Source organism: Simochromis diagramma, unplaced genomic scaffold (genome assembly GCF_900408965.1).
Source record: "Simochromis diagramma unplaced genomic scaffold, fSimDia1.1 OVJJ01000293.1, whole genome shotgun sequence".
Taxonomy (NCBI): Eukaryota; Metazoa; Chordata; class Actinopteri; order Cichliformes; family Cichlidae; genus Simochromis; species Simochromis diagramma.
In genome coordinates this window covers 21279779-21423957 of record NW_024386801.1, presented here as the reverse complement: position 1 = coordinate 21423957, position 144179 = coordinate 21279779, and the positions used below count along the sequence as shown (strand labels likewise).

The 144179-nt window shown below is 39.0% G+C and overlaps 1 protein-coding gene across 2 annotated transcripts; it reads left to right on the top strand.

Annotated features, from left to right (window-relative positions):
* Positions 1–82653: 82653 nt before the first annotated feature.
* Positions 82654–141797, top strand: si:dkey-106n21.1 (solute carrier family 23 member 2). 2 transcript variants are annotated; one of them, XM_040026518.1, is made up of 12 exons: positions 82654–83281; positions 98283–98435; positions 102691–102848; positions 106910–107093; positions 109556–109737; positions 112771–112888; positions 114432–114588; positions 119628–119881; positions 126826–126990; positions 128328–128436; positions 138164–138259; positions 138340–141797. In XM_040026518.1, exons 1-12 carry the CDS (start codon positions 83210–83212, stop codon positions 138507–138509), a joined length of 1818 nt encoding a protein of 605 aa, XP_039882452.1. In that variant the 5' UTR covers positions 82654–83209; the 3' UTR covers positions 138510–141797. The 2 variants fall into 2 exon arrangements, with proteins under 2 accessions (XP_039882452.1, XP_039882453.1); XM_040026519.1 differs by lacking the exon at positions 82654–83281 and adding an exon at positions 93295–95322.
* The last annotated feature ends 2382 nt before the right edge of the window (positions 141798–144179 follow it).

The following is a 144179-nucleotide window of genomic DNA, read 5'->3' as shown; positions in this document are numbered from 1 at the left end:
TTGTATTCACCTGGAGATTTACCTTGGATCTGAGGAGAAGATGGTCTGTTGAGCAATCAGACCTCTCTTGCTCTAGTGATATGAAAGTCAAAGAATCATGTTGTCTGCAGGTGAAGTCTAATTTTTGCCAGTGCTTTGATCTTGGGTGCGTCCCGGTGGTTTTGTAAGTGTCTCTCACTTGGAGGAATGTATTTGCAATTGAAAGATTGTGTCGGGAGCATAATGAAAGCAGAAGTTCGCCATTTGAGTTCTCATTACGGATACCATGCTGAGCAATATGATTTACAATATGATTGTATGATTTAAATACAACACCTGCCTTCCTTTCAGCTTTGCGACCTGACCAGTATTAGTATATCCTGATCCAACCTCTTTTAATGAACCCTTGTCTAAAAATCTTGTCCTGCTTTGGAGCTCTCTGTTATCAAGGCACTTCTTCTTTGTGGGGCATTGGCCTCTTTGCAATCTAGGAGAGTTTGCATAATCCAAGAAGCAACAAAAAAAAAAAAAAAGAGGTTATAAATATACAAGTAAACTTCCTGAATTCAACTATAGTGGTATTATCAGCAAACATGTATTTGAAGTATTAAAACTTACAGTGACCACAGGGTCTGACATTATTATGCATTAGTCCATTTCTTTATTTTATGATGTCAAATAGTTCCTATTTGATGATTATATCTTTTCTATATAAATTCATAGCAGTGTAACTCGAATAATTGGATAGTAATATTGGGAAAAAGACTAGATTCTTTTTATATTTTATCAAGTCACGATTAAATCATAAAACTAAAAAGGGTTAGGATCTCTGAGCAGCACCAGACTGACATTTAGCATTTTTTTTTACCTTATTTACACTCTTTCTGGTGAGTATTGTAACAATCTTGCAAAAGCTCATTTGAATGTATTTCCTCTGATAACCTTACCTCAAGGTTCCCATAAGTATCCAACCCATGATTCAATTATCCAGACAATTAACCATTTAGGGTGTGACTCAATTATCAGTCTACATATCATTAGAGACATAGGAGCACACAAAAAGGCTTTAGGAGTGATGCCCTCAAAGGAGTATGTTTTTTCAAGAAAACTGTGGCAGACTGGGAAGACAAACCTGTGAAACTGTGGGTGAAGGTGGAAGTTCCTTCAATTGTCTGGATAACATCCATCAAACTGGATAACATCCATCAAACACAACCTATCCTGGGAAGCTTTTATTCTTAGAATTGGCTGCTGGCAGGACTATGATTGACAGATAGGCTCAATGGTATCTGTGGCATGCAGAGCTACAGAGGGGCCCTGATGGCTGCTCTTCCCGCAGCTTGGCCATTGGTGGCTTTAAAGCTAAGGATTAAAGGGCACAGGAAACTACTAGGGTTAATTTTAGACTGGCATGTAGATAGGTTTGGCTGACCCCCATCAGCACCTTCATCACCACTGCATGACCACCGTGACAGGGGAGACCATACAGGGATTTTTAAAAACACATATGGCGGGGTAGTAGTGAGGGCTGTCAGGCTGGTCAACATGCAGACATTTAGTTGGATTACTGATAGGCCAGGAGTTAAATGTACAGGGCAGTGGAAGTAGGCAGAAGTCCATACTAGAATTAGTTGCATTGGTGTGGATGTGTTGATGAAGGTACTAGTTCAGGAAGTCTAAATTTTAGGCTCATCACACGACTGTTTAAAAATCCAGCCTCCACTCTCATATAAATAATTTAATGTGGTCACTAGGTGCAGCCTCGCCATCCTCAGGCCAGTTTTGGTACAAAGTAGCTCCAACAGCAGCCACGTCAGAGAGACTTGAACTCCCCCAGATAAGAAAATACATGAAAAGCAAAATCTGTCATAAGACAACTCTGAGCTGCTAAACCTCTGATAGGTTCACATAGATTTGCCTTTTTAAGTTGAAGCAACATACAATAATCCATAAAGCATAGCAAAGGCATGTGTTTACACTTAAAAAAAGAGAGACACACATAAGAGGCATGCAAAGAAAATGCTTAAGCTCCAGCATCACGTGCTGTATAGCTGATAACAATTTGTTATCAATGTCAATTCAACACTGACCTCTCTTGTCACCAGGAGGGGCTGTGACAGAAATGTTTCTTTCCACCTGCACACATATTTTTTACACTGCAGTGTAGAATAAAATTGAAGTTAGATCCAGATACCTTCATTGAAATAATCACACCTTAACTGTTGTTTTGGCTGGAGAATAAGAATATTCAGCATTTGCAACAGAAATCTGTCACAACTTCAGGTAACTTGCTGACAATGCCATCGTCCTTTTGATGTCCTTTAATTTGCCAGTAAGGGGAATTTTTATGCTTAAACAAAGCATGGACCAAAAATTAACTTTTTAAAGTTTTAAATCTGGACTTTCACAATTACCCAATTGTACTAGCACTGATAGCACCTCCAGCTTACTCAAAGTCTGTGTGTAGCTCAGCCTCAAACCCCATGTTTTGGTTGTTTTTGCTAAACACGTGTTTAAGTGAAACATCCTAAAGTGTTGAAAATGCCACATTCAATTTATGATTCAACATGGACATAACATCCGGCTGTGTGCTGAGTATAGAACGCCACTGTCCCAGTTCCCACTGGCTTTTTGGCTGTGAAAATAAAGGCAAGAGGTTGTTGGGCTAAACTTGGCGCGCCTGTTAATCCTCTGCTAACGGTTCCTGTCCCCCTTACCCTCAAGCGACAGCGTGTTGACAGCAGCCTCCACCACTCTTCATATCTCCCTTCCATGATTCCACCCCCCACTCCCCCAACAGCCCCCCACCCACCTGTCTCATGTCACATTGCTTCCCTCTCATCCACTCCAGCAATTTCCTGTTGCCCTCACAGATCATGTTGCAAGCTCCAAAACTGCAAAACCACACACACAGACACACGCACAGACACACGCACAGACACACACACACACACACACACACACACACACACACACACACACACACACACACACACACACACACACACACACACACACACACAGACCGGAGGCTCGTACTCAAAACGCATAGACATAAAAGGGCACAAACACGCTCACATGCAAACACACAGTCTCTTGTATGCCAGTCATGCTATCATTTCCAATGCCCCGCCAATCCTCACAGTCTCTTTGCTTACAACATCACACTTCCCAGCGCTCTCATTTTCTGTATGCTCACCCTTCCCCTCTTTCTGATGAGATTATTAATCCAGCTCAGGGAACAGGTTGTGACCAAAACCTTGTTGGAAGCAACAGATGGACCAGCTCCCAAAAAAACAAACAAACCCCTAAATACTTCCTGTCTCACAGATTTGCTCATGCACACTCTCTCACACATAGGCCTATCAACACTTCTCTGGTGAAGAGTTATGATGTTGTGAGTGTGTCATAAGAGTGAGTGTTTTTGTGTTTGAAAGTTTATGAAGAGTTTGGACTAGAGTGTGTCTGCTGTTCAATAAATATTAATTATTAATAAAAAAATCATATGTATATATATATATATATATATATATATGAATTTTTATTAATATTTGTTGGTTTTGGTTTGTTGCCTGTGTGTTTGTGTCAGAGTGAGCAACATTCAAGAGGAGTGTGGTGGTGTGTTTGTGTCTCTTGCTCAGGTATGTTTAGGAGAGAAGGTTCTGCAGATCTGCAAGTCCACAGGTGATAATTTCTTCCAACTGGGCAGTGGGCACTCTGCTAATTAAAAAGCAAATTAGAGCTTCTTTTCACAGCTGCTAGCAGTGTGTGTTTGAGTGTGTATGTGAAGCATCTTTTTCTTCATTATAAATTCATGGGTTTATCCAAAACTCTGTTATACCTGTCAAGAATTTTAATTATTGATGTGCAGAGTTGTAGAGGGATAAAGCTGATCAGCCATATCATGGTGATATGATGGAATATATATGATGCATGTATGACGGGAAAGAGTTGTTGAAGCTAGGTTAAGAAGACAATGAGCAGCAGTGTGGCTTCATGTTTAAAAATAGCACAACAATTTCGATATTTACTTTGGGATATGAGCGAGTCAAGAGGGGCAGAGAAGAGTGTGAGCTTGGTGCTGGACATGTAAATGGACCTGAGACACTGGTAAGGTAGGTATAGGTAGGAATGACAAATGGACTGAAGGTGGGGTGAGGTTACATCAGAGGTTGGCTCTGAGCCCTTTGAAGGAAAATGTACAAACATGGTAAACACGATAAAATAAAATAAAAACACATTGCAACACATCCCTTTTTCTTGTCTTGTACAAATACTGCTGTGCCAATAATGTTAATGTGTAAACGTCTAACACTACAGGTGCTATCATATTGGCCATGGCTGTCTCCACTCTCCCGCCTTCTTCAGTTTCCTGCTCATGTAGGCCACCTGATACTTCTGCCTGTCTAACCTGTTGCGTCTTTGCCAACTGATCATAAGTGTGAGGTCACACGCACGCAACCAAGCTATCCATGTTGCTTTATTGTGACTCAGTCTGTTAACTGGAATGCAGAATAGCCTAAATTGCCAACAGATTCCCCTTGTCTGTTGCTAACATGTGTATTACACAGTCCCTGCTTATTATCTGCTGCCTTCAGATTTGTGCTCCTAAATTGCTTTACTGAGCCAGGATTGCCGAGGCCCTTTCCTTTTTCTTTTTACAATGGTTCTAAGCTTTTTTGTGTTTTGCCAAATAGAAGCCATTAAAAGTATGCTGAATTTGCTATTACCATTCTATTTCTGAAGGCACAGTCAATTATCACTCGTTAATAACTCACTGTGTAAATGACTTGACTGGGGCTTGACTGAACTCTAAAAATAGTTAACATAATATTCCTCCAGTCTATATTTATATTTTCATCTCTTTATTCTTTTATTTCTTTTAAGATAGATTTAACTGGATGTTTACCACACAGTTCTAGTTGTTTTTTCCTATGCAAACATGGATTCCTTATTTCTTATTTCAACAAACACAACAAACACAAGACAAACACATTTTATAGTTTTATGTCCAGTACTTCAGGATTTTCTTCACTGTTCATTCATGAGGTCTAAAAAAAAATCATTTCCCCCCCCAAAATGGATATATCATATGTAAAGCTACAGTTACAGTAGGGAAAAATGTGAATGGAGACTGTGGCACAAACAAAATTACGGTGACTGCCAGACAACGAACTTGCAATCTCGCTGCCTTTGAAATGTTTGCTGCAATGACAGAGAGCAGGTTGTTCACCAGCTGCTGTTAGTTGCCATCTTCAAAGTAACTTTTGTGCACCAAAGCTGTGATAAGACGCCAAGATTGCTCAGTCTGCTATTATCTGTAATTGAATGAGATCAAGCTGACAATTATATATATATATATGTATATGCAGTTTTTTTAAATTTATTTATTTATTTTGAATAAAATTGTGATTAACTGTGATGAAACATTGGAAATCCTTTCCTGTCTACATACATGGAAATTCACATTAACTACTCACAGTACATTCAGAGTTGACCCCGAAACTTAAATATCTCCACAAACAGTAATGTAGCTGCTGTATGGACATTGATTTAACTGAAAAACATCATAGGTGCTTAACAGCGATGCTTTTAAATAGCAATTGTTACGTTCCCCCCGAAGGGGTCTAGGCATGTGAGTGAGGGGACCAGTAACAAATGAGTCCAGAATCAGAATGAAAAGGAAAACAGACAGAGTTGTTCTGTATTAATAGAACTTTATTACAAAATGGTACAGGTGGATTACAAACGACATTAACATTAACTTAAAGGGCCGGCAACGCCGTCTTACCAACAACGCCAAAGAAACAAAGAAAACGCTCACAGCCACGAAAGGCAGGAAGACTACCAAACAAACACAATAAAAAAAGGAGGCACTTCCCACACTTCCTACCCCACTCCCCACCACGGGGAGACACTCTCAGGGCCCACAAGCCCGTCTGCTCACTGGTCAGAAAGAGGCTGTCTGTCCAACACCTAGCACCGAAACGCGTAGAGCCACCGAGGAAAAAGCCACCCTGCTCACAGCTCATCCCCAGTTTAAATAGCCTCAGAGGATGATTGCTGACTGGAGGCTAATCAGCAGCAGCTGTGTCCTGGGGAGAGAGGAGAGTGAGAGAGACAGAGAGAGGTAGGAGTGGCAAGAGGGGTGGAGGCGGGGAGAGTGGGCAAACACCCCACCCACACACTCCCACAGCCTCACAGAACGTAACAGCAATTAATTGACAATTAGTTGACAAGGAATTGAGCGAAGTCACTTGTTGCAAATGGTGTCTGCATTTGAAAGTGTTTGTCTGAATTTATTAATTTGTATTATAAATAATTTGCCAACCTTAAGGACTTTGGTCCCGTCGAGTTGGACTGTGACTGTTTGGAGACCGGTTGCGTCTGACCTGCCTTGTACTTGAAAGTAGTTGCCCAGAGGTTGAGGGTGTTGTATAGTCAAGGTTGCGATTCTTGCTGTTACTCCATTGCGACTGAGCCATAAGCAACACCATCAATAATTGCTCAAAAAATAATTTACAATCAACTCTAAAAATGACTTTCAGATTCTGGATTCTGCCTATTTCTTACCAGGTTAATTTAAAGGGTTTAAGGACCATGTGTATGGTTAAAGTTAGAATCAGGCTAAGGCTAAGACTGGAGACGGAGGAAAGCAATTAAGTCACTGAAGCTTCTTATAAATACAGAGCACAGATACATGTGTGAGTTTCATTAAAATACTCCCCTCATTTAGAATCAGTACTTGGGTAACTGGGACCTTTGATCCCACCCACGCACCGTGGAATTCTGGGAAAGAATGTCTGGAGTAGGGGGTAGAGTCAGAAAAAAAGAGACTTCTTTTCAGACAAAGTATTTTGCTCTCTCTCTATCTTTCTGTATGTTTGTGTGTGTGTGTGTGTGTGTGTGTGTGTGAGAGAGAGAGAGGGGGAGAGAGAGTGTGTGGTCTTGTGTGTACAGGATAATACAGTGTTCTGTGTCGCAGCCATTTAGCCCACGCAATTTTCCTCAGTAAGGCAGCTCTTTCCTCTTTTTTGTTCACAATCCTATTGAGACTGTTTCTCTAGAGCACAGAAAAATATGTAAAATCAAACAAGATATAGATTCATGTGTTACTGATAGACATGTGTCATCCTCTATCTACAAAATCTGTTCAACAGCACATTAAGAAAACATTGTACATTGGTGTTGTTGCTCGTGGAGAGGGTTTTTTTCTTGCACCTTTGGGTCAGGGACAGTTCAGAGTACCCGGGCTTTTTGGAGTCACTAAGTGGGGTGCTCGAGGATGCCCCATCTGGTGACTCAGTTGTTTAACTCTGAGTTTTCAGTAGTCACATAAGCAATGATAGTAAGACCTGGAGGCATGGGGCATGATTGGGGAGAACGACCTGCCTGATCTGAATCTGAGTGCTGTTCTGTTATTTGACTTCTGTGCAAATAACAGTTTGTTCAAAACATCCACCATATTTGAATATAAGGTGCTATTGGGCTTGGTTGGGGCTTTGGAAGTAGCTGAAGGGTCCCGGCAGGCAAGCAAAACGCAGCTTGGGAAATAGCTGAAGCAAAAACTCGGATCTGTGAAGAGTTCGGAAACTCTACTCCCACAGTCTACAGTGGGGTGGGATGCTGCTGACTTCATCTGAGGACATGGTTTTTAATTTTTTTTAAACACTTTTTTTTATTTACTCACTTTTTGTAGAATCATAAAACATAAGACTTATAACTGGAAAACAGGAAGATGGTGTATTAAGGAAGGAAACCACCAGCAGCATAAACCTTATTCTTCTTGTCTGCAGTGCAGACAATCAGTCTATAACCGTGTCAGTTAGTAACTAGCACAATCCTCTGGCCTGCACATGGAAAACATTGGTTGCAAAAGGATATAAAAAAATACAGAGTGGTGTAGAAAAAAGGCTCCTGAGTTAACCATTTTAACCCAGGTGCAGCAGTTGCTGGCAAAAACTGACCAGCTACTGTCTCTGTATAATTTCGATATATTTGCACAAACTTGATAGCATTCACCTTCCTGTTCCTGCAGTGCCTTCATCACCCATCTCCCACTGTGATCCATGTGCACATCAGATGGATTTGCAGGGTGCTGATATAGCTGTCTGCTGCACGTGCCACTGTCAGCTGTCCTAGATACAGGCAAAGCAATGGAGGAAACAGGCGATTTTCACGGTTTACACCCTAATAGGCTTTTACCGTTGTAAGCATCTGGGCAGAACCAGCCTGGGTGGCTAGAGTGGACGTTTGATTGTTGGTTCCAGTTCTGGTAATCCACAAGCTTTTATTTTCTTTTTTTCTTTTTCCTTTTAAATTTAGCATCACATTAAAACCAAGACCCCAAAAATCAGTCAAATATGAAAGTTAGGATCTTACTGTTCTGGTTTTCACAGCCTAAAAGCCACAGAGACTGAGGCATGATACAGCCAAAGCATCATCAAGAAATAACTCTCACCAAAAGAACACTGATCAACTTCACAGGTGCTAGCTTAGCTCAGTGGATGAGCAGCCAACCGCATACCACATGGCCCGAGAGCTGTAGCCTGGGTTCTGAGCCTGACCCAGGGCCTTTTGCTCTTTTGCTCTGCACTTTCCTGTCCATCTCTCCACCGTCACTATCCACAAAAGCCCCCCCGCCCTCACTCCCACCCGTAACATACCTTAGTATGTTTTTATTTTAATCTATGTTTTAACCCAGGCCACACTTTTACAAACAAACACTGATAACCTTACACTGCACACTGAATGTGTTCAGATTTCAGTATGTTTTCAAAAATCATGCTGAATGAATTCAAACTGAGGTTAGAAAGAAAATACCAACACACCTCACACCTTGTCATTTGAAATTCTTTGTGAGTTCCAGAGACTTGTGAAATGTTTTCTTCAAAAACTATCTTTGGCTCCTTCATAAACCTTGAATAACTGTGTCCTTCCGCCCATGCAGCCACTGCCTGAACAATGATCTTTCTATTATTGCTCTACAGGAGAAAGGGACTGAGATATAAAGAAAAAGAATCAGGCAGCGAAAGAGAAGAAAAGTCACAGAAAAGAGAAGCTGTGGTTGACAAAAGGCGATCTCTAACGGCTGTGAATCATGCACACTGTCTCCATCGAGCCCACGCAGCCAAGTCGAGAGGAGTATAAATAGTCATTATCATTTAAAAGCCGTTTTGAAAATTACAAAATGAAAGAAACAAGGCGAGCAAACATCACATCCTGCCCACACATGCAGACCTGCCATGAGTCCCACTTAACTGCTGCTGATTTCTTTTTTCACTGAGATGTCTGTTGGCCTCCATTTACACTTTCTGCATAGTGTCAGTTGTGTCCAACACCTGTCTAGTGCCAGTCTGACAGTAATGCAGGAATATATCAACAAACGATCAACATGTTGCTTTTCTTCTCTACTGTCAGGCAGAATATTCTTTTTAAAGCAATTTTTTAAATCTAGATTTTGGCCCAAATAAAAGATTACATAAAGAATAACAAAGCCAGAATTTTCTTCCTTTTCACACAGTTCAATCAATATACTTCTTGTTCAACAATATGGAATGTCTTTCATCCCGTATGAAATTGTCGACAAGCAAGAATGTCTGTAAATAATTTGCTTACTTTAAGTTTGCATACTGTGACATGTGGTCATCATGCACTACTCTTTTTCTTTGCAGCCTTTCTGATTCTTGAATCCGTAAGAATGGCTTCCTTTAGCTATGTGTGTATGTGTTCTTACAGTGTGTTGATTTTTGTATCTTTTGCACTGTTATTCCCACTTTGCTGGCCCTATATTAGCGAAACTATAATAATATCCTAGTGAAGTGCTACCTCCTGTTTCTCTGCAGTTTGACTGTGCTGTTTCCCGTCATCAGTGTCCACCCACGGTTGGCTGTAGGCACATCGAAGAATAGGAAGTGGAAATTGGTGATTAAGGCAGATCCAGACCTGGCTGCCAAGTGTATCCAGCCCAGGTATGAGTAACACTGCTGACACAACTGTGCCACTTCAGCGACAGAGCAGGAGACAAAGAGCTAATAAGGGACACAGTGGGAGGAATTATCAATTCACCACTTCAACATCCTAGCACGCTTCACCAAGTATTGAGTGACGACCTGAGCCCTTTACAGAACTGTTGACATCTACCAAAATAGACGCAATATTTACTTCATACATGAGTCCACTGTACCTGTGCTCATTTCACATGCTGTGGATATTCCTGGCTCATTACAGCTTGGTTGTTATTCTGGTTGTTATTTCAGGAACGAAAAGTAATTTGATGAAAAGTCAAAATCTTAAAAAAATACTATACCATGGAGCAACTATAATAATCACTACTCATGGCTGTTGACCGCACCAAATTATACATCTAATTTTAAGGAAGTATGAATCAGAATCAAGTAGGTTTTCTATTTTATTTGAGACTCCTTAACAAAAAACAAACAAAAAAAACCCAACCCAAAACAGGACAAACAAAACAGCACAAATACAAAGAAAAAGTAATTCCTTGGCCAATTTCCAGGCTACCTTGGAATATGAGCGAGAAGCACATCCGGTGCTTAAGTGATGATGTATGAACCCTGCTTCTAGGTCCAAAATACTCAGAGCTGTTGTGTTTTTAACATGTTCTAATGCTTTGTATCTTGTTCTATTTAATCTGAACAAGCCCCTAAAAAAACGCAGTGATCACCTTCGGCCTCCCTTGTTTTTTATTACCACTATTCATTTAAAAGCTGTTTTTAAAACCTTACAATGTAACTACAGCATCCTGCCATGTGATTGCATTTGTTCCTAACCATCGGGAACCCTCGCGTTAACTTTTATTGAGTGGAAAAAAGTTAGCATTCATCCTCCCGCTTCAATGTGTTCATATTACGCTCACCATAGCTGCATAGCTAGCCACATCATTATATACCAGCTAGCCCAAGTTCAGTAACCCTACAAACGTCACTACTGTTTAGTTTTCTGTCTTCATTTATGTCGGAAATGATAGCAGAGCTGTACGTTTTAATTTTTTCAGAAATCCTTCAGTCAGAACATGCTATATTATGTTTAGGTGGAAACTAGTGAGCTAACTCCCTGCTATCTTTTAACTCCGTTAAATTTCATAAATCCTGTTTTCATGCCTGGATTTTAAACTTAATTGTTACACCTGGTAGAGCAGGCACACTGTTCATTTTATTAAAGATGAAAGAATTTAGACAGTTTGTAACTCTCACTGCTGTAGTGTTCATTTGATGGGAACTGAAGCAGAGTTTGGACCCGGAAAATTAGCTAATAACCCCAGACTTAAAGACTGGATAAATGAAGCCATACCAGCTTGGATGTTGCCCTTTGCCCAATTTAAGGTCCATGTCAGGTGGTGTTGAGGAACACCTGCCTCATGAGAGGTGGGCTACTAGAACAAAAAAGCATAAGTGAAAGGGAACCACATCTTCGAGGAAAGTATGGGGAGTAAGATGTAGTGTATAATTACAAATATCAAAGTTGTAAATGAAATTTGGAATTTTAACAGACTGATTCTTTCCATTAAACTATTAATTTTTCAAGAAGGTATAACTTTTATGTTAGACTGAAAAGAGCAATATTTTGACCGACAATCTCCCTTTACATATACGTTATACAACTCATTTATTTACTCCGTATAGGATGATTACTTAAGTAAAATGGACTTAGGCAAGTAGAGGGAAATTGTTAACTTTTTACTGTTTTATTATAGCAAACACTCTTAATCATGTTTTTGCAGCTTGACTCTGACTTCCCATCCAACATGGTAAGGAGATCTGTACCAAGACTTTTCTTTTTGACAGATTCTTGTCTGTATCTCTGCAGCTGAGTATCCTCCTCATCCAGTGAAAAACAGGTAAATAAAAGGCACCTTGTTTCGTCTCTTTGGTGCCTATTCCCCATTAAATGTTGTGGATCTCTGCTGATATAAATAAGTCACACATCATATTTGGCCATTAGCTAACAATGGCTTAAAGTAGAACACACACAAAAAATATTAGTGTATTAAAAAAAAAACAACCTTATCCTTGGTCTGAAACAACCTTTGGTTGCTGCCTGTGAATAGGAAAAGAAAGAGGAGAATAGGAGCTGTTATTGGCTTGTCCTTTATAGAAAAGGCATTGCAAAATGTAGGTCAGTGGCACTGATAAAGAGATTTATATACCCTACACTGAGTTGCCGACAAATGAGAAACAGGCTTCTTTCTAAAAATGTAATGTTTTCTCTCCCAAATATACAGTAGATGACATATCGTAGTGGTGCTGTCAACATTATTTTTTCTCTTGTAGATAAATGATTTATCAGTTATGTTTTGAAACGAGTCCAACCTGTCATCACAGAAGTCAAAGGTTATCATCAGATATCCAATAATATAAATACGATCACCAAACAGCCGTGACTGCACTATCCAGTCTTCCTGAGGTTTCCCATTCTAAAGTCAAGGGTCAAATGCTGCTTGTGCTGACTATAAAATATTGGTGCTTGTGTGAATATTTTCGCTCAGACCCTCAAATAAATGCATTCTGTACTTAAAGCCCGTAATTATCATATAACAAGAATTATGTTTTGGAAACCACTAAGACAGCAATAAGTCTGCCACTGTACAAGCTATATGGAGCTAACTACATGTAAGCAGACATATTTTACACATGCTTTTAAGATGGGCAGCTCTACTGCAAAACGGTAGAGTTTAACTGCTGAATGCCAATCTTTCTATCTAAAAATAACAAAGACAAAAATATAAATCCCTTATATGGCTTTAACACAGCTGTGCCTGCACTTTCCTCACTCTGCATAAATGTCAGTTTACATTTCTTTCATGTTTATTTATCTCTATCATTGTTCCATAGTGTCTTTATAGCACAGTTTTTCACATATAATGGCAACAACGTGGCAATAAAATGAATCATGCAGCCATTCTTTCCCTCGTGTCACTAATCCAGGCTTGAATAAAACACTTCCAAATGTGTTATTCTTTGCGTACCCTTCTCTATCCATTCTGGAAAGCCAGAACTGAAATACTAACAACTTCCTCCTGTTAAACCTGGGGAGGAGGTCCATTAGTAAATACGAGGGGCCACACCGGATGGCAAGAGCCCTGATACTTGACGAAGGCTGGAGGCACAGGAGCTGATGGAGCCTTGTAAATATTTTAGTGTGCCTAATGTAATGTTTACTCAGGCTGTGTCCACCTTCCGCCTTTCACTCCTACCCCACAAGAGTCATGCAACAGTCAACTTTAACTACTTACCTCATTTTATAATATTTGATGATTGACTCCTGAAGGAGAAAGCTCAGAGGTCAGGGTCACATATAAAATTGCATTCCTGAAGTTGTAAGTTTTAAATTGTATCAAAAGTATAATTTCAGCTTATCCAATGAAGTTGAGGTGTTTTAAGAAGTGACACACCACATAAAGCTTTTTCTCAGCTTCAGGTTTACTGCAGTAAAAATATTTTTGTGTTAGAATGTTTTAAAGACTATTTTTAATGGGACTTTTCTGTTAAGAATAATGCAGTTTTCTTATCAGATATAATTTGTTTGTACCTGCAGGGTGAAATATACTCAGGCCCAGTGAGAGCAAAAATGGTTTTGCCAAAATCATTTTGCGTGAAGTATGAGCAAAACATCTGGAGCCCAAAACAAACCAAAATGGTTACAGAATTTTAAATTTTAAATATTTTTAATATAAAAGTGATCAAAACAAGAGCCAGAATTTGCAAATTCAAAGCAAATTCTAGTACTGTAAATTCACAGTTTTACAAGACTATGTCCAAAAGAACAGCTTGTCCAAAGGCGAAAATATAAATTATTCCTCAAGGAAACATTTTAATTGAGCATTGTTTCCATGTACTACACTTAGTAACCAAATATGTACATATCACTGTGTGTGCAAGAGTGATTCCAAACACACCATGAATTAAATTCAGGTATATTTTCCTAAATGCAGTTTTACAATTTTGAGGCTTTATCTTCATCAACCAGACACACTGACTCCTGACTTTTAACAAAGAACAAACAACTTCTGATGTACTACTTGTCTTTAGAAGTTGCATAAAGTCTGAGGCCTGGCACCATCACCAAGCCTCAGGCTCTGTCTCTTTGAGTGACACTTAGGTGTAAGGTGAGAAACTCCCTGAAATAAATATGCTCTTTGTGTCAACAGCATCACCTCATCTGCCAGAATCCAGATATGTTAAACCATCGAGCAAAGAGGGATTTAAACAGATTTAGCAAACAGCTGTTACAGTATGCTGATGGAAAGAGCTCTCAGGTAACATCAGCTTACCAGAAAACTACGACCAGTTTTTTAAAAAAAGAAAGAAAAGAAAAATGCACACACCATATAGAATCATCTTAGAGGAAATGAATGCAATCGATTTCTGCTTTTCAAGTTAGTTCAAGTTGAGCTTCCACAAAAAGGAGGCAAAGGGACCTAGAATGATCTTTTTCTGATTGATGCTCATTAATAAGCTTTGCATTGAACCATTAATCTCGTTGGTAATAAATAATTCAAACTAGCTAACTCTTTTTCTATGCCAAGGGCACGTGAAATTTAGCTACACTTGTTCTTCTTTGCATTGGTTTTGCATGCAGTGTCTCCTACATCAGCAGGACTTTGCTCTAATAACTACCTCTATAAACAAAACTGGTCAACATTTTGAGAGATAAGCTAAACTAACTTATCATACAAACAAGGAGGAAGGTTAAACAACTAGCTGAGCTCTCTTCAAACTTCAGTACTCCTTCAATAACCTATAATCATTAGTATTATACACCGTAGCTTAAAAAGGTTAAAAAAATGTTTGTTGCAGTTTGCGGTTTAAAGGTGTACACATTAACGAGACTAGCTGTTTCTCCCATTTACAACCCTTTATGCCAGTCTATCTATTTAACATCTGGTTAATAGAAAACGGAGAATCGTGAGTCAGACCGTGTAGCAGTCATGTAGCAGCCATATGACAAGATAATAAATATCCAGTAAAGGGGAAGTAAGTGGGTAGAGCCATCTGTCACACTAGGAAACAACAATGGCTCAGAAATCATGCGTTTGTCTGCAGCGCTGATGTTTGCTGGTGGATGTGAACTTCCCAACCCCCACATGTTATCTGGTGACCCTGTGAAAGGAAAATGGCAACAGGCAACAGAAATAAAGACAAGAGACCTTAATCCAGCTTGGTTAAGGTTAGGCTCTTTTGTGAATTTTTGCACTGTGTAGGATGTTATGTTCATACCTGAACTGGTGATTGCTATGAAACCCCAGAAGGCCAGCCCCTCATTGCTTCCTTTCTCCTTGCTCCCTGGAAACCAATACTACTGACTAAAATACACACTTGCAAAATCTGCATGCAAATAATATAGCATCCTCAAAAAGTATATATTTAAATTTGCTGTTAATATACTGGAAACTCATTCATTCATGCATTCATTCTCCTAACTACTTGACTTGATGCTGGAGTGAAGGTCCACCCTGAATAGTTCACTACTGCTAGCACAAGGCGACCAGCTTTCACACTCACATTCACATCTATGCTTAATTTATAATCACCAAATCATCTAATATACATGTCTTTTTATAGTGGGATCAAAGGTGGTCAGTGAGAACTCATGCAGACACAGGGAGAACATGCTAACTCCACACAGAAAAGCTCTGGCTGGCTGGTGGATTTGAATCCAGAGCCTTCTTACCTACTGAAACTCATCTAGACAACATAGACAACAACAACCACAATACCAAAGATGTAAATGTGATTTGAAGTTCATACGATATCCAAAGATACAGAGCTCCATTATAACATAAATAATATTTTTAACTAATGTAAATCAGTGAATACTAGGTAAGTTTTAATTCTATAAACATCCATCAAGTTGTCAGTGGAATGTTTAGGTTTATTTTATCTTTATCACTTAGTTTTATCTTTGTGAAAATTTCAAGACCAGTCAGTGTAATAAATAAGAAAATTAACATTTATTAAAAACAAGACAAACAAACAAACAAACAAAAAACCCTCAGTGGATAACATTAGAATATTCTGCAGACACGTATCGGCCAGTATATTTCATGTAGCTCCCCAGTTTAACTGTCAATTTGTGCAAGAATTTCTGCTTTTTAACAACATTTTAAAAGATAATGTGGACATTTAACTATGTTTTTCTTGCCTCCAAAAATTCTGATCAGCAATGTATTGAACGCATTTCAGACATATCAGTCGCTTTCATTAATCTTAACATGTTTACCTAATGTTTGAAAGATCATCTGGATCACTTTCTCCTAAGGGTCACAAAACCAATCTATAGTCCAGCCTAGTGGACTTACTAGGTTGAAAGTGATAAGCAAGTGTTACTATGTCTGGTGTTACTAAGTGCAGTCACAGAATTATGACCATTTTGACATATGTCTCTAACAGTAAAGAGAAGAAGAGAAAAGCCTCTGGCCCTAATTATTAAAGATTGTGGTGCCAATTGGTTAAGCTCCAATTTTCTAACTGGACTGCAGCATGATTAAGACTTTTGACTATTATTCCCAAATCAAAAACAAGTTCTCACTCTCAGAGCTGGAGGAATCTGACTCTCTAACACAAATGTACAGACACACTGTCCCACACACAAAACAATCCATTTTATGATGGCGTTTACCACTGGCAGTGGTCTGCTTCCTGTCAACCCTCTTGCCTCCAATCCCCCAGCATGCACACACTTACACAGAGGAATGCAGATAGCCCACACAAAGTTGACTGCCACCTGCCTGTCCCTGACCCCTTCCTCTCCTGTTTTACAATGCAGGAGGAGCATTAAATTGCCTTGACCCCCCATTCAACTCAGCCAAATTGATCCTGAGGAGTGAGATGGATAGGATGGCGAGTGAGTCAACTGACTGATGGGGGAACAGAGTTCAGTTTACATGGTGGCTTCCTTCTGGTCAAGGTAAAGTAGCTGGTTAGTGGAGTGAATATCAGTCACACTAGCCTGCTGTCACCAACTTTATGTTTTAATGGAGTAACTGGTTGACCGAAGAGTGAACTGTTAGAAGTCATACAGTATTCCTTTTCTCTCTTTCTCTCCTCCTTTTCTGTTTAAAGCCAAAATCAAGCTATTGGTTAAAGATTGCTTTTAAAAAAATTGACTATGAAATGTTCACATTTTTATTCTCCACTGAGAAGAATTGTGGTTTACATGAATCTGCAAAACCAGAAAGTTACCAACAGATTTCACGAGTTCCAGGCTGTGTTTAAAGAAGTTTCAGACTTTTTCAAAGAAAACTGTCTTCCCTGAAGCTTCTGCAGCATAACCCCATGTCGCCTGTATGCACAGTGTGTGCCAGTCACGTTTTCCCTCCAAAATGACTCCAAATATGTCACTTTCCACAGAGTTCCTGAATTTAAAGTAGTATTTTTCTTCATTTTTAAGACACTTTAATGACATTACCTCCTTACTTTTTATCAAAAAGTCTACCTATACTAACTTGACAACCATTTCATCTAAATTCATTACTAATATTGATTACTTATGCTTATAGTTACTTACTATAATAAAGACAGAAGGTACAGGTTGTTTTTAATGTTTATTATTAAAAAACGGGCTTCAAAGACTTCAAAGATACTTGATATTGTTGTATCCAAGTATTTAACAGTGATGTATAAAGTATGATTTGGATAGTTAATGTTTTAACTAAAAAAAAGGTTGGGTTATTGTAGTGGTATGTTAAATATTAAGCACAGTAATAAAGATTTACAGTAAAAAAGGAAGTTAATTCTGAACATATGGTTTATTACACAAAAGCTGAATTTTATTTTGTGTCACTACGGAAACAAGTGATATATATATAACACTGTTCCAAAATTGCAGGCAAAGTGAATGGTTTCCCCTTTTTATCCATTACATTTGTAGGATTTCACTCCAGCATATTTTATTGTTTTTCTAAGGAAGCAGAGGAGAGCAAAGCATAAAAGAAACTGGGGTAACACCTGTTCAAGTAATCCAGGACTACACCCACTGCTTCCCAGAAATGTGAACATATCATCTCATACTTTCCTCTGCCTTTTTTTGAATTTCTTTTTTTTCCTTCCACAGCTCTAGTCCTCTACCCTCCTCTGCCCTGGCCTACTCACCCCTTCCGGGTGGATAATAGAGGGCTGAGAGCAACAGCTGCACTCTCAGTGCCCCAGGAGGAAGCATAGAAAGGGTGGGTCTGCAGGAGAAAGGGGCAGTGAAAAGGAACTAAGAAGCTGAAAATAAATTCTTTCCACATGAGTAGGGGATGGGGGATGGAGTCAGTCAAAAGGTCGTTGAGGTCACACGTCACCTGCAAAAACTACCACGCCCACTGGAGAAGATGTGAAAATAGCAGGAAAATGTTAATTACTGAGGGGGTCAAATAAGCAGGAACTCAATTTTACATTTATGTAAAACAACAAAACACCTTCAGTGTTTTCAAATGGGAAACTGAATTTAAAAGAGTTTGTCACACTTGAAGACGCTACATCCGGATCAACAGAATTAACTTTCTGTGATATCCTTACCTGGATAATTGGGCATGCATCAAGATGCATATTCACAATAATCATGTGATTACAGTTTTTCTCCATTGGTTTGGCTCATTTCTTGAAACAGAAATTACATTCTCAAAATAACATGGACAAACCTCCAAACCTCTTGGCAAATGTTCACAACAGAATGGCATTTCTCATTCATTTTATCAAATGGCAAATGCCTTAGTACATGTCTCAATTGTCTCAGTGCATCTTTGCAAATGATTAAGTACAAGTAGCCTACAGTTATACAGTTAGCCCACATTTAGCACATTTTCCAAATGAATAGATCTTGTAGATCTAAACTGATTAGTTGATTCTCAGTCTAATGATCATTTCCTCCAAAACATGTCAGCATGATTTCATTGTATAAGTACTCGCATGCACAACTGTCTGTTCAATTGTCAAAATTGGTCAAGAACATAATACCATGAATACCATATATGAATTTCTTTGAATATTTGATAAATTGATGACAGTCATTGACAGTCAGGTGAAACTAGACTAACGAAGGGGGAGTGTCACACACAGGTGTGTTCCATGATTGTGTGCTGCCAAACACAGATATATAGAGCTTGACCACAGCCAGTCCGATCTCTGAACATGGATAGACAAGGCCAAGCAAACGGACAAGGGGAAGTTCTTCCTCAAGGAGGAAGAAGAAGAAGAAGAAGAAGAAGAAGAAGAAGAAGAAGAAGAAGAAGGAGGAGGAGGAGGAGGGAGGAGGAGGAGGAGGAGGAGGAGGAGGAGGAGGACGACGACGACGACGACGACGACTGAGAATGCGTGGTGGAGGAATAGGGGGAAGAGGCCGAGGTGCGCGAAGACACTGTGCTGTCCCGAATGAAATTCGGGCCACAATTATAGACCATGTCATAAACCATGGCCTCACAATGGCAGAGGCAGGTAGTCGAGTGCAGCCTAATGTGCCTCGCTCTACAGTCTCCTCCATCATCCAAACCTTTCACAGGGAAAACAGGTATGCACTCTATGTAATCTATGATGGAATTATATGTTGTATAGGACAGGGCACTGTGCGTGAGGCAAAAAATGTATAACTTACTGTAGAGATTTTGTGTGCATCTGCCTACAGTAGTAGGTCTATACTAGCAGGTGGAGAGGACTAGTGGAATGTTGTGATACTAAATATGACAAGAAATATATTGAACAAATTACTGTAAACTATGGAATTACATAATTTATACAGTTTAGAGTAGTATTCCAGTCACTGTGCAATGTTGCATTAGGATCGTGGTGAAGTTACTCTGAGTAAAACAATAATACAATTACACTGGTAACTTACTGTATTCTGTTCTTTGTGTAGGATTGGACGACAACCTCACGTGGGTGGCAGAGGAAAACTGCTCAATGAACAACAGGCAAGAGATTTGTAACATGGTGATGGCAAATAATGCCATCACATTGAGACAGATCCGTGATGCCATCCTTCAGGACAATCATATATTCCAGAATATAAACACAATAAGCATCTCCACAATAGACTGGGTTTTGTAGAAGCATCAGATGACAATGAAACAAATCTACAGGGTACCATTTGAGAGGAACTCTGACAGAGTGAAGGAGCTGCGCTACCAGTATGTAAATGTAAGTCAGTTACTGGTTGTCTCTCATAACCTTACCTGTAATCACAGTAAGGAGTAGTTCACTTATTTGGTTTCAATACCTCCTTTACCTGATTTCAGAATCAGTATTTGCTTCATCTGACTTCAACAATTTCAACAGAAAACTGCAGTTTACTGTATGATACGATTCTCATTATAATCCTTATTTTGTTGTCTCCCAATCAAATCTATCTAATACTGTAGGTTTTACTGTAACATCTCAGTAAGTCATCAGTATTTCCCACTCCCCTTTCTATCAAATACCCCTGCAGTACTTCCTCATAGGCCTATCACTAGTTTAGAACCACTGGAGTAGTGGCCTGTAGTATATTGAACCTTAGGGGGAGAACATGTAATTGTCTAACTGTAGTATATGACTCTTCTGTATGACTGATTTTACGTTCTTTACTCTATTTTAGAGAATAATGGCATTGGAAGGACATGAGACCCCTCACATCCTGGTGTTCATGGATGAAGCTGGCTTCAACCTGGCCAAGGGCTGAAGACGTGACCGTAATATTATTGGCCACCGGGCCACAGTGGATGTCCCAGGTCAGCGAGGGGGCAATATAACTATGTGTGCTGCCATTTCTGAAAATGGTGTGGCCAGTCGCATCCCCAGTCTTGGCCCATACAACACACACAAGCTCCTCATCTTCTTGGATCGCCTTTATACCAATTTTATCCCTGAAAATGAGAGAGGTCTCATAGGGCCTCACCTACCCATTTATGTAATTGTGTGGGACAATGTCAATTTCCACCATAGCCCACTCATTAGGGGATGGTTTGCAACGCATCCAAGGATGGTCATGGGGTTCCTACCACCTTACTCTCCTTTCCTCAATCCGATAGAGGAGTTTTTCTCTGCTTGGAGGTGGAGAGTGTATGAGCATCATGCTCGGGATCAGCCGTCCCTGCTCCATGCTATGGACGCATAGTCCATAGTCCTGTTTGTGACAGCAGCAGAATAAAAGGACATATACAAACAGAACAGGACACAGAACAGAAACACACACAACATTTACAGAAAAAATATTTACATCATGGACAATAGTTACAAAAACAGAGTACTGTACAGTTATTAAGATTAAAGTATAGTTTTTTTTTCCAATTTTAATATTTCATTCATGAGTTCATGAGCCTGTAAATTACAGATTGTCTAGTTAGCAACAGGAAACAAAAAGAAGTTTGATCAAATCTTATTGTATTCTTTATTGCTACAAGATCTATGTAACCCCACTTCCTTGCTAGGCACAGGGCATGAATTTTTACAAAGGCCGTATGGGGTGCCAAAAGGAGGAGGAGCCATAAAGAATGGATGAAAGAGATGAGGTGGGGGAGAAGTGGGGCTGTGACTGACAAGAACCCCCAACCTTTAATGAAAAGCTGATTTCATGCTGAGAGAACAGAGTAAGGAAACACTTGAAACCTGTGAATGTTCCAAGTGTTGTGTGAGTTTGTGTAACCTTAAGCGTGTAGGAGGAACTGGAAGTGTTGGCCAAGCCTGTGAAAGGTGTCAAATGTTTTTCTTTTCTTTTTTTTTTATTCTGTGAAATAGGGGGGATTAGAGCAGGACAATGCAGAATAGTGAGCCATCGTTTTCCATTCCCTGCTCTTTTTACCCCCCCCCCCCCCCCCCCGCCAGAGGAAATATGGTACAACCTCGATATTTATTTGCATACATATATGGTGTGAACTGATCTACTCTACAAGCTTGTGAGCAAACACAAACACAAGCTTGTGCCAGAAATGTCTTTTCTGGTCACATGCTTGTCCATGTCCTTATATTTCACATATTTCAGCAAGGCAAATCAAAAGCAGAGACCAATAAATACATATCAACAAAAACAGTTTTTAAAAATTTCTGTTTTTCAAGTTTATAAAAATAAAAATTGAGTTCAGCCTATTTGCAGTTTTTCTCGATTGGTTTGGCTCATTTCTTGAAACCGAGATGACAATCTCAAAACCATAAGGTCATTTGGCCAAACAGTCTTACAGTTCTGCCCAACAGTATAGCTCACTAGCAAAATCAAATATCCTTCCCCAAACTCTTCGTCCATGCTTCAAAAGCAGATTCCTTTCCCATATAAAAGGTCAGTACAGTCAAAAGAGCACAGATCCTTCTCAATTGCCTTGGCACATGTGCATTCATTTAGTGCTTTTGTCAAAATAACCTGGATGGTTTAGCACAACACCATGGATCCCCTGCAAAAGCTCACACCTCTCCCAAAAGAGTTTATCCATGTGTCAAAACTAAATATCCTTCTCATATAAATAGTCAATGCCCCCAAAATGCATTATACCTTTGGCATTGTTTAAGCACTGCAAGTCAAAATGCTTAGACGTTCTGTCACTGAGGCACAGGTCTAGCAACAGAATACCACTATGAATAAAACTAAAAGATGTTACAGTAAAATCAGCCTCCAATAAACCACTCATACTCAAGGAAACTGTAAACATACTTATCCGTACAAAGAAATGTTAACATTAGAGAACATACTGTGAAAAGAAAACATATACAGGATTCTGTAAATGTGAACAGTTATAAACACAAACAAAAAACAAAAAGAACCCAAAAAAAACCCTAGCCTACCATACTGTAAATAAGGTTTCAGAACTATAGTACAGTAATATTTTCAGTGGTCGCCATTGTCACCCTCTCCTTCCTGGCCACCATCCTCATCCCCCTGGCCATCGACGCGCTGCTCGCTGTCAGGCCATAAATTCTCATCCACATCGCAACGGATATTTTCCCTTGCGATGCAGCGAGGGAAGAAACGGCGTGAATGTCTCAACCATCCCCTACATTGATCCCCTGTGATGTCCTCACATGCAGCATCCATTGCATGCAGCAGGGCCCTCTGGTCTTGAGCCTGATGCTCATACACCCTCCACCTCCAAGCTGAAAAAAAACCCCTCAATTGGATTTAGGAAAGGAGAGTAAGGTGGAAGAAACTCCATTAGCATCCGGGGATGGGTGGTGAACCAGGTTCTGATGCGTGGGCCGCGGTGGAAGTTCACATTATCCCACACAATGACATAATGTGGTAGCTGAGGTCCTTCTTCACCTCTCTCATTTTCTGGGATCAGATCAGTATAAAGGTGGTCCAAAAAATTGAGGAGCTTTTGCGTATTGTAGGGCCCTAAACTGGGAATGTGTGTGGCCACACCTCTTTCTGATATGGCGGCACACATTGTTATATTTGCTCCTCGCTGGCCTGGGACATCCACAGTGGCTCGGTGGCCAATGATGTTACGGCCACGCCTTCGACCTTTGGCCAGGTTGAAGCCAGCTTCATCAACGAACACTAGGATGTGAGGGGTTTCGTTGCCTTCTAATGCCATTATTCTCTACAATAGAATAGAAATAAATCTAATCAGTCAAGTAGAGACATACTGCAGGGAGGATCTAAAGTACTGTAAAAACAGGGAGTGGAAAACTGAAGACAATTTCTAGGCAAAATGCTCTAGTCACACAAAGCTGGATTCTGAAGGTAAAAAGGATAACGCAAAACAAATAAACAGTGGTAACCATGTCTTACTGTAATAGTGTTACAATGATAGACAACCAGTAGTTGACTTACATGCACATACTGGTACCGCAGCCCTTTCACTCCATCAGAGTTTCTCTCAAATGGTACCCTGTAAATCTGTTTCATGGTCATCTGAGATGTGGGAAACTGCTCCTTCGTTAGTTCTACTTTCACCTGATTGATTGTCAAGTACTGTCATAACTTTATCAAATGTTCCAAGACATACTTTCATGGTATTATATCTTTGACTAATTTTGACAGTTGAACAGACAATTGTGCATATGATGACTTACACACTGAAACCATGCTGATATGTTTTGGAGTGAGTGACCATTTCACTGAAAAATCAACTAATCAATTTAGATCGCCAAGATCTATTTATTTGGAAAATGTGCTAAATGTGGGCTCATTGTACTAACTGTAGCTACTTGTACATAATCATTTGAAAAGAAGCACAGAGTCACTTGAGACATGTACTAAAGCATTTGCAATTTGATAAAACCAATGAGAAATGACATTCTGTTGTGAACAATTGCAAGGTGGTTTGGAGATTTGTCCATGTTATTTTGAGAATGTCATCTCGGTTTCAAGAAATGAGCCAAACCAATCGAGAAAAACTGTAATATTTTTAATTAAACACAATATTAGATTTTACAGTGAAGGACATACTCAGGCCATAAAGAGCCACTTGTACATCTCATGCACAAATCATTGGAAATTGACATTTATCACAATAGCCAACATTCTGTCCATATGACAAGTAGACTGAACATACTGTTCTTAACTAATTTAGGTTCTGTTGAAAAGATGTAATATGGCTGGCAATTTCAGTAGAGTCCAACAGTGTGCGTGTCACCTCCTAGGGGTTGGTATGAGTGTCTCTGATGCATTCACATATGCTACTTGTTTGTTTGTGAGTCTGAAACTAAGTAATCCTCACTCTCCCTCTTTCTCTATGCTCACAGAGCCTGTATTAACATTAGCGGGACTTATCTCCTCCAGTAGCTAACTTATTACTCTTCTGTTTGTTACTTTGTATTATTGTAGGGTCTTTACCTTACAACATAATGTGCCTTGAGGCAACTGTTGTCGTGATTTGGCGCTATATAAATAAAGCTGAATTCAAAAATTGAATTGAACTGAATCTGGGTATCTGATGGCTAAATGGCATATGTGTTAATGCAGGCGCAGGTGTTAGGTCTTATACCAGCTGACCTCTTAATACAAGCCTGCCTTCTGGAGGTATTTGGCTGTGGCCTTTGTGCATCTTTGTCATGATTCCCATTGGCCTGTGGGAAACTCGGGTACTTGTAGCTGTTTTACGTCTACCATTTTGCCTTCTAGCAATTCCACACATTCACTCCACATCACCATCCCTCTCTTTGCAACCATTTGGCCACACTAATCTCGCCAAAGTGATATCTTGATATCTTTGCTGGGAATCCTGGTCAGGCACTTGATGGTCCGATTGCCTTAGAGCAGCCATCTAATGTCGTTTTCCACAGTCCCACTGAGTTCCCGATAAATGTTATTAATGCACTGTTAGCCTTGTACAGTACCAAGCATTCTAGTATCCATGTGTGGGACAATGAGCTGGAGGCTTTCTTGTAGTCATTGCAGGCAGGACTAAGGTTGATTTTCCTGATCTTAGTCCTGGTGTACTGCTCTATTAACCAGGGGCTGGTGTTTTTGCCTTTTAGTGTTATTCCCAATGTCCTTCTGAGCTGTGCTTGTGTATTGACTCATGTGCCTGATCAGCTTGGTTGCAGTGAAACCTGAGAGGAGCTTCCATGTCATGAAGAGGTAGGTAATTGGCTGGTAGCTTGACTTTGGATACTTCACGATTGGGTTATTCTACCCTGTGTTACTCAGCCTGGATAAAATCTGCTGTTAGCATGAAAAGTCATGGATTTTTATTAGCTGCAGAGCTTTATAATTGGATAATGTTACTGATGGGAGTGGATCTTTTTAAAATTTGATCTATTTCTAAAGTTGTGCTATCAGAAGCACAATGAGTCAATAAATATAAAATAAAATAAATATAAAGTCACAAGGACACATCCTAGAGTTGGACCTAAGTTGTCCTTGTTCACTGAGAACTGCATAGAGCTTTAGAACTGGAGATGATTCACCTTTCAGCACAGTATATAGTCAAAGACAATACTGCAGTGGCTTCAGGAAAATGCCTGGCTGATATACACAGCTGAGATCTTTTCAATCTATAAAGTTTGAAAAAGATTCAAAAAGATTTTCAATTCAAATCTTTTTGAATCTTTTCCAAAAAGATTTGAGGGATTTTTCAAAAGGAATTGAATAAGTCATCCAGTCTAAGTCTGTAGAGGTCCAAAGCAGCAATGCTACTGAGGGGCTACAAACATTTTGAAATTTAAAAGTCTGTTCATTTTTTTAACGACCAAGTATTGAGAGATAGGGAGAAATGCTTTTCTCCATTTAGCGTTTTCTAAATGAAAAAGTGAGCAAAATTTGAAGGGGTACAAATATTTTCTAAATCAACAACAATCCAGGAATTAAAATCTTTAGCTATAATATAAGTCAAATAAATACACTTTAATATTCTGATAATTTGCAACTCAATGAATTGGCTGAAATATTTGCTATATTCTTCTCCAGAGAAAAGAATATGGCAAACAAGTGAAACAGGAAGACAGGGTGTGTACGTTGAAATAACATAAGTGGTTGCAGTGCTCCCACATTCTAACGTTAGCAGAGAGGTAACACGTCAGTGCTGATGAGAGCACCAGGTCAAATGGTGTAAAAAAAGCATCACATTCCCCTGTACACAACAGGGAGTTGTAGCGGCTTCCTGTGAGGCAACATATTTCCTATGGTTCATTCAGTCTGCCACTGGTGGGGATGGTGGGGGTCACCAGGGGTTTAAGAGGTCAGCTTTTGAGATGACAGACAGAAGGAGTTAGGGAGGCAGATAAGGATGCTGGTTTCTCTGTCACGGCTGAGAGGAGCTCAATAGAGTCTCGCCTATTTAAGTTTATGTGACAGGGTTATAAATGTTCTTTCTTACAAAGCTGGAAACAGTGTCTCAGACACACACGGAATAGTACTTATCTTGTTTTTATTCCTCCATGTTACTCCCTTCAGAAACAGCCCGGGATCAAGGCACACATTGGATCACAAAACAGCCAATGATATTTTAACAGTTCCTGTCATTTCGCTCTCAAGTGTTGGAGGCTGTAAATTCTTTGCTGTGTGGAAGAGGATAGTTGGAGAGAAAACAGAGGTTTCACCTCAAGGAATATATGGAGTGTAGGTGGAAGGGAGTTTGTTGGGAGATACCATATCACACTGAGTTCCCTGACACAGTCAGGAAGAGAGGTGTTGACAAATGAAGACCACACTCTTGCTCACTCACACCAACCTCTCATGCACAGTAAGCCAGTATTCTTCCTCTGAAAAGTGGAGCAGCATGTGGCTTCCTGTCTCTTCTTCTTTTGTCACAATCGCACTTACTTGCTGAGACTCAGGGGCCATGCTTCCTGCTGTATCACGCCTCCTGTTCCTGTAAACTCAAACAAAAAAACTACTTGTTTTATTTTTTTGCTGGGTATGTACTTTTTCCTCCAATCATTTGTGCAAAGAAATAAATTAATTATTTAATAGAAATTAAGGTTTCTAATCGAGTAGTTTGTACAGTAGCTCTTCATCATCATATCAACTCCAAAAATGGCTTTACCAAATCAACAGTTTAAAAAGGGCAAACGGTGATAATAATAAATCAGCACAGCAGCTCTAAACTCCATATTTTAAAGGGCTAAATGACTTACACATATATATATATGCACAAGTTGAGTTGTAAACTGTAAAGTAAAATGAATTTGTGGGTCTTTGTGGGTCATATTAACTCGAAATTTCGATTTATTAACTCAAAATTTTGAGAAAAGTAACTCGAAATTTCGAGTTAGCACTGCCAATCAGTAATCTACATGAATGACATCCATTGAAATGGCCGAAAAAGCTTATGTTCCAGTACTGCGCACGCGTAAAACGCAAGAAGCTTCAGCCTACCTCATTTCTGTGTGGCGCTTATTTACTTTCCGGCTTTTTGAAACGTTGCAGCAAAATGCAGAGGAAAGCACCGATGTTTTAAAATGGACTAACAATGAGGTCGAGTTGTTGCTGCGAGTAACACAGAAGTAAAAGGAGTGAGAATTAAAGAATTTGAAGAAAAGCTATCTGGAGCATGTTCAAAAACGTTGTTTCAGTGTGGACGGGATGGACGAGAGGAAACGACGTGTTTTCAAACAAAAACGCATTAGTGTGGACGTAGCCTGAGGCATCTCTCAGTCCCTCTAGTCCTTTCATGCTGCATATTTTTATGAATACTTTTATCAAAAAATTCAACACAGCTGTCATTTACATGTTCATTTCTTATATAGCAAGAGGAAACTTTTTCAGAGTTTCACAGGCAAAAACTATTTTAAATCATGCCTCTGATTGGTCAGATGGGGCTTTTCTTTTTTTAATTTGTAGACATTTTATAAGTAGCGCTAGTCTCATTTATGTTTTATGATTTGATTACCTGCGCTTGAGAGTGCTTTGATTTTTCATATTTGAATATCAATTGTGTGCTTCAGTGAGTAAAAACGGCAAAAAATACTCTAAATATGGATCCTTAAAGTGTTTTTGAAAACATGACATGGCAGCTTCTGTGTTCACCTGCCATTTTCTGTCTGTCTCCCTGACCTGTTTGTGTTTGTGCATGTTTGTTTCAGAGGCTAGGTTTCTCTATGCTTTCCCGCCCTCATGGCTGATGCACCTGGAAGCTGTTGTTGAAGCTGCAGTTAACTCACCTGTGTGGAACTGGATGTTACCTCCCTGCTACTTAAGGCTAAAGGACTTGTTCAGTTGATGCCAGACTTACTGCGGTAGTGTTGTTTGACTCACATTTTCTGTGTTTGCGCTGCTCATTTGAATTACTGGTTCTTTTCTCTTTTGCGCAGATACTTCTAGTGCTGAGGTTCCCTGAGAAAATGAATTCTGTAACAGACCATCTTTGTTTTTTTTCACTTTAGAGAGAAATCTGTGGACTTTCTGCCTGCCCCCCACAAGCTTACATCTAAAATAACTGCTTTCCATGAACGTGTGTTTACCTCCAAGCCTGATATAAACCTGCTGAGTCCAGGTCGGAACCTTGATAAGTGGTGCAATACTTTGGTTCAGGTGGTGAGGAGAGTGGAGTCAGGAAAGAGTGGTGGTTATTCTCAGCAAACAGTGACAACTAACTTGATTTATCTTTTTAGTGTAGTGTCACGATGACCGAGCTGTGACCCCATTCTTGAGGAACTGATGCTGAACCATGTGCTGAATGACATCACAGTCAAACCAGCACTGTGGTGATGATACTACTCCAGAGTAATTTATTGTATTTATTTTATTTATGTATTAATTTTAGTTTATTTGAATATATTTGTAATATTTATTTGTAATTCCCTGCTTCTCCTTTTCTGATTCATTATTGTTTTAAAATGTTAAATTATTGTTCAAAGAATATAGTTAATGTATTCTATTTGAGTACTACAACTATAATATGCAAATAATAAGTTTTATTTTGCAGCACCACTGACCTCGTAGACCTAAACTCTGTTTGATATCTGACCTTATAGCTTCATAAAATAGAGTTATAGAAAATCAACTCTCATCGTTTCCTTATACAAATCTTGTGTACTGTTCACATTTTAAAGCAACTTCAAAGCATCTCAGCATGTGATCATTCACTAATCAGCACATATCTGTGTAACATTTACATTAAGTGTCTGGAGCAGCAGCAGAAACAGGCCCCCCAATCACATGCAAACAAGAACCTGGCTGACCTAAACTTGATCTTGCTGTCTGGCACTACAAAAAACCAGAGGGATAATGAGGAATACAGCTCATTTTACTGCCACTTTGAAAGGAAGTAACTAAATTAGGTAGAGGGGAGGGGAACCACAAAGCCACAGGCTATCTGTATGTTTACAGTCCTTCATATAAAACACAAAAAGACAGGAACAGTATATTGAATGCCAATGCTAAATGGCATACTAATTCTTTTTTTGGTCTAGAAACAGATGTTGTGTGTGCTTTAATTGGGAGTGCTCACTTGAAACATCAAGATGATTCATTGGAAAATAAAAACTTTCATTTGGGAAAGGTTCAGGTGTGTAAATGTATGTTCCAAGAAAGCCTTCCTTTTAATATTACAAGTTCACCCCAGCAGAGAGCACAGGAACATTTCCAGTTTCAGAAGGTACACTGTCTTTTAGGCTTCAGAGTATATCCGGTTTCAGGTCTTTTTATTTGATTTAGCTTCTTTTTGATGTCCTCTGGCACCAAGAAATACAACTGAAAGTCAAACTCGAATGCTCTGTTACCACTGTAGTTGAATTTCCAACAAATGAGCCTTACATGTGTGAGTAAATGAACAAATATACAGAGTTATAGGTCAGTTGGTGACTACCCAAGGTGCAGTTAGGAAAATGGCCATTGTAGATGGCTAACTTTTGTGGTTACTCACGGTCAAAATCAAAAACAAACAAGTCAAACAAAATGTTTTCTTTGGAGCCTATGTGCAATTGTGGGCCATCTTGTAAAACTAAATAATCTTGTGAGAGGTGAGGAGGAACAAGTCATTGGAATATTTCATGTCAGTAAGGGCTCACAGCTAATTGCTGGACTGGGAATGAGCGGGGTTCAGTTCAGGAAGCAGCATTCCTACACTGGCATGCTGTTCTCTTTCCGATTATGGCAGCAGCAGTAGGTTGATAATGAAGTAGCTGTGGCAGATGGAAGGGTGTCTAATGGTGGAGAGCTGCAGGGGATGACTTCAAAAGAGTTGCTGAAGAGTGGAGCCCAGTGTAGTGTGAATGCTGTACTGAGGGGAGGGGAGAGTCTGTGCACTGGGGTTTTATGGTCAAACAGGGTTTTGTAGTCTGGCTTGTTTAGTCTACTGAGATAACAAGAAGCATTTACAATAGCACTGTTGCGATGATGGTGTGTTTGATGTATAATTTGGTAGACAAAATGTGACAGCAGATTGTGATTTATGAAGAAAAGGCTTAAGTTTAAAGTGCCAGTTTTAATAATTCAGTACACTGTAGTTCTCACAAATTATTGTGAGAACCATGATAACATCCACCCAACCTGGAAAATGAATGGGTATTCTCATATGTGCTTTAACTTACACAACTCATAGAGGAGCCTACATTTTTGCCTCTTGACATATTGAAGGTGCTACAATTAACATTTTTGAAATAAGTAAGTTGTAAAAAGTCCAGAGTTAAAATGCAACATGAACAACATAGAGCTGGCTTGAGCTTCAGAGCAAAATGTTGCCCAAGAATACCAGAAAATCTAGCATAAGATTAGCTCACCTATCTATCTACTTTCCTTCCTAAGTAACTTACTAACTAACTAGAGTGCTTAGTGTTGACAACACAAAAATGTAATGATGGTTTTATGAGAAGTATTTTTGAGAAGTATAATATTGCCTTTCATTGCTATGCTGATGATATACAGATTTATTTTGAGATTACTGATGATCTTGCTATGTCTTTTCACTATTTTCGTGAATGCATGCGTGAGGTTAAAGATTGGTTCAAGAGTAATTCTCTTGTCCTGAATGAAAAGAAAATGGAGATTGTGGTGTTCAATAGTAAAATCCCTTGCGACCAATTGTGTGCTGCTCTGATGCCTTTTGCTAGCTCCTCTTCTGATTATGCCAGTAATTTGGGCATATTACTGGATAGCTTGTTTAAATTTGACAAGCAAGTCTCTGCCGTAGTGAGGTCTAGTTTTAATCAGCTGCGCCTCATTTCTAAGGTTAAGTGCTATAGTTCGCATATTGACCTGGAAAAACTTATTCACGCATTCGTGACTTCCAGGTTGGACTACTGCAACTCTCTTTACATTGGCCTTTCCTCCTCCCTTCTCCTTAGATTGCAGACTGTCCAGAATGCGGTGGCACGCCTTTTGACAGGTAGCAGGAAATTTTCCTCCATCACTTCTGTTCTTGCTGGCTTGCACTGGCTGCCAGTTAAATACCGTATTCAATTTAAAATACTACTTTTCACGTACAAAATTATCAATAATTTGGCGCCGCGCTACCTCAATGAGCTTTTTAGGTTACACACTCTTGTCAGAGCACTTAGATCTGCTACCCAACTTCTTCTGGAGCAACCTCGTTCTCGGCTGAAGTCTCACGGCGACCGTGCGTTTGCTGTAGCTGCCCCAGTCTTATGGAACAATCTTCCTGTTGCTATCCGGGCATCCGATTCTATGCCATTGTTTAAATCATGGCTGAAGTCTTATTTATTTAATCTTGCTTTTCCACCTAGCTAATATTTGGTGTGCGTAGATACATTTTTATCCATTATGCTTTGTTAACTACTTTTATGTATTATGATTGTCATGGTTTTATAATTGATACATGCCAGGTCCTTTGTCTTTCCCCTCCCATCTCCTTTTTCTTTTTTTCTTTTTTCTTTCTTTGTCAAGCACCTTGATATACCCTTGGTTTTTTAGTGTGCTTTATAAATAAAGTTTATTATTATTATTATTATTATTATTATTATTATTATTATTATTATTAAGTCGAATGTCATAAGGAACAAGCAAGTGGACAAATACCTAGGGTCATTAGAAACATGTAGGTCCAGTCATGTGAGCCATATCCATAAACAACACGTTGTTCTCACTCCCAAAGCCTAACATTTTACGCTAGGTGACAAATCGTCAACATATTACGTTTTCGGCTACCCACCACGTTCCTAAATGATGACCTCGGAAAAAAGAGGAAATATGAGAACCGTCTGGACTCCATCTACACATGTTCGCTCTTTTTCTTCAAATCGCTTAGAAACACGCTATTTAACATCATTATAGTCCTGGTTAAGATCAGGAATAAGGTTATGGTTAGGGCTAGGGATAAGGTTAGGTTTAGGGCTGGAATACAGGGCTGGAACGTCTATTACCGCGGGAGCGTCATTGCACTGGATTCCAGCCATAACCCGCCGCGTACCATACGAATGCCGAAGGTCTCCTTTCGCGTTCCTCAGGAACGCCGCGGGACGTGACAAAACGTCGACATGTTACGCCTCGGGAGTGAGAACGGGCTGCCATAAAATATAAAACCCTTACTCGATTTCAGTTCTTAAGTGTTGTGTTCTTGTGCTCCTCCAGATCATGCTATTTTTGGATTGCTCCATGGAAGTCTAGGTCAGAGTACTTGCATGTTTCCATTTCAAGGAGACATAAGGTGGGACTGGCAAAGATAAAATTATGTATATGCATATTTTTAACTGTTGTTTACTGTTACTTTATTTTATGGTTCACATAGGGATGTTAAGAAGAGACACATCTACACCATTATCCGTGCGTGTACACACACACACACACACACACACACACACACACACACACACACACACTGTAATGCAACCACTTAACATAAAACAAACACTGTTTCCTCATCCTCTTTCTTTCTCTTAATGAGACATACACACATGCACACAGACTCTCCAGGCCAGCCTAAGCAAGACAGTTGCTGAGCTAATGGCCGTCAGAGAGAGACAGCCATTCTCCCCTAAGCTCCTCCTGAATTATTGAAAGGCCAGTTCATTCATGTCAACAGGAACTTCCTGCCTGCCTAAACAAGTGTAAGGGATACACACAAGGACCTGTCTGCCTGCACACTCAGTAACAGGAGAATGCCAAGACCTGGCTAAGAGGAGCCGCCACATCCGTTCTGCCAGTCAAACAGTTGGATGTATGTGGGTTGTGTAACCCGCCAGGGCTTGACACCAATGGCAGCAACAATAGACTGTGTGAAATGAACTCTGCTGTCATGAGTGCTCAGGAAGCAGAGGAAAACTGAATAAAAGTTCACATATCTTTCTTTAATGTAACAGTTGCTGTTTAACTGTTCAATTAACAGAATTGTAAAGAGGGATTGCTTACAGAAAACAAACAACTCTATGTTGAACTCTAAAACTACAGCCTTAAAACCCATTTTCCTACACTATTATAGCATTTTAATTTAACCCTAAAATCTGGATATAAGTCCCTGTCTTGTCACTCTTGCTGATGGGCCAAAAAACGTGGTGCAAAGTTTGGTGAAGTCTTAATTTTTCCTTCCATGTTTACATATCACATTTCAATTACAAGGAGCGTTTGAAACTTCTGGAAAAAACAAACTGTATTAATCTAAGGCTGTACATTTGTTCTGGATAAACTTAGTTCTAGCTTGTAACTTGCTGAAAACACAAATTGTCATGGTAATACTTATTTTGTGCACATATACATGTACATTTTGAGAGTCATTTCTGAAAAAATAGTATATTTAATTTGAGCTTGATTTAACCATATTCAATTGTATGTTTGTAAGCTGGATGTATCTTGAACATATCTGTTCCAGGATCATCACGTGAACAGGGCTCAGTGGCTGATGGTCAACACTTTACCCTACTCTGCCTCTCACCCTGGTGGTTAGTCAATAGTCCACTATCACATCCTAACAGTAATGACCATGTAAATCTGGGTTCTTGCTTTGGAAATTTCTAGGCTTGTCTTCAGACAGCACTAACATAACGTGTTAGTTGGTCCTCAGTCAGAAGCATGTGCAGTTTGTGTTGCAGGGTTTCCCTGGTTCTCAGCCTCTGTCAGCTTAGACTGCCTGCCCTCAAAGGAGGTCATGAGATACAGAAACGAAGCCAAGTTTAACCACAGCATTTCACAAGACAGCTCAACAAACACTTCTATTCAGCAATGAGTTATTACTAAAGTGAAGCATGTTTTATTGTGCATGTGTGGCCTATATTTCTCCAGTCTCAGTTAAAAAATGAAAATAAAAAATTATTCAACAGAGAACTTGCTATATTTGCATAATTGTGTATATTTTAAAAACTATTCATTATTATTATTCAAATACAGTGTACTTTAGCTGAAGCTAATTCAAAGCTGGTATTTGCCAGTTTAATGTTTTTTATGAATTAACAAATTGAATATAAAATTTTAATGAACCACATTTTTAGAAAACAAAAAAAACAACTTAATTCAAAACAGATCGTACTTTCAGAAGCTGATGACCAGAGAAAAGAACAAACAACTAGACCATAAGAGGAAAACAAAGGCTTAAAAAGCAGTTGTTTGAACTGTCCTGAACAAAGTGGTTTCAAAGCTGACATTCTTGCTCCTATCGTCTGCCATTAAGCTTTATTTGTCTAACCTATGAGCTAGGGGTCACATGCTTGGCCCTTTAAGGCACAACAGCTCTCATTTGAAATGGACTGTTTGTGGAATTCCCAGCAGACCTTTTATGTTGCAAGAATTCTTGTGTATCCTGGTAAACACTGAGCAGTTTGACCTAATCCTAATAGGAAGTTCAAAAGGTCATCACTGACTGGGGAGCGGTGCCCACATAACTCACACACAACTCATAAGCAGCAGATTAGAGGTCCTTGGGCCTCTGAACCCTTTTGAGATTGACGACCACACAGAAACCGAATGATAACGCGTGATAATGATGATCTCATGAAAAATCATTACTCTGTCCCCTCAAATTAATAATTTAGAAGTACAATTACATATTTTATCAAAGCATAAATTATTCAAATATGCCATCAACTGATCAGAGCTTCACCCTGAACTTGAATACTTCACACAAGAGGAGAAAAGTGCCTATATCATCTATTTGGACACTGTCATTCATCTCTTTAACACTCAGGAGATTAATCCCTACTTAGCAGTGGAAGACTGTTATTCAGGGCTGTAATGTTAAACTCAGGCTTCCTGGCATCCTTTAATAAGAATGTCATAACTCATAGAAAGGCCCAGTTTTAGAGCTCCTCCACACACAGGCCACAGAATCTTTCATCTGTTTATTGTATGTACTAAGATTTTGCAGTCACATTTTTATGGTATTAAGCTGAGAGTAAGGATAGAAATAATAGCATGTCTGTTATGCCTTCCCTTCCCTTTTTTAACCTTTCTCTCAGCCCATGCAAAATGATCTAAGACTCTTAAATTCAAACATCTGACTCAACATGCCATCACTGATGAGCGGAAGCGAAGGCTGAAATATTGATGCAGTGGAAGCAGGCATGTCGCCAATGCTGTGCAACAAACCAGGGAAATTATGTGTTTTCTACAGTTCAGCTACGTAATGCATTGGCCTTTCACGAGAGGGGTTCACAAAGAGAAAAAAAAAGCTCTCTTTGTAAAATCATTTCTAATACGGCGCATGTTTCCATGTATCTGAAATCTTCCATGCTTTGCTGGTTTTTCTTAAAAGTTTTTAATGACATCAGCAGCAATTACTGGAAAAGGAGAGTGAGAGTGATTCCTAATGGTTTATAGACAAAAAGATATTAAACTATAGTATTTCTGTCTAAACACTGCATTACCTGGCTTCAGCTTGAGGATTTGGAAACAAATCAGTATTGGCCTCTCAGCTCTTGACACCATGCTGCTGCAGTCCGAAAGTATTTTGCTGGTGTGTGGTCTCATTTTGTAGGAAAACCGAGGAGAAGTAATGCACTTTATCCCATTTTTCAACAAAGCTTTTTGTTGAAATATTTCTAGTCCAAAAATGTTTATCTCTGAAAATCTCTAAAAAAAAACTTCAACTGTATAATATCATGAGCTTATAGGAAGTTGCATAATACACTGAATCAGACAAGCTTTAGAAATAAAAAAGGATTAATAAAAACAAATATGTGTTTATATATATGTTTTGTGTGTGTTGGGAGACTGCAGCTGGAAACTCCTATGAATGCTTATGTTCACTGCCACTATTTGGCTCTCTGGATCAAGTACACTTGACTAACTGATTATCAGCATGCGTTACATACTTTTATAAAAGGATAAAATCCAAAACTTTGGTATTCTACAGCATTCAGATCTGTGTTAACACAGTGGCATAATCTGGTAACTTGGTAACTTTAACTTGATTGATTTGCAGCATGTCCACACATTAAACGACACATTGAAAAAAGAGAACAAGAATAGCAAAGTGAAACGTGCAATAGTGATAGCAACAATGCTCGTGGTTTAGTGTTGTTAAGCATGATAATAGCAGCAGCAGCATCTTACTAGAAACGGATTAGAAAAAGACAAAAGAAAAACTGAACAAGTATAGCTTGTTCAGAAGGGTTTCCAAGAGAAAGTCTGTTCACTCAAAAAAAGGAGAGCAGCACAGCTCAAGGTTGCAAAGTTGTATCTGAACGCACGACAAGACTTCTGGAGCAATGTCCCCTTCGACAGACAACACCAAAGTTTAGATATTTGGCCATAATGCCTATAACCGGGACAATTAATCAGCATATCAGAAAAAAAAACACTTTATTCCAACTGCCAACACAGTGGTGCAAGTGTGATGGTTTGGGCTTGTTTTGCTGCCACAGAACCTGAGCACCTTGGTATCACTGTGTCAACCATAAATTCCCCTTGTATACCCAATTTCAGCTAAGCTTTTGCTGTCAAACAAATGACCTCACATTTGACGCTGTCTGATAGCCAAAGCTTAGCTGAACTTGGGTCATGCAACTTGACAAGGATCCCAAGCAGACAGGGCAATCTACAACATATTTGCTAAAAAAGGTAAGAATCAAAGTGCTGTAAAGGCCCAGTCTAAGTCTAGAACTTAAGTTCACTGAAATTCTGTGACAGGACCGCAAGAGAGCTTTCATAAATGGAGGCCCAATAATGTCAATGAACAGAATTAATGTTACAAAGAAAGGATAGTTCAGTTCAAAATTCCTCCACAGAAGTTCAAGACTACTGATGGTGGTTCTATTCTTGAATCATAATGTGAGCTTCTCTGTGTGACTGAAGGGAAGAGATTCCAAGCCATCCATAAAATATATCCTGCCCATATTCTCTTGCAGCACAAACAAAATCTGTCTTGACTGATCATACCAGATGCCACATTTCTATGAAAAATAATAATAATGTCACTGGGTGAGCAATAAGAGTTATGGACAAGTGTTGTAAGACACATGCACAAATGGTCAGACCTCAACTCTTTGCTGCCTGTGCACCTTCTCTATCATTTTCTTTTTGTAAAATATAGGATTTAATGTCTGGATGACAATAAAACCAGAAACAAAAAGCATCTTACAGAGGTTGAAATGTTGCTGCTTACAACAATCATCCCCACAGGCTGATATGGGTGAGAAATCATAACAGAGTCCACCCACTGTACCCAGCAGTCTCCTGTACTCATCTAATTATAGGGTATGTAAATGCGGATTTGGCAGTGATCTCAGGAAAGCTTTAGAACAATGAATCATGCTGGATCTGGAATACACATGATGAAAAAAACAATAATTTAAAGATGGAAAGACTGATTCACTACATACACAGCTATAAACATGTCAGGTGAATCATTTCCTTTTTAATGCGCCTGTAATCACCCTCATTATAAAGTTATGTTGTGAAAACACGTACTGTGACCTCCAGGTTGTAACATTGCTCAATGAGGATGAGTCAAAGGGTAAAAGCTACACTGGTCATCACCACAAGTGTACACGCTTGAGTTACTATTGTTTTAGTATTATGAAATACTAACTCTACAACTAGACAATACAATTTCTAAAGAAATTGGGGTGGGGTTGTTGCTATTCTGCAGTATGGAGTAATCAAGAATTTTTTTTACAACATTTGGTGTTTCTGTTTTTTTGAGATTATACAGAGAAAGAAAATCTGAAAAGTGTGTTAATGCATAATGCAAAATATAGTAAAAATGTCATTATGAGAAATGCCCCATGCTGTTCTTGAACTCACAATCTTTAACATGTATGAAGGAGTGGAAGAGTGAGTGCCCACTACAATAAGAGAGAGGTGAGTGCAATATTTCAGAAATGGTGTGAAAACACAACACACAATCAAGCCGGTCATTTTGAGGTATGAACAGTCTGTCTACGACAAACGGTGTGAGACTAGAAGAAAAATGCCAGACGACAATAACGTATACTGGGATTGCTACTGCAGTGCAGTGGTGCAAAGGTCTTGAGTTTGACTCCACTATGTGGTTGGGGCCTTTTTGTTTGTATGTTTTTCCTGTGCTTGTGTGGGTTCTCTCCAGGTACTCTGGCTTCCTCTTACAGTCCAAAAATATGCCGTTAGTGGGGTTAGTGTCTTGATGCGTGCTCAGTCATCCAGGTAAGTAGATCCCAAAACGTTGATTCTGTTCATCTGGACAGAGCGTTTTCAGTGGGAGAAACGTTTTGTCACTCATCCAAGTTACTTCTTCAGTCTCAGCTGACTGCAGGTTTCCCCAACCCCAACATAATGACTGAAACTAGCACCACTGAAGAACAATGGGCTAGGAGGTCAGTTTCTTTGATCATTAATATGCAAACTGTCATGGCCATTGATCAACAACCACTGATGAAAGCCCATTAATCAAAGACCACTGATCAATGGCCACGAGTACCATTCACAGAGAGTTGGGGAATGGCTGCAATCACAGCATAATAAGATGGCGAAAGATGTACCCTTAGCCCCCCCCCCTTGATTCACAGATGGTCTTTCCCTTTGCACATAAATGGCCTCCTTGACTCTGCGCTCAAACCAGCGTTCCTCCCTGTCCAGGATGTGTACATCCTCATCATTGACATAGTGTCCACTGGCCTGTAGGTGCGATATGGCAGCCTCACTTCTGTCACTCTGCCCCAGGGCAGCTGTGGCTACAACTGTAGCTTGCCTCCACCAGTGTGTGAATGTGAGAGTGAATGAATAGTGGCATTGTAAAGCACTTTGGGTGCCTTGAAAAGCGCTATATAAATCCAGTCCATTATTATTATTATTATTAATAGGCTGCGGAGTCGTGTCTGTGGGGATGGTGTTCGCTCTGTGTTGTAGTGTCCTGATGACACCCAATTTTATGCTCCAGTGGATGATGAGAGTCATACCTTAAATACTGATCCTTATGCATAGGTTTACAGTACACATCGGCTTTTAAATCTCACAGTCTAAGAAGGCTAACCTGCCATTTTTCATGTCCTCCCTGGTGAATTTGATGTGTTGGTCCACTTAATGTGATCCGTGAATTGTGGTACATCCTGAGATTTGATTTTTACCCAGGTGTCATCCACATACCTGAACCAATGACTTGGTGGTTTCCAGGGTAGGATAACAAAGCCCTGTTTTCCACTTCTTCCATGTTTAAGTTGGCCAGAATGGGTGAAACTTGGGAACCCATGGCACAGTGGGGTTAGGTTAATGGGAAATTCTAAATTGTTCTTAGGTGTGAATGTGAGTGTGAATAGTTCTCTGTTTATCTGTGTTAGCCTTCCGTCATATTGGTGACCTATTCAGGCTACATCCACACTAATGCGTTTTCGCTAAAGGAAAATGGAGCTTTTTCAAAACGCTCTCAAAAACGCATATATTTGGAAAAGGTGCTTTCGCGTTGCAGTGTGGACAGCAAAAATGCAGACTTTCTAAAATGATGACGCATGTGATGCAGTCATGTGACCAATTAAACTAAGATAGCGGAGGGCATTATACAGCAGTTGTTTTGTTTGCTCTCAATTTTGACAGCCCTATTAAAGATTAATATCAGTTTGTACATGCTTCAGATAGCTTTTCTTCAAATTCTTTAACTCTCACTCCCTTTTGCAACTTTGTACTTCTGTGTTACTCGCAGCAACAACTCCACCTCATCGTTAGTCCATTTAAAAAACTCGGTGCTATACGGCAAGGCCAGGATGGTCCATTTGGTAAAGTAAATCTGTTCGGCATCTTTCTTGGCCTTTAGACAATAATTCTGATGGAAAAAGAACCAAACGGGACAGGCAAAAAAAACCCAATTGGTGCTTTTCCTCGACATTTTGCCGCAATGTTTCAAAGAACCGTAAAGTAAATCAGCGGCAGACAGAAATGAGGCAGGTCAAAGCTTCTTGGGTTTCACGCAGTACTGGAACGTAAGCATTTTTGGCCGTTTCAATGTGTACACGCAACTCTGTGAAAACAACTGAAAATGCTAGCGTGGACACGGAGCATTTTCATGAAAATGTCATTTTCAAATCTATCCGGGCTTGTGTGGACGTAGCTTCAGGTGGACCCTGCCTCTCACCCTATTGTAGGTGGGATAGGCTCCAGCTCCCCTACAGCCCTGAATTGGAAGAAGAAAATGGATGAAATGAAACTGTTACAGCACATCCAGGTGCTGAATATCAAACACAGACTAAAGGGTTTTATACTTTTTTTTAATGTGTTGCCAAGATCCAGACCATATATGCAGTACACTTAAAATGCACATAAAGGTGAACGTAATCTTTAGCTAACAATTTTTCTCTTGTAATCTACAGAAAAGAATATCCAATAGAACTCCTTTTTTGACCCCCTTAGTTTCTTGTCAAGTTGGAATCACCAGTGATGTAGACTCTTGAATGATGTCATCTCAAGACACACATACATAATTTAGCCTTCTGGCTATGAGGTCAGCCTTCTGTTCTGACAACCATTCGTTAAAAAAATGGAGGGAAATGGGTCATGGATTTTTAATGATCTGGTTCTTTGGGGAGAGCCAAGGTGCAGAGGTAATTTGCTGACATGCGTATGTACTTGTGTGGGTGTAAGACAGAAACAAAGGATGAAAAATCTCCAGCTGCTTTTGATGAACAGAAGGTTTAACAGTAGGAAACATTTTCTAGCTCCTGTGCAGTCTGACTAATCTAAGGTAAGTCTATGTGATGTGATCATTCTTTTTGTATATACATGCCTGAGCCAGGGTGTTTCCTCCTGTCATCATGTGGCTTTTTAAGTAAAATTTGGGAAAAATAAACTTTCTCAAACTTACTGTTTCCATATTCAGTCAAATAATTTAAGCAGACTTTCCAGAAGCACACATAATTATAGAAATGTCTTTTCAATAAAATGTCCTTTTTAACTTATCTGTTATGTTTTTGAATGTGTTCTTGAAACATATTTTGACTTCAGATATTTAGTAAGATGACAACTTAATAAATATCACAAAATTCACAAACTCCGTCTGTGCAAAGTTCCATTTACAATGACCTGGCACTTAAAAAACATTATTCCCTTTATGCTTGCTCTTCTCAAATTGAAAGCTATATGGTTAAGTACTGCCATATAGCACACATAGCACAAAGCATCAGAAAGGAAATGTAATGTGTTGAGGGTGTAAGTGGGCCCATGGATGTTTTTTTTTTTTTACTAAGCAAATATCTATATCTATAGTATTATGGAAACAACACCAGGCTGCAGAACACAAAAAATGTACTAATTGATTAGCAATATGGGTTATCACTGTAGATCTGATTTAATTCTGCATTTAGTGAAGGGGCTACACCAATGTTCCCTCTAATTTTTCATGTGTCTGAGCGAACACACAAACTCCCTGAGCGGACACTTGGACCACTGTGAGCAACAGCAGACGTGTGCACTGTGGTCACACCAGCATCGAATCCATCCAAGTTACATGGTTTATTAAAATAATCAAATTACAGCATTTATGTTAGACTACTTTAATTAACTGCTTTAGCCCACTTTCAATGAAAATTTATAAAAAATCTTGTTCATGACCTGTGTAGTATGTTAACACTATTGGAAGTAAAAATAACTTGAACTCCAATTTTGAAAACACAACTTTCCTTTTTATTTTATTTTATTTTATTTTATTTTATTTATTATATATATATAAAACTCTGACTGGTATTATGAGTATGAGTCTGTGGTCTGGGAGAGAGTCTGTAACTCTCTATCTGCAAAATACAGTATATAATGACCAATGTTGGGCAATTAATTATATAGTTACTGAGTTATGCAAACAACAAAGTTTTTTGCAGCTGTTTACCTAAAAATGCAGCTAAGGCGTTTTTTTAAACAAACATTTCAATCTATTTTCAGAACAATCAGCTGTTCTGCATCAAATTTGATGCCACACAAATTATTTGTGCCACTCCAAAAATAATTTCTGTCCACTATGAGATAAAGGAGAACAACAGCCTAATACCCGCAGGCCTGACAACAGGAGATGTATCACTCCTGTAACACCTGTAACATTCAGCAGTCGCCTCATTGTTCTGATGCACGCAACAAAACTACTGACTACACTACACACTAACTACACAAGATTTGCGCTAAACGTCGCAAATCTCTCACATCTCAAAGCACCGCCGTCACTCCTAAAACTTCCCCCCTTCCTAAACAACTAAATGCCATGTTGCCATATCATTTTTTGATTGGTCGACATGGTACATTTTTCGACCAATAGGAAAGGGTGGGGTGTTTTTGGTGTTGTTTTTGCTCACAGGTGGAGAGTGCTTTGGAGGTTTTCCTTATAAAACGCAGTTTTTACGTTGCTTCCCGCAGTAAATATAAACAACAACAGTATTCAGGAAGAAAACCAAACATTGCATATATTTTTATCATAACTCTGGTTTTATGTGGCCTATCAACACAATTTAAAAACTGGTATAAAGTCCACACTTTTTCTGTCAATTGTTCCGTCTGTCCTGCTCACATCTCCAATGGTTGTACACGTTGTCATTACCGTGGCTTCACTCCACATCAGCCACGCCGCTTTGCTAGTTAAAACACCGGTGTTGGCAAATAAGGACGCTGTCATAGCCTGCATTATTGGCTGGACTATGGGATAAGGCTGCATCATTCTAATCCCATATGGAGCAGCCAGTCACTTACTGACTAACACTGCAAAACAGAATTGTTAAAGCTTTAATTTTAATTTCAATTCAGGTTAGATTTTTTTTTTTTGTGCAACGCAGATTTTCTGTGCGCAGAGACCGTGCCAGCAGTGCGCAATTGCGCACGCGAGCAGCTTAGAGGGAACATTGGGCTGCACCCAATCTTAGGGTTCTTCCATCTGTCAAATCCCAATTTAATTGACATAAACACAAATTAAGCTTGATGTCAATGTTGATTGTCTATTAGAATGTGATCTCTAGCTATATGAGAGCTCTATCTTCTCCTGATGGACTGAGAGCAGATTGAGTACTGCATTTACTTACTATCATCTCCTTAAATAAAGTGCATACCCTTTTGTGCATGTTGTGGAGTAGAACTGCACAACTTCCCTCTGCCTTTTGCGATAGCTACTTTGTCTGCAAAATGACTAATAAAACAGTGGTGAAGGACACACTTTTAAGATATAAAGATGCAAATGTTTCTGAACCTACATGTGCTCAAAAATGATAAAAAAAAATTATATTAATCAAATTTCAGGTTTCAATAATAATCAAAACTTGAGAACTACAAAAAGTTTAAAACCATATAACTGGTTAAAAAAAAACCCTAAAAAAACTCCTTGAAAGAAAGTAAACCTCATTTGTAGTTTGAAAATGTTTAGCAGTAAACATCAAGTAACATTTCTCTCAGAATGCTCATAAAGAATTCATGTTTTCTGTCTGTTTTCTGCCTCAAGCTGTGAGTTCAGGATGAATAACTGTGTAATGGCTCCAAATATGCTGTTGTGACTTCATGAAAGTATATGTAAGACTTAAGAATGAGAAAACAAAATGTGCATATACAATATACATGAAGTCATCTTAGTTTCCTCAGACTGTGCTTAACTTTTCATATCAATATGTATGTGCTAAGTTTCTCATTAATACTTCATATGCTTCAGTACGCATATATGTACATGTACTATTACCTCATTGTGAATGTTTTTGTTCTCTCAAGGATGTGAAAATCAAAACCCTATTGGCCAGTAGAAAACAACACAAATTTGGTATAAATGGGGAGCATATTGGAATTTATTGTGTGAAAAAACCAAAACAACTTCTTCTATGTGGCACTGACGCTGCCATTGGTATAACTTCAGTTATGCACTGAAGTTAACTGACAATTTTGTGAAGAAGGTATGTTTTATCAATCTTAATCTGACCCCTCACTCAGCACCAAATACCAACTGCCTGGAGTTGCTTCCAACAGCATAGCTCTAGGGATCATGCAGATACGCAAAGTCCCCAGCCATAAAAAGGTAGCTGTCTTGATGGATACACTTCCACAGCATTGCATGGAAGTTGGGGACAGTACCTGGGTTGGCAGACTGGAATGGTGGACACATTTTCATAAAGGAGGATGGGAGGAAATCTACCTGGCATAGACTTACATCCAGGAGGAGCAATATGTTTTCTTTCCAAGTTATGGAACACTGAACCAGTTCTTTATCTTTTTGAAGTTGTGAGAGGGTGGATGTCTGTCAGTCTGTCCCAGGGCAGCTGTGGCTACAACCGTAGCTTGCCTCCACCAGTGTGTGAATGTGAGAGTGAATGAATAGTGGCATTGTAAAGCGCTTTGGGTGCCTTGAAAAGCGCTATATAAATCCAATCCATTATGGGAATTTGCCTAACCAGTCTCCATGCCTTTTCTGCACTTGGAGAAAATCATTATTTCATCTCTTGAGACATGCAGTATTGTGTATTTTGGCAGTATTGGCTCACTAGCCATTCAGTCTTAGTACAACCATACTAAGAGTTGGCACTTTATGTAGTATGTCAGACACATTGGTAGTGAGAGTTGGACTCCTATAGGGCGGTCTTTTTTCACTAATTCTGTTTATAAGTTCTATAGATAGAAAGGTTTTATTTCACTTTAGTTTTTATCACTTAAAAATCTGTTTAATTGTTGATGTATATGTTGTATATTGTTGTGCATAAGTCAGACAAAAGATTTAGGAAAATCAGCAGAGGTGTCACAACAAAAACACAAAACTTTTTGAAGCAGTTGACTCAGAGTCTTGTATACATCCAAAGTCTCAAGCACATTCATAAATGCTGATCAGGCAAGTTGTAATAACAGTTTTTATTTTTAAACCAAACTAATTATTCTCAAAAGTCTGTTTTTATTGTTATTTTTGTTAACTGAAGGGATTTTTCAAATCTAGTTTTCGGTTTTAGTTTAGTTTTAGTTTAATATAATAACCTTGATCAGCATCTTAGAGTCTGAGATCATGGTCTTTTGCTGGAAAAGGGTTAAGTCTGGGTCAGGAATGACTCACTGACCTAAGTCTCCCTTTATGAGTGGATGCAGATGCTGTAATCAACTGTTGTAGTAAAGAGAGTTGAGTGTGGCTGATTTAGGTTCCTACACTCACCCAGACGGTGACTGAAAGAACGATACTGTGGATGCAAAGGTGGAAAAGAGCTTCCTCTAAAGCAGGGGTGCCGAACTCCAGGCCTCGAGGGCCGGTGTCCTGCAGGTTTTAGATATCACCCTGGTTCAACACACCTGAATCAAATGATTAATTCATTACCAGGCTTCTGGAGAACTTCAAGACATGTTGAGCATGTAATTTAGCCATTTAAATCAGCTGTGTTGGATCAAGGACACATCTAAAATCTGCAGGAAACCGGCCCTTGAGGCCTGGAGTTTGACACCTGTGCTCTAAAGGGTGGCTGAGCCTATCCTTAGGCTACGTCCACACTAGACTGGATAGATTTGAAAACAGCGTTATCGTCTGAAAACGCTAAGCGTCCACACTAGCATTTTCAGTCGTTTTCACAGAGTTGTGCGTCCACATTGAAACGGCCGAAAACGCTTACATTCCAGTACCGCGCATGCGTGAAACGCAAGAAGATTCGACCTGCCTCATTTAGTCTGCCACTTATTTTATATACTGTGCAAAACAACATACGAAGTCAAAACTGAAGGGAAGAACATTATCACTTATTTTGAAAGTAAAGAGGAAAAAAAAGTGCCATTGTCAATCTTTATATCTTATTAGGGAAATTCCATTTACATAAATGTAAATTTCAAAACTCAACCCCATCATTTAATTTGTTTTTGATTGAAACTGAATATTACTTAAACTCTCTTAAATTAACTTCAAATAAAAAAGGTTTATCATTGATTGCAATTCATTCAGAAATTTTTAACAAATGAGCTGTCACAGATACAGCTTTCAAGTACAAAGTTGTTATGAAGTCTGTCACATCCCTCTCTTTTGTCTTTCTTTCCTTTATTTATTTACCCCTCTTATTTCATTGTACTGTTTATTGTTACTCTTATTTGCCCTGTATATCTACTGTACAAACTGAACTGGAATGACTGACTGTTCACTTTATAATTTCAAATAAAGTTCGGAGAAAAAAAAAAGTCTGCCACTTATTTACTTTCCGGCTCTTTGAAACGTCGCGGCAAAATGTTGAGGAAAAGCACCGAGTTTTTCAAATGGACTAACAATGAGGTGGAGTTATTGCTGCGAGTAACACAGAAGTACAAAGTTGCAAAAGCGAGTGAGAATTAAAGAATTTGAAGAAAAGCTATCTGGAGCATGTACAGACTGATATTAATCTTTAATAGGGCTGTCAAAATTGAGAGCAAACAAAACAACTGCTGTATAATGCCCTCCGCTATCTTAGTTTAATTGGTCACATGACTGCATCATATGACGTGTCATCGTTTTAGCAAGTCTGCGTCTTTGCTGTCCACACTGCAACGCAAAAGCACCTTTTCCAAATATATGCGTCTTCGAGAGCGTTTTCAAAACGCTGCGTTTTCCATCAGCGAAAACGACGTGTTTTCAAACAAAAATGCATTAGTGTGCACGTAGCCTTAGTCATCAACAATGCATTAAGATTTGTTTAAAAGGATATAAGGAAATCCAAATGCAGATGAATAAAAATCTAAGCATTCACTGATGACACAATGCAAATTTTCAGGCCAGGTGAAGCATTTCATTCTGTCCTCTGTCACAATTGTGATTTGCTAAACACTGGTGTGAAAAAAATGTCAAATGTAAAAAAGGAGCGCTGTTTGGTGGGAAACAGAGTTGCTGAAAACGTTCAGTCATCCATCACATCTCATGAAAGCATTTTCTAATTTATTACTCACAAGGAGTAGATGAGATCTAGACTCAGCAATCAAAAACTGCTGAATCCCACTTACTTGTGATAAGACACTCAGATTAGTTTCACATGTTCCCGGTCTACATCATAGTCTTGTCTTGGTTTTATTAGAGTTATAAATTTATGGGCACATATGGAAAACAGTAACATACAAATGGAGAAATACGTATAAACAGGAAGCCTGTGAAAATTATGGAGGGTAAAATACGACAGACATCAGTCCAACATTTTGAGTCTACAGCTTACATGTGTGTATGCGTATGAGAAAGGGCTTAATTATACTTGCATTCTCATTTTCTTTCTTCTTTAACAGCTCTGGAAAAGTGTGAGATGTCACTGGAGCTGCGATATGTTATTATTAGTTTCCCTTGTCAGTGTCGCACCTCTTTTAGTGAAGCTTTTGGAAACAGAAACACCACCCACCTGTTACTTCATGGATACATGTGATTTCTAGTGAGAGGTCATGAAATTTGGGAGGTGGTTTAGCTGCAAGTACTGCCACTTACATGTGTGTATCACTGTGGTCAGCAATATTCCAGCAAAATCTAGAGGCTGTTTTTTGTTCTGTGCAATGGGAAAGTCTGATGGGAAGCAAACTTTAATACACAGAAAGCATAAATTCAGATTGAAATAATGTGAGCAGATACCAAAAAAATTAAATAAATAAAACCAAATTCAGACAATAATGCCCAACACATGCACTTCCCAGGCGATGAAATACTGAACTGCTAAACTGAAGCCCTGAATGTTTTTTGCCATTACCCAAAAGAGATGAAAAATGCAAATATACAAATCAGTCATGATGACATTAAATGGTCTTTATCTTTTTAGCTCTGCCCAAGTCAGTGCAATGTCTAGTTGAGTCTATGTGAATACAAAGGAAGTAGTTGTCTGGAAAATTCACTTTCATTTCATTTGCCTCCTACAAACTCTGCCCTTCAACCACCTTGGTAGAGGTGCATGAAAAGGCCAGTTTTGGACAACTTAATAGAACGCCATTCTCCTTACATCCTCAAGAGTTCATACAACTTTAAAACAACACGTATCTAAACTCTTGTTACTGAACTGGTTCTGGAGTTTCTCAGCTGTGGCCATAAAATCTGGAGAAGCAGAATTTAAACACAACATTGCTACATCAGAACATTTGTTCTGGGTGCAAATCCAACATTAACATACCCTATATATTACCACAGCAAGCATGCATACTGTCATGCATATTAATGAAGCATTTGACAGTAGCCTTTATCACTTATTAAGTAGCAAAACAGGGAAATTCCAAATCCTTATTTTAGATTTACAGGAAATCCTCCTGCCTGTTCCAGTGGCACATTAAGGCTAAAGAACATTCTGCACACAGCTCAGCTTCTCGATGCAAGTAAACAGAATCTTTCACAGCCAGCAATTTCACCATGTGTATATCCACACCTGTTTGCCAGTTTTACCAGGTAGTCAGCATTAAAGCTACTAAGATATAGTGCTATAATTTGATTCATCATTTATGTATTGGGATGATTAAGTAAGACTCTGGTAGCTAAGCATGAATAAATGAATAAATAAAAATATTGCTTTGTGTTCTGCATTTATGCTCTTTTTTTTTTTTTTACAGCTTTTTTCACTTTTTCATATTTTTTGCACATATTATTATGATTAACAGCTTAATTTATATAGGGTTAAGGATTTTCATGTTGTTACTATCGAGTGTTTCATGTTTTGACCAAAAAGGCAAGAATATTTAGAATTACATTCTAAGCAATTTTGACAATACGGAAGTCCAAATTTTAAAGGGATATTAAAAATAAATAAATAAATAATATGAGTGAACAGTGAGTAAAAGTAATGTTGGGAACAATGAGGAGGGAGGGGACAGTGCAGAATGTATAAAAGAATAAAAATCCTGAATCAAAAGGAGAGAAGAAAGTGGATGACTGCAGAAACAGGAGGAGACACTATTCACAATGCATCATAATGTACAAGTGACGAAGGGAAAAAGAGAAAAGGAGGGGGAAGAGTTTGCTGGTGGTTGTGGGGTGGTCTGATTCATCCTCTCCCATCGGGTATTTATTTTTAGTTGGATGGAACAACAAAATCCATGAGGGAAGTTCGGAAGCCTCTGCAGGAGGACGTAAAAGGGATGTGTGTGTTTGAGAGGTGACTGGGGGGTGAGTAGTGATGGTTTGGGGGTGGGGGTGTAGTCACAATCAAAAGTAGGCCATCGTCTTAAATTAGGGGAAACCAGCAAAGAAATTACTCATAACACAACCTTACATAAACTTGTATCTGTGTATGCTACTGGATACAATTTACAAAAAGAGAGGACACCCTGTTCTTTAAACACAGCAGTAACATATGCCATAAAATTACACAGTATCATTGTTTATTAAACAAAAACTAATCCAAAACGCAGTTGATTGTGTGAAAAACAAAGTAGCCTCTATGATTCAGTAGTTTGCCGAATCACCTTTAACAGCAATAACTTCAGGTAATTATCTTCTGCATAACATCATCGGTCTCTCACATCATTGTGGTGCAATTCTGGCACCCTCTTCTTTACATTGTTGCTTCAGTTCAATTGACGTTTTCAGGCATTCATTTATGTACAGCTCTTTTTTTTTTGGACAGAGTTTAAATTGGGTTGAGATCTGGACTTTGACTTGCCCTGTTGTGATGATGCAATGGTCCAGTCAGAGGCTACCACCTGATGAGGGCAATAGAACCACATTATCTGCAAAAAACAGAAATGATATTTTGAGACCACTAAAATCCTTTGTTACTTGGCCACTTGGATATTCTAACCACAGCCATAAAAATTCTGAACAGCCTTTATGACGAAGGCAGGGTCTGGCAAAAGGACTTTTTCAAAGTAACTTGCCCACTGCCCATTTTATGTTCCCTGAAAAAGGCCTTTTTGTATAATTCTAAAACACACATTATTTTTCAGTTTTGTGTAACCTTACCTTTTTTAACCTCTGGCAGTTATGGCACTTACCTTTGTACCATTTCAAGCTATTCATTGGACTTGAATGATTTGAATTGCAATAAATAACTGGAAAAACTGGGGTGTTCTAAAACTTTTGACCACTAGTGTATGGATAGGTATATGTCTATGTATGTCTATATGTTCAAAAATAATGACTGTCTGCTCCTTGCTATCTAAAATATAACAGGACACTGGTGTAAATTCTCGACCATCTCACACTTCTGTTTAATGAGTTTTCTGTTTGACGTTTATTCAGCTGTGTGAAAACCACCCAGGGGATTAATAAAGTTTTATTTTATCTAATCTAATAACTTTAATCTCAGCCAAACCGATTTACTCACGAACAAATAAAACACTGAAAAAGCCCAACAATAACATTTTTAGGTTATCTAAGTGACTTATATATTACGTTTAACCCGAGTAGCGAAAGTCCGCGGTGATCTGAAAATGATGTGCTGGGAGTTTGCCGTTCTCAGCGGCTCTAGTGACCCTCGAGCTCCTGGCTAGCTATCGAGCTGGTGGATAACAGACGTCTCCAAAAACGTCGGAGCACTTTTGCAAATATGCGATATCTTGATAAACCGAGCAGATATTTGAAGGTTATACAGCTACATTCTCACCTGAAAATTTGTTAAAAGTTTATTTTGTGACCCAGAAAGAGTAATAAGAGTAATATTAAAAACTTAGTAGCGGTGCTATGAATTCTGGGATATGGTGGGCCATGAAGGACACACCCGACCCATCCTTCAAATTCGAGGAAAAGGAGGACGCATTTGTCGGCTGCATTTGGAGGAGTCTACGAATTTAGACAGCCTTCGTCGCATCGCTGTGACGTAATCGGCCTACAAATGCGGCCTCAGGAGGATGCAGCCCATGAATTTGGACACGACCATATTGTTTCTTTTATATATATATGTGTATATTTGAGAAGCATGAATGAAACTTGTATCCAACCTGAAAGTTAAGCAATATTTGATACATTTCAAATGTATCAAATTAACTATGTAAATGAACTATGACAGAGTCCAAAAATACCAATATCTTTGATAAGGCCCAGTGAAAATGCAAGTCCTCCCCATCTAACTGAATCCAAACCTCAGTGCCATTTGGGCTACAGCCTTTATTGCATCCACACAAGATACTTTTCATCTGTGTTTTTCAGTCATTCATCTGATAAATGTCTTACTGAACACAATGCCATTTAAACACTGATAGCCTTCTTATAATAAGATACATATACACAGGTATTATGAGGTAATAAATGCTATTAGTATTTATACAGGAGTAGATTTTGAGGAGGGCACAGTGGGTGGCTTACAAAAGCTTTTTTTGTGGGCGCTTGCTGTCAAGCAATAAGGATTCTTAGACTAGGTTACGCAAGACGTTAGTCATCACAGTATGATTCATCCCTTGGTTCACTCTCTTTCATTCTCTCTTTCGTTCCCCCACCCTTAAACTCTTCTTCTGTTTCATATCTCTTTCCAGTGAGGTTACAGGAGGTGACATGCAATAAGATACTGGCCGCTGTGTATTTGTTATTAGGGGTGAGAAAAAAAACCCTATTTGGGTCAACCAAAAAACAAGTCATCTTAATTCAAACATGTGCTGTGAAACAAAGCACAGCAGCACTTCACAGCGAACAAATCATCACTAAAACAGAAGGTGTTGCATCTCCAAAATGACTTAAAAAAGCCTAAAGAAAAAAAATGGTTCTCTGAATAAGTTTTGGGCATAGACAATTCCACAGTTCAAGGCCAACAAAACAAAATACCCAATAAATCCCTTCTATAAGCAATTCTTGCCACCCTGCAGCCTTTTTGACAATGCATCTGGCCACTTGTACAAAATTGGCAGGTATTTTTTGATTATTTTAATCTACATATAACTTTAATTCCAGTGGTCCTCAGACATGTATAGATCGACCAGTTAAGTCAGGCAAAAACTGTTTAACCCTTCATTTAGTTAACATATAACACTTTCAAAATAATCTTCACCTGGAGCTCTGGACAGAAAAGCTGTAATGCCAAAGTGTATGAGACTTTAATTGATATTTACTATCTTCTGGTGTCACCCGTAGATTTCAGTTCAAGATTGTGTGAGTGCCATGCCTGTCTTTTAGGATGTGTCTTTGTCCATTTGTCCATTTAAAACTGATGTGCTGATGATGTCAAAACATGGAAGATATTTTCAAATTTATTTTGCTTTGGATATTTTCTTTTACATATCTTTTAAATTAAACAATAGCAAAAGACCAGGTTAGATTACATTGTGAACACGCATGGGACTGGGAGAAATTGTATCTCCACCACCTCTGCTAAAAATCAAACAAACAAAAAAAACAAAAAACCAAACACTGGGATAATAGGTTCCCAAACACGGTACTGTTTTCTCACATTATGTGCAAACGCATGTGTAATTATATCTGAATGAAAAAGAAAATTCATTAATATAATATTATTTGCTTATCTTACTATTAGTCAAGTTCATAATCCATAAAGCTATGGGAGTCAGCATTTGAAACTTTTCCGTGAGCTACCATATCACTTTTATCAGTCAAAATAATAGTTAAGCTTTTAGGAATGATTCATCATTGATGTAAGATCATGTTTGTATTGTGTGTATAAGTAAGCAAAATATGTAACACACTGATCATGACTGCTCTTTTAATTTGGAAATGTGGAACATTTAAATGAGCAGTCTTTAAGATTTACTGGCTATAGAATTGTTGCAGACCTGAATACCCTGGCTACAAACATGGCAGCACAGCACCAGAGACTCAGAGAATAATGACCTGCTACTATATTTATGAAGCCAATAAAGTCAATAAATAACACTTTGAAGTTACAGATTTGTTCCACAATAATGTTTATGGAATATTACTAAAGTACATCCATAATAATCCAATAAATGGATACCCATTTTTTAGATTAATGGAATATAGACAGACAGCTTTGGGTTTTTCACAGTTTATGCATACAGTGAAAAATCAAATTTATTTTCATTACTACAGCACTTGTCAACACTTTCAAGAATGGCTCTGCAGGCTTCCATACTGCCATAATATTTTCCTGCTTCTGCCCTTTGTTGTCCTTTGTCAGCAAACTAAACTTAACTTCTAAAAGTAGACATCTGGACAAAAATGTATACTGAATCTTTCTTAATTTTTGCAGCAGTTTGTACCATTTTTTTTCTTCAATCCTCTCAGTTTTACTCCTCTTAAGTGGATGTTTCCTTTTATCTGAAAGAGGTACCTTACTGTGATACACCCATGTAGCTAAATCTTACAGTCTGAGCTTTGAAACATTTATTTGAAATACTAATTTTAGTTTTTTTTCAGATTAACATAATATAACAATAGACACAGATTTCTCCTACAGTCAAACAATATAGACAACAGCTTCTGTGCTGCATGTATGCCACTGAATTACTGTAGACATCATCACAATAAATGAACTGCTTCCTGATTGGCACATTAGGGTAAATGTGCCAGTAGTGAAAGGATCGGATTATTTTTGTTCTACCATCTCCATCTTCCTTTACCTGACTTAACCTCCTGTTGCCCCTCCCTTCTACCAGTTCTGCCTCTTCATCCCTTCTTCCGCTGCTTATATAATCGAGTGATCACGGCTGTCCACGGGGCTAACAGGCAATCTGAATGAAGAGGAAATTATGAATGAAAAAGCAGCCATTCTTAATCTTGTCTCTCCTTGCTGCCTTTGCATCGTTCGCATCTCTTGATCTCTTACTATAGCTGTGTCTTTCTTTATGATATCGCTGACTGAGTCTTGGCATTTCTCCTTTTTTTCTGTCTCATGCTTTCTTTTCCTTTCGTTTCTCCTCCATCTCATTCACTCATTCTCCAGTTCAGCATTACAGCAGCATCTGGGGGCTATTGCTGTGCAGATTAAATGCTATAATCCTGTAATGTAGGGATGCTGTGCACATGCATGTCGGAGTTTTGTGTGTATGTGCACATGCGATTGTCTGGAGACAACCGGATGTTTCTGGTAGCTGCATATCATAGCAGTGGTTTGTGACGATGATGATGATTTCAGTGCTCATTCAGTAAAACAGCAGCTGGATGAAAGAGGGGGAAGGGAGAGCAAACCCCAGAGAGCCTAAGTGGGAGGGAAAAGCATGTCGTCATTGGGGGAAACATGCTCATTCAGAAATGAGAACAAAGGAGGGATAGCAACAGCTAACACTGCATCAGTGAGACAAAAAGGAAGAATTTTAGTGTTATTATAAAAACAACAGACGCAAGAATAGGAGATAAGAAGAGTTTGAAATTGAAAAGTGGAACACACTTAAAATGCTATAGTTTATATCTTAGGGAATTTAGCAATTTAATTGTAATGATTGTGCAACACTGCTTTGGTGCAGACAAGAGAGGAGGAAGATTAAATTTGAGAAAGGAGGAGGGGATGTAAGAAGAGCTCTACATGTATTGTGATGAGAAATGCAGGGTGTACTGTACTTTTTTTTTTATCAGAGAGCACGAATGAACTAATACTAATAAAAGATTTTGAAGGCCTCAGCTACAGAGTGAACAGTGCCTCTTTTCTCAAAAACTGCTTCTTGGAAGAAGATGTTTTTGGAAAAAAGAATTTCTGCAACCTGAGGAGTTACACCTTGCCAGACATAAATATGTTTAAAAAAAAACACCAAAAAACCTCTGGTATAAGAAAAATAACCTTTGGTTCTTGATGTTCAAATTCATAACAGCCACAAGAGTAATGAAGTCACTCATTTATATATAATAGGATATAGTAGTGGTGGAAAAAGAGAGGAAGACAGACTTAGTGCCGTAGTCATAGTTTTAGCAATACCAAGTGACAGAAACATCAGGAAGAAGGAAAATGAGAAGCCCGTGAAAGCTTTACATTGTAAGGCACAGACCCTACATCGATATCATTGATGTGTCATTCTTATACAGTTTTTCTTGTTCTGCTTGTTAAAAAATGTTGTGTCAACAGTAGAGGAACTGAAGTTCACTTTAAAATGCTCATTTCATGAGGGCAATAAGCATAAGATAATCTTTCCTAAATGCCTTAAAACATTGTTGTAAACTGGGTCAGCTGAACTCACTGTGGTCTGAGGCCTTTTTTGTTGACCAGTGGCTCAGTCACACTCTCACATACACAGAGGTCAGAATAGGAGTCAGGGAGTGCATGTGATGTCTGTGTGTTTATGTCAGCGTTAGGGTTAAATTGGATAAATTGATTGTTCCCAATGGCTCATGTGCTTGTTTGCGTCAGTATTGAGTTTGTTTGTTAAAAACACAGATACAAGGAGGGCATGTTAAAATGTGTCCACCTAAGAAGAAAAAACAAACGAAAAAAAGCAACAGAGCGAGCAATAACAGGACACAAAGTAAACCGATTTACTCTAAGTACCTGTAAAAAGTCAGTAGCACAGATGTGTTGTAGTTATGTGCTCTAAAACTCAGAAATGAGTGTTCAGTCAGATTCACAATTAAAGTTTGTTTATGAAATCCTAACTATTTACCCAAGGTGTTTGCTATAAAATGTTCTGATGCTTGGCTGGGGTCGGAAATATGCTGTAGACGTCTATGATTTATGTAAAATAATAGCTATCTTCCAAGTAATCCATAAAAACAACTGAAAAAAGAAGAAACAAAAAGAAAGACTGACTTAGGTTGTACTGCCATCTTGTGGTCAGACATGAGATTAAAGCCTTTTAAGGGGGTACATTTCTAATATTGCCTAATTCAATGAATCGATTAAGTTCAACACTGCATAATCATTTTTATGTGTGGATAATAGACAAAAACAAGACATATATGCATACATACACAAAATAAAGATGATGTCAGGAGCTGGATGAGATGAGAAAAAAACGTACAGTGATTCACATGGTGCGGTATGATGATAATCATATGCATAGAATCAAAAATAACATCACAGTCATTTAATCTCAACTACGTTTGATGCACTGATTCAATATTGTGTGAAAGTGTGAAATCATTTGGTCATGAAACACAGAACATCTGCAACTTCCTGCAGTAACCCCCAAATTGCCTTTGAGGAAATAGTGGACATTTGGGTGATTTTGCCATTTAAATGATTAAGACTCATAAGCAAAACATAAAAAAATACATAAGATGAGTAATTATAAATTATAATAATATAAAAAAATTACTGTTTAAATGATCACACCCCAGCCATTGTACATATTAGTATGTGCAAAAATAAGGAAAATGACAGACTTGTCTGGAGCTTGTTGCCTTGGTATTTTCGTTTGCATTGCTTGTTCCCTCATAAAAGGACAGCAGCTGTCCGCCCTTCATTTCGGTTCATATGTTTGAATTCTACTATAGTCAGAAAGCACAGACTAATTGAGCAGAAAACAACAGAAAACATTCACTGTGATGGCAGTCATGAAATTTTTTGGCGCTGTATTTGGAGGAGCAAACATTTGATCCTCTATGAAACAACAATATGGTTTCAGTACAAAAAGATGCCTCCCTAGAGCAACATACTAAAGTATAATTAGTGGTGGAAGTATTGGGAGCTTATTTTCAGCCAAAGCTTGTGCATAAATCACAAAAGAAAGGAAAAAGCTGGATAAGTGTCTCTTAAGCATAAGGTCTTCAGCAGCTGTGTTTAATCATCAGGGCCATCATGTGTTTTCCGTAATGTGGTAGAAACTGTAGCAGTGACAGTATTTACATTCCACTTGTGAGCATTAGCATTTCCCCTATCCCTTATGCAAAATACCAAATCAAAAAAGACACATTATTCTCTCACATAATTTACAATATTTATCAATTAAGTCACTAATTGATTAATTAAGTCTATCGCTTGGTTTCTTATAATGTTCTTTATTTTGATATTGTTTTGTCTTATCAATCTCTACCCAGTGTTTCTATTATGCTTCTGCTTAGTAATTTTTATTGGCAGTTGGCAAACAGCAAAATTGTGCATTATCGCCACCAACTGGTGTGGAGTGTAATGTCCCTTCACCAAAAAAGACACACATAAACCAAAGACATTAGTCTGTCTCAGGGGCGATTCTAGGATCAGAGCTTTGGGGGTGCTGAGCACCCAGAGAGCTGCCCAGCCAGGCAAGATAAACTTTACACATCACGATGAGACTTCTTCCCTGTCTCTGTCAGTCCCTGCATCCTTAAATGTCTCCAGTTGTCCTGAGTTCCCTCTGACTGTCTCCTTGGTGCATTTAAACTCCTGTTCCTCCCTGTCCTCGTCGTCTGTTGTCTTCTTCTCCGTTATCAGTCATCATAATTTTACCATCTCTGTGCAAGTCTGCAAATTTCTTTATTAAATCATAAGATTCTTAAATTCATCAAGTCTCTCTGTGCCTGGGTCCTCGTCACAAAACATGACATCACTGTTTTGTACATTTTTAACACAATTTAATCCCACATTTATGAAAGAAAAGCAAAACACTTTTTTTTGAAAAGTCTGTAACAAAACCATCAAATCTGATAAAGTTTATTTAAATGCTGCAAAAGAAGAATGGATTGGAATAAAAAGAAAAATACATATCCTAACCTTAATTACTGGGGGAGAATAATGAATGATGCTCATAGTGAGTAAGAAGTAAACTGAGTGCATTTTTTGGACAGAGATTTTTAATGTGTATGCATAATATAATACAAATACATAAAAAATACTCCCAAAACAGAATAAATTATTACAAATAAATTATTATAAAATATTAATAAAAAAATATAAAAATGGAGGCAACTTTGCCTGTGGTAGAATGTATACAATGTATGAAAAAATCTTTACAGCAGATACTAATTTTACTAATTTAATAATACTAATTTTGTGTTGTAAGATTTATGAGTTTCATGCTTTCATAGTGGTACTTAGGAGAGCTTGACATTTTTATCAGGTGGTACACACTGTAAAAAGTTTGAGAAACACTGATAAGTGTATGTGTGATTAAGATTACGGAACGGACCTCCCAGCCCATTGTTCCTTCAGTGGGCTGTTTTCAGTCATTATGCAAATGTACTGTTTATAAGATTGGGGAAACCTGCAGTCAGCTGAGACTGAAGAAGTCACTTTGATGAGTGACGAAACGTTTCTCCCACAAAACGCTACGTCCAGATGAACAGAATCAACTTTTGGAGAAGTGTGTGTGTGCTTTTGGAAAACATTTAAAGCTGCTGTACAGAATCTTTGAAACAAGCTAGCTTAAAACATTTTTAGAAACAGAGCACTCTGCTTCTCTTTACAGCTCCTCACTCCACCAGGGCTGTTTGGCACTTTCTGATAGTGCGCAAATGTGGCACACGTACTGCGGCAGTCATACAGACAACTGGATGGTCCAAAAGTTGGCCTACCTATTACTGGCTGAGGTTTTAGTAGAGTTGTGGCCGAACCACATAAAAATATATCATTAATTTTAATCTCCCCAATCAAATGTAATGTTATGTTGGAATGTTGTTAAAGAGGGTCAAAAATATTTCAACCCAGTTTGTGGTGCAGATTCTGTATAGCAGCTTTAACACTAGGGTTACTAAACCTGCGCAAATTTGCGTAACTTCCCTAAACCCAACACCCCCTAGAATTACTGGGTGTCACGGTTTGTGGAGACAGACCGTGCGGAGATGTGTGTGGTGGACCCAGGTGAGAACACAAGTGAGGATACGGGAGTGAACTTAAACAAAAAGCGAGCGTTTTATTGACATGAGGATGTGCTGGCTGGGTTCTCCCGAACCCCCAGCCGACGTGACTTGAGGCTGGACGGGCACCTTGGGCCCTCCAGCCGACGAGACTTGAGGCTGGACGGGCTCCTCGGGCCCTCCAGCCGACGGGGCGAGAGGCTGGACGGGCTCCTCGGGCCCTCCAGCTAACATGATGTGAAGTGGTGTGGATGCTGCAGGGTGCTGGGTAGGCACACCCAGGCATCCAGCAGCAGACGCAGGATGAACAGTTATGGAGGCTCCTGGCTTGACCGGGAGCAGAGCTGCCAACTGCGGTAAAGGCTGAGGAAAAACAAGCTGTTGAGGCATAATCCCACAGAGAGAGAGAGCAGGTGGAAAACAGTCCATAGTGCTTACTATCTTAGCACAGGAGTCCATGAAGCGAGCAGTGTTAATGACCACCAGTTCTGAGCCAGCAATCCTTAGGTTCTCAGAGTCTGCATCAGTTTTAATTGGCTTAAAGGCAAATGGCCCAGTCTCTGTAGTCACAGGAGAAGTCAACATAAGCTTGTTGGACCTAATCATTGGCAGTGTAAGGCTCAGAGGGGCTGGTTTATTCATCCGAAAAACAAGAAATACCAAATGACACACAAAAACAAGACTTAGACCATCAGGGTGAGGCTCCTGGACAAACATTAAATACTCGGGTATGGATCTAACTAATGGAATGTTAGTAGCATGACTGTGATATGTTGGCCAGACACGTTTGCTTGAACCCACACCCACAGTGATCTGTGGCTTCAGAGTGATAACTATATCGAGTGGAGAGACAGATACAGGTAAAACGGTACTTGAACCCTTAACTGAAGCAGGTGACACTTCAGGCTGTGAGTGAGTGGTAACACCATTGTTCGAGGCCAAAATCTTATCTAGTGATGAGTTCACAGAGACAGGAGAAAATGGTGTCACATTAACCCTGATCTCAGCCTCCATCTCCTGATTGGAGATAATGGTGCTGGAGCAAAACAGTTCAAAATCACCCTGTTTATTACCTTCAGGAAGACAGAATTCATGTTGTGACATTACACAGTCCAGGTCACCATGATCTGCAGTTATGTTTGCATCTTGACGACTTAACATGAGTTCATGATCAGTGTTCACAGTTTTCAGTTCATTAAACACAAGTGTGGCTGGGAAAACAGGATCACTAGTCATGTCACCCTTTAATTCATGGTTCGCCACCTCTGCATTATCCTTGCTCACTGTGGCTGCAGAGGGCCCCAGAGGTGGGAAAACACATTTCTTGAGGTCCGGCTCCGACACAAGCACACCTGTTGGCCCATTGAGGAAGGGTGCGGCTTGGGAGCCGGTCAGCTCTGGTACAGCTGAACCTTTATTTAGAACATGGTTTCCAGACATGACCTTCACCAGTGACTGAGTTCTGCTTTCATTACCTTCATTAAGTGACTGGTGGAGGGGCAGAGCCGACTCAGGAAGGAAGACATTCGCCATAGGCAGCTCAGACTTGGTCGGAACTGCAGACATGGTAAGAGACACAAAAGGAAACACCTCCCTCCCACTATTAACATGAGAAGCAGTGGAAGTCTTTTTCAGTCTATGTGTAGATTCTGAGGTCCCTGCAGGGTTGAGTGAATTATTCGTGAATGACTGAGAAGAACTATCTCTAGACTGTGGCTTGGTTAATAGTTCATTACTAGCCATATCTCTGGCTAAGTCTGTATTTACTTCACACGCCTTCCACTCAGAGGTAACTTGGGATGACAGAACAGTTTCACTCACCTCCGAGTGTTGGGTGGTGTGACGGCGACGCGAACACCGCTTTTTCTTGACTGTGGACCCCGTTGAAGTAGTAGAATATATACCAAAGTATATATAAGAACTCAAACACTGGGTCACAGACCCAGCCCATGCCACTGGGTTTTTTTATTTTCTGGTGCAAGTCCCGAGGTGTTAATCACCCCTGCTGAGATTTTCACAGGTCGTCAGCTTGTTTCTCCTTCAGCTTTTGTTGTGCAAACCACCCATTATCCTTGAGGCCTGGCACATTTGCATTTGCTCACTCAGAGTTGCTCAGATCCAAGTCAGGCCAAACCTCTGTGTTACAACTTTTTTGGCCTGCCGTATCTATACAAAATATCCCACACATTGACTGATCTGCAAATATAAAAGACACACATTCCCACCTTCCTTGACTCTCAGCACAGATCTTTCATTGTTCCATTGTCACTGTGTATGTGAGGAAGTGGCATTGCTTGACTACAGCACAGTGCTGTGCATAAAAGCAGACCGACGCAGGCGGGAGAATCATTTCTTGTTCGTATTTCTGAGAACGCACATCAGGATGGCCTCCGTATCACTGCCACGCAGGAAGAACCTCTCCGCGCAACAGGCTTTGGCCTTGCTTCAGGAAATGGACGAAGCAGATTCTGATGGAGGAGAGGTTTCATTTGTCCAGCAGGCCACTGATAACTCCTCAGAAGAATCTGAAAAGGAGACGGAACAAGAACCCAACATGCCTCCACGGAAGAGGCCCTGTGGTACTGGGAAGCCCAGCCAGAGCCACACAGCAAAAGACGGCAATGTGTGGGTTGAGGAGGACATTGGAATGCCCAGTGCAGCAGCAAATCGTTCGTGCTTCACTGCGCAAGCTGGACCCAAAGAGTCTGCTAAGGTTTGTCAATGCCATAGTAGATATGATATTTATATAAACCCATTTAGAGTGAGGTTCATGTAAATTTACCATTCTCTATTTGTTTATCTTCCAACAGCGTAAGATTACAAGTGTGTTCCAAAGCTTCCTTTGCCTGTTAGAGGTGGGAATGCTGCAGACCATCACAGAGTGCAAGGTACATCAAGCCCAACATAACATGGTTGATTATAACATGGTTATAACATGGTTGGTTATAACAAGGTTGATTATAACATGGTTGTGATAACATGGTTATAACATGGTTGGTTATAACACGGTTGGTTATAACATGGTTGGTTATAACAAGGTTGGTTATAACATGGTTGGTTATAACATGGTTGGTTATAACATGGTTGGTTATAACATGGTTGGTTATAACATGGTTGGTTATAACATGGTTGGTTATAACATGGTTATAACATGGTTGGTTATAACATGATAATAACATGGTTGGTTATAACATGGTTGGTTATAACACGGTTGGTTATAGCATGGTTATAAGACGGTTGGTTATATAATAATCATAACACGGTTGGTTATATAATGATCATAACACGGTTGGTTATAACATGGTTGGTTATAACATGGTTGGTTGTAACATGGTTGGTTATAACATGGTTGTAACATGTTTATAACACGGTTAGTTATAACACGGTTGGTTATAACATGGTTAAAACACGGTTGGTTATAACATGGTTATAATATGGTTGGTTATAACATGTTTGGTTATAACACGGTTGGATATAACATGGTTATAACACCGTTGCTTATAACACGGTTGGTTATAACATGGTTATGACACGGTTGGTTATAACACGGTTGGTTATAACATGGTTATAATACGGTTGGTTATAACACGGTTGGTTATAAGATGGTTGGTTATAACATGGTTATAAGACGGTTGGTTATAACATGGTTATAACATGGTTGGTTATAAAATGGTTGGTTATAACATGGTTATAACATGGTTGGTCTTAACACGGTTGGTTATAACATGGTTATAACACGGTTGGTCATAACACGGTTGGTTATAACATGGTTATAACACGGTTGGTTATAACACGGTTGGTTATAACATGGTTATAACACGATTGGTTATAACATGGTTGGTTATAAAATGGTTGGTTATAGCTTGGTTATACCATGGTTGGTCTTAACACGGTTGGTTATAACATGGTTATAACACGGTTAGTTATAACATGGTTGGTTATAACACGGTTGGTTATAACATGGTTATAACACGGTTGGTTATGACATGGTTATAACATGGTTGGTTATAACACGGTTGGTTATAACATGATTATAACACGGTTGGTTATGACATGGTTATAACACGGTTGGTTATAACACGGTTGGTTATAACATGGTTATAACACGGTTTGGTTATGAGATGGTTATAACACGGTTGGTCATAACACGGTTGGTTATAACATGGTTATAACACGGTTGGTTATAACATGGTTGGTTATAAAATGGTTGGTTATAGCATGGTTATAACATGGTTATAACACGGTTGGTTATAACATGGTTATAACACGATTGGTTATTACATGGTTGGTTATAAAATGGTTGGTTATAGCTTGGTTATACCATGGTTGGTCTTAACACGGTTGGTTATAACATGGTTATAACACGGTTAGTTTATAACTGGTTGTTTTAACACGGTTGGTTATAACATGGTTATAACACGGTTGGTTATGACATGGTTATAACATGGTTGGTTATAACACGGTTGGTTATAACATGATTATAACACAGGTTGGTTATGACATGGTTATAACATGGTTGGTTATAACACGGTTGGTTATAACATGGTTATAACACGGTTGGTTATAACATGGTTATAACACGGTTGCTTATAACACGATTGGTTATAACATGGTTATAACACGGTTGGTTATGAGATGGTTATAACACGGTTGGTTATAACATGGTTATAACACGGTTGGTTACAACATGGTTATAACACGGTTGGTTATAACATGGTTGGTTATAACATGGTTATAACACGGTTGGTTATAACATGGTTGGTTATAACATGGTTGATATAACACGGTTGTTTATAACACCGGTTGGTTTAACATGGTTATAACACGGTGGTTATAACATGTTATAACACGGTGGTTACTAACACGGTGGTTTAAACATGGTTAATTAACACGGTTGGTTATAACACGTACTTCCTAACATGTTGGTTCTAACATCGTTGGGTTATAAATGGGTGGTTTATAGCATTGGTAAACATGGTTGGTCTTACCACTGTTGGTTTATAACATGGTTATAACACGGTTGGTTAAAACACGGTTGGTTATAACATGGTTATAACACGGTTGGTTATAACACGGGTGGTTATAACATGGTTATAACACGGTTGGTTATAACACGATTGGTTATGGCATGGTTATAACATGGTTGGTTATAACACGGTTGGTTATAACATGGTTATAACACGGTTGGGTATAACATGGTTATAACATGGTTGGTTATAACACGGTTGGTTATAACATGGTTATAACACGGTTGGTTATAACATGGTTATAACACGGTTGCTTATAACACGATTGGTTATAACATGGTTATAACACGGTTGGTTATGAGATGGTTATAACACGGTTGGTTATAACACGGTTGGTTATAACATGGTTATAACATGGTTGGTTATAACATGGTTGGTTATAACATGTTTATAACACAGTTGGGTATAACATGGTTGTAACACGATTGGTTATAACATGGTTGGTTATAAAATGGCTGGTTATAGCATGGTTATAACATGGTTGGTCTTAACACGGTTGGTTATAACATGGTTATAACACGGTTGGTTATAACATGGTTATAACACGGTTGGTTATAACACGGTTGGTTATAACACGGTTGGTTATAACATGGTTATAACATGGTTGGTGATAACATGGTTATAACATGTTTGGTTATAACACGGTTGGTTATACCACGGTTATAACACGGTGGGTTATAACACGGTTGGTTATAACATGGTTATAACACGTGGTTATAAACGGTTGGGTTATACACTGGTTATAAACACGGTTGGTTTGACACTGGTTTAACAGGTTTGGTTATAGCATAGTTATAAACACGGTTGTTTATGGTGGTTATAACCCGGTTGGTTATACACGGTGGTTATAACATGGTTATAACTCGGTTGTTATAACACGGTTGGTGTATAACATGTTTATAACACGGTTGGGTATAACATGGTTGTAACACGATTGGTTTATAACTGGTGGTCTATAATGCGGATTAGCATTGTTTAACAGGGTGGTTCCGGTTTGGTTAACGGTTCTAACCGGTGGTTATGGTTACCGGGTTCTACACGGTTGGTTGGTTGCGTTTTAACCTGGTTATAACATGGTTGGGTGATAACATGGTTTATACATGTTTTTGTTATAACACGGTTGGTTATACCACGGTTAAACACGGTGGGTCTATAACACAGGTTGGTATAACATGGTATAACCACCGGTTGGTTATAACACGGTTGGTTATAAACACGGTTATAACACGGTTTTGGTTATGACATGGTTATAACACTGGCCTTGGTTATCGCATAGTTATACACGGTTGGTTATAACACGGTTGGTTTATAACACGGTATAACACGGTTGTTTATAACATGTGTATAACACGGTTGGTTTATAACACGGTTGGTTATAACATGGTTATAACCGGTTGGTCTAACACCGGTTGTTATAACCGTTTGGTTATAACATGGTTATAACACGGTTGGTTATATGGTTATAACACGGTTGGTTATAACATGGTTATAACAGGTTGGTATTAACAAACGTTGGTTATAACACGTTGGTTATAACTGGTTCTTACACCGGTTGGTTATAACACGGTTGATTATAACATGGTTATAACACGGTTGGTTATAAACATGGTTGGTTATAACACGGTTGGTTATAACACGGTTGGTTATAACATGGTTATAACACGGTTGGTTATGACATGGTTATAACACGGTTGGTTATAACACGGTTGGTTATAACATGGTTATAACACGGTTGGTTATAACATGGTTATAACACGGTTGGTTATAACACGGTTGGTTATAACACGGTTGGTTATAACATGGTTGGTTATAAAATGGTTGGTTATAGCATGGTTATAACATGGTTGGTCTTAACACGGTTGGTTATAACATGGTTTATAACACGGTTGGTTATAACACGGTTGGTTATAACACGGTTGGTTATAACATGGTTATAACACGGTTGGTTATAACATGGTTATAACACGGTTGGTTATAACATGGTTATAACACGGTTGGTTATAACACGGTTGGTTATAACACGGTTGGTTATAACATGGTTATAACACGGTTGGTTATAACACGGTTGGTTATAACATGGTTATAACACGGTTGGTTATAACATGGTTATAACACTGTTAGTTATAACACGGTTGGTTATAACATTGTTATAACACGGTTGGTTATAACACGGTTGGTTATAACACGGTTGGTTATAAAACGGTTGGGTATAACATGGTTGTAACACGATTGGTTATAACATGGTTGGTTATAAAATGGCTGGTTATAGCATGGTTATTACATGTTTGGTCTTAACAGGTTGGTATAACATGGTTATAACCCGGTTGGTTATAACACGATTGGTTATCACATGGTTTTAACACGGTTTACAACATGGTTAAACATGGTTATAACACGGTTGTATGACATGGTTATAACACGGTTGGTTATAACACGGTTGGTTATAACATGGTTATCCATGGTTGTTCATAACATGGTTATAACATGGTTGGTTATAACACGGTTGGTTATACCACGGTTATAACACGGTGGGTTATAACACGGTTGGTTATAACATGGTTATAACACGGTTGGTTATAACACGGTTGGTTATAACACGGTTGGTTATAACATAGTTATAACACGGTTGGTTATAACACGGTTGGTTATAACATGGTTATAACACGGTTGGTTATAACATGGTTATAACACGGTTGGTTATAACACGGTTGGTTATAACATGGTTATAACACGGTTGGTTATAACATGGTTATAACACGGTTGGTTATAACACGGTTGGTTATAACATGGTTATAACACGGTTGGTTATAACACGGTTGGTTATAACATGGTTATAACACGGTTGGTTATAACACGGTTGGTTAAAACACGGTTGGTTATAACATAGTTATAAAACGGTTGGTTATGACATGGTTATAACACGGTTGGTTATAACACGGTTGGTTATAACATGGTTATAACACGGTTGGTTATAACATGGTTATAACACGGTTGGTTATAACACGGTTGGTTATAACACGGTTGGTTATAACATGGTTATAACACGGTTGGTTATAACACGGTTGGTTATAACACGGTTGGTTATAACATGGTTATAACACGGTTGGTTATAACATGGTTGGTTATAACACGGTTGGTTATAACACGGTTGGTTATAACTTGGTTATAACACGGTTGGTTATGACATGGTTATAACGCGGTTGGTTATAACACGGTTGGTTATAACATGGTTATAACACGGTTGGTTATAACATAGTTATAACACGGCTGGTTATAACACGGTTGTTATAACATGGTTATAACACGGTTGGTTATAACATGGTTGGTTATAAAATGGTTGGTTATAGCATGGTTATAACATGGTTGGTCTTAACACGGTTGGTTATAACATGGTTATAACACGGTTGGTTATAACACGGTTGGTTATAACATGGTTATAACACGGTTGGTTATAACACGGTTGGTTATAACATGGTTATAACACGGTTGGTTATAACATGGTTATAACACGGTTGGTTATAACACGGTTGGTTATAACATGGTTATAACACAGTTGGGTATAACATGGTTGTAACACGATTGGTTATAACATGGTTGGTTATAAAATGGCTGGTTATAGCATGGTTTACATGGTTGGTTTAACACTGGTTTATTAACAGGTTGGTCATAAACCTGGTTTAACATTGTTGGTTTAACCGGTTGTTATAACATGCGTTTTTATCAACACGGTGGTTATAACACGGTTGGTTTATAACATGGTTCATCTTAACACGGTGGTTATAACACGGTGGTTAATCACCGGTTAGTTATAACATGGTTTATACACAGGTTGCGTTATACACGGTCTGGTATAACACGGTTGGTTATAACACGGTTTGTTATAACCCTGGTTTTAACACGGTGGTTATACCGGTGGTTATAACATGGTTATAACATGGTGGTTTATAACCTGGTTATAACACGGTTGGTCACCCTGGTTAATACCACGGTTGGTTATAACATGGTTGGTTATACATGGTTGGTTATAACATGGTTATAACACGGTTGGTTATAACATGGTTAAAACACGGTTGGTTATGACATGGTTATAACACGGTTGGTTATAACACGTGTTGGTATAACACGGTTGGTTATAACACGGTGGTTATACATGGTTTAACACGGTTTTGGTTATAACATAACGGTTGGTTATAACATGGTTTAAAACGGGTTTGGTTATATACAGGTGGTTATAACACGGTTGGTTATAACATGGTTAACACGGTTGGTTATAACACGGTTGGTTATAACACGGTTGGTTATAACACGGTTTGTGTTGTGGTTATAACGGTGGGTTATAACACGGTTGGTTTGGTTGTTTTCAATGGTGTATAACATGGTTGTGTTATACACGGTTGGTTATAACATGGTTTATAACGGATGGTTGGACACTGGTTATAACACGGTTGGTTAAACATGTGTTGTAACATGGTTGGTTATAACATGGTTATAACATGGTTGGTTTAACACGGTTGGTTATAGTGTTATAACACGGTTGGTTATAACATGGTTTAACTAACATGGTTGGTTATGACATGGTTATAACACGGTTATAACACTCTTCTTGGCTGAAGTGGTTATTATTATATTTAAATGCTTCCAGCTCCCATTTTTCCTCGATGACAACTCGTACCTTTCCACTCCCCTTTTTCTCCCTCCTCGCGCTCACAGGCCCATAACGTGTATGGCAGTCCATTCTCCCTGCAACACGGACTACACTGCCCATGATGCTACATTCTTTAGAGCTATGCTTGTAGCATTCTGCCTGTTAGCTTAGCACAACAACAACAACAACGAAAAGGCGCTCTCTCACCCAGGAAACACACAGTCGCAGAGAGAGAGAGAGCGTCACCCTGTAACCATGGCAACCGTAACGCTGCCGCCTGGAACAAAAGAACGTAGCTGTCAAACAAAACCCAAACAGTCCTGACCCGCGACAAAATGAAACAGGAAAGTACCACAGTGTAATCCATTTATTTCAACAAAGTAACTGTATTCTGAATACCACCTTTTTAAACGGTAACTGTAACGGAATACAGTTACTCATATTTTGTATTTTAAATACGTAACGGCGGTACATGTATTCCGTTACTCCCCAACACTGTCTGTTTCTGTCTTGCTGTTTGGTGTTTCAGTTGGTCCATGCAATTTATCAGATAAGCAATCAACAAAATCATCTTCTGCAATGTAAGTGTACAATGACTTTCCTGTCAGTCATACAGTGGGGCAAAAAAGTATTTAGTCAGCCACCGATTGTGCAAGTTCCCCCACTTAAAATGATGACAGAGGTCAGTAATTTGCACCAGAGGTACACTTCAACTGTGAGAGACAGAATGTGAAAGAAAAATCCATGAATTCACATGGTAGGATTTGTAAAGAATTTATTCGTAAATTAGGGTGGAAAATAAGTATTTGGTCACCTCAAACAAGGAAAATCTCTGGCTCTCACAGACCTTTAACGTCTTCTGTAAGAAGCTTTTCTGTCCCCCACTCGTTACCTGTATGAATGGCACCTGTTTGAACTCATCATCTGTATAAAAGACACCTGTCCACAGCCTCAAACAGTCAGACTCCAAACGCCGCCATGGCCAAGACCAAAGAGCTTTCGAAGGACACCAGGAAAAGTATTGTAGACCTGCACCAGACTGGGAAGAGTGAATCTACAATAGGCAAGCAGCTTGGTGTGAAAAAATCAACTGTGGGAGCAATCATCAGAAAATGGAAGACATACAAGACCACTGATAATCTCCCTCGATCTGGGGCTCCACGCAAGATCTCATCCCGTGGGGTCAAAATGATCATGAGAACGGTGAGCAAAGATCCCAGAACCACACGGGGGGACCTGGTGAATGACCTGCAGAGAGCTGGGACCAAAGTAACAAAGGTCACCATCAGTAACACACTACAACGGCAGGGAATCAAATCCCGCAGTGCCAGACGTGTTCCGCTGCTGAAGCCAGTGCATGTCCAGGCCCGTCTGAAGTTTGCCAGAGAGCACATGGATGATACAGCAGAGGATTGGGAGAATGTCATGTGGTCAGATGAAACCAAAGTAGAACTTTTTGGTATGAACTCAACTCGTCGTGTTTGGAGGAAGAAGAATACTGAGTTGCATCCCAAGAACACCATACCTACTGTGAAGCATGGGGGTGGAAACATCATGCTATGGGGCTGTTTTTCTGCCAAGGGGACAGGACGACTGATCCGTGTTAAGGACAGAATGAATGGGGCCATGTATCGTGAGATTTGAGCCAAAACCTCCTTCCATCAGTGAGAACTTTGAAGATGAAACGAGGCTGGGTCTTCCAACATGACAATGATCCAAAACACACCGCCCGGGCAACAAAGGAGTGTCTCCGTAAGAAGCATTTAAAAGTCCTGGAGTGGCCTAGCCAGTCTCCAGACCTCAACCCCATAGAAAATCTGTGGCGGGAGTTGAAAGTCCGTGTTGCTCGGCGACAGCCCCAAAACATCACTGCTCTCGAGAAGATCTGCATGGAGGAATGGGCCAAAATACCAGCTACTGTGTGTGCAAACCTGGTAAAGACCTATAGTAAACGTTTGACCTCTGTTATTGCCAACAAAGGTTATGTTACAAAGTATTGAGTTGTATTTTTGTTATTGACCAAATACTTATTTTCCACCCTGATTTACGAATAAATTCTTTACAAATCCTACCATGTGGATTCATGGATTTTTTTTTTTCACATTCTGTCTCTCACAGTTGAAGTGTACCTCTGGTGCAAATTACTGACCTCTGCCATCATTTTAAGTGGGGGAACTTGCACAATCGGTGGCTGACTAAATACTTTTTTGCCCCACTGTATGTCTATTTGACAAACCTTTTTTCGTTAATTTTTTACAGCTTCTATGCAACTTATACTGTGAACTTCTTTAACTTCTATTTCTATTTCCATATCTTTTCTCCTAACCTCACATCCCCCATAGGTCACCCTGTGCTGCCTACCACAGTTATCTTTTGCATTATCACAGTCTCCATATCCATGCTCACCCCCACACTTAGAGCACCTCTGCTTCCATTTGCACACTGCAATGCTCATATCTCTGACATTTGTAGCACCTGAGGGGAGGAAGCACAGAAGGTCTAACCTGAAAGTTCATGCACCCCCTTGACTGTCTAATCTGTACCTTTGGAATTCCAAAGGCACTGATAAGTTATCAGCTCTCTCCCCATAATTGTTTTAGACGATTTCTTCAGTCAGTAATTCTCACTATCATGCATGTTTTGTTTGGGTTTCTCTAGATTGCTGCCCACTGGCATTCCTGTAATCACTCCCCACATTAATTTAGTCCCTCTAATATTCAAAAAGGTTCCCTAGGCAAAACTACTGAGTATTAATTAATCTTACTTTCTAAATTTTACGTCCCTTACATCTATTTCTATTTTTATCAACCACCCCTCCAGTTTCTTTGATCTGTCATTCACCTACAAAGTCATCCTATATAGTCATGTTAGTGACATATTCAACTCTGGTCACTTTCAAGACAGTAAATAAAATTCTTGTCCTCTCTGCTGAGTCTCCAGACATGATCACATTTTTTTTTAAACTGACCTCCCCTAGCCCTAAACTTTGCATGTCTCTACTTGGCTGTCTTCTCGCTTCACCGGTTTCCCTGCATGAAATCAAAACGTGTTGTACTATTTATCTTTCTTAACACTGATTACAGTATTAAGTTGCATTCTTACGCAATTTACGTGCCATTTAAATTACTGCATCCAGCTTGAAGTCTGCTGATGATCACATGCTCCTTCCTCTTAGAGCCCCTGCTTCTCTACACGCATTAATGAGATGTTTTTTGCCTGTTCAGTTAAACGTGAATTATGTGATAAAAATTCGTAAACCATCTCTAGGTGCTTGCTTGCTGTCCCTGTATCAATAGACAATAATGCTTTTAGCTTCTTACTATTCCTCACACCTTCAAGCCACTGCACACAAATCCTCTACATATACACTTGAATTAGATGTTCTTCTCCCAGTGATGATCTTATGTGGAAATAACAGTTGTTGCTGTCTGTGGCTCCTTAGACCCATCTGTGAAAATCTGAATGTAATCGCTGTAATGCCTGTGCCTGTGATGTTCCCGGACCAGATCTGGTGCTTTATGGTTGTTCTTAATATTTAACAATTCAGTTTCTGTATTTCTTTTCTCATTTCTCATTTTTTTCTTGTTTTCAGAGTTCATATCTTTATTTATTTTTTTCACTAACAATTTAAAACTTCACTCTGGTTCCCATGTTTGCTCTTGGCAATTTTCTTCCTACAACTTAACAACTTAACTGTCGACCCATCGATTTTTACTGCTTATCTTGTTCAGGGTCACTGGATATGAACCGGTCAGCAGCTTGTTGCACTGCTAACACAGAGAGACAAACAGCACATCACATCTACAAGCATTTTAGATCATTAGCCAATTAACCTAAACCTACTAACTGCATGTGTTTAGACTGTAAGAGGAAGCTGGAGCATGCCCTGGTCAGGACCTTCTTGCTTTGAGGGAACAGTGCTAACCACTAAACATCAGATGTTCAACGAAATTAGAAGCAACTCCCTAGCAGCAATATTTGCAAAAAAAAATATCAATAAAAACAAATCTAAAAATACCAGCTATAAAGCTATACAGCTATAAATGTAAATGTAGAAAATAGATGACTGAAAAATAATAATAATAGAAATGAAATTATAATTTAAGGTAACCTTATGTTACCTTAAATTAACTGACAGTGATTCTTGTCACTGATGGATGCTTTGTTGGTAGATTATCCACCTTTTCTTCCTGTGATTTTTCACCAAGGATTTAAAAAATATATTCACTAATAAAATATATGGGTTGACCTTAGCTATGTAAGGAGCACATGCTTGTAACTTGTTTTCACTTGGATATGGAGCTACTGTGTGAATGCACAAGGATCACAAGGATCCATGGTTAATCAAAACCTTGAATTAAAGCTCTGATCCATTCTTTTCACGTTTCATTCATTCGTCACTGTCTGCCAGAACTGTCCTAACATTAGAATGTTTTTAACTATACTATATGTTTACCTGCAATATATAAAATATTTTAATAGTATATTTTTATATAAAACCTGCAAGTGTGTACACTATATGAAAAATCCTTTATTCAAATTATGAAAATCAAAACAATTCCAAACAACCTTAAACTTTCTTCAGCATTAGATAGTTGTGCTCTTTTGGCTTATTACATTTTTTGCAACACTGTTAAGTGTGAGCTGAGATACCAAAGAAGTAAGATGCACTAAAAACAGCATCAAAGGGAAAATAAATGAGTACCTTAAAACTGTCCTGCTGACTGTTACTTCTTGTTTCTCCAGACATGAATACAATTCAAGCATTATTCAGTTATAAACACCTAGGCAAAATAGAAACCATGACCAAGGAGTCTCTTTGTCTCTCTGTTTGAGTATGTTTTGTAGTTACATAAAGAAAGCCATAAATAAGTGTTAAAGTCAGCAATCCCAAGCTGTTTTACCTCCTTTCAGTCAACTCAACATGGTGCAGTGCACACTGAGAAGAACATTAAACCAAATCCTTTCATAAAAACAGTTGCACTTTTTCTTGTCAAGCAGACTTCTAATAGCTGCAACTTGGAGACCACAACTTAAACTTCAAGGCAGATAATGGCATATGCGCTAAAATATAAAGTGATACAGCAGATAGAGTGATAACACTTCAAAATGAGAAAAAATAGTTTGTATAGTATGTTTTGCATACTGTGAAAAGGGATTAATTTATTAACCAATAGAGCTATGAATTGAAAAATGAGTGTTGTTTCACACTTATTTTTCAATTTCTTGTGATGTGCCAGAACTAAAAGCCTTAGTCATTTTGTGCTCTTTGGTCAGCAGTGCTATTTAACGTCAGTCATTAATATGACATAATCTAAAATTTCAACAGCACAAAAATTCTGTCAATTAAAAATAAACAAGAATAAAAACATAGTCTGTTACACTAGATTTACACATATTAAAAAAACCCAACAAAAAACATCCATTCACCACCCCATTCCCTTCCACTTACCCTTATCAGGGTCATGGGGGAGCTAGAGCCTATCCCAGCTATCAGAGGGTGAGAGATGGGGTAAAAAACTATACCCCAAATAAAACTATAAATATATATTTATAACCATCGATTCCTACATATCAGACTATAGGAATCGGTGGCTGGGAAGTGCAAATCGCAACAAATTAAAAAACCACAACAAATTAAAAACCCGCAACAAATTACAAAAACCCCGCAACAAATTAAAAAAAACCCGTAAAAAATTAAAAAACCCCACAACAAATTACAAAAACCCACAGCAAATTACAAAAACCCAAAACAAATTACAAAAAAACGATTAGCCTAATAGGGCTTTTGGAGCGTGGCCATGATTTTTGGTTGAGGCGCCATGTTTCTGGGCCAAACAAAGCGCTAGCGAAAGAGGAGCGAAAGTACACGGATAACACCAGCTATGGTTCGTACTTGCTGTGCGGTCGGTTGTAAAGTTAGATCGCACGACCGGCAAGGGAATAAGGTTGAAAATGGTTTATCTTTTCATTCTTTCCCCACCTGGAAGCAACATGAGGCAGCTCTTGTATCGGATGTTACCAAAAGAAGGCGTCTAGTCTGGATAGCAGCTGTGAGACGAGCTGATATCCAGTTCTCTTCCATCTCCAAATATCTGTTGGTGTGCTCCAGACATTTTCATTCCGGTAAGTTATAGATATGTTCATATCACTCTTTATCCGGTCTTTAAGTCTGACGTCACTAGCATGGGCTCAAACGGCTGCTGCAGGTCCATAAATCACTGAGAGTTGAAAAACTATCTAAAGTCTTTCATCTGTAATAAAATGATCAGCGTTCTGCTCTACCATGTGTAACAATTGAGTTTATCATCCAGGCAACCATGAAAACGAAACGGAATTTATGACATTTAACAGAGTTAGAAATTAGCAGGAAGTTAGCTCGCTAGCTTCCATCTAAATGAGGGATTTTGGAAACAAATTCAAACGTACAGCTCTGCTATCACTTCCAACAAAAATGAAGGCAGAAAACTAAACAGCAGTGAAGTTTGCAGGGTACTGTGAGTAAAATGCGTTTGATTTTCTCTTGAACATTCAAATTAGTGCAATCATAAATTCATTCATGAGGGGCAAATTACAGTGAGAACATGTGGAGGGTTCACACTGCACGCGAAAGCGCATCAAATCCGACTTTTTTTTTACCCTATGCGACCGATATCCAATCATGGTATGACAGTGTAAAAACAGCACAAATCCGATATTTTCAAATCCGATCTGGGTCACTTTCGTATGTGGTACTGAATCCGATACATATCTGATGTTTTAGAAAGCAATTGCTGTTTTAATGGTCATGTCACATTAAATCAGTCTTTTATGTCACTGACACAAAACATATGCCAATTATCAGCGCTGGAGAAGCGCCCGAGAAGACATTGAGAACACATGAGCGCTTCGTGTCCATCCCGTGTAGATGTTAGTGAAACTGTTGGGAAGATAATGTGAACATTTATTTATACTGTATAATCTGCAGATTCTGACAGACATCTGCAACTATCCTTTGAAGCATCGCTCCTCTCTAAAACAGCAATAAGGATAATTATTAGGCCATATATAAATAACAAAATAACTTAAAGCAAAATTGGAGAACGCAAAGTCTGAAACAAGCCATCAGTCAAACAATACTGTTTGGTCTGGGTCTGAACAGAGCGTGTTGTTTTTGACGTCTGCTTTTGCGCATGCGGGCCACTTTGAGGGTTCACAAAGGAGCGCTTTAAATATAAAAATCGGAATTGAGCATTAAGACCTGCAGTGTGAACGTTGCCATAGTGAGTTCAGTGCACTGATGTGACATTGTCCTGAAGGATTTAGTTATTCTCAATGGTTAAAGAAATTGCAATTATTTATTCATATTTATTATAAATAATCCTAATTATATATCTTGCTTCCATGTTTGTGTCCTGTGTCACAAAAAATACATTTTTTACTATAATACATTGATTAATGACCTGCAGAATCTCCTTATCATATTACGTGTCCATAATTGTCACCTAAAGTCAAACTTTATGCTTTCTCCATCTTGAAAATGATGACATCCTTGCATTACATACTTTAGGTTCATTTTCTGAAGGCAGGTTTCTGAGAGAGAACAGGCAGATTTGGAATATAACATGCAACGTTCTATAGATGGACACATAAAAAAATGAAAAATTACATGTATGTGCTAAGTTTCTAAATACTTTGTTACATTTATGATAAATGGATTTGAAAGTAGATAAAACATTTATGTCGGCCTTGGCTCATTAGAGTCCTTGTCTTTAAATTAACTTTGTATGTTTCAGGTACTGCACTCTCAAAGACTGAATGAACCAGCATTGCAGCCATGGGTCATTGTGAGCATCACAGGGAAGGTTAAAGCCGCCCACTGCACCTGTAAGGCCGGAGTCGTGGAGACCTGCAGCCATGTCACTGCTCTTCTGCTTAAAGTAGAAGCAGCAGTGTGGATCCGTGGCACAAGGACTGTTACAGATGAACCTGCATACTGGGTTTTGCTGGGTAATGTGACCAAGATACAGCCAGAGGTTGGCCATAAGATAGACTTCTCCTCTTCAGCTGCCCAAAAACGGCTCTGGATCAAAACATAAACAGACCATCCATATTGAAAGGTAAAAGGAGCCGTCCCCAAAAACGAAGAATACCACCTGCTAATGTGGAGGAGCTGTCACTGCTATTGGATACTTTGCTGGAACACAGTAAAGCTGTGGGTTGTGGGAATGACCCATAATGTTTTATATATGGGTCTAGATTTATGCCTGAAGTGCACTGCCATGTAAAGAATTTGCATTTACTGAATATGTACTGACTGAGTATCACTGTTCAAAAGTTGAATAAAGAAACAAACTAATTTTTGCCTCTTTTTTATATTTTTTTTATTAAAACCACTTTATAGAACATCACATCAGTTACAATGTAGAATCCATGTCATTTATAGTTTATAAAAGACAAAATGTTTACACAAAATCATGACAGCATTTACACGATATCACCCACTACTAACATTACTTTATTTACTATCAGTTACTTCAATTTATCTTTTGAAAAATTACCGCTATCTATACAGCACAAGACTTAATATTTAACAGGAGCAAGTTTCATTTTTCCTGGTTTTACTACCACACTGTTCACCAAAACGGCAGCAAACCTTCACCGTCTTATCCAAAAGGGTCACCTCATCACCCTCACATGGAAGAAGTAATCTGATTGGCATGGTGGTATGTTTGAAGCAGGTCCCTTGTGTAGCACTGGAACCCAGTCACGATGTTTCATCCATTTCATAAGGTTGGTTTGCCTGCAATAATGCCACACAATTAGCAAGTCTATAAATAGAACGTTTTTTTCTAATTTGATATGACCACAGAGTGCATCGAAAATAAAACTAATAGGCTATCTGGTCTTTAAGTGATGGCGTGACGAATCCTGCTTCCGGGCCAACACAAAACCCATATTAAACGCAGACTACTTTAAAGTAGTCTGCGTTTAATATGGGTTTTGTGTTGTTAACATGTTTAATGTTTTGTATTGTCTTCTCTTTAATCTCAAAAAGCTCCTAAAAGCAGTCAGTGATCACTGTTGGCCTCCCTCTGCTTTTATCACCACTAATCATTTGAAAGCTCAGTTTTTAAAACCTTACGATGTAGCTACAGCCCATATTTGTTCCAGACCACCGAGAATCCTCACGATAACTTTTATCAAGTTAGCCCAAAAAAGGTTAGCCTGTTTATATTATGCTAACATAGCTGTGTCACTAGCGGTCACGTAGCACATCGTTATATACCAGCTAGCCAACCTTCAGTAACCCTAGAAAACGTCACTGCTGTTCTTATGTTTTGATCCAGAGCCGTTTTTGGGCAGCTGAAGAGGAGAAGTCTATCTTATGGCCAACCTCTGGCTGTATCTTGGTCACATTACCCAGCAAAACCCAGTATGCAGGTTCATCTGTAACAGTCCTTGTGCCACGGATCCACACTGCTGCTTCTACTTTAAGCAGAAGAGCAGTGACATGGCTGCAGGTCTCCACGACTCCGGCCTTACAGGTGCAGTGGGCGGCTTTAACCTTCCCTGTGATGCTCACAATGACCCATGGCTGCAATGCTGGTTCATTCAGTCTTTGAGAGTGCAGTACCTGAAACATACAAAGTTAATTTAAAGACAAGGACTCTAATGAGCCAAGGCCGACATAAATGTTTTATCTACTTTCAAATCCATTTATCATAAATGTAACAAAGTATTTAGAAACTTAGCACATACATGTAATTTTTCATTTTTTTATGTGTCCATCTATAGAACGTTGCATGTTATATTCCAAATCTGCCTGTTCTCTCTCAGAAACCTGCCTTCAGAAAATGAACCTAAAGTATGTAATGCAAGGATGTCATCATTTTCAAGATGGAGAAAGCATAAAGTTTGACTTTAGGTGACAATTATGGACACGTAATATGATAAGGAGATTCTGCAGGTCATTGATCAATGTATTATAGTAAAAAATGTATTTTTTGTGACACAGGACACAAACATGGAAGCAAGATATATAATTAGGATTATTTATAATAAATATGAATAAATAATTGCAATTTCTTTAACCATTGAGAATAACTAAATCCTTCAGGACAATGTCACATCAGTGCACTGAACTCACTATGGCAACGTTCACACTGCAGGTCTTAATGCTCAATTCCGATTTTTATATTTAAAGCGCTCCTTTGTGAACCCTCAAAGTGGCCCGCATGCGCAAAAGCAGACGTCAAAAACAACACGCTCTGTTCAGACCCAGACCAAACAGTATTGTTTGACTGATGGCTTGTTTCAGACTTTGCGTTCTCCAATTTTGCTTTAAGTTATTTTGTTATTTATATATGGCCTAATAATTATCCTTATTGCTGTTTTAGAGAGGAGCGATGCTTCAAAGGATAGTTGCAGATGTCTGTCAGAATCTGCAGATTATACAGTATAAATAAATGTTCACATTATCTTCCCAACAGTTTCACTAACATCTACACGGGATGGACACGAAGCGCTCATGTGTTCTCAATGTCTTCTCGGGCGCTTCTCCAGCGCTGATAATTGGCATATGTTTTGTGTCAGTGACATAAAAGACTGATTTAATGTGACATGACCATTAAAACAGCAATTGCTTTCTAAAACATCAGATATGTATCGGATTCAGTACCACATACGAAAGTGACACAGATCGGATTTGAAAATATCGGATTTGTGCTGTTTTTACACTGTCATACCATGATTGGATATCGGTCGCATAGGGTAAAAAAAAAAGTCGGATTTGATGCGCTTTCGCGTGCAGTGTGAACCCTCCACATGTTCTCACTGTAATTTGCCCCTCATGAATGAATTTATGATTGCACTAATTTGAATGTTCAAGAGAAAATCAAACGCATTTTACTCACAGTACCCTGCAAACTTCACTGCTGTTTAGTTTTCTGCCTTCATTTTTGTTGGAAGTGATAGCAGAGCTGTACGTTTGAATTTGTTTCCAAAATCCCTCATTTAGATGGAAGCTAGCGAGCTAACTTCCTGCTAATTTCTAACTCTGTTAAATGTCATAAATTCCGTTTCGTTTTCATGGTTGCCTGGATGATAAACTCAATTGTTACACATGGTAGAGCAGAACGCTGATCATTTTATTACAGATGAAAGACTTTAGATAGTTTTTCAACTCTCAGTGATTTATGGACCTGCAGCAGCCGTTTGAGCCCATGCTAGTGACGTCAGACTTAAAGACCGGATAAAGAGTGATATGAACATATCTATAACTTACCGGAATGAAAATGTCTGGAGCACACCAACAGATATTTGGAGATGGAAGAGAACTGGATATCAGCTCGTCTCACAGCTGCTATCCAGACTAGACGCCTTCTTTTGGTAACATCCGATACAAGAGCTGCCTCATGTTGCTTCCAGGTGGGGAAAGAATGAAAAGATAAACCATTTTCAACCTTATTCCCTTGCCGGTCGTGCGATCTAACTTTACAACCGACCGCACAGCAAGTACGAACCATAGCTGGTGTTATCCGTGTACTTTCGCTCCTCTTTCGCTAGCGCTTTGTTTGGCCCAGAAACATGGCGCCTCAACCAAAAATCATGGCCACGCCCCCTCTCGTGACATCACGCTCCAAAAGCCCTATTAGGCTAATCGTTGCGTCACTTCCGGTATTTCAGACAATCCCTTTCCGTCAAGGATTTTTAATTTGTTGTGGGTTTTTGTAATTTGTTGTGGGTTTTTTTTTTATTTGTTGTGGGTTTTTGTAATTTGTTGTGGGTTTTTGTAATTTGTTGTGGGTTTTTTTAATTTGTTGTGGGTTTTTGTAATTTGTTGTGGGGTTTTTAATTTGTTGTGGTTTTTTAATTTGTTACGATTTGCACTTCCCAGCCACCGTAGAATAACCTTAGGTAGCCAAGTTTAACTAGCAACAACAATAAAATCTTAACCATTAGAAAAACCATAAAAAAAAATTCACATCAGTTCCACAGATGTCATTAATTACAGCAACATTAATGAATGGTTTATTCAATCAGGATTTATAGTATATTATAGAACAGAAACAGCAATAGTGAAGGATATGAATGATCACTTATGGCCTCTGGCAGTGGAGTCATCTCTGTGGTTGTTCTACTAGACCTCAGGGCAACGTTCAATACTGCTGACCACAGTATACTACAGAGTTTTATTACAGAGATTAAAACACCATTGGTACTAATGGAACTGCACTGCAATGGTTTGTATCATATCAATCTAATCGATTCCAGTATATGCATGTAAATAGAGTCTTGCTCACACACAACAGTTAGTCACAGGGTTCCACAGGGTTCAGTGGTGACATCAATGCATTTTATATTCTAAATGCTTCCCTTGGGCAATATAATTAGAAACCTGCACATATTTTTTATTGCAGGGTCATCTGATCCAGCTGTAAATATATGCTTTGTAAAATTAGAGAGGATGTTTGTCTCCCAAATTTACTAACTTATTCTGTTCACAATTTTTTTGTGAACAAAATAAGTGACAATTTTTATTGCACAATTTTAAAGCATTTCTAGGTGGTGGGAGGCTTCCACTTGGCCAGTCTCTGAATATCCTCTCTGTTTTTCGTGGATGATGTGGTTCTGTTGGCTTCATCAGGTGGTGGACTCCAGCTCGTACTGGAGCGGTTCGCAGCCAAATGTGATGCGGCCGGAATGAGAATCAGCACCTCCAGGTCTGAGGCCAAGATCCTCACCAACAAAGGGTGGTGTGCCCACTCTGGGTCAGGGATGAGCTACTGCCCAAAGTGAAGGAGTTTAAGTATCTTGGTGTCTTGTTCATGAGTGAGGGGAGACGAGAGCTGGTGCTGTGGCTGCAGTGATACGGACATAGTACCAGTCCATCGTGGTGAAGAGAGAGCTGAGCATAAAGGCAAAGCTCCTCTCCCAGTCAATTTACATCCCCAAGCTCATCTATGGTCACGAGCCTTGGGTAGTGACATGGATACAAGCAGCAGGAATTAGCTTTCTCCAAAGGGTGGCTGGCCTCTCCATTAGGGAGTCTGCCAGAGTAGAGCTCAAAGTACTCAAGAGCGGCTCTGCCACATCGAAAGGAGCCAATTGAGGAGGTTCGTGCATCTGACAAGGATGCTTCTGTTCCGGGTATGTCCCACCGGGATGAGGCCCCAGGGTAGAGCCAGGACACGCTGGTAAGATTATATCTCTTAGTTGGCCTGGGAAACCCTTGGTGTTACCCTGGACAAGCTGGAGGAGGTGGCTGGGGAGAGGGAGGTCTAGGTTTCTCTGCTTAGGCTGCTGCCCCCGTGACCCAGCTCCCGATAAGTGGAAGAAGATGGATGGATGGCTGGATGGTGTGTGTTGTCTGGCTTCTGCATAACAAAAAACAAAAAAAAGTAACTTTAGTGGTTGAATGTTATGGGTGATTAATTAATTTTCCAGTTTATTGTTTTCCCTAATAAATAACAATATTAGTTTTAGTTTTAAAGAAGGTTTAGACAGATTTCTAAAACGTTTAAGTTTTCTTGTTTTACGAGAGGTGGTCAAATAAATTGGTTAAGCACTGTTACAATGAGAAATGCAGAATCAAGTCTAGTTATAAGGTGTTTAGTTAAAGAAGGCAAGGTTTCTATAGGAGAAATACAGAAATCTGCATTTAAGCTTCTGAAATGCTTTATTGTTGTGTGAGCACTTAATTTTTCCATGTTGGACATAAAATGCATAATTATGTAACGTCTTTGAACTAGTTTGCTCATGATAGCACTCGAGGTCAATCTCTTTATCACTGAGCTGTTGCAAATTAATAGACCACAAAAAAACAATTCTAGGAGAAAATAAATTATATTGCTTATAAGGAAAGATGATTGTGCGTCACAGTAAGTTTCAAAAGTTTTTTTAAATTAAGTTTTTGCCTCAGTGCAGTGAGCAAAATACAATGATTTGTGATTTATTTTAATACAGCTGCAATTAGTGTCGGGTATCGTAATGTGTCAAGTGGAAACATGGTATCCATAGATCCAATCCAAAGATGAACATCAAAAGCTGAAATCTGCCACTTTGTTAAATTCCTTAAATATTTCACCTGCAAATATTTGATAACAGTATGATTCATGTGTAAATAAAGATGCATGTGACAAACTTGCTTCGCTATTCTCAATAGGTCCATCATCACACAACAGCAGGCACATGACCCAAAGTCAGAGTAACTAGAGCTCACACTCACCCAGCAGCAGCCCAGAAAGTTTTCAGAGCCAAAGAGGAGATTACAAAATAACTAAGCCGTTCTCTTTCTGACTGCGATAGTCAGCATTCCTAGCAAAACTAGGGAAATGGGTTATTAATGTTGTCCCTTTTATTTCTGTGCTCAGTTAGAGATTTACTCCCACCTTGTGTGTTTTTGTATTTATGCGGAGTTTACAACACCTTGCCTGATTTACCACAATGCATCTCACGACAGAAGAAACAATAGAGCTTGGACTCAATGACCAGGGGACAGACAATCCTGCATTTGGGGTAAGTGATGTGTTGTCTTTATCTGCTCTAAAGTTTCCAGACTGATTTTCTTTCTTCTTTCGGCGCACCGGCCGATCTTGATTGATTTTTTTGGTGTCATAAGACTCCAACTCTGTCACAAAGACAAATGGAAAACATATAATAACACAGAGTCACTACTTAAGATTTTGACAATGTTGTATGTTTGCTTATATTAGCAGACTAAAGTTAAAAAGAGCTACAGTGTGATATTCTTTCAATACAGCACTAAGAGCTAAATGTAAGCCACTCTGGAATGTGAAATCAACAAAGGGTGCATGTGTTGCCCAAAAGGAGGGATATGTAAGTGGAGCGGACTCCATGGCTGTTTGTGTATAAATGGGGAAAAAAAAGTTTAGACTGCATGTGGTGTTCAAGTGTACACAGCTGACTTTAAGGCTGATGTTTTCCTCTTCCTACCCATGGCAATTGACTGAAGAAAGAAAATTAGAACATAAACAAACTCCACTGCAGATGGGCAAGCACGTGAATCTGTCATCATCTGCAAAACTGGGCCTTATTTATCATATTTAGCTAACCTTGTATTATATATCAAAGCCTCCTCCTTTGGGGAAAATCACATCTTAATTTCACTTCTCTCTTTTAAGTTAGTTTTATTAAAGTGCATTGTACACAACATGCATCTACAATTGTCAAAGTTTTGTTTTAGCCTTTTTGGAAGAAAGGTCTACTTATATTTTTCTCTTAAATTTTAACCTCTACAATAGTTACCTGGCAAAAACATGCTAAAAACAAGTGTTATAAGATTATTGTGTCCCTTGAGTCTGTAGGATTTATAATACATTTATGATCCTATGTGATATTTCATTTGAGCAACAAAGTCACTTTGTGAGAAGGAAAATCAACACACACACACACACACATGCACACACCCCCACACACCTTGGAAGAGCAAGAGATACACGACTAAAGTAATAACAGCTCGGACATCACCTGTCTCAACAAGGCCACTTTTCATCAGTATGTCCTCTTGTGGAACCAGGACATATTGATAAAAAGTGTACTGTGGCATCCAAACCCATGAGTAGTTATGAATTAACAGACGACCAATATCCACACTGACCGAGAAGTACCTGGCACCTGGTGCAATCAAAGCAAGAGATCCAGAGACTACAGCCAGCACAATGGGAACAATAGTGAGATGCATGGACACGATAAGCAACTCTGGTAGAAAACAGCATTTTAACTGAGCATCTGCTGAGCTAAGGATAAAGCAACTGCCTCGTCTCAGGTATGAGATCAAGGATGCAAGTAAAGAAAGCCCCTGTGGTGAAGAAGAATCAGGAAAGCTAATGTTAGTCGGTCAATTGAGACAATACTAGCACATTGCTGAAGAAGCTAACAGCAGTCCATGATCACTTGGCAGAACTTGATCACCTGACCATCAGGCAACTCCTGTACATAGCTTGACGGTTGAGGTTAAACGTTAAATAGACAATCAGCTTATCTATGAATAGCTCACTTGTCTCTTTAACTTCTTGTTTTATTGTCCTCTAAATCCAATTTTAATGTATTCCAAGAGCTCTGGAGCAAAAGTGGTGTGGCGCTGTATTAAAATGACCCTTTTTTTGGCTGTTTAATGTGATCAAACAGTGTTGAGATTACTTTTAATGGGAGAATGAAAAATCTAACTCAGTATATCAAAATCATCCATCCATCCATCTTCTTCAGCTTATCCGGGGCCAGGTCGTGGGGGCAGCAAGTTAAGCAGAGAAGCCCAGACCTCCCTCTCCCCAGCCACCTCCTCCAGCTTATTTGGCACCAAGGTGTCCCCAGGCCAGCCAAATAAGAGATATGATCTCTTCAGTTTGTCCTAGGTCTGCCCTGGAACCTCCTCCAGGTGGGACATGCCCAGAACACCTCACTCAAGAGAAGCCCAGGAGGCATCCTTATCAGATGCCTGAACCACCTCAACGGGCTCCTTCCGATGTGGAGGAGCAGCGGCCCTACTCTGAGCCCCTCCCAGATGGCTGAATTACCCTTGGGAAGAAGCCCATTTCCGCTGCTTGTATTCGCAATTTCTCCAATCCTGCTGTCTATCTCCCGCTCCCTTCTCCTGTCACTCGCGAACAAGACCCTGAGATACTTAAACTCCTCTACTTGGGCAGGAACTCAAACCTGACCCAGAGTGGGCACTCTACCCTCTCCAGGTGAAGGTTAGAGAGGGTATCAAAACCCAGACATGGTTTTGTAGCATATTGTTTGCCTCAGTTTTGAAAGGATGTAGTGTATAGTCATTTTATTAAGTAGCATCTTACATAATAAACAAACCTAAAAACATTATCAAATAGACTTTTGGCAGTTCACATTGAGATGTCTGTAGAGTGAAAAGCATTTTAAACATTAAAGTGAGAAATCTGACTCAGTAACTCAAAACCCAGACAAATAAAAACAATGCAGCAACAACTGAAGATTTGTTCAGCTGACCCTGAAGTGAACAGCTTACCCACATCCAGTCATATGTATTTCTGTTATCTGTAGATGCTGGGTTACAGAAAGAGAGCCACTAGATGGAAGCAAATAATAACTGAAGCAAATGTCTGAAGATGCTTCTTGCTGGAGAGGAAATGTGGTACAGATGGGTTTGCAACTGAGTGGTTGAGACTGATGGAATGGTGACATTCACACAACAAGGTGTCAACTTTGTTTGAAGAGATAAGTGAGTGCAGAGCAGTCAAAGGAGCTTGCAAAGAAAGGCGTCTGGACTTCTTTAAGTTGCTTGAAGACGTTTCACCTCTCATCCGAGAAGCTTCTTCAGTTCTAAGGTCAAATGGTGGAGAGTCCCAGATTTAAACCCAGTGGGAATATCCCCCCAAAGAGGGACAAAAGGACCCCCTGATGATCCTCTAATCACATGAGTCAAGGTGTGAAAACGGGTGTGGGTCACAATCAGCCAGGGTTTCGGGTGAGCTCATTGTGAAACCTGGCCCCACCTTATCATGCGGTTTCCTGAGGTGAGATGGCCCAGGATGTGAGTGGGCGTTAAGGAGTCTGGGGAGGGAACTCAAAACTGGATTATAGATGGCAGACAGTTGGTGTCGTAAACCACCGCCTCTGTTCAAAGATGGTCGCTCACAGTGGACATAGATGGCTTCTTTCACTCCTCTTTCAAACCATCTGTCCTCTCTGTCCAAATGTGAACATTGGCATCCTCGAAAGAGTGACCTTTATCCTTTAGATCCAAATGGACTGCTGAGTCTTGTCCTGTGGAGGTGGCTCTTCTATGTTGTGCCATGCGCTTGTGAAGTGGCTGTTTGGTCTCTCCAATGTAGAGGTCTGGGCATTCCTCGCTACACTGTACAGCATACACCACATTGTTAAGTCTGTGTTTTGGAGTTTTGTCTTTCAGGTGAACCAGTTTTTGTCTGAGCCAAAATCAGCTTTTAAGTGAAAGGATAAGACAGGTCCATTTCACTATAGATGCCATCTAGATCAAGATCAGCCAGACTCTGCAGGAACCGGAAACCCTTCTACCCTCTCCAATCTTAGAAGAGGTTTACAAGTTTGTGGACAAGGCTCAGCAGGCCCAACACTCTAAAGCAGGGGTGTCAAACTCAAATACACAGTGGGCCAAAATTCAAAACTGGAACAATGTTGCGGGCTAACATTAATATTTATTTAAAAAAAATCTTCCTCCAGATATAAGAATCAATCTTTTCTTATTGACTCAAACAAGTTTTGCTGAAAAACTGAATATGGAACAAGCAAGGCTTAATACTAAACGATATATATATATAGATATTAGCTGTATAATACCAGTAGGCCAGCTCTAATAGTAATTTGGTATGGCTTCGCGGGCCAAATGTAATTACACTGCGGGCCAAATCTGGCCCGGGAGCCAGAGTTTGATACCTATGCTCTAAAGGAAAAGAAAGACAACACAGGAAATTGCACACCTTGCTTTCAAAAACACACACTCCTCATTCTGAACCTACACAACTCAGAGAAGAAAACACACCTGAAGACAGGAGAAATGGATAAAGATCTTTTCAGACCGGAATCTCACTGAACCTGAAAAGAGAGTATTAGCCAAAGTACTCAATTTTGCCATTTCTCCGCAACAGTTGCCCATAGTGGACCTCATCACAGCCACAGAAACTGCCATACGGATAAATAAATCATCACAGAGAGAAGCAGAGCAAATCAGGATGAAAGTCTCAGCCACCCTCTCCAGTGCCAAAGTCCCTCCATCCAACCTCACAATACAAGAAAAGAAGGCCGTCGCTTCCCTGAGCAAAGACCACAACATCACTATTTTACCAGCTGATAAGGGAAGATACACCATGGTCCTAAACACTACAGATTACCACACAAAGATCACTACTCTCCTCAGTGACAACAATACCTACGAAGCCTTAAAGCGAGACCCCACAAGCAGCTACAAATAAAAAAGAAAAAGAAAAAAGAAAGTTCTAGCTTGCCTTCAAGACCTTGAAAAGGACAAAATCATTGACCGCCTTACATATCACCGCCTTTACCCAGGGGATGCCATACCCTGCTTTTACGGACTTCATAAAATCCACAAGGAAGGTGTCCCACGTCAGTAGCATAAACTCAGCTACTTACAACATTTCAAAACACCTTGCTACCATCCTTGCACCTCTCGTGGGGAACACCCCACACCACATCAAGAACTCCACCGAATTCACCGACAAGCAGTGTTGGGAAGGTCACTTTTAAAATGTATTCCATTACAGAATACAGAATACATGCCCCAAAATGTATTCTGTAACGTATTCCGTTACGTTACTCAATGACAGTAACGTATTCTGAATACTTTGGATTACTTAATAGATTATCATGCTTTTTACAACAACGTGAATGTACTATTGCTGTGTGATTTATTACTGTTACTGAAGGTCCGCGACTCCGAACTGTAGTAAAGGGACCTCTGACTAATACGGCGGGGTCCCTGTCGGCTCGTAGCCGAAAAATAGCTTTACTTTGTTGTGTGGGTCAACTTTTCTTGCGAGAGACAGAGAGAGGCGTTGAAAGACTGCTCCAACGGAACTTATTGTTTTCGGAGGAAAACACGAACACGGTGTACAGTCGAGTCTTAATAGCTTACTTACAACTGGGCTCGTCAGGCACTCTTCTTGGCTGCAGTGGTTATTGTTATATTTACATGCTTCCAGCTCCCGTTTTTCCTCGATGACAACTCGTACCTTTCCACTCCCCTTTTTCTCCCTCCTCGCGCTCACAGACCCATAACGTGTATGGCAGTCCATTCTCCCTGCAACACGGACTACACTGCCCATGATGCTACATTCTTTAGAGCTATGCTTGTAGCATTCAGCCTGTTAGCTTAGCACAACAACAACAACAACGAAAAGGCGCTCTCTCACCCAGGAAACACACAGTCGCAGAGAGAGAGAGAGAGAGAGCGTCGCCCTGTAACCATGGCAACCATAACGCTGCCGCCTGGAACAAAAGAACGTAGCTGTCAAACAAAACCCAAACAGTCCTGACCCGCGACAAAATGAAACAGGAAAGTACCGCAGTGTAATCCATTTATTTCAACAAAGTAACTGTATTCTGAATACCACCTTTTTAAACGTAACTGTAACGGAATACAGTTACTCATATTTTGTATTTTAAATACGTAACGGCGGTACATGTATTCCGTTACTCCCCAACACTGCCGACAAGGTCCAGAAACTTACCCTGGATCCAGATGAAACCATGGTGTCCTTTGATGTAGTCTCTCTCTTCACTTGCATACCCACCACGGAGGTAGTGTACACTGTCAGAAAACGACTACAAGAAGACAGCTCCTTAGAAGACAGGACCAACTTCACACCCGATCAGATTTGCACACTGTTAGACCTCTGCCTTACCACAACATACCTCAAATACAATGAAGGCTTCTACAGACAAAAACGTGGCTGTGCCATGGGCTCCCCTGTGTCACCTATTGTAGCCAACCTTTACATGGAGGAATTGGAAAGGAAGGCTCTTTCAAAGGAAGAGTACCCAGCCACTGGTACAGATATGTAGACGACTCCTGGGTCAAAATCAAGACACAAGAAGTGGAATCTTTCACTGCGAACATTAATGCCTTGGATAAAAACATCAAGTTCACTAGGGAAGACACAAAGGACGACTGTTTGCCTTTCCTGGACTGCGCTGTGCACATTGAAGAGAATGGCAACCTCAACATCGAAGTTTACCGCAAGCCCACACACACGGACCAGTACCTCCTCTTTGACTCCCATCACCCTCTGGAACACAAACTTGGAGTAATTAGGACCCTACACCACCGGGCAGAGCATGTTCCCTCTAAGCCTAAAGGGACAAAGAAGGAACACACATATGTAGCACTCAAAACATGCGGTTATCCTAATTGGGCGTTCATAAAGTCAGCAAAGAGGCACAGAAAAGAAGATCAGACACCAGTGAGGGAGGATAAGAAAGACAGACGCAACAACATTGTCATCCCCTATGTAGCCGGTGTATCAGAGAAACTCAGGAGAGTTTTCTCCAAGCATGACATCCCAGTGCATTTCAGACCCAGCAACACACTCAGACAAAAACTGGTTCACCCGAAAGACAAAACTCCAAAACACAGACTTAACAATGTGGTGTATGCTGTACAGTGTAGCGAGGAATGCCCAGACCTCTACATTGGAGAGACCAAACAGCCACTTCACAAGCGCATGGCACAACATAGAAGAGCCACCTCCACAGGACAAGACTCAGCAGTCCATTTGGATCTAAAGGATAAAGGTCACTCTTTCGAGGATGCCAATGTTCACATTTGGACAGAGAGGACAGATGGTTTGAAAGAGGAGTGAAAGAAGCCATCTGTGTCCACTGTGAGCGACCATCTTTGAACAGAGGCTGTGGTTTATAACACCAACTGTCTGCCATCTATAATCCAGTTTTGAGTTCCCTCCCCAGACTCCTTAACGCCCACTCACATCCTGGGCCATCTCACCTCAGGAAACCGCATGATAAGGTGGGGCCAGGTTTCACAATGAGCTCACCCGAAACCCTGGCTGATTGTGACCCACACCCGTTTTCACACCTTGACTCATGTGATTAGAGGATCATCAGGGGGTCCTTTGTCCCTCTTTGGGGGGATATTCCCACTGGGTTTAAATCTGGGACTCTCCACCATTTGACCTTAGAACTGAAGAAGCTTCTCGGATGAGAGGTGAAACGTCTTCAGGCAACTTAAAGAAGTCCAGACGCTTTTCTTTGCAAGCTCCTTTGACTACGATGACCTGGATGACTGAGAACCTTCACAGACATGAGTGCAGAGCACAACCTCTGAGACACAGCAGGTTTCAAAGACAGTTGTGTTCCCCACTGTGGACCTAGTGATGAAGACTTTAGTGAATTTTAGAACCTTCTGGTTCTAATATGTGAAACACATAGAAAGAATGCTGTTGCAATAGTATAGACCCTGTTAATACATAGTGATTAAGTACACTGACAAAGCGATGGATGGATGGATTTCATGAAGATTCCGCCATAACAATAGTGTCTTTGCTTTGTCCTTGGTTGTTTTGGTTGGGTTGTCTTTCTCTCTTTTCTTTTTTTTCTTTTTTTTTGGCACACGGGGCGGGAATATTGTACAAGGAGAGGTGTTAGAAGTAAAATATTGACCGAATCACTGGATGATAACGAATGACATAATGAATGAGATGAATGACATGTCCATACCTGTTTGGTCGGGGGCCAGGTTCAAAATGACTTCATCTCATAATGTTGCCCAATAGGGTGAAAACTGTGCTACTGTTGTCAGAACACAAAAGGTGAGAAAGGAGGGAAGGCATGCTAGGAGGAAGCAAGAGAGAAATAAGGCCAGAATTGCAAAGGTGAAAGTGGTGAGATTCTAAATGAAGGGACTATGACTGGTAAAAGAAGAAGGAAGCTAGAAAGATTGTATAACATGATCTACAAGGTCAGACATTTCTGTACACTCATTATGGGCATGTATGTCATGGTAGTTTGGGGCTTTTAATGCTTTCTTTGAATTCTACATCTTTAATGCATTTAAAAAAAAACAAGAATTAGGTGGACAAGTTCGAATTTATATTGGATTTCTTTAAACCATACAGGGTTAAAAACATACACACAGGCTCATATATATATATACACTCACTTAGATGTTTTAATAAATATGCTGAAGGTTCTCAAGTGTCTTTTGATTTGGCAGGTTTAAGGCCTGTTAACTTTTTATTAGTGCATCATGATTGAATAGAATTCGCAGTTTCTCTTTGCAAGCATGAAAAGGATTTCTTTGAAAGAACTCACTGGTTCAATAAATACTCAGATCAATTTGAAAATTTTAAGGAGGCGGCGTTATTCTTAGAGCTTGACTCAATGAAGCTCTATGATCTACAAAGTTTAACATCATTAAACTGGAAAGATGCAGACTAAAAACGAAGCCCCTGCTCCAGTATAAATACCTTCAAGCACAACTGAAGTGTGTGCTTTCTGGAGAAGATTTTTAGGGTAAGATGAGACAACAATTAAGCTATCTCGCCAGAATGGCAAGAGGTATACTGGTGGTTTAAAGGTGAGGCTTTCAAACCTCCCAGTATCAGCTATCAAGGATGGTGTTTTTTTCACTTAATGGTGGCCTTCTTCACATGCTCCAACATCTGTATGGACTTCATTTTGAGAGTTCAAGTGAAATGTTATCAAAAAATGAAATTCTAATCCAAAATCAAGTACCTAGGCATGCAGACTGCTTCTAGAAATGTTTGTAAAAGAATGGGTCGTTCTAAGGGGCTCAACAAATTACAGTGTGATACTGTGGTAGGATGTCCTGTGTCACAAGTCCAGTCATGGAATTTTCATACTATTATTCCACAGTCAACTGTTAGTAATATTATAACAGAGTGGAAGCGATTGGGATTGGCAGCCCACCGGGCGATTTTTTGTTTTTATGGGCCGATCGATTTTTTTTTTTGGAAGGGTATAAATAATGAAAGGTGTTGGATTGGCCAATTGGTCATGATCGACTCTGGGCTGGACCAATTACAGCCGAGGAGGTCGGATGCACCCTCCCCCTTGTTTAGCAATCTTATAGACGAACTAAAGAAAATGGAGAACAACAAAAGGAAAGGAGGTGCAGAAAAAATTAGGGCCAAAAAGAAACAAGCCCTTCAGGCAGACGCTGCCAAATGTGTAAAACTAACTGAATTGTTTGGCGGTAGCTATGGCATAGCTTCCACAGATTTAGCAACATCAGCAAGTGGTGGAGGCCAGCAGGTGGATAAGGGAAAGGGGAGAGGAGGAGAGACCCGAGGCGGCCGCCGGTCATAGTGGCAGAAGAACTGAACTTCAGGTAAGAAGTTATGACCTGCTGTCTATCTGTGTCAGATATAAACCAAGTTTAGTTGTAGTTTGTTTTCGTTGTGCTGACTTTTTACAGTCGCTTAGAATAACTGGTACTGCGTACTAGCTAGCATGACGGAGTTTATATACTGCTGGGCAGGTGCTATGAAGTTACTGATAGTAAATTTTATTTTATGCTTAAGGTTAATTTCTCAAACTCTTCAAAATCTTAACAAATTGTGCCAATCCTTACATGTTGCACCAGGCTGATTTATCATCAAAAGTGGAGAAGTCTGTGACAGAGGAGACAGAAGAGCAGCAGAGAGAGATGGAGCAAGAGAGAGAAATAAAAGAGCAGGAGAGAGAGATGGAGAGATGACTTTATGTCATCCATGAGGGATGCATTTGACTTATGTTTCACATATTATAGCCCAACAAGTTACTTATAGCAATTTAAATACGAGCAATCAGTTTTTGGCAAATACCGGAAATTAGTTTTTGGCAGACAATCCCTTTTTGGCACAACACCGGCTATTGCAGTTAATAATACAACAGCTTCTTGCCATTTTTTGTGTTTCTTTTTATCGCTGTGTAACTGAGTTCAATTGAAAGCCTGCATGCGCTAGTACCTCTTGCCACAAGTTCCCAGAATCCTTTGCGGTTTTACCCCTGAATGATGTCACATTTTTGGTGGGTCAAAATGCCCGGGCCGATTTTTTGTCCCAGTCCAGCCCTGAATGGACAGGTCTAGCTTTGGTGGTTATCAGAAGAATTGTACCTATCTGGCTGCACTGTGCCATGTATAAAGTTTGGTGGAGGCAAATTATAGAGTTGGGTTTTTTCTCAAAAGCCGGGTTCAGCCCCATAGTTCCAATGAAAGGAACTCTTAATGGTTCAGCATACCAAGACATTTTGGAAAATTTCATATTCTTAACTTTGTGGGAACAGTTTGGGGATGGCCCTTCCTGTTCCAACATGACTTTGCACCAGTGCACAAAGCAAGGTCTATAAAGATATGGATGAGCAAGTTTGGTGTAGTGTGGAAAGACTTGACTGGCCTGCAAAGAGTCCTGACGTCAACCCAACAGAACATAGTTGTGATGGATTAGAGTGGAGACTGTAAGCCTAAACCCAACACTCCAAAACCTAACAAACCTAACAGCCTAACACCCCTAAACCTTGTGGACAGGCTTCCCAAAAGAGTTGATGCTGTTATACCTGCAAAGAGTTGTGCAACACGAAATTAAATCCTATGGATTAAGAACGGATTGTCACTCAAGTTCATACAGCTGTGAAGCCAGACGAGCAAATACATCTGGCAATATAATGTCACTATAGCTTTGTGTTAAATGAGGTTAAACTGCGGTTTATTTCTTGTTTGAGCTGCTCCAGGTTTTCATATTATTTTAGAGGACTTTGTGAATGACACTTTTCATTTTGGATTTTAGGTCTCATATGTCCATACTAATGTTCTCTAAATCCAAACAAACTTTGGCAGCATAGGTGGTTGGACCCGTTCACTCTCAGCACCCCTTTTGTTTGACCTGACTGTCTGTTGGCATTACTATGAGGGTAAATATGTTGTAAATGTGAGAGCTTGTAAAATAAAAGGAGAGAATGTGTAGAAAAAATATGAACTTGTAATTTGAAATGCTTGCGTGTAAAAAATGTTCACATACTTGTGATTTAAATTTATAGAAAAAATATTCACAAATTCAAGGATGGACATTTTCTCAAATATATAACGAGAACTGCAAATTTTTGTATTGTTATTTGTTTTACTATGTACAACTGCAACTCTGTGATCAAAACCAGTCAAAAATAGAGTCTTTGTAGAAATGGTGCACAGTGGCACTGCTTCGGGATATTGTGTTGCAACCAGAAATAATAAAAAGCACTATCCACTTGGATGCTGGTGAAATTGCTCAATGAGGTCCATGCCAATGCACTCAATGGGACCTCCATTAATGATAGCAGGTGCAAAGACGCTAGATGCCAGGACCGTGGAGAGATATCAGAAGTGGAAGTGTGATTAAACGTTGGACTCCACTGGCTGCAATGGGGATGCACCACAGGGCCTCCTTGGGGCTGAGATCAGCCATCAGCTGTGGGTCCCTGCCAGCTCCCTGCTGCAAGGTGATCCTTAGCCAGCATTATGGCCAGCTTGAGACTTGTTGGCTGATGACAGCCAAACTGACTCTGCTGTTTATGCTGGGAACCCCTCCATAAGCTGCATCAGTGTCAGCATGTTCAACAGCTAAGCTTCCCCCAGGCTACTCAATTGTGGAGCCTCCTAGTGTAGGCGAATGGCTAATCTCTCACCCCCATCTCCCCTTTCAGGAACCAATAGCAGTGATGCTCATGCAAGAGTCCCAGTCGGTCCATGATGATTTGCTGGATGTTGAGAAAGCAATTCCTAACAACCACCTAAAGGCTAAGCTCTAAGCCGCCACTTCTACCAGAGGCAGCAGCCACAGTGAGCATTCATTCTCAGGTGGCCAGCACGTCTCCGCCGTGGCCTGTAAAACTTCAGGGAAGTCCTGGGGGTCCTCCCTCTTGTCCATTGGGTGGAGCGTCAATGCTCGGACTCTGGGGAACAGGAACAGCGGTAGTGAGGAGCCAGCCCAAGCAAGCAGACATTTGAGCAGCCTTATCTGCCGCTTGGACTGTTCCTGCCGCTTGTCTAGAAGATGGCGCTGTGTCCCCACCAGGTCAGTCACTATCTTGGCTTGCACCTCCACTGGCTGAGCAGACCACGGATCCATCGTGACATGCCTAAGTTTTTGGAACGCTATAGCAACAACCCAGACAGTTTATCCAGTTTATATAATGCTTTTTAAACACTCTTTCTCCAGCCGACACCACAAAACTGAACACACTGGTCCATCCCTCCCCTAGAACTGAGCCACAAACCACACGCCTCCACAGTGACTTAAAGTGTGATGTACTGATGCCCCTGAGTCACAATGCTGTGATACAGAATGAGGGCTCTGAGGTGAAGTAAAATGCTCTTTTACTGCCAACAGTGGAGCAAACTGAGTAAAAAGACACTGCTGACATATGGACAGAATGTCTGTCAAATTTCAGAGCGAAAGCTAATGTCAGGGCAGCACACTGATCAGTGTATTTATGGCTAGTTAGCTAACACCTTTACCATTAACTAAAATAGTCATGAAGGATTTTCATGTCTGTGTTGGTTTCCTCATTAATCACAGTAGTAATGTACTAAATAAATATTTGAAGGAACCTTACAGTGGCTCTCTGTGCTCTGTGGCTGTGAATCCACCATGGCAGACAAGACAGTGGGGAATGAGACTACTTGGTCTTCTTTTTCTTTGATTGGCTGATGCCCAATCTTGTCACACTCTCTGTGGTTTTAGTCATATTATTAAAATCTTTGATCCCTTTGTTTCTTTTCTCACCACTTATCTTGCATCCACACCTTTATATATCACATTGTATGGGGTATTTTCATGACAGGCTATCAGGGGTTCTGACCCTACACTATTTTCTCCATCATAGCATAACCAGATGTCCAGTAAGAGAGATTCTTGTGGTCTCTCCAGAAGATAAATAGCTGCTCAATCCCCTCCAACCAGCATTTGCACTTGTCTAATGGTAGCATTACACTCCCAGTAGCTCACATTTCCTGACATCATATTTCCTTTCAGCAGCACACAGACGTTGGGAGAAAAAGCCACATGGGTTTAACTTACCATCTGGGGCCAATCACTTAAAGGCCAGTTTAGTAAGAGTAAGGCAAGGCAAGGCAAGGCAAATTTATTTGTATAGCACAATTCAACAACAAGGTGATTCAAAGTGCTTTACAGAGACATTAGAAACAAAAACAAATAAAAAGCATGATTTAAAATTGATTAAAACAAGCAAACAAACTAACTAACTAAACACACACATTTCACACCTGTTCGCGCGATCTGAACCCTTATCGTAAGGGGAGCTACCAGTCCTTCTGTGGACGAGCTACTTTCTATTTTAAATTCCCTGAATTTAAAATACTCTCTAGACCCAGTCTAGACCCAGTTGGGGAGCTACCCAGAGCTCTAATCCCACTTAACAAACAAACAAACAAACAAAACAGTATATAAAATCAAAACAGATAAAATCAGAACAGTAGATAAAATCAGTAGTTAATGTAAGTTTTGAAATTTAAGCTTAACAAACAAACAAAACAGTATATAAAATCAAAACAGATAAAATCAGAAATAGATAAGATCAGTAGTTAGTGTAAGTTTTGAGTACTATTGTTTTTCATAAATTACTGATAATAAATAGCAAAAAGAAAGCACTGATAATTGCATGGAGGGTGTCCATGCAATTTTAGAAGGAGCAGAAATGCTATTGTTTGGACATTTTTTCTGCTTTTACATAGACCAGCAAGGGCATTAGTAAGACCAAATGGCATCACCAAGTATTTAAAATGTCCCAAATGAGTGGTAAAAGTAGTTTTCCACTCATCCTTTTCTTTTATGTTTATAAGCATTACACAGATCTAATTTTGTAAAAAAAATTATGGTGCCTCAAAAGCTGAACTGAACAGAAGTAATCTGGTGATTTGATTTAACCTCTGGTAACCCCCAGCAATCAGAAAATGGCCTAAGAGTCTTACTCTTCTTTTAGACAAAGAAAAACTTCATAGGAGGGAAAGCTTTAACACTTTTTAAGCTCTCACAATTGATACCAATCACTGTGGAAGAAGTGGGGTGAATGGCTATGGTCACTGAGGCCAGAATTACTTGTCACAATTACGGTGCACATTTGGTCTATAGCTGCTCCATGAATAAATGTTGCACATGCTTGTGTTGGCCCAAAGACAAACCTTGTTTAGATAAAGCCGTATAGGTATGGCAGCTGAGTCTCTTGAGTCCAGTGCTTGGCCAGATAATTCTGTCGTGTTTTGCAAGAAGTTATTAGCAACAGATAAATACTCAGATAAGATAGGGGAGCTGTTACTGGCAGGCCAGAGGATCCCAGGGACAGTGGAGGAAGAAAGTGGTGGAGACTGGACAGGCAGTTGAGTAAAAGGGGAATATGTCTTTTGTAAGCAGGCAAGCAACTTAAAGAGACAGATAAGTGAGACAGTGAACCTGAGCTCAGTTTTCCCACAAAGCACAGGCATTGCACTTCACCAGGAAGTCACAGACAAACAGAAATTCAGGATTCATAACTGCCAACGCAGGGGCAAAGCAAGAGGATCACAGAGCCACATTACTACCATGCATGTAGTAATGCCATCTGGCAGAATATGGAAGCACAATACTACCACAAGCAGTTAAGGAAATGGAATACAAGTATTACAGAAAAACCAGAAGCTCCAACTGGAGGCAGCATCTGTAAAGAAAAAAAAAAGCAACTCCAGCTGAGAAAGTAACACTTTCACAGCAATTTGCAGGAGCACTTACTAAAAGATTTGAGTGTATATTGGCCTTTTATGTAAAAACATACATACAAGCTCAAATATATACATACATAAAAAAAACCCTAAATAAATTCAAACTTGTGCATACAATTAATTGGGATTTAAAGTAATTAAAATTTCAAACAGTTGCTGAAATGATGCAGAGGAAGAAATGCATTGCAGTGGATTAAACGAATTATTGCTAAATTAATGACTAATTAATGACTAATGACTTTTGCTGTGCTTCTCTTAAAGGACAAAGATGACGAACAGCCACAGCTGACAGCTGATCCTGGGGAGTCTCACACAGAGGAAACCCTAGAAGAGACAACAGGAAAAAAAATAGATTTAGTTTACTCCCTTAATGACAGGCCACCATGGTACCTCTGCATTTTGCTTGGCTTCCAGGTAAATTTATCTGCTGACTTGTTTAGCCCAGTGTCACAGCAGAAAACTGTATCTAACCTTGCTACTACTGCAGGAAAACATTCTGCTTTCATTTATTGAACATCTTTGATTGGCTGTAGCTCTGGAGGTAGAGCCGGTCATCTACTGATTGAAAGGTTGGTAGGGCAAGCCAGCCTGCTCAAGTCTGCGTGCCAAGGTATCCTTGGGCAATATAGTAAACCCCAAGTTGCTTTCCAATACATTCACTGTGAAAGTGTGACTGTTAGAAAGACAGCACTTAGGTGCAGAAAAAAAAAGTGCTTGTGTGAATGGGCGAATAAGTGCTTTGAGTGCTCAAATAGAAAAGGGGTATATAAGAAACAGTCCATTTACTCTTATAATGAAGCCTCTTGATGTTAGATCAATGCCAAAGCAAGGAGACAAACCTACAGCTCTGTAAAAATAAAGTTGCATTGGCTAAACCAATTCTCATTTACATCTACAGCAAATGCGAGGTCAAATTAGCAGTCATTATTCATAATCCCAAATTCCCAACCTTCTCAATTTCTTTTTGAGACAATTAAAAACCTTCTATAACTCAGTAACTTAATGATAGATATTGCACCATCAGCTTCCTTCTGCAGTTTAGTGCTGGACAGTTAGGAAAGTGGGTTTGTCAGTGTTTTCCAGCTTTTTAATACAGAGAAAGAGAAGTGTAACTAAAGCTGAGGTAAATGTAGTTGAAATTATAACTAGAAGATTTCCATAATCCTGACAAGTTGATGGTAATGTCTTTTTTGTTGTTGCAACATTTGCAAACTAAAAAATAAACAATAATTCAAAATTCAAAAAATGACATTAATGTAGTTAAAGAAAATGTCTCACTTTAAAAAGGGGTGATAATTAATGTATGTTGGCAACAGTATGTATTTACTCACAATAAGGTCTGTCAGTAACCCTAACCCTGATTCTTTAGTGACTCGTTAGCGACTTTAGTGTAAAGTCGCTAACATGTGAGTGCTTGTACAGTGGGGCAAAAAAGTATTTAGTCAGCCACCGATTGTGCAAGTTCCCCCACTTAAAATGATGACAGAGGTCAGTAATTTGCACCAGAGGTACACTTCAACTGTGAGAGACAGAATGTGAAAAAAAAATCCATGAATCCACATGGTAGGATTTGTAAAGAATTTATTCGTAAATCAGGGTGGAAAATAAGTATTTGGTCAATAACAAAAATACAACTCAATACTTTGTAACATAACCTTTGTTGGCAATAACAGAGGTCAAACGTTTACTATAGGTCTTTATCAGGTTTGCACACACAGTAGCTGGTATTTTGGCCCATTCCTCCATGCAGATCTTCTCGAGAGCAGTGATGTTTTGGGGCTGTCGCCGAGCAACACGGACTTTCAACTCCCGCCACAGATTTACTATGGGGTTGAGGTCTGGAGACTGGCTAGGCCACTCCAGGACTTTCAAATGCTTCTTACGGACCCACTCCTTTGTTGCCCGGGCGGTGTGTTTTGGATCATTGTCATGTTGGAAGACCCAGCCTCGTTTCATCTTCAAAGTTCTCACTGATGGAAGGAGGTTTTGGCTCAAAATCTCACGATACATGGTCCCATTCATTCTGTCCTTAACACGGATCAGTCGTCCTGTCCCCTTGGCAGAAAAACAGCCCCATAGCATGATGTTTCCACCCCCATGCTTCACAGTAGGTATGGTGTTCTTGGGATGCAACTCAGTATTCTTCTTCCTCCAAACATGACGAGTTGAGTTTATACCAAAAAGTTCTACTTTGGTTTCATCTGACCACATGACATTCTCCCAATCCTCTGCTGTATCATCCATGTGCTCTCTGGCAAACTTCAGACGGGCCTGGACATGCACTGGCTTCAGCAGCGGAACACGTCTGGCACTGCGGGATTTGATTCCCTGCCGTTGTAGTGTGTTACTGATGGTGACCTTTGTTACTTTGGTCCCAGCTCTCTGCAGGTCATTCACCAGGTCCCCCCGTGTGGTTCTGGGATCTTTGCTCACCGTTCTCATGATCATTTTGACCCCACAGGATGAGATCTTGCGTGGAGCCCCAGATCGAGGGAGATTATCAGTGGTCTTGTATGTCTTCCATTTTCTGATGATTGCTCCCACAGTTGATTTTTTCACACCAAGCTGCTTGCCTATTGTAGATTCACTCTTCCCAGTCTGGTGCAGGCCTACAATACTTTTCCTGGTGTCCTTCGAAAGCTCTTTGGTCTTGGCCATGGCGGAGTTTGGAGTCTGACTGTTTGAGGCTGTGGACAGGTGTCTTTTATACAGATGATGAGTTCAAACAGGTGCCATTCATACAGGTAACAAGTGGGGGACAGAAAAGCTTCTTACAGAAGACGTTACAGGTCTGTGAGAGCCAGAGATTTTCCTTGTTTGAGGTGACCAAATACTTATTTTCCACCCTAATTTACGAATAAATTCTTTACAAATCCTACCATGTGAATTCATGGATTTTTTTTTCACATTCTGTCTCTCACAGTTGAAGTGTACCTCTGGTGCAAATTACTGACCTCTGTCATCATTTTAAGTGGGGGAACTTGCACAATCGGTGGCTGACTAAATACTTTTTTGCCCCACTGTATGTGTGAGACGGTTCTAGACATGAGCAGAAATGAGTAAGGGGGATTTTGAGTAAAAAGGGAGGGAAAGCTAAATATGACATGTAATTTTCTTTGCACTTTTAGTTAAACTATTTTAAGTCATGTCAAAACGTTTTTGGAAATGGGACTTTATTTTATTAATAACATACAAGAGTGTGGGTAAGACATGGAGCAAAGACTAGAATGTCAAGAGTTAATTTCATGGCTGATTAGCAACAGCATTTCAATCATTCAATAACATTATTTACAAGACCTGCAATATGGTTAAAATCCAAAGTGTGGTCATAAGTTAGTAGTTTAGATATTTTCAAGGTTATAATAATACCAGTTTTCTTTCAGGCTGAGTGACCTTGGTTGAACCAGCGACAAGGAAAATATGATCATGCTGTAAAAATATATTAAATTTAAGCTCCAAGGCTGGCATGTTGAAATGACCAAAATATTGGTGACTTTATTTTCTCCTGTAGCATATTATTGATTTGTATTTATTTGAAAATAATCTGTTAGCATTTTAGCATATATGTATATATGACCACTCACTCAAATCTTTTAATAAGTGATGCTGAAAGTTCTATTGTGTCTTTTAACTTGACATGGCAAAAGCCATTTATGTTACTGATTAGGATTGACCACAAAATATGAATGTTGGGCAAAATGTAAAATCTTGTAGGTTTATACATCTGGAAAGAGTAACTTCTACCAGCCTATCTCATTCCACAAGGAATCCTCACTGCCATGGAACTGATATCTCCCTGATTGTTGCAGGTTTGGAAAATGATTAAAACAAACAATGCCCGTGTTTTCCACCCCTGTGTGAAGTATAGTAAAGCCTTGAATGTCAGCTGCAAAGACATAAAAGGATATGACATTTTTGCCAATACTTGTGGCATTACCTTCTTTTGTCAGCATTGGTGAAACACCAAGGATACCCGCTCCATTGCCCATATTATTTATTTATTTATTTTTTTTACAAATCACTTAACATTTCTGGACGACATTGACAAACTAGGTTGTGTTGATAGGAGAATTAGCTCTGACCACACCGATGGTGTTGTCAATGACATATAATGTGTTTTGTACTTGGCTGCAAGCAGCCTTAGTGAGTCCAGATATATGTCTGTGCATCACTCAAATTAGATTAAAGTGTGAGACATCTGAGACTGAACATATCCTGCCAGCCAGGCCGTTGTGTTTTGATGTAGCAGATACAAGATTGTTATTATTCTAGCTGACCACACTAGTTCTGAGTTACAAGAAATAGCCTTTGTCATAATGATTTAAAGCAAAGAAACACTGATATAGGGAAACTCTTATTGCTTACTGAGTAGAGAACATCAGATAAACCGGTATTACTGTTTTAGATTTAGACATTTCCTCAATTACACTTGGCATCTGATCTGTACGCAGATATTTTGAGATAATGACATCCAGTACAGTCTGGTATGAAATTAATTCTCATCTATGTCATTGCACATTGTGACTGTTTTTCAATAAAAAACAACAACACAGCAAGCATTAAAGTCAAATAAAAAGGAGTTTTATGAAAATAAAAACACAAATTAATCTGTATTAAAAGAAAATATGTTTAATCCTTTAAAATCTCTCTATTATTCCACTTTCTGCAGCATTACATTCTTGCTTTCGGTGGCATCATTGCAGTTCCACTGATCTTGGCTGAACCGCTCTGTATAAAGGACAACAACATTGCTAAAAGTCAGCTGATCTCCACCATATTCTTTGTGTCAGGATTGTGTACGCTGCTGCAGACGACTGTTGGAAACAGGTAACACCCTTTTATGATTTCAGTGAACCAAAGCAGACGAAGACACAAGAGTTCACACAAGAATTTCCACTTGTGTAATATCTTTTGGCACTAGCTTTGCAGTGCGCAAACTGAGACAATGCCCCACCTAAGAATGAGTGAGCGTTTTATTTGTTTGGCACACCTGATATTGGGGAAGCATTTCTTTGTTCAGTGAGGATTTTTGAGGATTAATATAAGTCTTCCTAAAACACATCCACAAAGGATCTAAAGTAACAGCCCAGCTCCTGTAGTGGTTCATGTGAACTTAAACTGTGGGTTAGTTTATCTCTAGAACAGCGGTCCCCAACCCCCGGGCCTCGGACCGGTACCGGTCCGTGAGTCGTTTGGTACCGGGGCGCGAGAGTTGAGGCTCTGCCGGATGTATAGTTTCAGGTAATGTATTAGTTTCCGTGGTTTTTCTCGGTATTTCAGCGTTATTTTGTTATCGTTTGTTATCTTTACCCCGGTTTTCCCTGGGTCCTTTTCACGTGTGTTATGAATAAATTTCTTTTTTTCGGTACCGGTACTAGTTTTATTTTGTTGTATTTATCCGCGACACCTTAAAGGCTGGTCCATGAAAATATTGTCGGGCATAAACCGGTCCGTGGCGCAAAAAAGGTTGGGGACCGCTGCTCTAGAACATCTCATGTCAGTAGTAATTAATTGCCTAGCTAGGGCACTTTCTGAAAGAGAGCAACTTCACTTTTCAACACTTTGACACACATATCACTTTTTATTATGATTATTATGATTCACAAACAAGAATAAAAACAGCAAATGATAGTTACATGTTTTGTTATTTTGCTGTTAGATATAAAAGTTACAATACCTTGCAAAGGCCAGGGGTTTCTTTTCTTCCAAGAACTCCACTGATTGGATTCCGATTTCTTTCTGAGTTTATTATAAGAGCCAGTTTTCTCATGCACATTCTTTTTCTTTAAGAATGTGGCGGTATGTGTCCTACATCTAGCATTCTCAAATATTTTAGCGGCATCCTCAGTAGCAGAGTAGTTACTTAGTTAACAGATAATGTTAGCTGATATGAAATTTATATCCAACAGGAAGAGTCTGTTAAATAAATAGCAACATTGCCATTGGTAGAGCAATCAAATAAAACTGCTTGGGTGAAAAGGAGGATGTTTTTCATAGTGATGTGTCGGTCGTGAACGAAATGGCTCTTAGAGCCAACTCTTTGAAGTGAACGACGCAAGCCGGATCTTTATTGGGAGCCGTGGGGGTTTTTTTTTCTTTCTTTCTCTCACCCTTTCTCTCGCACTTTTTTTCCACTTCACTCAGCACGCGAGTCTTGTGCTTTGTGCTGGGAAGAGGGGGGAGGGGCAGTAGTTACACTCACAGAACAGAGCCCGAGGGAAAGAGAGAGAAAGAGAGCCAGGGACAACAACGTCACATTAGAAAGGTGTAGTGATCACCCACAACTATTTTCAGTTGCAGATGATAAAGGATTCAGAAAGTTTATTCATGCAGGCCCATATGACAGAGAATGTGCATCTTCTTTTTGTTTTCATATTTTTTCATAATTATATTTAATTGTGTTGTGGTTTGCAGTGTTTTGTGTTGTTTCACTTTAAATTTGTTTAAAAGGAAAAAGCTGAAAATTTAAATAGTTAAAAGTTGAAATGTGAATAGTTGGTTTTTGTATTATATGATTTATTTATTACATTTTATGTGGAGTGTATAAAAAAAACTCCGAAGCACATACAATTCACAACAGAAGTGCTCCAGGATGCTAGGGGGAGTGTTGAGCTTTTGTTACCTAGTGGCTACACAAGCCAGGAAGTACCAACGACTTGGTGTGTGGTAGTAACAGGTAAACATTTTTTAAAATTATTTGAATATATATGAATGCCTGTGTATAAATACACAAACAATACACACATGCTTTCAATTGTGTAATTTAAGTGATCTAGGTAGCTCTGTTTTGGAAGTTCAGTTAACGCTAGAAGTGTGTTTTGGAGTTTGTACGTGCTTTGTCTCTAGGGGCCACCGTATATATTTTTATATATATTTATATATAAACATATATATATATATATATATATATATATATATAAAACCACAGGGTTTTTTTTACATTAGTAATTCCTTTTGTGCATAATTTTATATAGTTGTTAATAGTAAATTAATTAAAGCAACAAAACAACCTGAAGAGCTGGTTGGGAGCCGAAAGAGCCGGCTCTTTTTAGTGAGCCGAGCCGAAAGAGCCGGTTCTCTAAAAAGAGCCGGAAATCCCATCACTAGTTTTTCAGTTTAAGTTTCAATTTTATTTCTATAGCACATTTAAAAGACCAAGGTACATCAAAGTGCTTCACACTAGAGCCGCATTTGCGGGGTTACAGCAATAGAGTGACGAAGAAAATACAGTTATCATTACGGAAAAGTTTCAGATAAGTGGCATGGCACAAACGCAAACTGAGTAAAAATGTAAAAAATCGAATTTGTTTCAAAGGCTAGCTTAAACAAGTGGGTTTTTTAACGTGATCTGAAGGATTGAATGGATTCCAACGCATTGACTGTTTTTATTATCGGGCTACAGAAAACTTAAAATGAGCTTTTCAGGTTACTGCCAGGACTTGCTGGGAAGTCCTACCAAGGAGGGGTTAACATTAATATCGCACTACAGCCAAATCCTTTGTTTAAAGAATGAACACTATGGGTGTATTTTATTTAGTTTGAAATTTTTTCTCTGGATGTTTGAATTAGTTTTAAACACAAACTGCATTCTCACTCTTCATTATGAGCATATGGCACGGGGAAAATAGGTACATAACTATGACACGAGTGTAGTCTAAACTAAGAGGAAAGAAATAACATTTGATTTCATTCCCAAAAAATACATTACAGGACTCTGTAATAACAAAGCTTGACTACCCTTTGGCAGATTACAGTATAATAAAACCAATGGATTGTACACTATACTATACATTTGCAGATAGGTTTTACAAGCACTAACTGATTTGTAAAATACTGTAAATTAAATTAAATCAGAAAAACACTGTCATATCATAGATAGACTAGAAAATAAACAAACGATTGATTGATACAGGTTGTCGTAAGCTCTATGCAGACAGGTACACATACCACCAAGTCAGATAATGATTGATGGGCTAAGGGAGGAAGACAGGATGAATTGAATGTCACATGTGATATTTTGACAAACTTAAAATATCAGGAAAGGGATTCCATTTGTGATAATCAACTGCCAATTCCTAAAGTGTCTAAATGAAGAATGAACCATGGTTCCTCCTCAGCTATAAATAATAAGTCCGCCTAATCTTTGCAGCAATTTATTTTGACAGTTAAATGATTACGTGTGGAGAAAAACATCAGCATGATTATTGTCAGTTTGCCACTTAAGGTTAAAGTTAACTTTTAGGCCAATCTTATGGATTGTTATTTCATGAGATTGATCTATATACGTATATACCTGTGTGAGAGAGTAAAATCAGTGTAGTTATTTTGAAATTTGATTAAAATAATCCTTTTGAAACAGAAAGACTCATTTTTATAATTTTCTTTTGTTTGTGTGGGAAGCAGTGTAGCCATATATCACAATGCAGCGTGGCGCTCCACAAGTAAGCTCAAGCTTGCTATTGTAACACTAAGCCCGAGCAATTAACTAAGAGTTAAGTGTTCCTCCTACACAGTTTGGCAAAAGCTTGAACATACAACAATAAAATTTGAGAAAATACTTTGAGTGAAGTACTTCAGTACTTTAAGTTTCTTTGGTTTCATTCCCCTTTGAAAAAGAGAAATGTTTCATTGTATCATGTATCATTTTGGTGCAAAAAGTGCATAAGAAAGTATTACAGCATACAATATGGTAGCAATTGAAACAGACTCTTGAAACCATAGAACCTAGTAATAATACTTTGTTTTCTGACTAAGGAGAAAACAATCTGCTAATAAAAATTATCTTCAGGTTTGCTTTGAGTATACAAAGACAAGCGTAATCAGAAGAGACTTTACATCATTTGGTCAAGTGACCTTTGACCTTTAACTTTAAAATTATTGACTTGCAGGTTACCAATCCTCCAGGGTGGCACATTCAGTTTCATCACACCAACCCTGGCAATTCTTGCATTACCCAAGTGGCAGTGTCCTGTGCCAAATGCACCTGTGAAACCATTGGTGCAGTTTCATAATAGCACCAGTCCACTACAAATGGAAAATTCAGATGAGGTCTGGATGACAAGAATGCGTGAGGTATGTTCACTTGTGTGGTTAAAAAACAAGGTGTATGTGTGTGTGTGTGGGGGGGGGGGGTTAAATAAGCAAAGAAGTGAAAAATATGTTGTCAAGACTTAACATTTAAATGTGAAGTTGAATTCATTTTAAGTCCCTCGACAAAAAGGGAAAAGGACAGTGTGAAGAACCCAACGAGAGAAAAGCTACATTAAGATAAGATAAGATGAGATAAGATTTTATTGATCCCACAACGGGGAAATTTTTGCGTCACCTCAGCTCGGGTACAGATATCAGAAGGAAATACAAATAAGTACAATCAATGAAAAAAAGTAAGATAATACACTATATAAACGTAGATAGATAGATAGATAGATAGTAGGGGTGCAACGATATTCGTATCGATATTGACCCGTTTGATACAGTGCTTTCGGTTCGGTACGCATATGTATCGAACAATACAACATTTGTAATTTATTTTATCAACTTTCCTTCTGACGATGCTGTCTGTGTTGAGCGCTCAGTGAATCTGCGTTCGACTACTCCGCCTAGGCTGCACTGTCGAGCGCAGATCCACTGAGTGCTCAACACAGACAGCATAGTCAGAAGGAAGAGAGCAGGGCAAGCTAGCGAGACAGAAGTTAAGCTCTCCTTGCAACATGGACCTCCCCCACCCTCATTCAGATCTGGCGTTTGGAATTATTTTGGTTTTCATGTGACGTATGACCCTGAAGGTAAGCGAGTCATGGACTAAAGTAAAACAGTATGTTGGATGTGCCATGCAATGCTCAATTACATGGGTGGGAACTAGTGTGTTAGCGCAGTTAGCTCGTTAACGTGTTGGCCGTCTAGCCCCATGCACGGGGCGATCGGCGGTAGCTCGTTAACGGAGATTTGCCGTGTTGTGGCGTTAAGGTCATTTCAACGAGATTAACCTGAAAGCACTAGTGGGAACACAACGAATATGACTGCACATTTACGCCGACATCATCCTAGTGCAAAGACAAAAACAACAAGCATGCTACTAACTTTAGCCGAGTCATTTAGACAGCTGTTAGCACATGATTCTCCTTATGCTGCTGAGAATATAGCCCAGAAGAAGCGGATAGTATAGCTTTTATTTTGGAAAGAGACATTTCTCTGTAATAAACTCTCTTTTCCAAAGATGAGTGATTCCTCAATCAGATACAGGGCTTGCAATATCGCTAGCCCGACGTCCTGGGGCTAGCGATTTTTTCAGTCGGGCTACCAAAATCTATCTCTTCCCTGCCCGTCGGGCTATTGTAGGAAGGAAAAATATATGTCAATGCTTTTGCATTCTTTCAGAAATGTAGCTGGGTAATTATGTCATTGGCATCGGTGAGCCACTGTCAATATGTGACATATTGAAATCGCGTTTGAATTTGCGCTTGTTTTTTGCTTTCACTTTGCAATCGTTACAGCACTGATCTATGAGTGATGATAATTTGTGCACCAATTCCTCTGACATCGTCTTATTAATCGTTAGCTTACTATGCAAACATGACAAGTGAAATCTCCCGCAGCAAGCTTAAACATGTGAGAGGTTGATCGCGCAGAGAATCGCTGAGCTTATGTGAGTGCGTGTGTAAAAGCAGCAGGATATATATTTTAGTTCTGCTGAGCCAAATAAGACAGGTCAGGGTGAAGAAGTGACAGCCAAAGAAAAGCTTACCACAAAACGGAAAAGTTATGACAAATCAGACTATAAGGCAAAAAGAAAGTGCAGCTTTGTGGTTTCATGGACAAAATAATTTCTGTGGCTGCAATATGACGAGCTAAATAACCAGGGCTGCACATAAGTGGTCCGCAGGTGCGCATTCGCTGTCAAAATAAAAAACATGCACAAGGGTTAGGGTTAAATTTAAAAACTGTACTTTTGAGTTAAAATATATATTTATAATTTTAATAAATGACAAATTAAAAAGGCATGAACATTTTTTTTGTATCGAAAAAATATCGAACCGTGACACCAAAGTATCGAACCGAACCGAACCGTGAATTTTGTGTATCGTTGCATCCCTAATAGATAGATAGATAGATAGATAGATAGATAGATAGATAGATAGATAATATTTCTCATCAGAGGCCGCACAGTACATACTATTTAGAAACTGTGACTAGCTGTCAATGTGAAGTTCTTTGTTAGCATGTGCTCAAATTACACAACTGCTTGAATTCTGCTATTTTTAAATCGCTAATAGACAGTCTGTTTCAATTTTATCTGTCCCAAATTTCAGATTTTGGGTCAAACCAGTGAAAATTTCAGACTTTTAACTTGAACAGTTTTTAGAGTTTCATGTTCTAAAACTCTTCTGCAAAAGGCCTAAAACTTAATTTTGAAAGGTTAAAGTCAAACGAAAGCATTATAATGGCAAAAGATGCACAGCATTTAATTTTAGATATGAAACCTTTATGTTGGCATAGGGAATGACATTACGTCCTTATTGTCTTATCTTCCACAGATCCAGGGAGCCATTCTGGTATCCTCTCTCCTTCAGCTCACACTAGGCTTATCTGGGCTGGTGGGCCTTGTGCTAAGATATATTGGTCCTCTGGCTATCGCTCCCACCATCAATCTCATTGGTCTGTCACTGTTTACTGAGGCTGGAAAGAAGTCTGGAGGCCACTGGGGAATAGCTGCCCTGTGAGTTAAAATCCTGATTAGCTTTATGTTGGAAAAGATGTTGAAAGAAGTCTCTAAGCTCATCAGAATTAGGACTAATTCTGTCTTTATTATATCAAAGCATATAATTCTAACTGGACAGGAAACCCATATTCACACGTTGCTTTACTTGCCACTTGCCTCTATGGTTGCTGTCAAAAGACATAGACTCACCATGGACCTGAATGTTTTGGTAATACTGAGCTTTCCATAATTCCTCTGAAGCGAATGCTTGCAAAGAAAGGTTTTATGTTCAAATTAGACAGAAATTAAGTTGACCATAGTTACCACAAGTATTGTTGGAGGAGTGAGGCTCAGGCATTCAACCCCAAATAAAACTATACCAGCTGTTAAGCACAGAGCTATAACAACATACTGCAGTGTACCAGTGGAAATGGTACAAAACACAGTGGACTTAATAATTACAGTGGCAGACTACTTCAGAGTTCTTCATTATAGCTCGAAAGCATCAGTTGTAACTTAGATACAATTGGGTATTACAACAGGGCAATGACCCCAAGCACACATTAAAGCTGGTGTAATGGACTGGTTGTGAAATGGATAAACCAGGGCAATGGTAAGCTTTTGCAACACCTTTCTCAAAGTCTTAACCTTAAACTACAAAAATGTGAACAATGCTTGAAAGTCAGGCAAGAGCTACCAAAACCATCTGTGGAATATGCAACTTGCTAAAGGACATTTGATCAAATATTAGATGTAAGACAGATTTAAATGCATCACACATTTATATTTGAGCACTTTTTGTACATACGGTTCATAACTGTAAGTTTATAAGTTTCTTAAGTGTGCTTTCAGGAGTGTAGCTTGCAAATATCTGTTGCTGCCATCGGGCTGTCTCTCACTCCTTGCAATTCCATTAAATGTGCCAAGGGAGCGTTAGCTCACCTCTGAGTGGGGGGCCTCCACATTTTAGCCTATCTACATGATTGGTGGGTCAGAGTACGTGCAGAGATGCAGCTGGCTCTGTCTGTGTTAAACATCCAGGCTCTGGGTTTCTCTGTGAAATTTCAGAGGAGCTTCCTAACCTCAAACCAGCAGAACATTTTCCTCAGGCTGGAAATATCTTTGATTTTTCCTTTTTTTTGTTTGCCAGTGGCTACATTTGATTGTGACACATTTCAAAATGATCTTAAAGATGGTATCTGTCATTGTCATAGTGCCACTCACACTGTTAAAAATGATGTTACAGTTCTGTACTCTTTCTCACTGTGGGCATTGTATCACCTTTAGTTGAGGGTGACAATAACCACACCTTCTATGCTAGCTCTCTGCCCCTGAAGGGAGTCCAGGATGCTGCACCAGTGCTCTCAGACTCGGAGGATGTCACTTTCCAAGGTGGTATGCACAGATGTCTCTGTGCAATGGTGCATCCATGAGAAGAGTCTGAAATGCAGTGCAGCATGAGCCGCATACTAGTGCTTACCAGCACTCAAGCATTTTCTGTCTCTTAAGAGCCACCCATATTACAGGCCATCTGAACCTGGGGCTCTTCTCTCTGGAAGCACTCTTTGTAGAAGCTCAGGTATGGGATATATTTGGCCAGGCGAAAGTAGATCTTATTGCCTCCAGGGCGAACACTCTCTCCTTCTGTTCTATGCCATACCTGGCAAAGAACAGAGACCCGCTCCACCTATGAGAGCAAGTCACCTACTAATCATGAGGTTGGTGGTTCGATCCCTGCCTGCTCCTTGGGCAAGATGCTAACCCCAAGTTGCTCTCCGATGCAATGTGTGAATGTTAGATAGAAAGCTCTTGTGTAGAAGAAGCATACAAAAAGAATTCTTTTATGAACGGGTGTGAATCGGTGAATGACTCAGTGTATAGTGCTTTGAGTACTCAGAGCAGAGTAGAAAAGCACAACATAAGAACCAGTCCATGGGAAGATAAATGCATATCCGCCAGTAGAAATGATACTTCCAGTTCTAGAAAGCACTTTTATAGTTGGACGCTGTTTTGTTTTGAGGTCCTCTCTCTCCTCCGAGCTGATCATTCTGAATCCAGTCTCCTCCTCTTTGGTAACTCCCATGACCCCTGTGTACTTATATCCATCTTTTCTGTGTGCCAATAAAGGCTGTGAAACTATTTGATTACCTTTTCCATTGGCTCTGCTTTCTGGTTCACCCTTGGTATTTAATCACACAAATGATGCAAACCTACAAATAAAACAACAAGAAGCCAAAAGAGCCTGACAAACATGAATGCGGACACTTTGAAATGGACACTGAGAGAAATCAAAACACCAAACCAAAATCCTAAAATAAAAATAAAAATAAAATCTTCAAATACTAGAACCACCATGAACATCAACCATTAACCAAGACTGAAATATGGGGTCAAATTCAAAAACCACAATCAGTCTCAAGCATCATGACATTAATTCTATATTGACAAATTTACCCTCATTTATTTTTAAAACATAAATGCCGACTGTGTTAATCCACATCTCCAGCTAAGAATTGTGCCCTGTCTAGTACTACCCTGTGAAATCTGTCTTCATTTAACATTTCTATCTTGAGATAATGCAGACTAATGCTGTTATATAGAGAGATATTTGTGGGTTTTAAAAGGTTGAGCACATCCACCTCCTGGTGCCATATATGGATAGTAATCAGTCATATCCTTCATAACTTCAGCAGTCTCTCTCTGGCCCTCATCCATCAATAGAAGTGTCAGTCCATATCCTGCAGCTTGTAGAAGCAGACATGGACAGTTTATTTGTAAATCACCTCTTTACTTCTATCTGACCAGTATTCATGCACAGTATGACATCTTTCATCACATTTAAAGTGTTACAAAAACATATCATGTTCAGGTGTCAAGTACCAGCCATGCCTGTTGTGTAAAGTGGCATGTTTTCACTTGCCCTGACCTCCCTGTAACTGTGAACCATGCCCTGCTAAAAAGAAATTCCACAAATAGCTGGAAGCAAGGGCCAAGCCTTTGGGGAAATTACTATGATTGACACATTTTATCCCATTTTCTTTTTTCCTATAGCACAGTGGGTCTGATTCTACTGTTCTCCCAATATCTCAGCAACGTTGATGTTCCAATGGTTTCTTACAAGAATAAAAAATGGATGGTGTTCCAGTATCCACTCTTCAAGCTGTTCTCTGTGAGTTGTCAAAATTTCCAAGTCTAATATGTTTCACTTGCTTTCCGTTGTGATAAAAAAGATCAAATTAAATGATGGGACCCCAAAAAAACAGTTTCGACCATCCTAACCTTGCTTCATAAAAAATTTAATGAAAAATAAGTTGTGAAATCATGTGGAGTCAAGTCAAAGTCTGCCAGTCAAGTTAGACTTGAAAAAACGAAATGTTGTCTATTTGTATAATAGACAACATTTGTATACTGAAAACAAGTTTACAATTTGACTTTTTGTTAAACACTAGTATGTTGAATCTACCTTTTAACTCTGTGTAGGGATGATATTGCCTCTACTTTTAAACATGATTATGGCAGTCTATAGTGCTGATAACATTACACCGGGAAAAAAATCTTTTGAAAAAATCGTTTTGAAAATAGAAAGAAAAAAATAATGTAATTTATTTTTAAGCTGTTGTTCTTTCCTCTTTCATGTTCATGCAATGGGATACCTTGAAAGTGTCTGTGCTCGGCTGAAGCACAATCCTTTTGTGGCTCCCAAGAAGACAACAAGCATCAAAACTTGGCATACTTTCAATAAACATTTTTCTAGAATGAGATCTGTTTCATATCAGCAGCTACATCTCTGCTGCAGATAAAAGAAAATTTAAAAAAAAGTTTTGATGACAGCATCATCCATGGCTTTCTTTTTAAGCTACTAAACAAATGGAGAATTAAAAGAATGGCAAAACATCAAATGGTGGGTAGAAATATTTCCAGAAAGTCTGAAAACACCAACAACATCTAAATGCCTGTTGATATTAGAGTAAACAATGTTTAACTGCTCTAGCTATTCATCAGTATTCATTATCATAAAATATGGTATTTTTCTTTCTATCTAAGAAAAGATTGTGTACACATAATGTGTACCCACAAACAAAAGTACACACAATCTTCTGTCAAGTCATATTATTTTTAGGCTATCATTATAATGGATATGATACTTAGTAACTGAAATCTTCTAGAATTAATTATCTCAAGTTTACCCATGAACTTTCCATGAATCCCACTCAGTTATCTTCATTCATGGATTCTACAGATCAATGTATCATGATGACTTTAAGGCAGAAATTTATATAATATAATGAGCTCATTCTGCTTGCATGTTTGCCTGACTATGAGTTATGCTTTCACTTTCCTCGATATGTCCTAAATAAAAGCATTCATGTGCACAGTTCTTTTCTCCCATGTAATCCCTGTACAAATGTGATGATTAAAAAAAACCCACTGGAGTCCCAGACAAACTGTATGCACATGTATTCAGGCTCATATTTATGACAGCTGCAGAAGTACATCTACCAAATTGATCAATAATGTGATCGTGCTTAAGCTGTCACCACCATCTTACATTCGACGAAGGGGTGTGGATGGAAAGGGCTGGTTTATTGGTTTTAAGATAGATTCACGTGTAACATCTTATCACCTCAAAGTGTTACTGAAAACAAATTTGGACTTGCATTTTTTGTATTAGTTAAATTTTTTGTTTTTCTTTTTTTGATAACAAATTCCAGGTTTTGTTTGGCATGTGTGGTGGCTGGCTTATCTGCTTCTTGCTGACCATTTTTGATGTCCTGCCTTCAAAGTCTGATAAGTATGGCTTCTCAGCCAGAACCGACATAAACCTGGATGCTGTTACAAACTCTCCATGGTTCCATGTGCCTTATCCTGGTAAGTGAATAGGTATCATACTTCAAACAGTTCTTTTATTTTACTATATATATTTTTTGTTTACTTTTTTAATTTTCTTGAACACCTTTCCTCAGAAATCTTTAATTTTAGTGGTTGTAATACCCTTATTAGGGAAACTACTTTGCTTCATAAACATAAAGTTGCAAAAGTCCTGTAACTGCATTATTAAAGATCTGCCATTTATTGCTGTATTACAAATAAAGTAAAAATTCTTAGAAGCTATGTTACCATTTGGCTTGCTTGCTTCTCATTAGGCTACTCTTGATAAACATGCAAAACTGTGGTTAGTTAACCCTTTAAGACCTACCATAGAACCAAGTCCGCCAGAGCTTATATTATATTTTTACATGCTGTAGTGCCATGTTTGGGAGCATTTCAAGTTGCTATACATCAATACAACCATTATAGCCCAAATTTTAATAATATGTATGCATTAAGTGCATAGTAATTGTTGGAAAAGATGTTAAAAGAAGTTTTTGTTTTTTTAACATATAATACAGAAATTTAAGAGGCTTATTCCTCAAAACTGTAAATACAAAAAAGTTGCACAAAATAGTTTCCCACCACAGGAAATTTATTTTGAGTGTCTTCATAGTTTTATTTTTGAAAGACACCAATTTTTATATACTGCAGGAAAAACGAAAATAAATATTATAGTGCAAATTTGCAAAAAAAAACCAAACAGCATATGCATCAAAATAAAGTATTTCCAGCAGTGCAATATGAGTCCTAAGCATCCCAGAAACGACACAGAAAGTCATAAAGTCAAACATAACTTTTAAAAACACCAGTATAGGCTTACAAGGCCCTGATGGTAAAAAACTACATTTCCAAGATTATGACGTCACTCCCTGTTTCGGGCAGGTAATGGCGGACATGTGATAGTTCTATTCCAGCGTAGGAAGTGTTACGAACAGCTGATCGGATCGGCAATATTATGTTTTTGTTGCTGCAAGCGCTTTTTATGCAATTTTTGCAAAGCTACATGTGGAAGGAAACCGTGACCTAGGAAAAGCTGATGGCATAAGATGTAAGTACAACTCCTCCGGTTTCATATGCAAAAAAAATATTGCGCTAGCTTACGTGGTTGCAGTTCTACCAGGATTTAAAAATAGTTATGCAAAACGGAGCGTGCCTGCTCCGACCGGCTTTAAAGGGTTAAATGTTGCACAATTGCTGTTAACTGATTCACACATAATTAGATATGAAACCAGACATTTATTTATGATTGATTGCTTAATGCGTATCTTCTAAAACCTTGGTATGTAAGTGAAGAGTGACAGATTGATTGACTGTATCATTCAGGGCATAACACCTTGTACCAACAGTCAGTTTGCTCTGACTGGTAAGAAGTCATGTGGGATTTGACTGCGGAATGTCTGTTTTGTAGTTTGAAAGAACACATGTTTGTAGAGGAAAGGGACCTTTTTTAAAAACAAAAACAAAAAGGAGATCAAAGCAAAACAATATCATTTTGTAACAGGAACAATATATAGTCCAGGTAAGGGTATAAAATGCATTTCCCTGTTGGAAACTCACAGGTTCAGCTTGATGTCAGTATTTTTTATTCAATAAACATGCTGGGAAAGTCAGCTGTAGGACTTTAGTTATTTGCACCTATCATCTGCTGTTTACAGATGGTACAAAAGTATCCATATTACTGAGTTCAGATATTCCAATCGTGGCCATAGGCATATAAAATCAAGCACGAAAGCGTACAAACTGCGTCTACTCCTTCTTTTCTTCTGAACGAATGGGTCACTCTCAGGAGCTCAGTGAATTCCATCATGACACAGTTATAGGATGCGACCTGTGCAACAAGTCCAGGCTTGAAATTTCCTCGTTATTAACTATCCCACAGTCAACTGCTACTGGTATCATATCAAAGGTGAGGTGCATAGTGTATATATGACACCAACCTTCTGGCCTCACTACAGACCTCCAAAGTTCATGTGGCCTTCAGAATAGTGCAGTGTATATAGAAGAGCAGTTTATAGAGAATGTCATGGAATTGGTCTCAATGGCCAAACAGCTGCATCCAAGGCAGTCACAACGCAAAGTACAGAAGGGGACAAGGTCCAGTAATTTGTACGTTGGTCCATGAGTCCTGACCTCAACCTGACACCTTTGAGATAAATTAGAGTAGAGACTGTGAGCCAGGCCTTCTCTTACAACATCAGTGTCTGACTTCACAAATGCACTTCTGGAAGAATGTCAAAAATTCCCGGAACACTTGAAGCTGTTATAGCTGCAAATGGTGGGCCAACATTATATTAAACCCTTTGCATTAACCATGGGATGTCACTCAACTTGATGTGTGTGTGAAGGCAGATGAGCAGATTAGCAAATACTTGCCGATACTTGCCAAACAAATACACAAAATTGTTTGAAATGATGGCAGGAAAAACACTTGCCTTTTAACAAAGAAAACGTCTGTACAATGTTTTTGACAGGTATAGTTTATTGCGAATAAATGGCTGTCAGTTACAGGTAAGTTCATTAACAATAATAACAAGATAACATATTAATAACTGTTAGTTTCGCTCTGATGTCCTATTGTGAACCCAAAGAATTTTGACAGCACATGATAGTTTTTAATGTTAGAAGTTGAAGACTGAAAGCAGTATTAACTGCAATAGTGCAGACAATGATAAAGATAGTGAACGTTAAATAAGTTTAATTAGCATGTTTGGGTTTTATTGGGTTTAGCTGGTGATAATCTGAAGATTTTGGTACAGTAGAAATAGTTATATACCTTTTATACCTTTAATTAATGGGAAATTGCTCAGGAGATTGCTAAAGGAAGAGATTTCCCCAAATATCAAGGGACTGAAAACGAAGTTTTATGTTGCAAATTCTCAAAGATGCTGGGAAAATCATCTTTTCAATAGCTAAACAAGTCTACTGGCGAGCCAGATTTAAAAATAAATGCATCCTCTAGTGCAGCGATGGGGAACTCCAGGCCTCAAGGGCCGGTGTCCTGCAGATTTTAGATATCACCCTGGACCAACACATCTGAATGAAGTGATTAGTTCATTGCCGGGCCTCTGGAGAACTTCAAGACATGTTGAAGAGGTAATTTGGTCATTTAAACCAGCTGTGTTGGATCAAGGACACATCTAAAACCTGCAGGTCACCGGCCACTGAGGCCTGGAGTTCCCCACCCCTGCTTTAGTGCCTGTTGTGTTAAAGTTGTGACAATGTTTAATGTAATGACAAGGATTTTAAATTTGATTCTGGATTTAACAGGGAACCCATGAAGAGAAGCCAGTTTGGGTGAAATATGCTCTCTTTCTAGTCCCTGTCACTACTCTCGTTGCAGCATTATGGATCAACTGAAAACTTCTCTGAGAGCTTTTAAGACATCCTGATAATAACAAATGACAGTAGTCCAGTCTAGAAGTAATACGTGTATTTACTACTTTTTCAGTATCTGAGACAGAATGTTTCTAAATATTATAGATGTTGCGCAAATGAAAGAAACCACATATCTTGGTCAAAAACAACTCCAGGATTCCTGCCAGTGTTACTGGAGGTAATGCCATCCAGAGTAAGCATCTGGTTGGACACCATATTTGTAAGATTTTTAGGGTCAAGTCCAATAACCCTAGTTTCATCAGAATTTAGAAGTAAAGTGAAATTAGACGTCTTAGAACTCTTTATGTCTTTAAGACACTCCTGGAGTTGAACTAATTGGTGTATGTCATTTGGTTTACATGGTTTTCTGTATTTAAAAAAAAAAAAAGTATGCTATGCCTAATGGAATAATACTACCTAATGGAAATGTGTACATTGTAAACAGGTCCAAGCACTGAACCATTGAAACTCAATAATTAACCTTTGTGTGTGAAGAGGACTTGCCATTTACATGGACAAATTAAAGTCTGTTAGATAGACATGATTCAAACCACTGCATTGCAGTACCTCTAATACCTAAAGCATGGGAAATTCTCTGTAATAAAACATTAAGGTGAACAGTATCAAATGGTGCACTGAGGTCTAGCAGAACAATTCAATTCAATTTTCTTTATTGTCCCACAAGGGGAAATTAGACAAGCACACAGATGAGTCCACTGTCAGAGGGCATTAAAAGTTCATTTGTAACCTTCAATAATGCTGTTTCTCTATTGTTTCATGGCTGAAACTCTTCAGTTCTCTTTACAACTACTTTTTCAATAATTTTTGATATTGGGGTAGGACTTTGAGTAGTCTTGTGGGAATGGGCTCTAAAAGACATGCTGATGGTTCAGAGGAAGTAATTACTGAAGTTAAGTAAAAAAGATCAATTAGGGAAAGAGTCAATATATAAATATAATCTAGTAAATAAATCAGAAGTAAGGCTACATTAAAATATGCACTCCACTGACCTGAGGGATTTTAGGTTGGACCATGAATTATTGTTAATATTAATTAACGTCTACAGCATCATAACGTCTTGTTTTCAACAGCACAAAAACTTTGAAGCACAAACTTCAGAATGCTGATATGCTTGTGTCTCTTCATTCACTCATTCACTTGCACACTTTAACGCATTGCAACACATGTACAAAAACTCATAAAACCTTCCAAAATGAGTAAAGATTAAAAAAAAAAGATACTTTAGTTTATACATATATATCTTATTTTATTTAGGTTTGACTCTACTTGAAAGTGTTTATAATTTTTTGCATTTAAGAAAATGTTCTCTTTAAAAAAAATAAATTTAAATGAAATGTAATATGACATGTGAATGCAAGTGAGCTCCAACAGACCAGGTTTCATCATTGCCAAAATGATTTAAAGTATCCAGAGTGTTAAAATAAGTTAAACAATTAAAAAGCACAAAAATGGTTTGATCAAACTAAACTAATGGGCACTCAAACTACAATTTTTTACTCAGGCAAATAAATAAATCTTCATGTTTATTAAAACTGACAATGGCTGATTCATCTATTAGGTACTGTAGCCACTGACATGATTTCAGTCTTCCTGTTCCTATAGTTTAGGAAAGCTTAAGTATGCCTCCTCTGCATCCACAGGCCAATGGGGTGTGCCCACAGTGAGTTTGTCATCAGTGCTGGGTATGATGGCCGGGGTCTTGGCATCGACCATGGAATCTATTGGTGACTACTATGCTTGTGCTCGCTTGTCTGGTGCCCCTCCACCACCCATACACGCTGTCAACCGAGGCATCGCCGTAGAGGGTATTGGCTGCATACTTGCTGCTCTGTGGGGAACTGGAAATGGCACCACTTCCTACAGCCAAAACATTGCTGCACTGGGCATTACAAAGGTATATACAATCTCCTATCTGGTTGTAGATCTCTTGAAGAAGGCAATTTGTAAGATTTTTAATTCATTTGATTCAAAACATAACAAACATTTGGGGGACTTTTAAACCTTTAGTCCAAAAGAATAGTAAAGAAAAGACAGGAACGCAAGGAGGAAGCCATGGGGCCTTACAGTATATGGTTTGCCTGTTAAACCCAGTGTGCTAAACTGGTACCCTCAAGTGGTTTATCAATCACACACACACGAATTCATGTGTGACAAGACAACTCTTTGTCATTCCCAAGGAAAAATGGGACAATGGAACCAATTAGTAGATGACCCTGTATTTTATCCAAATTTCCTGAATTTAGAATGCTCTTGTAACCCTGGCATGTCCTGTCTCGTAATACCATCCGAGAAACATGGACTCCGACTACCATGTTCCATGCACATTCATGGTTAAATAAAGAGTAAATCTCAAGTGGTCCAATGAAAGTAGGAGAGTCTGCAAGATTGAATCCGTAACAGAACATGCTTGGTGGAAAGCCAAAATCTTTTAACCTGTTAAGTAATAGGGTTTGGATGTCTTGCAATGATCGGCACTTTATTTATTCTGCTCATTTGTCCGAAGCAGAGCTACCTGTGTCACCCTCCAGAGCCGCGGACATGTGCAGAAATTGTGTTGCACAGACAGTACAGAACACTCACCTTCCACAGAGGGAAACAAGGGTGGCTGATCGCCTAGTTGCTGATGATGTCAGGGAGTTATGGGCATATTCTTCCCATGCTATCTGGGAGCTCCAGGTGGAGGGATTCATGGACACTGTGCATCAGAGGGAGGCCTCCAGCTTCTGGTTTACCCTCTCCACCTGGTCATAATGTCTGCAGGTAAAACCCAGAAAAAAGACTAATCTGGGTTCCCAGGGCAGAGCAAAACTCTTTTCACACCCAGGAGGTAATTTGAGGACCACAATCCAACAAGATGTCCCAAAGAATTCTCATGCCGAGTCATTACTTGGGCATCCAGTGAGGATACAGTTTGGGTAAGCTGATGAAGTAGGCTGCTTTAGAAAAGTATAGTAAGGATGACTATGTTATCTGGCGAGCGGGGAAAGGCCAGGGCAAGGCCTCCCAGGTGTAGGAAAAGATCGGAGGAGTCCCGTGGGTGGAGAGCTGCAAACCTTATTTTTAGCACAAACCTGGCAAGCAGACACATATTCCTGGACATCTTTCTTGAGAGAGGACCAGCAGAACAGACATTGGATGAAGGTTATTGTCCAGTCAGTGCTGGAATAGCAAGTGAACCAGAGCATATGCCACCAATTACAAATCATGGATTCAGTCTCCCACGTCAGAGACTCAGGCATCTGAGGGTGATGTACTTCTCCATGGCCTCCTGTTCCAGCTTGGACAGACTGTACAGTCTGCTGGTGGGTAGTGGAGCTCCAGGGAGAAGGTCTGTTGCCCTGGCATATGGCCTGTGATGAGGGGGAGAGAGAGCAAGATCTTTATGGAAGATATTAGCTAGGCCATGACAGGTGGATGGTACAGAGGACAGATCCAGTGGTTCAAACCGGTGATCTGGCGAAGTACTGGCCCCCAGGCGCAAAGCTGATAGTAGGCTGTCCTGATGACAGGAGAGGCTCAATCCTGCAATAGTATTCTGGACCCGATCAATGTGCAGATTGTATTTACTCAACCAAAGATGTCCAAAAACAAGGGGTGTGCCAGGTGCTTCATATATATTTTGCCACAGTACAAGCAATCACCGGCCCCAGTGTGCCGGTGAAATAGGTAGGCAGCTGCATGGACTGTTCTCCACACTACATTTCCTCCAAGGAAACGGCGCAGGGCCCGTAAGTTGTCCCACACGCAGCCCCCTGGGATTTGTAGTCCTTCCTCGAATAGAGTTTTTCTGCATGTGATAGTCCACCCTGATAGACAGAGAAATGAATGCATTGAGAGAGGCAGGCAGTTCTTTTGCACCTAGCTCAGACTTCATTTTTTCCAATAATTTATGAAAATATGCTCCCCTCAAAACATGCTCTTCCCATATATCTTGTTCTGTTGATATGTGGAGCAGCAGAGCTTTGTGTTTTGCCAGCTGAGTTTCCTGCTGGACAAGCCGGCGACAAGAACACAGTTGAGTCCACTGAGCCCATTTATGGCTTGAGCATTCTGTCACACAGGCAAGACTCAAACACAGACTCAGAATGCAGTTTGGTGAATTTATTGACAGTGATGTGAAAAAACGTATTTACAGTGTCTTTCAATAAAGGGAAAACATCCAGAGTTTCTATATACAGAATCCAAGCTGATGGGCCGATAGATTCCACTCCATCTTTAGACTTGATAGTGAAACAGTTTTCTTTCTCCAACTCTCATGCATAAATCCAAAGAGAGAATGATGACATTTACACAGGTGAACAGATTTACGGAACAGGGATGAGTATCTACCACTAACAGTTAAACGATCAAGCATCGACTGTAAACAAAAAACTGATATTCTGTCTCCACAAAAATGTCCAAACTATCCTGGACAAGCCCCCATTTATTTTACGACTCGGCTCAAAAGCCACAACATAAATATGGAGACTAATACCAGAATTTCACAGAGAAGAGGTTTTATTTTAAATTGCATAAGAAGATGGCTAAAATAGCTGGTACCACTAAGACAAAGACTGGTGAGCCTTTATAAAAGCCCACTTCAAGTATGCCTTTATCCACACCTGACTAGGTGTGATTGATTAGCAACAGCTGAACACTCTTGCACTGCCACTGCAAAGAGATTAGGGGCTGCAGAGGGGCATAATAATGTCCTCCATATTTGAAGGGAGCCAACTGATCACCAGATGAGGAGCAGGTGAGTTGATTACGGTAGGTATACCAGGCTGGAGTGCAAAAAACAAGAGGATTCCGCCTCTGAAATTAAGGTGTGGTTACCACACATGCACGCCCACACACATGCACGCACGCAAACAGTCAAGAGGAATGAGAGAAAGCCAAGTTGGAGAGAAAGAAAAACTGGCAGGACTACCAGGAGGACAGAAGGACTATGACACATAGAGTGTGCATCCAGATATATTACAATGAACAAATTTTTCACATTACCTACAGACACTTAAGTCATTGCCAGGTAAGAGTTAAACATGTTAATATACATGTCTTCACACCAGTTTTGGTAGGGTTTCCTAAAATGGCTGTAAGACTACATAAATTCTGAAATTCTGAAGTGCAATTAGTCACATATGTCAATCAGCTTTTGTGGTAATTTGGCATGCGTTTGAGTAAATGAAGACATTTAAAGGCATAGAGGAGCAAATTTGTAACTGAATTTCCTCAGACGACTGTCCTCAGGAGTACTATCTGTAGTTTTGTTACTGAAGTTGCTACATTAAGTTGTCTGGTCTAAACTAACCCCTCTAACTCTGGTGAGACACACACAGTATCTATTGTGTACTTGCATAATTTGTCACAAAGAATTTGAACACTTAAATAATAAGTGACTGCAATAAAGATTTCTTAAATTTTGTATTTATTTTATTTTATTATTATGCAATAAAACATTTTTAGGATACAGATTTTATTGTCATTAAAGTATCTATAAGTAACATCCATTCCTCACTTAACAATAATATGATGCCCTGTATTATCTGGGCATATGATGCCCCTACCCCATAAAAAAATGAAAGGAGAGAAAACTAAATTAACTTTGCAATGCACAAATAATGTTGATTCATATCAAACAATGGTGATTCATCTGTCTGAGAGCTTTGGTGGTGATATGTGTACATAGCCATTAATATAAATACTAGCTACATATTTTTAGTTGTAAGAAGAGAGTTTGATGTTAATTTAGTATTCTAAAATATTCACTGAAACAGCCTGAAAAAACACATACTATTAATGGCCATGTGACTAAAATATCTGTAAATATTTTTCCATACAGATGGGTGGTTGGAGCAGTTAACAGCCTTGGCAGATCCATACTATATACAGAAATAGTTCAGTAGAACTGTGATTATACAAGTAAGATTTTTTTATAAGTTATACATTTGTATTTTAGTGGATAACTACCGTTTTAACTTTTGGATGGACTTCAAATTCAAATTCAAAAATTCAAATTCAAATTTTATTTGTCATGTACATAGTCATACATAGTACAATATGTAGTGAAATGCTTGGACAACTGCTCGTGACCTAAAGAAAACAAAAACGGAAAAGGCTATGAATAAGATAGGAAATAAATATGAAAAATTAAAAAGGGTAAATTTAACTAGGAAGGAATAAAATATAAATTAAGGTTAAAAATGAAATAACTGTACAACACAAATTAGAATGAACTGTGGACTCAGTGGAAGCAGAGATAGTGAGCAGGGCAAGCAGGGTGAAATATGATTTTATTTGACCTTTAGATTATGGTCTTGTGATACAATTAATGGGAGAGGAAGACATGAATGATTTAGTTATATTGCATTGTTTTTGTTTGTGAGTCTTACTGTTTGTGCTGCAGACTAAACTACATATTTAACTGTCACAGCTGGGGAAGCAGTCGTGTGATGTATTGAAGGAGGACCCAAGTTGCAGACGGCGGTGGTGATGCGAGGGAATTTTATTTACAGTGTGGCAAGTGGCAAACAGGAAATGTGGAACAGGCTAGACAAAAACTAAACTGGGAAAACTAGAAACCAAACCTGAAATCATAATATACCGAGACACACGGGACGAGGAGCAGAGAGACGTTGAGAACACCAGTTTACGCAAAATAACACAGACGAACCCACGGGGTGCATAGGTAGAAGCACACTATAAGTACAGACACAAGGTAATCAGGAAAGAACACACAGGAGGAACACACAGCTGAACCTAATGGGCATGACAAGACACAGAACTTCAAAGTAAAACAGGAAATCATAAACTGTTTTACAAACAAACTCAGGAACACGAACACTGTACACACAATCACACTCCCCAAGCGTACTCTAAGAACCGGGTCTAGGTACCCTTGCCCCTGGAGGGGGAAACTGCACCCAGACCCAGGTGGTGTTACCCTTTTCCCTGCGGTGGGGAGAAGCAGACCGCCCCGACTCCGCAGCAGCAGGGAGGCCCCACACTCCAGACCCCAGTCGGACGGCCAACTCCTCCTCCTGGCCCCCCGCTCCAGCAGGTCGCAGAGAACGGGGGTGTGAGAAGACTCCAAACCTCCCTCCGCCCGCTCATATGTAGTGTTGATGCATGTGTGTTCTAAGGTGCATTTAAAACCCAGGAGGGCATGGAGCTACCTGCCAGAGAGCAGCAGGTAAGCGCATAGCCTCTCCTGATAGCCCTCAGTGTCTACGTGTATTTAAAATTGAGAGGTGGGCAACAACGCCAGGGGTGCGGTGTACACCCTGGTGGTCTTAGTCAGAATAGTATTTCTGAATACACATCACTTCAAATCACATGGGTTAGTCAAAGTCAAATGTACTTATATAGCACATTTAAAACAACAGCTGTTGAGCAAAGTGGTGTACATTTAAAACAATCAAAAGAGATGACAAAAAGCCAGGGAATAAAAGTGGTTTACACCACTTTTAGTGGGTTACACCAACCAAAGACTTCATGGGGTCCCCATCTTAAATGGGATGTTTCCAGCAGGGTAATATACTATGTCCCAACGCACAAAAGTATTTTTAAACTGTTCCTTGAACAACTTGACAATGACATCAATATACTCTATAGGCACCATGTGACAAAGTGGGTGAGAGTACCACTTGTCCATATTCTTAGTTAACATTCTTGTTTTGATTTAACCATATTTCACATGTAATCTGCAATAGGCAAACATCTACTATCCTGGGTTTGTTTATGTTTTGCACTTTTACAGATTATATAATATAACATCTTGGTTTAAATCAATTCCTACAAGTTTGTTAAGTTACCATGTTATTTATTTCAACTGTTAATTTGTATTGTTTAGAACTTACCTTACCTACCTGTCTTCCAGAAACAAAAGGAGGAAATGTAGTTTATTTCCTGCTTTATAGTTTCTGGGTTCATCTGAGGTCACAGGAAGAGACCAAGTGCGGGAGGGGAAGAACTCTTATAATTTAATAAAGTTGATTTTAGAGGGTTTATGAAGAAATAGATTTATTGTTGTAATATGCATTGATTACACCACAGAGTTCATGTTTCCAGTAAAGAGTAGTAGTAGAGGTTTGAATATAATTATGTTCATCTTACCTATGGAATAGTCCAGAGGAGAAATCGTTTGGTTAAGTGGACTATTTAAGCAAAACTCAGGTGTTTGAGAAGAAAGGTTCAGGTCAGTGTAGCTGTGTGCAGTTTGACCTTAATTTCTGTTGATTTAAGTTCAGTTATGTTTATTTGAACTGAGTTAATTATAGAGTTGAGTTTCTTATTTGTTTTTTGTAAATATTATTTGGGTCACAAAATGGTGAATAAATCACTTGCTACACTGGGCAGCATCAGTCTCCTGCACTTCTTTGACCGCCTAAGTCAAGTCCTACCACACACCATTTAAAAAGAACACCCCTGGGAGATTTTCACCAATTACTGAAAGGGACCAAAACCAAGTTTACTTTTGACTACTGACAACATTCAAGATGGATTTATATGTATTATGTATATATGTTTGTTTGTGCATTGGTTAATGGTAATCTAAATCCACTTGTATTCATGTCTTGTTTGAAAGTGCAGGTTACTGTAATTTCAATTAAAAAAATTGCGATTAGTATGTACACACCTGTTAAAAACATGTACACCCTGTCTTATCACAGGACAATTTCAGATATAGTTATTATTTAATATTATGGCATCGAAACGCTTAACCACTCTTCCTGTGTTGTCATGTCACATGTCCAGTGAGCCCCAGAGATTCTTCCAACATCCTTGCAAAAATAATGATGGTTTAAGTTTTCTTGTGTACACCTTACAGTGAGTCCCTGTGCTCTGTTTTTATGTTAGGTTGGTAGCAGGCTGGTCCTCCAGACTACTGGAATTCTGATGATCATCCTGGGAATCTTTGGAAAGTTTGGAGCAATTTTTATCACTATCCCAGATCCAGTCATTGGGGGCATGTTCCTTATTATGTTTGGAATGATTGCAGCAGTTGGTATATCCAACCTCCAGGTAAACACAATTAATTTCACAGCATATCAAATTGCATTTGTCTTTTATTTGGTGCACCTTTTTTTTTTATTCAGAGTAACTAGAGCATAGCTTAATAAGATGCCCTAATCCTTAACCCCTTCAAATAAAACAACACTGCTAAACAAAGCACCATCTCTATTAAGGCTTTCTTGGACTCACTGGTTCCACAGTGAGCGGTGTTGTTAAATCTATCTAGAATACAGGCAAAAACAGAAAATAAGGATCATGTGTGTAATAAAAACTTTATTTGCATTTTGTTGTCATTAACTTGTCTACCATTTGGCACTTTAAGCAACCTTTAAGAAATCTGCTGCACAAAAATGTCTCATTATTGTAAAACTGCTTTGATGTTAGATATTGAGCTTGGCAGTTGTTAGCGCACTGTAAGTGTAATCCATAATACATGAAATTCAATGTAAGTACAGTAATATGTGATTTCAAGGTTAGGTTGAGTGAGTAAGGGTCAATAGTAATCACCTTTCTCGTATCAAGCTATTTCAGTTTGATTACAGCAAACATATTGGGCAAACATACAGACATGAAGATAGTAATTTAATGATATTCCAAAAAAGGTTTTTGAGTGTTTGTTTTTCAACCACAAACATATTTCTTAATGCCTAAATGACAACTGAAAACTAAACACTGTGAATTTTTAGCTGTTATAAAAGTCTCCGACTTTGAGACTAATTAATTGTTGAAAAACATAAGTGAGATGGCGTTTAAGGAAGTACTTGCTAGAAAATACAGTAAATGCAAATACCTTAACTGAATTGTTGCACAACTGTATTATTACTTCCACCCCTCTATGGTATTTTTTTGGCTAAAGAACTCTTCTATCAGTTTTTGTAAAGATGAAAAATGACGGTGTTTTCCCAAGCTATATTTTGTAGTTATTTCGTTTTGTACTGTTGTAACACTATTGTGTATCATGTTTCATATAGGCAGGTAATATAGTCTTATACATACATCCACACACACACAGATATATATATATATATATATATATATATATATATATATATATATATCTACACTGACCTCACTGTGACCCGTGTTAACCTGTCATGACCAAATAAATGTGAATCCCATACCAAAATAGAATTTGGGTCTCTTTTTTTCCTGATTATTCCTAATCTCATTTTAGTGAACTTCCACAGCAGAAATGTCAGCTAGCTGAAACAGATCAACAAAATAATGGCTTGCATCTGAGAGTCAATAAACCAGTTTTAGCAAATTTGTATCACATTATTTCTGTCTCTCTTTCTTTCTTTCTCACCCTATTTCACACACCATCCTGTCTTCTTTTCTCTCTCCAGTATGTGGATCTTAACTCTTCACGTAACCTCGTCATCCTGGGCTTTTCAACCTTCAGCGGTCTGGTTCTACCCACCTGGTTTCAATCCAATCCTGGCATCATTGACACTGGTGATTTTAACACTCACACACACACACACACACACACACACACACACACACACACACACACACACACACTTTTAGGGCTTTAAAATCAGTATTTGCATGAAAGTATAGAAATATAGTTAAAATAATCCACATATTGACTGTGAAACATAGTCTGTCAAAAAGTGTGTGTGTGTGTGGGGTTTTTTTAATGTCAAGTGGTACCATCCAACCTGTGAAAACACACTCAAAGTCTTCTTTGCTTGAATTTACTGAACAAATTAAAATTATTATTTATTTATTTATTTTTTAGTTTACTTTAGTTTTACTCCAGAGCTTCCCAAAGTGTGGGGCCCGCCCACGTATGGGGGCACGGTATGAAAAGGGGGAAAAAAAAAAAACCATGCTTGGACACTGCTAGCACAGGCGCCCACACAAACGCAAAGCAGGAGATGAAGCATCGCTGAATATGTTTCCAAACCAACTTCATTCTAAGCCAAAGACTAGAAAATATGGTGAAGCATATCTGCTCTTTGGTTTCACCTGCACAAGTGCCAAGTTAGGTCTCCCCTGCATAACTGCTTTTCCCTTCGTCGGGAGCAGCGCTGGGCTCTTCAAATCACGGACAAACAATATCCCACATTCTTGATTTTTAGTTCACAAAAACTTGTTGTAATGACTAAACTACTCCTGACATTTTGGAGATGTTAGCTATTTATACAGTAAAGTTACAGTGGGATACAAATAATATCAGACAGATCCTGCCCCTATCCCACAGCTGTTTATGTTTTTGAACCCATTTTGCACAGAGAGGCATTTATTGAAAAATGTATTGATAGCAATGTTGAATATTATTACACAGGAAAAAAAACAACTACACATAAAATGATCACACCGTGACGCCTCTGCCTTTCTAAATAGAGGGACAGTAACTGCGTGTGTGTATGTAAGCGTGTAAAACCTGCAGATGGTCAGATTAACAGTAACAGTATTTTGTCTCTATCTGCAATTCATCTCATGTAAGCAATAACGTGGCGCACAGCGTGACGTGAAAAAAAGCACATTCCTTTGACGTTGCGTGACGAACTCTGTATTCCTCGTCCACACGTAAACGCAAAAAAGGAGTTTTAAAAAAATCTCAGTTTTCGGTGATTCGAAACATCGTTTACGTGTGGACGAAACAGCTGCATTTTCAAAAATACCCGTGTAGGTGCGGACGTTAGCGTAAAAGAGTTAGTAGTTTATTTTCTTACTACCTGTAATTTATTGCAGATTACTTGTATTTGCTTAATTTTTTACTAAATGTTTGAGGTGTGAAATAAACCGCAATGGAGCAAAATATGGGTATGTGTGGTTGGAGGATGTGTTTGTGCGTGCACGCACGCCCGGGGGGGGCACGAACATTTTTCTTGTAAAACAAAGGGGGGCCCAGCAAAAAAAGTTTGGGAACCACTGGTTTTACCTGATTCACTTGTGTTCTTTCAATACGACACTCCGTTTTGGCAGGCTAACGTCAGGACTCGGTTCAACTTTTTAAATAAAAATTAGGAGTTACTTCCACCCAAGGTTGAGTGAAGCTATTTGACATAACTTTTTAAAGTAAATCCAAAAACCTTTTTTTTTGTTGAAAGAACATAAATTACTCCAGTAAACTAAAAAAAAAAAAATTGTTTGTTGAATCTAACTAAATAGTATTCTAAACCAGCCAATAGTGAGGTTTCATTTTTTGAGCTCATCCTTGAGCTTGTGTGCCTGTTTGTGTTTTATTGTTTTTGTGTGTGAAGTTTAAACTACTTTAATTTCTGGATTACTGAGCTGATTTATTATTTTAATATTGAGTTTGACTCCTTGTGATATTGTTGAATATTTGATATCTAATTCCAATATAACATGATGTTCTTATAATAAGTTTCTGTTTTGGCTCATAATTTCTTTGTTTTCTCAGTATCCTGAGCTTTTATGTTATTTTTCTGGTTCCTGTCTAGTTTTCATGCCTCATTCTGTGATTTATTGTTGTGGTTGTTTCCTGAATTGTTTCTTCTTCTATCTCACTCCTCTGCTTTACATCACTGGAGTAACATTGCTCCTTTGTCTGTGTTTTCATGTTAATTTGACTCATCTTTTCTCTCTGTTTAGTATTTTATGTTATTTTCTTTTTTTCCCTCTTGTGTCCTGTGTTAGTTCTGTGTGTTTAGTTTTACCTATGTCTTGTTCCTCTCCAGTCTGTATGTAATCAACTCTTTTTGTATATATTGTTAAAGCATTAGTTGTGTTGCTCCTGTGCAGCTCTGTGTTTTCTTGCTTATTGCTTGTCTTAATTAGTGATGTGTCGGTCGAGAACGAAACGGCTCGTAGAGCAGACTCTTTGAAGTGAACGACGCAAGCCGGGGTTTTCTTCTTTCTCTCACCCTCTCTCTTGCACTTTTTTTCCGCTTCACTCCGCACGCGAGCCTTGTGCTTTGCGCTGGGAAGAGGGGGGAGGGGCGGTAGTTACACTCGCCAGGCACAACAACATCACATTAGAAAGGTGTAGTGATCATCCACAACTATTTTCAGTTGAGGAAGATAAAGGATTCAAAGTTTATTCATGCAGGCCCATATGACAGAGAATGTGCATCTTCTTTATGTTTTCATACTTTTTCATATTTATATTTAATTGTGTTGTGGTTTGCAGTGTTTTGTGTTGTTTCACTTTAAATTTGTTTAAAAGGAAAAAGCTGAAAATTTAAATAGTTAAAAGTTGAAATGTAAATAGTTGGTTTTTGTATTGTATGATTTATTTATTACATTTTATGTGGAGTGAATAAATAAAAGTATATTTACGGTGGCCCCTAGAGACAAAGCACGTACAAACTCCAAAACACGTACGAACTACAAAACACGTACAAAACGCAACAGAAATGCTCCAGGATGCTAGGGGGAGTGTTGAGCTTTTGTTACCTAGTGGCTACACAAGCCAGCAAGTACCAATGACCGGATTTGGTGTGTGGTAGTCTTGTCCTTTAGCGGGCGACCAGCGGCAGTACCAGTACGCTGCTGTAGGTGCCGCAGGTTCTCTTGCTTGACCAACGATTATCTTCCACACTTTTCGATCTAAGGCGATGGTTCTTACAGGTGTGTGGTAGTAACAGGTAAATTAACTTTTTTTTAATTATTTGAATATATATGAGTGCCTGTGTATAAATACACAAACAATACACATATGCTTTCAATTGTGTAATTTAAGTGATCTAGGTAGTGTTTTGGAAGTTCAGTTAACGCTAGAAATGTGCTTTGGACTTTTGTTTATAGCCAATATTAAAGACTCACCATTTGTTGTTCAAGTCAGCCTTCTATGTCCTACATTTGGATTCTGTGTCTATACTCTGTACACCTTGCTACAGTCGACCTGACTGACTGAGTCATTAACTGAGAAACTGTTGTCATTTATATATGTATATATGTTATTCTTAGGACATGAAAAAAAATCAATCCTGTACATAGTACAGTCCTCCAAAATAGTACAAAGTATGGTTAGGGCCTATCAAGCTATAAGCTGCAGAACTAACCTGCTCGGAAGCAGGTTATAGCTCAGTAGCGTATAAAATCGCTGCTCACTGACCAATCAATTTTCCAGAAATTAGTTTCAGATGCATAGATAGCAAAAGTTGTTTTAAGAGCAACTGATATCATTGTCTGCAGCAACTGTGTCACTGCTGTATCATGTTATTAATGTCTTTATACTTTAAATAGTTTTCCTTTCGTTTGTGAAATCAGACACTTTGTTGATAAAACAAAAATCTGACCATGTTTCTAATGGTCATCTGGTTGGTCATATGCCACGTCTTTCATGTGAATGTGTGCATAGCTAGATTAGGAAACCTTGGGCTGACTGAGCTGATAACCACCTTCGTGTGACTGCTTAACACAATTGGCAGGGTAAGTGAAGCCAGGTATTGAATATCATGTGTATGCTGAACTTGTTTCATAGTACATGGCCCAGCTCTGGCACCCCGATGCCCAGGTATCACATGACGAGTGCAGAGAAAAATTCAAGCACAAAAGATATCTGATACCTATAGAGACAGCAAAGAATGTAGCTTGCTAACACACTGTGCTATTTTAGCTTATTCAGCCTGGTTTATAATAATTTATTTCACTGCATAATATCGACAGAATAGGACGATAAAATACACAAGATGGCACATGCACCTGCTCTTTTGTCCATTTAAGCCCACACAACCCATGTCTGTTTGTTATGGCACAGCGCTAGTTTGTTACTATGCATCAATGAGCATTAAAAATGTTGGAAAGCAGCAGTTTCACGTCATTTTCTTCTCAGTTCAGTACACAGTAGCCACTGTACCATGACAAACTCTTTGTCTGTACCCACACTGGGTGTGATCTATCATTTATTTCACCGCCTCCTTTATGATTTTATCTAACAGGAATCACAATAGAAAGTGCTCTAAACATCTGGTGCATAATTGAAGAAACTAAGCTATGGTGCTTTAATAACATTTATAATTGTTCAAATAGTTGTGCTGTGGGACACTTTTGTAAGATTTCTGCTTGAGATATTACACAAGTTTGACCATTTTATTTTTTATTAATCAAAACAAAATCAGTAAACAATGACAAAAAATAAAACATCCAGTGACATAGTCCTCTTACAGTGAATTCCAGGCTGTGTTCCCACAGACACTTAGAGATTACCCTTGAAAAGATGCAGTAGTTTTGCCAGCCTAAGCTCCTAATGCCAAGGTGTTCCAAAATCCCACAGGCCCAGATGGCAAACATTTTACATTTAGTCTTTAGGCTAAAGGTGGCAAATTGTCTTTTAGACTAAATGTGTTTTGGGAATCTTTGGTTTTACCTTTATGTACTTAGGACAGAAAAACATTCAGTTTGGAGTCCAGTCTTTTAACTCATGTTTTATATGGGTTGAATAGGATAAAACCAGCATAACAGCCAGTAGGGGGCACTGATAAGGCTCTTGAGCTTGATTCTTTGTACATCCATGCATGACTTTTCTTCTTAGCACAAGAAGGAGGCTGGGTTGGAATCGCATTTATTTAAAGTGTAAAACTGTAGATGTTGTCGGCAGCTTTGAGAATAGAATTTTAAGGGCTTGGCTTGGTTATATGTGACTTTAGCTTCTTTGGAAAACTTCTACATCTAGGGATGTGCAGATTGCAGAAAACATCAGAAAAGAACCTAATGCTTGAAATATTTTTGGGGGGTTTCTTGTTTGTTAGTTTTTAACAATTAGTCTAGATTTCATTTGTAAAAATATAGTTTTTTTCTATGTTATACTGGAATTTGCTGATTGCAGATATTGCCAACTGAACACTTCAATCAGGTCTCTGACAATTTTGCAAACAATTTAAAGAAAAAAAGCACTGCAACTGCGTAAGTATTTGTAATATGGTAAGCCCATCACATACATCTTATAAAGGTTTCACAGTGCCTAGGTGAAACAGGTCAAATCTATAAAACATTCCAAGGGTATAATCATAGATAACTCTAGGTTTACTTGCACCTCTGTTTATGTAGTGTGCACAAATTCTTCATTGACATTATTGCCTATTGGCCTATTGGTAAGAGGAATGACTAAACAGGGAAAAACAATAGTGAAAAAGCAGAAAGGGGAAAAATAATAATAATAAAGTTAAATGCGAAAGGTGAATAGGGTAAAATTGTTTTGTAATACTTTAAATGTTTTTCTACATTACATAAACATAATAAAATATGCATTCATATGCAACTGATAGATCACTCTCAGCTTACACTAATGCAGTCATCAATCCAAACATTAATCTAATAGATGAAATTACACAATGTGAAATAAATATGATCAGTCAGAGATCTTAGAAGTAAGAGAGTTATAGATCGTCACAGGTTGACAACTGATAAGTACATTATTTTGATGACATTTTGATTAGCTGATTCATAGGCTTTGTGACCACCTCCTATGAAGCGCCATCAAAAGAGCAATCTTCAAGATTAAACAGTTCTTCTCCGCAGACATGAGACCTTGATCCTATGTGTCATGTGATGCTAGTGTCTCCCAAGAAAGTGTTAATCCAGAGTGCAATACTGGGCATGAGGGCTTGTCTGGTTTTCTCTGGTCTAGGCTGCTTACCTCCCAATCCTCTTGGCTTGCCCCCATGTAACTGGCTGTAATCTGCCCAGCTCAGATAAAGCACTCTTGCTCCAGAGTCTGTCCCCAGCCTCAACATTAGCTGATAGCACCAGACAAGAGGAAACCTGTCAATGCTCTTTGTAAACAAACTCTTGCTCATCCCAACGTCTTTCGATGTACAAGCTGTTGGATTTAAAATCAACTCAGTGGATGCCTTGAACTTTTGACTGCTGTCATTTTGGGCAGGAAATATGTGTGTGTTCCTTTGTGTGTATATGTTTTGGGATGGGTTATTTGAACAAGAGTTTTTTTCAGAGTCAAACTACGTCAGCGCTGTTTGCAGTTCTTGATTCAATTCAGTACAACTTCATTATGCAGTTTATTGCCTGAGAAGGATTATGAAAGCACGGCCTTGGACTTGCAGGCATTTCCATTTTGAATGGCCCTCTGTATTCCACCATGTGCTCATGGTCACACATGCCACATGAAAAGCCAACTCTGACTCAGGATTTTAGAGTATCTTAGTGGTCTCTAGTGATTAAAAACGGTGCCCCTTGGTCAACAGAAACCTTTACAAATCCATATATCTAAACATCCGTGGCTCTTTTGTCGATGTCACAGGACACTCTTGTGAGGTGCTACAGGCAAATTGTACCTATGTTACCACTTTGTGTCAACAATGTGGCTTTTATTAAACTACCAGCAAATTTGCTCTTTTAGAATGCTACTACATGTTCTGTTTCTTATTATCCGCTTCACTTAAAATGTCTCCATGTAAAAGATTAATTTACATCAGTTCATCAGTTACAAAAATATATGTATTTTTTACTATTGGCATCAGATAGTAGTTGTTCTTTATTGTTGGCTAGCTGCACTGTAATGGGAAAATTCTCCTGCTGACTGTAGTGTTAGAGTTTGTCAAGCAGTTTAATAAATGAGGACTATGTGCAAAAGAGTTTGTTTGAGTCGGGCTCACGGTTGATTCACCACACAGACAAACTGTCCGACACTGTCCCCTCTGTGTGTGATTTTTGTTGTTAGGTTGAGTGGACAGACTGAGCAGTTCAATCAACTGGCAGATATATGTCTACAAGATGCGATCAGTGCTATTTTATGCAATAAAATAGTTTTTCTTCTCTTAAGCATATCCAACCAGTTTACTACTTATATATCACACAAGAAACTGAAGCATAACTGATAATCCTAGATCGCATGAGCATGTCCACAGGGAGATTTTTTTTGTTCCGTGGACATGCTCATCAAAAGGAGCGAGCTGAAGTGGTTTGCACATCTGATAAGGATGCCTCCTAGGTGTCTCCTGGTTGAGGTGTTCTGGGCATATCCCACTGAGAGGAGGCCCCAGGGCAGACTTAGGACAAACAGGAGAGATTACATCTCTTGGCTGGCCTGGAAGTGTCTTGGTGTTATTCCCCTGGATAAGCAGAGGAGGAGGCTGAGGACAGTGAGTCTGGGCTTCTCTGCTTGGGTTTCTGCCCTCATGACCCTGCTCCTGATAGGTGAAAGAAAATGAATGGAGGGATGGATGGATAGATGAACATACCACTGGATGGTAGGATTTCTGATCGTGCTTTGGTAAGAAACTTAGTTATGTTTGGATGTGCTTGGGTAAAGAAAGTATTTTATGGCATAAAATGGTACTGATCACATCTAGTGGACATCTGCTCTGCTAGCTAATTGCCCCTCTCAGTTTACCCACCAGACAAAGAAAAAACACAGGAATGACAGTATCAGACCACTTTTAAGTTTGAGTTCACCTTGATTTACTTAATCTCTGGCTCTTTTCACAGTGTGCTTTTTTTAATTCTCTCTTCCTTTCATTAAACTCAACCAGTGGTGGCAGGCAGCCACTTCCTTCTTGGACTTTTCTTCCTGTTAAAAGGGGTTTTTCCTTCCCACTGTTGCCAAGTGATTGCTCAAAGTGATTGCTCATTTCATTGTTGGGGTTTTCTCTCTATTATTGTAGGGCAGTGGCTATCAAAGTGAGGTCCCCAGACCTCTAGGGGTATGCAAGGTGCAGATTGGGGGTCTGTGAAAACACATAGTGTCACCTGGCGCATAGTGGCACTTAAAAACATGTGCATCATCTGAGGTTGAGCTAATTAGCACAATGGACTAATATTTGTCCACTTCATCAAGTAATGCAGAAGCCAAACAACCTAAAATTAGAGAGTATGACAACAGTCCCCTCGAGTTTGGCTTTATCGAGAATGTTGATGGAAGACCAAAATGCATTGTGTGTCTTCAAGTGCTAGAAAATGAAGCAATGAAGCCAGCCAAGCTAAAGTGGCATCTCATCTCAAAGCATGAGAGTTATAAGGGGGTCCTTGGAAATATTTTCAAGGTTCTTTATTTGTCACATGCATAGTTATACAAGTATAACACACAGTGAAATGTAGCCTGACACGCTCCTCGACATGTGCAAAAATTGGGGGGGTAGAGGAAGAACCTTATATATATGTATGGGGTCCCTGGCCCCTAAAAGTTTGAGAACCCCTGTTGTAGGGTCTTTACCTTACAATATAAAGCACCATGAAGCCACTTTAGTTTTATTTCTAGAGAACTGAATTGAATTAAACACTTTCCATGGCGTTATTGGTTTTGTCACTAACTAGCTAACATAAACTAATGGGAATCTATTAGCAACCAAACAACCTAGTGACATCACATTCTGTACTGACCCAGATTCCTTCAAAAAGTCAGTCCATTTTTAACTGTATCCGGGAAGTGATTTGAATAGTTATTTGGAAGCATTATCTAGCTTGTCTTTGATTTCAGTGGTCAAGGGAACATATAAGTTACTTATACAAAATATCCTGTTAAATGTGATTTTTTTTAAGTTTTAATAAAGTTTGATAAGATTTAAAAATCCTTTCTCTTGGCACTATCAAGTTTTTAGCCTAATGTGTGAATACAATTAATTAATTTGAAATAGACATTTCTCGGTAAGCCATAACCAGATAACCTCACCAAGTTGATCCACTCTCCAGTTAAAAATTTTATATAAACAAGAGCACAGTGCAACTCCCAGTGAAGGGCAAGTTAAGATACTTTAGTATATTCATTTATTTGTGTCTATGTGAAGTCGAATGTTTTGAAAACCTCAAACAAAGAAAGTTTTTAACTGTCAAAAAATACCACAAACAGTTTACAGGCCACTCATAAAATATCTCAGACAAATCCATCTCAGTCAGACATATAGGGATTCACCCGTTTGCTTCTAAGATGCTTGAATACAACCAAACACCACACAAAAAAAATGTGTATGGTAAACTCAGCAACCGTGGTAAAAGTGCATACCAGGTATTCTGGCTTCCTCACACAGTAAACTGAGTAAGAGTGAATGCTGTCTGTCTCTCTGTGTTGGCCCTATGCTGGACTGGCATGTCAGCTGAGATAGGCTCCAGCACCCTTGTGATCTAAACTGCATAAGAAGTTAAGGAAATGGGTGGATGGATGATTAAGCCTTGATTTAGTTTTAAAAAGAATGAATCCTTGCCTTCATATGGAAGAGGCAAGCGCAACGATAATCTTGTACAAGATTTATAGTTCTTTTATCTTTGGCTAATAAAGGTTAACGACTTGTTTTGTTTGTTCTTGTCTCTAAAGGAATAAAAGAGCTGGACCAATTGATTGTAGTGCTTTTTACCACACATATGTTCATCGGTGGATTTTTTGGATTCATACTGGATAACACCATTCCAGGTGAATGACAGAATACTTGTGTTAAAGACAATCAATTATAAAATAAGCTCTATCATCTAACTTCATCCCATCTTTTTCAGGTACTGACAAAGAGAGAGGTATCAAGAGCTGGCAGGACAAGGTGCAAGATGGAAGCAAAAACATGCATGACCAGTCATGCTATGATATACCTTTCTGCAACAAGGTTTTGAAAAGGTTTAGATGTTTCCAGTGCCTCCCCTTCCTCCCTTCTTACAAGACCACCCAATAGGAGGCAACCATGTAATGATGTGGTAGCTCAGTGTGCAACATTAATGTTGGCCTGTTAGCCCCATTAGAACAAAGAAGTCTTAAGTGGATGGAATATTCTCAATGACAAAATAAGTGTACATGACACTTACCTTATTTCTTCAGTGCTATTACGGTTCATTTTAAACTTCACTGCTGACAGTGTTTTCACAGTGTCACCTTTCTGCTGCAGTTTCAGTTTCCCATTTTTGTTGATCTGGTTAATTATTTCTAAACAGTTGAATCTTTGAAACAAATAGAAGTGTTTCACATTACAGAATTTCACATTCACATTACAGTGTACATTGGCATCAATAGGCAGAGGTCAAGCTGCTGCGGCTTTAAACTGTCATCGTGCTTCTGAAACTATCTTTTAGACTGAAAACCCAGTGGAGACATAAAGCCGCTGATTCTTTAACATTATTAAAATAAAATCTAGTTTAATCTCACTTACCGAAAACAAACACTGAAACAATATTTGTGCTAATTGGTTACTAGTTTGTTTTTATATTATGTTTAATTAATTAATTATATGGATGGTTGCAATTAAAATAGCAATTTATAGGTAGTGCATTTACTGTATAAACATTAGGATGTTTTTCTTTTTTTGCAATATCGTTGATGTTTGTGTCCTGCTTCATTTTCACTGTTTCATTTTGTTTGAACTTGAACAGGTTGTATTAAAATGTGACGAGTTGAGATTGAGGTTGTTGCTTATTAATGTTTTTTATATTAGTGATTATTTTATAGCTTTTTAAGAGTAAACAGTTAATTACAATGATCACGAAGGAGCAAGACCCACAAGCAGGACACCCAAAAATCCAGATCTTTAATCGAGAAAGCTGTACACAGGAAGGCAGAGGAGGCAAACAAATCCAAATATGGCAAAAGTAAAGTCCAAAAAACAATCCAGATGTTCAGACACACAACAAACAAGGAGCAACAAGGGAAAAATTGTGGGCATACAAACAACATACTAGAAATACTAAAATATTTGCAATGTTTGACCAAATCATGGTAATGGCAACTTTAGTTATGTAGCAGAATTCATCATACTCAAATTCAATCTGCTTACTACAGAGAGTAAAAATAAACACAAATCTATATAGGTTTATAATGACAGCTGAAAAATAAATCTTATAATAGTTAAAACAGCTAACATACACATGCTCACACACTCATAGACACTCAGCTTTTGACTTATTGAGTCGTTTTTTGAATGCAGGCACAGCTGTAACTTACCTCAGGTCAGCAGGCAACTTGTTACAAATATAGGAGCACAGTAACAGAAACCACCCTCACGACATGTAGCTCTAATTCGGGGGACACCTGATGTTGTTTAACTGGGTTGCAGACAGTGAGCAGTAAGGCAGCGAACGTTTAGTTCATAAAGTTTAAAATTAACTTTTTGAACTGGGAGCCAATGAAGTACTTAAGCACTTCAGCACATGTTCAAATTTCCATATACGTGTAACGACTCTGGCAGCAGACCTTATTATCAAAACTGTGATCACTGTTCAAAATGATGCCAAGGTTTCTGACTTCTTTACTGTGTTTCACAAGCAGGGAAGATAAATGTGAACTAACTGACTACAAATAATTCTGTTCTAAAAAAAATTCTATAAAGTTTCTAGACATCCAGAGTTAATGTCATCAGTGCAGCTTATTAGTTTGTTAAAAAAAAGTTAGATCATGTTAGGAAAAGGGTTCAGGTTAGGTGAAGCAGTGTCATGTGCATGAGAATGATGGGATATATTGAGATTTTTTATGACAGCACCAAGCAGGACCATGTGGAGGTTGACGTGTAACAGACCGGTGATAGACCCAAAGGAAAATCCTTTGAATTTTTATTTGAGCAGTTCCAAAGCTACGAATTAAAACACAAAAACGTTTGCACTTTTGGTATGATGAGTACCAGTGAAAAACATGACCTGACCAACTCTTAAACCAATTGACTTGTGAGCTGAATAAAAGGTCTGCAGCATTTTATTTCTGCCATCTTTACCTTTCCTTTGTTTCTTCCAGGAACTTTAGGTGGATTATGTATATCTACATTTCTGGCAAAATCAATATAATTAATTATTTGAGAAATTGCATCAGAGAAATTATGCAGCATTTAATGATATGATAACAGTACTTGTAATGTGTGCTTTGAAAGTTTGCTGATAAATATGTCACCTGTGATGCCATTGATGTAATGCTCGTTAATTAATCGGTTGGTATTTGTTTTGACAAGACAAATAAAACACACAATAATGATTCGAGAGAGCAACGTTTTGAACATTTGTAAATGTGACATCAAGGCGTTTGGAAACAATTAGAGCAAGTGTGTGACCTTTTGTATGAATGGGTCCATTCACATGCTATTTGAAGTCAAAACATTCTAATAAAGGGATTGTCTGTTTTATATCACTTTTCATTGTTGCTGTTGTCAGTGTGAATATTTATATCCCCTGAACTAATGATACATCAAATTATGTCAATTAGGGCAATTTATGTTGTATATTTGGAAAGAAATCCATCAATTTCCTCTGAACCGTGTCTAAGGTTAGGGGGATGATATTTAGTGACGAATACAGCAGAATATAGAATTAATTAATAAACCTGAATATTCAAAATCTTGAAAATGGCACAGATTAACAGTTAAAGATTCCAGTACTCCTCCTGTGCAATATTCAATATGCACAACTAATTGTGAATTAGTGGTTGATATTTTAATCGGCGCCAGGGGCAGAGAGACATCCAGTCCTCACCAACTACAAAGGTCAGAGTAGGATTATAAGAATTAATGTGTAAACAGAAATATTTATTTTTTTATCCCAGATAAAAGTCAACTTCCCTCATGTAGAGTCCATTGGCAGTTGGCAGGACTTTACTGCCAGCAACTAGAGTTAACAGCAATAATTGCACAGCATCTACTTTTTTAAAAATATGCTACATTATTTTTTAAATGCTAAAAAAGACATTAAACATGTTATGCTAAAATGTTAAAAACAAAGAAAATGGGTTGAACTTGCATATGTGTAGCAGCATTTACAGTAACCTTTTATATGCATGTCTGTCTCACAGCATGCTGCCCAGTTACAGAGACAGGGCAACTGCTGAGGCAAAGGTTAATTGCTTTAAGATAAACATGGAGAGCTTCTAGAGCCAATGATTAAGGCAGGTTTATGCAGCATAAGAGACTCCCATCAGGGTCTCACAGTATAAACATGTGCTTAAATGCTTAAATCTTTTTGTTAGTGGATTCAAACATAAAGCCTTAGTACTTACAGTATGTGTCTGCACTTCTTTTTGGCTCTCGGGGGAGGCGGACGCACTTTTTCTCCTCTCCTCCCCCTTATCCTTCCTGCTTAGCTCTTATGTCCTTGTCTAGTCTCGTGTTTTTTTGTATTACTTTCCCTGGAACACTCTCTCACAGTCTGTTTCTAAAACCTAAAGAGAATTATGGATTTGATCAACTGGTCTCTGAATGCTATTGACACACTTTACCCTTTTGTGTTACACATTTCGATGTTTTTTTCCTCGCTACCTAGCCTGACCTGTCTCCCCAATGTGATGTTTGTGTATTGTATGTACGGTCGGCAAGGTCTGTCATCTCGGTTGTGGGCAAAAGGCCTGCAACTGACAAATAAAGGCTATCTCATCTCTCATCTCATGTTTTGGTTTTTTTTTTTGAGTTCTTTGAAGTTTATTTTTGACTGATGTTTTGTCTTCACCCCTCCCTGGTCTGAACAGGAATCTTTGAAATCTCTTCCTCTTTCAGAAATACAACCTATGATACATTCTACAGTAAGGACTAGCATTGCATCATTTTCTCGTGTTGTTTAAGACATTTTTGGAGATCTGACATTTTGTGTGATGTTTAATATTTCTGATCAGGCGCATTACAAAAAATATCCATAGCACTCAGTAAAAAGAATGAAATTCCAAAAAGCAGACACTCATTATCCAGCTCCAAGCACTAGGAACAGAGAATAGGGATGAATGACAGTTACTAGTGTAGGATCAATTAAAGGGAGCTCTTGGTGTGCAATTTGTCACTTCTTTCAGAACATTGGTATCTAAGGCTACGTCCACATTAGCCCGGATAGATTTGAAAATGTGTTTTCGTTTTCAGTCATTTTCACAGAGTTGTGCGTCCACATTGCAATGGCCGAAAACGCTTATGTTCCAGTACTGCGCATGCGTGAAAAGCAAGAAGATTCGACCTGCCGCATTTCTGTCTGCCTTTTATTTGCTTTCCGGCTCTTCGAAATGTTGCGGCAGAATGTCGAGGAAAAGCACCAAGTATTTTTTTGTTTTTTGCTGCTGCAAGTAACACAAAAGTACAAAGTTGCAAAAGTGAGTGAGAATTAAAGAATTTGAAGAAAAGCTTTCTGGAGCATGTACAAACTGAAATTAATCTTTAATAGGGCTGTCAAAATTGAGAGAAAACAAAACGACTGCTGTATAATGCCCTCCGCTATCTTAGTTTAATTGGTCACATGACTGCAACACATGACTAAAATGTGTCATCGTTTTCAAAAAGTCTCAGTTTTTGCTGTCCACAGTGCGAAAGCACTGTTTTCAAATGTATGCGTTTTCTGCGTTTTCCTTCAGCGAAAACGCCATCTCAGTGTGGACGGGAGGTCAAAACGTAGAGAAGACGATGCGTTTTTAAACGAAAAAGCATTAGTGTGGACGTAGCCTAAGACAGGTGTTAAAAGTAGTGTAACATATTTTACCAACAGCTTCAGTGGCATAGCAAGTGCAAATCAGGTCACACACTGTGAGTACCATATGTAAAAGCCATGTGGCTAGCAAAAGTGCCAAGTTTGTCAGCAAGTCACCTGGTCAAGGAATAAGCCAGTGGCACAGATAGATATTTAAAATGGTGGTCTACCCTTGCAGCTACACTGGCGCAAAGCTAACATGATTACCAAATCCTAATCAGGATTGAGTTGAATTGACAGATGTGAGCATTCATTATGTGAAGAGACACCTTCAGCCACAATGTTCCAAACGTGAGGCATTACAGAAAGTCTGTCAGGGTATTACCTGCCCCAGGGTTTATCAACCCTTGGAAACGTGACCTGCCTTGAATGCATGCCATCTCTGAGCTCAAAGGTCTCCTAAATGCAGGAGAATAGTAAACTAAGCCTGTCTACTCTATGCAAGCTTGCATTAGTAGTAGGGTCATTAAGAAAGTGAGATACAGGTGCTCATTTGTGGGTTTAAATTTTTTTTTTTAATGTAGGGAGGGGAGGGTGTGTGTTTTGCTTGAATCCCACCATGGAAGTTAAAAAAAAAAAAATTGTAAAGTAAAAGAAATGTACCAGTAAAAAGTACCAAATTCTTAACTTTTTTTTTTTTTTTACAAATAATTTTGTTTTATTAAGTCCTAAAATTAAGAACATTCAGAACAGAAATTTTTAAGAATAGTTTATTTCAAACAAGAGAAAAAAAAGAGAAAAATAACAAAGGCTGCATGAATATGTCTACACAATGTTTATGTTCAAAAACGAGTAGGATGAACTTTACTCTTTTTTTGTTTGTACCCCCAAGTTAACTACACAGACCAAAGGAAATTAATCTGCAAATATAACCAAGACCAACAGATCATGGCTTAGGGCAAAAGATGGTGCAGGTTAGTTTCTCCTTAGTTAAGCTA

Excerpts from the sequence above, each read along its gene's own strand:
- si:dkey-106n21.1 (XM_040026518.1), top strand. The coding sequence starts at position 83,210 with ATGCATCTCACGACAGAAGAAACAATAGAGCTTGGACTCAATGACCAG. Across the intron at positions 114,589-119,627 it reads GTTCCATGTGCCTTATCCTG|GCCAATGGGGTGTGCCCACA; the intron begins GTAAGTGAATAG and ends CTGCATCCACAG. Across the intron at positions 126,991-128,327 it reads TTGGTATATCCAACCTCCAG|TATGTGGATCTTAACTCTTC; the intron begins GTAAACACAATT and ends TTCTCTCTCCAG.